Source organism: Hordeum vulgare, chromosome 2H, assembly GCF_904849725.1.
Source record: "Hordeum vulgare subsp. vulgare chromosome 2H, MorexV3_pseudomolecules_assembly, whole genome shotgun sequence".
Lineage (NCBI taxonomy): Eukaryota > Viridiplantae > Streptophyta > Magnoliopsida > Poales > Poaceae > Hordeum > Hordeum vulgare.
The window spans coordinates 2677899-2822077 of record NC_058519.1 but is presented as its reverse complement, the minus strand read 5'-3'; the positions used below and the strand labels follow the sequence as shown (position 1 = coordinate 2822077).

General features: G+C 45.3%; 6 protein-coding genes, 1 long non-coding RNA gene, 1 other non-coding gene and 2 pseudogenes across 8 annotated transcripts; 5 read left to right on the top strand and 5 right to left on the bottom strand.

The window, feature by feature from the left end:
• Positions 1 to 6615: 6615 nt before the first annotated feature.
• LOC123429030 (DUF724 domain-containing protein 7-like) lies at positions 6616 to 9320 on the top strand. The gene is made up of 4 exons (XM_045113099.1): positions 6616 to 7066; positions 7415 to 7972; positions 8081 to 8147; positions 8267 to 9320. The coding sequence occupies exons 1-4, from the start codon at positions 6740 to 6742 to the stop codon at positions 8932 to 8934; spliced, it is 1620 nt and encodes a 539-aa protein (XP_044969034.1). The 5' UTR covers positions 6616 to 6739; the 3' UTR covers positions 8935 to 9320.
• Positions 9321 to 11270: 1950 nt separating this feature from the next.
• On the bottom strand, positions 11271 to 12158 carry LOC123429029. The gene has a single exon (XM_045113098.1). It carries the CDS (start codon positions 12107 to 12109, stop codon positions 11477 to 11479), a length of 633 nt encoding a protein of 210 aa, XP_044969033.1. The 5' UTR covers positions 12110 to 12158; the 3' UTR covers positions 11271 to 11476.
• Positions 12159 to 49952: 37794 nt separating this feature from the next.
• LOC123429028 (cytochrome P450 89A2-like) lies at positions 49953 to 51570 on the bottom strand. The gene has a single exon (XM_045113097.1). The coding sequence runs from the start codon at positions 51542 to 51544 to the stop codon at positions 50090 to 50092; it is 1455 nt and encodes a 484-aa protein (XP_044969032.1). The 5' UTR covers positions 51545 to 51570; the 3' UTR covers positions 49953 to 50089.
• Positions 51571 to 79590: 28020 nt separating this feature from the next.
• LOC123429027 lies at positions 79591 to 83155 on the top strand. The gene is made up of 3 exons (XR_006622607.1): positions 79591 to 79633; positions 80029 to 80095; positions 83094 to 83155. It is a non-coding gene; the product is annotated as an uncharacterized LOC123429027 (long non-coding RNA).
• A 4891-nt stretch (positions 83156 to 88046) lies between these two features.
• LOC123431399 lies at positions 88047 to 105023 on the bottom strand (annotated as a pseudogene).
• A 13103-nt stretch (positions 105024 to 118126) lies between these two features.
• Positions 118127 to 124030, bottom strand: LOC123429026. Its single transcript, XM_045113096.1, has 11 exons — positions 123942 to 124030; positions 123129 to 123240; positions 121208 to 122009; positions 121046 to 121098; positions 120704 to 120781; positions 120315 to 120613; positions 119594 to 120050; positions 119195 to 119494; positions 118859 to 119050; positions 118674 to 118765; positions 118127 to 118589 (listed from the first exon to the last, which is right to left on the bottom strand). Exons 1-11 carry the CDS (start codon positions 124028 to 124030, stop codon positions 118385 to 118387), a joined length of 2679 nt encoding a protein of 892 aa, XP_044969031.1. The 3' UTR covers positions 118127 to 118384.
• Positions 124031 to 128820: 4790 nt separating this feature from the next.
• Positions 128821 to 128892, top strand: TRNAD-GUC. Its single transcript has one exon. It is a non-coding gene; the product is annotated as a tRNA-Asp (tRNA).
• Positions 128893 to 131929: 3037 nt separating this feature from the next.
• On the top strand, positions 131930 to 132447 carry LOC123429025 (cypmaclein-like). Its single transcript, XM_045113094.1, has 2 exons — positions 131930 to 132074; positions 132189 to 132447. Exons 1-2 carry the CDS (start codon positions 131984 to 131986, stop codon positions 132374 to 132376), a joined length of 279 nt encoding a protein of 92 aa, XP_044969029.1. The 5' UTR covers positions 131930 to 131983; the 3' UTR covers positions 132377 to 132447.
• A 2598-nt stretch (positions 132448 to 135045) lies between these two features.
• On the bottom strand, positions 135046 to 138254 carry LOC123431397 (MDIS1-interacting receptor like kinase 2-like). The gene is made up of 3 exons (XM_045115192.1): positions 138237 to 138254; positions 135654 to 138105; positions 135046 to 135508 (listed from the first exon to the last, which is right to left on the bottom strand). The coding sequence occupies exons 1-3, from the start codon at positions 138252 to 138254 to the stop codon at positions 135156 to 135158; spliced, it is 2823 nt and encodes a 940-aa protein (XP_044971127.1). The 3' UTR covers positions 135046 to 135155.
• Positions 138255 to 138403: 149 nt separating this feature from the next.
• LOC123431395 lies at positions 138404 to 139102 on the top strand (annotated as a pseudogene).
• Positions 139103 to 144179: the final 5077 nt, after the last annotated feature.

Here is a 144179-nt window from a genome sequence, read left to right as displayed (position 1 = left end):
CATACTTCAAAATTTAAGAAAATAATAACTCAGTCAAGTGTCACAACCTTTTCATATCTTTAAATTACCATGCTTTTTTTAGAATTTTCTGTACTTGATTTAATTTTCTATTCTTAGATTTTCATAAAATTAACAGTGTCTATTTTCTAATAATTTTCCAAAAAAATATTACGTGGCCGGTAGCGTAATACTAGCCGTCTTAGGGGATCATAAAGTGTCTGGCATCTGCATGCGTTGTCTCATTTTGACAAACCATTTATTTCCTGTCACACTTAGCATTTAACCCAAGCACCTGCTCTGACGCACCGCAGCCATTAGCACAGCTCGCCCACTTGTTCGTGCAAACATCAGAGAGAACGAGCGTCCATGTACAAAGCAAGCACATTAACTCATGGCACCGCTGTATTTCCTTCAGACAACCAGCGTATAGTACTGCAAAATGCAGGGTGCACAAATCCCAATGTAACAATGACTGGAGCAGATAACGGGAGTCATGTAGCTCGGCCTCCAAACGTCCGCACTCGTAACTAGAGTTACTAATACTCCCACTAAACTATCCTAACTAACCCCATGAGTTAGTCATGTTGACGCCGGGTGTAGTACGTGCATGCCTTGTCCTTAGAACAAGTGGCATCCATATCGTGTTAGACGATCCGCAAGCGCTCTTGAGCATGTTGTTGACACTTGTTGGCCTATTTCATGCTGATGTGCTGGGCCCAAGACTTATATTCTAAGGCTGCTAATAGTGGAGAGTAACATATAATAGTATCATGCATATGTTACTATTATATGATACTACCTTCATAGTGCATAGTATCATAAACTAGTATTGTGGGTGATCTCATTTATTGACATGCATGACACATAGTAGCATAGCATTTAACATGTTACGGTATCTACCTATGTTACTCTAATCCTCTCTCTCCTCTTTAATTACTTGCCACATCACCATGTTTGCTAGTCCCAAGACTATGTTACTAGCTATGATACCCCCACTATGGCCAGCCTAAGCATAAAACCCCCTCACCTAGCGCGATGTATAATTAGGCGACCAACTGGTGTACGACGCCGACATCCTTTACGATGATTTGTCAAGCGAGGGTCCCCATGTAGTCCGTCCATTCGCAAGGCGAATGGAGGCCTCGAGCCCAGCTAGACCTTGACACACTATGACCATCATATTCGAAACATATGTGTTAGACTTAGAGATATATTGTGACATATTGTTTGTAATCTCAACCTACTTCTATCTCTATCTCCTCTCTCCCGTAGCTATCCCAAACTGTGTAACCACCGAATCCTATCAAGGATCGGTGTGCCTTTCGTGTAAGCCAAGGCAAGGGTTTTGCCCTGATCAATATAAACACCCACGGCTTCCTCTCGAGGAAGTAGGAACGCTTCCATCTGACATGGTATACAGAGCCAACCTCTTCCCATCTATCTAGCCAAAACAAAACTCCACCGATCGCCATGTCTTCGTCGGCTACCGTCGCCCTCAACCTTGGAGTGCCGCCCGCTGAGAAGCTCACCAAGGGGAATTTTCTCCTATGGAAAGCCCAAGTGATGTCGGGCCTGCGAGGAGCACAGGTCACCGGCCTCCTGGATGGAACCGATGCAACGCCCATGGAAACAGTGGAGCAGAAGCAGGCGGACAAGACGACGATCATGGTGCCTAATCCCCTTTATGCGCCATGGTTGTCCAGAGATCAACAAGTCCTCAACCATCTCCTCAATTCTCTGTCAAAGGAAATCCTCGCCCAAGTTGCGAGTAAAGAAAACACCTTTGATTTATGGACTGCCATCATCACCATGTTTGCTTTGCAGTCGCAATCTCGAATCACAAATTTGAGAATTGCCATCACCACCACCAAGAAGGGCTCCATGTCGAGCACCTCTTACATCGCCCGGATGAAGAATCTGGGAGATGAACTTGCTGCTGCAGGCCGGCCCGTCTCTGATCCAGAGATGGTGGACTATGTCCTCGCCGGTCTAGATCGAGACTACGACCCGGTTGTGGCAGCAATCGGCGTTGTCAAAACCTCCATCACCGTTGACGAGCTCTTTGCTCAAATCTCCGCCTTCGATCAACGAGTGGAGATGCTAGGTGACGGACCAGAAGTTGGCTACAATACTTCTGCAAACATGGCGTACAGGGGGTGTGGCCCGTCCCACGGCAGAGGACGCGGGCGCGACAACATAGGCCGTGGCCGAGGGAGACGCTCACCCTCTTCCCCTTCTCCAAACGGCAGCAACAGGAGAGGTGGCCGTCCCCAGCAACATCAGCAACAGAGCTCACCGCACCGGGACTACCCCAAGTGCCAGATCCGTCTCAAACATCATCGCGGGGGTGCCCGTGAATGTTGGGATCGCTATGAGGAGGATGAGTATGAAGAAAAGGAGGCCAATGTCGCCTCTCCTACGACATCGAGACCAACTAGTATGTCGACTCCGGTGCCACCAATCATATCACAGGGGAGCTTGACAAGCTGACGGTCAGAGATAAATATCGTGGCCATGATCAAGTGCACACTGCAAGCGGTTCTGGTATGAAAATTACTCATGTTTGTAGTTCAATTGTTAAAACCCCCATGAAAAATATACACCTTAAAAAAGTTCTATATGTGCCCACAACATCAAAGAACCTTCTTTCTGTTCATAGATTTACTCTTGATAATCGTGTTCTCATTGAGTTCTATCCATATTTCTTTTTGGTAAAGGACTTGGACACGAGGAAAACACTCCTTAGGGTCAAATGCGTGGGAGGTCTCTACCCGCTCATATCCTCATCAACACCATCCAATAAACAAGACTTTATTGCTGTCAAGCCTTCCTCGTCAAAGTGGCATAGTAGACTAGGTCATCCTTCTTCAGTTATTGTTAAATTTGTTCTTAGCAAGAACAATCTTCCTTATTCTCATGAGTCTAGTATTGAGTCTATTTGTGATCCATGTCAACAAGCCAAAAGTCATCAGTTGCCATACCCTATATCTACCAGTATTTCCACTACACCTTTGCAACTTGTGTTTTCAGATGTGTGGGGGTCAGCCCCCACCTCTGTTGGCAGACATTCATATTATGTAAGTTTCATTGACGACTTTAGCAAATTTACATGGATCTATCTCCTCAAGAAACGATTTGAAGTATTTCAAGTCTTTAAGAACTTTCAAAATCTTGTTGAGTGCAAACTAAACACCAAAATCATTGCCATGCAAACAGATTGGGGAGATGAATACAGAAAGCTCAATCTATTTTTCCAAGAACTTGGTATCTCACATCATGTTGCATGTCCTCATGCACATCAACAGAATGGCTCGGCCGAAAGGAAGCATCGCCATGTTGTTGAAGTAGGACTAGCTCTGCTTGCAAATTCATCTATGCCACTAAAATTTTGGGATGAAGCTTTTTTAACCGCCACTTATCTCATCAATTTACTACCTAGCAAAGTCATCAACTTTTATACTCCTATCACTCGCCTCTTTGGCATCTCTCCTGACTACAAGTCACTCCGTGTCTTTGGTTGTGCCTGTTGGCCCAACCTTCGGCCATACAACACACGCAAACTCGCGTTTCGTTCAAAAAATGTGTCTTTCTTGATATAGTCCCATTCATAAAGGAGTCAAATGCCTAGATGTTTCCACTGGCAGAGTCTATATCTCACGTGATGTAGTCTTTGATGAGTCATTATTTCCCTTCGAAACTCTTCATCCCAATGCCGGAGCACTTCTCAAACAAGCCATTCTTCTACTTCCACCACACCTCCAAACTTCCGATCATGGGGGCGACAATTGTGCTAATCCAACTGATAATTGTATTACCAGAGACCTACCTCCATGTGTGCAGGATACTACAGCAGCAAACGACGCAGAAAATGGTGAAGAAAATGATCAAAGTTTTGAAGATTTGCAACCTATATTTCATGCAGAAGAAGAAGACGGAGCTGGTGCGGAACACGAGGAAGATCCGCCGTAACTTGAAACTCCTGTGCGCGCGCAGTCCCGTACGCCAGTCAGCGCCGCAGGAGTTCCGCACCAATCGGCCACCGCCACGTCAGGCGGGAACGCGCGCTCTGCACCGCGTCCCACACGCGGGCCGACAACAGCAGTCTCGGCGGGGCCCACGTCAGGATCGACCGCGTCAGGATCGACAGCGACCGCAGATTCTGCAGGACCCGCGTCGGGATCCCTGTCCCATGCACGCGCGCACGCGGTCGGCAACGATGGATCTTCTGGGGCGGTTTCTTCTGATACGTCAACCACACCGCAGGCCACACAGGTGGTCGCGGGATATCCTTCGAACAACGAATCTGAGAGGGTCTCAGGATCCTCTGCACCCGAGACTGCCGTGTTACTTCCTGTGCCACAACCAGTGCAAACACGACGAGGCAAAGTTCAACCAGCCACAACTTCTCGTGTCACAACTCGGTCACAAAAAGGTATAAAAAATCCAAAGGTTCGAACTGATGGCACTGTTACATATGACATGTTATGTCTAGCAGGAGAACCAACAAAATTGGATGATGCATTTGGAGATCCAAAGTGGAAAAATGCAATGGATGAAGAATATTCAGCACTCATGAGAAACAAGACTTGGCACCTTGTGCTAGAGAAGAGAGGAGATAGAGATAGAAGTAGGTTGAGATTACAAACAATATGTCACAATATATCTCTAAGTCTAACACGCTCCCTTAATCTCAACTATCCTACATTAAAGGCGTGTTCGGAAACCTTCCACTCCGCTACTCCGCTCCAGGAGCGGGTGGAGCTGCCGTTCAAAACTGTGGAGCTGGCCAATAGGCACTCCTCAGATTCTTGAATTACAGGGAGCCGGTGGATTGCCGAACATCCCCTAAGATTCCTCTTGAATTCCTCAAATGACTTGACTGGCAAAGCAGAGCCGGACAAGCTTTATTTGTAATAGGTTTACGTTGCATGTAATAAGATGGATTTAATGTTTCTAATTTGAGATATGTGGTTATAAAATCCATTATAGAAGGCCTGATCATGTTTGAGGAGCCGGATTTGCAAATTGCGGCCCTAGTTGCAGCTTCATGGCCTGCTAGAAAGTGGGTCCCACATGTCAGACACATGCCACGCTAGCGGGACCAGGAGCGACTCCACCGTGCCTCTGGCCACGCGTCACAACCAGAAACTGGCCTCGGAAGTGGAGTCGTCGACCACATCGCCACCTTTCTCCATCCCCTCCGCCATCCAAGAAACCTCACCCCGCGACCGGCGATCATCTTCCTTGCTCAGCTCCCATGGGGCGCCCCCGTTTAAGGAGGCGCCCTCCGACCCCCTCCTCCTCGTCGTCGGACGATGAGGAGCTCGACGACGTGCTGCCGGTCGGCGCGGAGGTGGAGGTGCGCAACGAAGACCCGGGCTTCGCAGGCTCCTTCTACGAGGCCACCGTCACGGGCCACCTTCCCCCCTCCTCCGACGACGGCGGCAGACGCTACACGGTGGTCTACTCCACGCTGGAGGGCGACGACGGGGAGCCCCTCCAGGAGGCCGCGGCGGCCGCCTGCGTGCGCCCGCGCCCCCCGCGCGCGGCGCCGAGGCGGCGGTTCGCGGTGCACGACATGGTGGAGGCGCTGCACAGCGAGGGGTGGTGGGCCGGCGTCGTCTCCAGGGCCCAGCAGGCGCCCGCGGTGGCCGGAGCGGATCCGAGGCGGGTGTACGAGGTCGCGTTCCCCACGTCTCGGGAGACGATCGAGTTCCAGGAGGCGGACCTCCGGCCGCACCGCCAGTTCGTCGGCGGCCGCTGGGTCCCCGCAGCAAAGGCGGTGAGTCCTCCGCCTCTTCTTCGTCGTCAAGACCTTCAGCCCGTTGATCTGGCCCATTGCGACTTCGTTGCCACGCCCTGCCTTGCGCACCACCTGCTCGGCATAATGCCTTGCTCTGGTCTGATGCGCTCCGCACTGTCCTCACGGCGTTGAGCTGTACTCCGCGCGCAGCCTGCTCGATGGAATGCCGAATAGGGTGAATCTTCGAGCTGCCATCAAGGAGGTGTCACGTGGACTTATCCGTATGGTGTTTTGTCATTTCGATTCAGTTACCTGTAGGTTGGGGTTATTGATTTGTGTCAATGTTGGTTCGACCGCCCATTTGTCGGTCAAGCAATAACAAATACCGAAATGGGCACTGCTCCCATATATATGTTTCTTGAAAACTAGCTAGTGGTAACCATCTCATATGTTTGATGTTTCAACTCGCAGCCTGCTCGGTAGAATGGCCAGGAGGAGGACCATTGCCGAGAGCTCGGCTTATGGCTAAAATCATTAATTTTGCTTTAGTATTTTATTTATTTTTTGGTTTCTTGAGTGTACCGTGCCCACATATATTGTTTTTCTTCTCCTTTGTGGGTAGCCCAAATTGATTGTTGCATGTAGCATTTTCTTCGTTAAATTTTAAAACATGAATTCTCGTTTTTGCGTATATCTAAACTTTCTTGGATGATTATAGCTAAATTTTCATTTTAACTGAATTTAAACAAGGATTATACATGCCCAAGAGCTGATATTTCTTTTTGGAAATTCGTTAAATAAGTCATTGTTTTTTCTGATAGTGATCAAGAAGTAACACAGTTTACTTACTCCTGTTGTGCGTAGGACAATGGATGTCCGTTTTTCAGCGAGGGAGAACAAGTTGAAGTGAGTCAGTCTGGAACAAACTTTGGCGAATCCTGGAATCGAGCTACCGTTCTTAAAGTGGTTGGTGCTACAAATTTCTTAGTAAAGTACATGCATAATGGAAAGGACGGGAAATCAGCTACTGAGATTCTGGATTCTCAATACATTCGGCCAGCACGCGCCATCACCCGTATTGACTCAAAGTACAGATTTTCTCCTTCTTCTCATGTTGAGGTCCTTCATCAAGATAGCTGGTGGCCTGGTGTTATCCTGAAGGTCTTAGGTGCTGGAATGGACAAGAAGTATGTAGTAATGTTGGATTGTCACAAGACAGATCCGGATGACATCGACCGTGTGGATGCGCTGAGGGTTGAAATTACGCAGCTCAGGCCACTGTGTGACTGGGACGGTGAAAAATGGGTACGCGGCTTGAAAAAGGTACACCTGTATATTCTTTGTTTTGCATTCTGCCATTATGGGTACACGGTGAAAAATGGGTACGCGGCTTGAAAAAGGTACACCTGTATATTCTTTGTTTTGCATTCTGCCATTATGGGTACACGGTGAAAAATGGGTACGCGGCTTGAAAGAGGTGCATCCCTTGCGCCCAGTCAACCGATAGACATGGTCCTGTTATGATAGAACGTATGTGCATCTCATACCAGAAGCAGCTGTATACGAATTAGGAATATGCGAGTTTATTCAATCCCTGTTCTGCATTCCATAACAACAGTGATGTTATTCAACGTTACTTCAAACCTGTCTTGGATACCTTTTCCATTTCAGGAATCTGCTAAGGGACCTCAGTTATCTACTCCAAAAAGGCCAATTTCCGCTGCCTTGGATAATGACTCCAATAAAATCAGTGACGAACCTGGTTCTCGTCGGGCCAAAAAGAAGATGAAGAACGCAGATGTGATACCAGAACAAATTTCTCCTCTTTTGTCTGTTCGTAAAGAAAACATTGAAGTTGCTGATAAGCTGGGAAATGCAGTACTGGCACCAAGATGTGAGTTGTCACTTCCTTCACTGCCACCAATGGCATCATTTGGCTGTCTGAGTTCTTCATCTTCACATGCTCCAAGCCCTCATCTCGCACAATCATCTTCTCACATACAAGCTTCGTTGTTTGGAGCGTTTGGACAACCAAGGTCTATCTCACAGGGCCTGCCATTAGGATCGCGGTCACTTAGCTCATATTTTACCAGCATTCAAGGGTCAAACAAAGTATTGAGCGATCAGGATAAGCAGTCAACTGTTGGAACTGGGACTGAACTGTGCAGACAAATGGAGGGATGTGTTTCTTTCCAAACATCAGTGCCTCCAGGGGAGAAGCCTGAAACTGTGAGTTGTTACTTTTATTGCATCCCCTTGGCTATTTAAACTAGTTGTAAGATCATTAAAACTATCATTTTCTCTTACTTTCTTTACATTTATGAATACTAAATTCAGCAAATGGAAGGGATAGCTGCTAAACCCATTGAAGAAGGCAGCAACGTTATCTCTTTATCTGAAGACTGTAAGTTTTTTACTACTTAACTTCTATTTAATAGTCAGCAATGTGTACCGACCACAGAATAGTCAGCAACACTTTCACAATGTTACTAGAACTTGTATCATGATACCTTCCATTTCCAGGTTCACAATCACACCAAGGTAATGGACCACATGATTCTTGCCATCCCTTGTCTGCGGAAACTGTGACTGTGCATCAGAATGGCCAGCTTTCAGAATCCTCGGCAATCCAGCATCAGCATCTTCCAATTGTGAAGACCTCCTCATTGTGGGCACAGCTTGAGGCACTGGAGATATTCAGGACAACGCCACAGTGGCCAGATCTCCATCAGTTTGAGCAGCACGTTCCAGAGCTCCATGAAGGACTGGCACTAGGTCTGATGATCTCTTTTGTTAATCTGGCAGAAAACATAAACAGGCTGGGTGTTGAGGACGACGTCGAGCTACTCGAGCAGAAGATAAATTGCCTGGCTTATCTCGAGGCAAGTGGTTTCGATGTCGGGGACCTGAGATCGCGCGTGGAAGCTTTGCTTCACATGAAGAATAGCCGTGCTGAACTATCGGGCGCTTTGAAAAAGCTTGAGGAGGAGATTGCTCGTGAAGAAGCTGACGACCAAGAACTGGGCACGCGACTTCACGCTCTGGCTATGGCTGTCCATCACCTCGAACTACATGCCCATCTTGTGCGCAATGTAATAAGGTCTGTCGTCGCACAGAGGATGAAGAATGCCATGGAGATCTCGAGGCTCAAGGTAGAAGCAAACAATCTGTCCACCGCCGTGCCATGGTGAGTTTGGCGGGTGGGAGCACGCCATCATTGTTCTTGTGAATAGGTAGTTACCATGGTGAGTGGTGGAGAACGCCCAGCTAGAGGCAGTATATGTAGATAGCGTGTATTTTGTGTCGTGGAGTTGGCCGTACGTAGTGCTGGTGAGGCTTTTGTGTGTGTTGAGAGATCATGTTGCCGCGCCGCGGTGACTTTGGTTGGAGAATGGCAGCACACCTGTGAATAGGTAGTTGCCAATGGTAAGTAGTGGGGAACACCCAACTACTGGTGGGTCTTTTGTGTATGGGCTGTGTATGCTGTTACTTCTGGGATGTTAGCTAAGTGCTAAAAATGCCAGCAAGATAATAGTTCCTTACAAATCATGCCTGATGTTGCCCTGCACCTTATGTTGATATATTCGGCACTTATCTTGTCCTTGTCCTCGGAGGATGCATGGTAGTCAATTGTGTTTACCCAAACCGGAGGCGATTTTAGGGAGAAGCATTTGGATTCACTAGTTTGTTGTGGTTTTTACTGTGGATCCTGATGTTGGCAATTGGAAGCTGATGTACGTGCTAAATTATTCAGGCAGCTGATCTATGTCACACCCATGGCAGTTATTATTCAGTTAAAACAATATGAAAGAAATCTTTTTTTTGGCTGGAACATGAAAGAAATTGGTACTCCATGTCTTGGGCTCTTGGCATCATTGGGTTCTATTCCAGGTTTGATATATTCCTTGCCAGGATCTGTGACCTATAGGCTTTGTTATATGGGAAACGCTTATATCCGGTCGACCGGCTAAATTTCCACCCTTCGGCTCGGCTGCGTGCACGCATCCAACACGGGCCACGTTTTCAGCGCCTTTTCATCCTCCTTAGAGCATTTTCAACAGACGTGTTAGATAAAACAACTATATAGCCGTGCAATCAAAACTAGCACCCCAGCAGTTGCGCGATGAAAATTAAACTAGCGCTCTAGCTGCCGCGCCTTCCATCCCCCTCTTATTCTCTTCCATCCACACAATTCCTTTAGTTATTCCTCCCCTGTTCTTCCCCAGTCTCACGAGCTACACTCCCTTCCTCTCTCATTGCCTCATCTAGTAGCTTCTCGTCTTCTCCACCTTCCAGCAGCCTCCGGTGAGCTCCGAGCCGTGCCAATTGGCGTTGATTTAAGGTGGATTCTAGGTGGGAGACGTAGCACCGAAAGGAGTGGAGGAGTTGCAATGGCAGAGATCCTAGAGACATTTTTTGCGGCCAGATTCGGTGATGCAGGGTGTTGGGGGAGCTTCTGCGTCCGTGAGCTGACCGGTAGGAGACAAGCTGCCACGATGGTCGCGCGATTCTAGAACCGGCTGTTGGCACCAGATTCTGGCATTATTAAGATGACATCAAATGAAGAAGTGCTCTACATGAATTTTTTTGTAGTATTGACATAAACATGTATAAAGTTTGGGCCATCGTCATCCTATCTCATCTCGAAGATCGAAATTATGTTCAAAATACTAAGATTTTATATTCAGAGTACTGTTCAGCAAACTACGCCTTCAAGATGGTCTAATGAGAAAAAAAATCTACCTAGATTGTCTTCATCTCGTCGAAATGGTCGAATTCGATATAAAAAGAAGTCTCAATCTGAGATGGTATGCAAAAGTTCGAGCCAACACATGTGCTACAGATGTCTGCCCCGGTAGTTCCTCGCAAAACTTTCGAGGAGGTTCCGGGCTAAATAAAAAAGTTACACGCGGTACACCTCGAAAACTGAAATTCAATAATATTTGCAGATTTGTGGGACCGAATCCAACCTCAAGACGACATCTGATAAGAAGTGTTCAACGGCGGAATGTTTCCCGTTTCAAGATCTACAGCTTTGCTTTTTGGACCATTGTGATCCGAAGGCATATGCGACCTGTGGGAGCGGTGCAAGAGGGCTACTTGATGTAATTTTAGCCCGAAAGTTCCGGGTCGATCGGAAGTTTTGGCCCTCGTAATCTGAGTTAGGCTAACACTGAATATTTTGGATGGGGTTTGAGTCATTTTCTTGTATGGAAAATTCAACCGCCTCATATATATATATGTAAGAGGTAACGGTCGATTGAATAACAACACGCAATTGCGAAACCCATCTACTTTTTACCATAATTTTACATATCTTCCTTGTTCTTTCTCTTTCATTCTTTATTCGTTCTTCGTATCGAAGGGCGACAATCCTCCAAGCTCTTGGGGCGGGCGAACCGACCAAGGGCAGCCCATAGCCACCACGTGTCCAGACGGGGTCTCTTCCAGACGTGTGGGGTTTTAGGTCTCTGACCGTCCACAAGCTCTACCTCTATGACCGCGGGGATGTTAGAGATATACTTGGGTTACATGTATTTGATAGTTTAGAATTTGTAATATGGCTCTTACCTTATCTCTAGGAAAGGTTTCTTGCTGTACTTCTATATATAGTCGCATGTGAGGCTCACTACATCATCCAACGCATTACAGCAAATCCTTTCCCTCTATCCCTTCTAACAGGATAAAAAAAATGCATTTTCGATTGGCCCAAAGAAAGAACAAAATGCATTTTCAAGAGGCTTTGGCTGGGGTGGGGGCCAGGCTAGAAGGAAGCAGCTTGCACGCAACGAGGCACTTGTCATTCGTGGCATCCTTCTCCTTTGCACAACGCTTGAAGCAATCCATGTCTTCCCCTATGGCCTTCTTATTGGCCGGGGTGGCCATGATGTAGCCGAACCTGGCGGCTATGTAGGGGCAGTCGATGTAGCAGCGGTCGGAGCAGGTGGGATCCGTGCACGCCGTGTCGCAGTCCACGGCGCACTGGGAGGAGAATGTGTACACCGTCTTGTTGCCGGGGCAGCCGCCGTGCTTGTCGACGGACCCGTTCAAGGCGTCCTGCCCCCCGGATGTGGCCTGGGTGTTGGATTCACGCTTCTTTTGGCCCACGGTGGCGAGCTCGGCGAACAAGCGCTCGATGAAGGCCACGCTGCTCGCCTCCGTGCCGCAAGCCTTGTCGACCATGGTGGCGCACGCGGCGTCCTTCTTATCGTCTTTGCCGCAGAGCTTGGAGTACTCGTTGAGGCAAGCTGGAGCGGCCTTCGCGTCCCCCCCGGCCACCGGTGCGGATGATGATGCGGCCGCCACCACCACGAGGGCGACGGCGAGCAGCTGCCCGGCAATGCTGGCCTCGCCCTTGGCGGACATCTTGTTGTCGATTTCTCTTTATGGTAGGCAGGCGACAAATGTTGGTGTTCATCAACATATATGCTAGCGTTGCATTGTGTTCATATATATATAGGCGGAGGCGATGGTCATAGTCCGGTGATGTGATTGTGAGGCCATGATCCACTAGAGCTCCATACATGCCAAAATTGTTGCATGCATGCATTTTCTACGAGGCGGCTAAAATGACCACCCAAACGACGATCCAATTTTAGGACCAATGCATATAGACTAGAGTGTGACACGCGCTTTGCCGCGTCGTTCTTTCATCGCGAGTTAAGTCTCGTATGCATGTGGTTCCGAAGACACATATATATGTATGAAAGTATCATGCAATGTTTTTAAGTATCAAACGCATAAATTTTGTCGCATGTGTCTCATAAACGAGAATGTCCTCCGTACCAGGTTGACGACGCATACTATACCCCCACCCACACACTTCGAGCCCGTAGGAGTGATTCAATGTGTACGTATGAGTTTGATTTTTTGTCAGGAATCTTAACGCATGTCAACTACGTACATTAACATACCAACAAGAAGAATCCACCTTGCTCAAATTAACATCTCTCTGCTCACGTCGGTCAAAGCAACAACCCACGTGAGCATGGATGTGTGTGTCGTCGATAGCAATGTGAGAGGGCGTTTGACAAAAAAATGACGATGGATGAGACACATACATACCCAATGGACAACTTAAATGTCATATATATTTCCTATAGGACACCTCTTCCATACTCCCACCCTCTAACCGATAAGGCATGGGCACGATCAGTTAGAACTAACCGATGGCTTCATTTGTTACAAGAGGTAATATATTTTCCTTTTTATCCACTGCATGCATAACAAACTGGCCGGAGACGATTAGTCAAAGAAAAACGGCCGGAGACGAGCAGTCACTGTACCATTATTTCAAGAACACACGTACTCATATAGTGACTCTTTTTAGGATGATGTACTTCTTATGTTTTGAAGGACCATATACTGCATTTTTGAACGAGTATGTACTGCACCTTTTACGAGTACATACATGTTTCTGGGATTATATACTACCCATATTTTGAAAAAATATATATTAATGAGTATATGTCAAGTACATATATGGGTATTAAAATTTTAGGACAACATATACTAAACTTTCACAATGTCGCATATGTTACTTTTCATGATGAATCATATACCACTTTTTATAGTATGTATGTATGCCTTTTTTTGTGGGGAAGTATATACCCTTTTTTCCGGAAAAAGTATATACCAATTGTTGTGCAATATACACTAGAGGGGACGGGGCCTTTAGCCCGGCCCGTAAGGGGCTTTAGTCCCGGTTCACCAACCGGGACTAAAGGGGCGGGACTAAAGGCCTAACCTTTTCGTCCCGGTCCTCTTACACGCCGAGACTAAAGGTGCTCCACGTGGGCGCCTCGTAGCGTCCCAGGGGCAGGCCCTTTAGTCCCGGTTCGTTACAAGGACCGCGACAAAAGATTTTCAGATTTTGCTTATTTTTGGTTTTTTTAATACAATTATTTTTGGGTTTTAGGGTTTAGGTGTTCGGGAGATTAACGTGATGCCTCGTTTGGTGTTCGGGAATTAGTTTTCATATAATTTAAATAGAAATAATTATGCATATATATATATATATATATATATATAAGATTAACTTATCTTACAAGCGATCATATATATACAATTATATGGAGATCTGAATTATCGGGACTAGAGCCCGTATATTCGATTACATGTACGAACATCAGTAGTGGCCCTTAGCTACACTAAATCGTCCTTTGTCTTCTATAGCTTCCGTCCTCAGAAATCCCGCAAGCTCCTCTGCAACAGCAATCGCGCGTTGCTCTGGTAGGACCTTCGTCCTCATGGCCGTGTGCTATATAAGAAGAGGAGATGAATATGAATATCAATCATGATAACAAAGAATGACGGGTAAAAATAGAGGTGCGGATGTTCATTGCTTACGTCGAATCTGTGATCCTTGAACTCAGAGGTAAACGAGCGAATGGTCTCGCAAACATAGTATCCGCATAGATGCGTTCCCCGTGGCTGTTGGTCGCACTTTACGAGAATAGAATATATATAATCAAAATAATAATCTAGCATCATAAATGTATTGAAAATTAATAGAAGTATATCATACTACTACTTACCTGAGCCGCTCTAAAGGTCAGCTTCTCAGGCTCGATACCGGGAGTCACGCACTTGAACCGCTTTCAAACCCTGCCCGACAAGGATAATTATTTGCTAAGTTTTTCATTAATTGATATATCAGAAAATCATCGAAAGAGACCGATAGAGCGCAAGAATGATTAAAATTACCCTTGGAGCATGTCCTGCAGGCTTTGGAACTGTTCCAAGGGTCTCGATAATGGGTCGAAGGCATCAACTCTTCCCTTATCAATTTGAATGTCCAACAGAATCAAATGGAAGCTGCACATGTATATATATATATGTGTGTGTCAGTAACTTATCAATTACACTTATAAGTGAATGGACACAACAGAGTAAAGACCCTCACCTGAAGTTGTATGGAAATAGTATGTGGTCACAGAAATTTTGATCTATTAGAAACCTTAGAAGGTTTTCCTCCGTCTCCTTGGGATAATTAGTTAGCGTCGCTATATGTATTTTATCTGGGTCAATAAACCCAATATTTAGGATGCTCTTACTTTTACACTCCAGAAACTTCATTCTGCATAATAGAGTACAAGTTATATATAGACAATGAATTGAAATAACTAAACAAGTTATATGTAGACAACGAATTGAAAAACTTACAGACAATAGCAACTCATAAGCGATTTGTCGAGGGCGTCGCCATTGTACATCTGGAAGAGTTCACCAAAGTCGATATGGATTTCTTCGGAGCGGCCGTAGTACTCCCGTGGGACACTCAACACGATCATCGTTCTCCCATTCTTTGATTCACTTAAGTACCATTTATGCAAGTAACGCATATTTGTTGGGAGATCATCTTTGCTGACCAAAGGCTCTCCCATGACAAACTGTGGCTTAGGGGCTACCACAGCCTTGGGTATCCTGTCGTCTTGGGAAGCCAGCAAATCTTCAACCGAGATACCACATTCATCCGCCAACTCCTTTGCTTTTTCAAAAGCTTGCCCCTGCACCGGAGGGGGAACATTCTCGGTTAACACCTTGAGGGGTGGGATCGACTGTTTGGCCTGTTGTCCAAGCTGAGGAACGTCTGATTTTTTCTTACTTGTAGTTGAACTTGATTTGCTCCCACTTGCACTTGCACGTGAGCTGCTCTTTTTCACTTTCTTCTGCAATGTGCGTGTATAGTCATCAGGCTTATAGTGTAAGTCATACTGTGATGGAGTGGTTAAGAAGTCTTTTGCCCATGCTATGTGCTTCTCGGTGTACTCCGGGCGGAGCTCGGGTTCCTTCCTTTTCATCTGCGCATCATGCTGTTCCTTTGCTATCCTGGCGTTTTCCTCGGGGGTACGATCATAAGGTCTGATAGGAAGATTAGCATGAGGTACCTTTGAGAGGGGCGACAGTTTGCGCTTTGGGGAGCTCCGTCGCTTAGAAATCATCGACGGAGCGTTCTTGCTGGCACGCTTCCGCTTAGTATCATGTGCGGGCGGCGGCGGAGACGGACGACCCAAGTCCGGCGGCGGTGATCGAGATGGACTCGTGTTGTGCTGGCCGACGTCATGTGGAGGGCTTGGAGGTAATGGAGGTGTAGGTGACCTGCGACGACTCGGACTCGATGACCCAAGTTCAGAACACTACTCGTCTGAATCATCTAAATCAGAATGTCCACGTTCCTCGAGGTGACGCTGGCCATAGTTGACGACTCGAATCTTGCGGTACAACTCGTATGAAACGTATGCATCTTTTGCTGCATACTCAATATTGATATCATCAAGTGGGCCCTTCTCCCAAAGTTTGTGCTGATACTTTGGGAAACTGGTCTTCATATCACTATATGACTCGTCGATCAAGGCAACTGCCATATGAGCCATCGAAGTCCTGTCATGTCGAAGCCTAAATATCGTTTGGAGATCACCGAGGCAACCAACTGGTATCTCAATACCGAAGTTGTGCCTCATCTTCAGCTTGTCGTTCCTTATGTCAACGGAAGCAAAAGTGATGCCGCTGCGAAGGAACTCCATGAGTTCTGGACAATGCTTGTCACTCCTGCAACAGAAACAAATTAAAATGGAACAAATGTTACATACTGCTGCAATAAGGAAACATGTTTCACTACAACTAAAGAGAAACTTATCTTTAGGATTCAAATAGAACATATGCAATGGAACCTAGAGAGATCACTATAGCTATCCAATGGAACCTAGAGAGATCACTAGCTATATGCAATTTTCATGACTATGACATATCATATTGCTATCCAATGGAACCTAGAGAGATCACTAGCTATATTCAATTTTCATAACCTTGGATCAAAGAACACCGCATAAAATTGTATCACTACAACTATGATTTCAATGAAACATATTGAACCAATCAGATTTTTCAGATTATGGAACACTATTCCAATCAGGTTGTGTTCCTTTCAACTAATCAAAATTGTTTCACTACAACTATTTGAAGCGAACCAACTATGATTCCAATGGAACATATTAAACACTAGTTGATTCTAATACAATTTTTCAGATTATGGAACACTATTCCAATCAGATTGTGTTCCCTTCAACTAATCAAAATTGTTTCACTACAACTATTTGAAGCGAACCAACTATGATTCCAATGGAACATATTAAACACTAGTTGATTCTAATACGATTTTTCAGATTATGGAACACTATTCCAATCAAATTGTGCTCCCCTTCAACTAATCAAAATTGTTTCACTACAACTATTTGAAGGGAACCAACTATGATTCCAATGGAACATATTAAACACTAGTTGATTCTAATACGATTTTTTAGATTATGGAACACTATTCCAATCAGATTGTGCTCCCCTTCAACTAATCAAAATTGTTTCACTACAACTATTTGAAGGGAACCAACTATGATTTCAATGGAACATATTAAACACTAGTTGATTCTAATACGATTTTTCAGATTATGGAACACTATTCCAATTAGATTGTGCTCCCCTTCAACTAATCAAAATTGTTTCACTACAACTATTTGAAGGGAACCAACTATGATTGAAACAAATAAACTTATAATGTCATTATCTTGGATCAAAGAAAGCCTCAAAACTTATCTCGCCCATTGGAAGATCAAGACATGGCGTGCGAAGCATAGTTGGATGACGGCAACACCGCGTTGATCGGCCGTGTACTCCAGATCAAGCCCCAAGAACTTCTCATGATCCGCTGCGTGGTCAAACCATCGTTCCTTCAACTGTTGAAGAAAACACGGCACCTCCCTGCTCAGGTTCGTGTACACGACACGGAGCTTGGTCGTGCCATACGCGACCACCTCATGAAAGCTAGTTGGCATGGTGGAAGAAGAGAAGGGAAGAAGAGAGGAGAAGAACAGAGAGGGCGACGCGAGAGAGAAGAAGAAACAGAGAAATGGCGACTGTACGCTTCGGTTCGTGCTTTTCATCGCCCGAAACGACGCGGGATGCAAATCGTTTGGGCCTTTAGTCCCGGGTTGAGCCACCAACCGGGACTAAAGAGGTATACCAAACGGTTTCCACCACTACGGCAGGCCACGTGTTAGGCCTTTAGTCCCGGGTTGAGCCACCAACCGGGACTAAAGAGGTATACCAACGGTCGCCACCACTACGGCAGGCCACGTGTTAGGCCTTTAGTCCCGGGTTGAGCCACCAGCCGGGACTAAAGGGGGATACGAACGGTTGCCACCACCACTGCCATCCGCGTAGCCCTTTAGTCCCGGTTTGGGACACGAACCGGGACTAAAGGCTCCTTACGGGCCGGGACTAAAGCCTCGAGGGAGGCATTGAGAATTGGGGCGACGTGGCCGGGCCTTTAGTCCCGGCCCAGAGGCAGGCCGGGACTAAATGGTCCCGTCCAAAGGCCCGTTTTCCACTAGTGATATATACTTACTCTACAAAAACAATACATATGTACGCCTTTTTTGTTGGGATGTATATACCTTTCTTTTGTGAAAGAATTATATACCAAATTTTGTGAAAACGAGTATATGTGTTGAAGGAGTATATACTGCATTTCTTTGAAGGAACATATACCATATAATGGAGTATGAATGGAGTATATACAACATTTTCTTGATGGACCATATACTATTGCTTTGTATATGTAGACGCACTGATGTAGAGTGGTCGTGCATGTACACTAAGAACTACATTGTTGTACGCCTGCACGTAGTCATATTGATGCCGTCGTCGCGATAGTCGCCAGAGGAGAATCAACACAATCTGACGGCATAAATAACGCCTGGAGCATCAATGACCACACACCTTGGATGAATCTAGCTGATAATGCACATCCTGCCACCAAAATAATGAAGAAAAAAAACAATTTTTAATTGTCATTCCACTTTGCTATTTTGCATCAACCTAGTTATATTGTCCAATCTTTGGAACGACACTACAGCTACATGCACATGCAACTAGTAGCTCTGATCGACTGGGCATATGCATGGAAATATCAATGGATCGAATGGATCGAGACAGGTTAAGAATGTTGTAAGATGTAACATACCTGGTTAAATCAAATCTATGGGGCCAGCCGTAGCCGGGGTGAGTGGATTGCCATCTCGCTGCCGGCTGAGAGATGGTTGCCAGCGCCGTGCCGAGATGAAACGCGGTCAAATACCGGATATTACCGTCCGTGTGCCGGGTAGAAACACTGTACGTCGTCACCGGCTGCTGTCGTCCTCGCCGTCTCCGTTGTCGTCGTTGGTGCCGATGCCGTTTGTGTCTTTTTGTTACGAGAACCTAATTAATGGCAAAAAGAGTAGATATGACGCTGGATTTATGAGCTGCCAGAATCCCGATTAACATGGACAGGCTAACAAACTTTCAAACGAACATGATCTACGCATCTGGATATTATTCCGTTGTTATCTCATTAATTAAATGTTGACTAGATTTAAATAGGAATTGAAGCAAGGAGCGCAGGTGGCATGGGAGTACATACTCCTAGGAGTACTATCCCATTTTCTATATATATATATACCCCTTAGAGATGGTGGGATGAGTGTTCATGGGTTCGTGGGTATGCATGAGCTTAAATATTTGTCTTGACATATCGTAATGCATAACGAAAAGAATCCACCTTAATCAAAACCATAGTAGGTCACAAGTGGCTGACCACACGGGTTTCATAGATGGAAGTGTATGTCACCAATGACCATGCATGTGAGGGAGCCATCGAGAACCACCATCAGTTATATGTGACCCAAGGATATATATGGGTCTATTTTTTGGTGTCAAAATGCCCACTGCATGACTTTGATGCGATGCCTGCTTCACAAATTAGAAAACAACATGATCCAAGGATATGAGTTTTGTTTGGAGCGTCGTTCGCTTTAGTTTGCTATAATTTTAGTTTTCCACAATCATGTTCAACTTGATACACCCACTTGAGAGACACACAAGATCACCATGATTTATTAAAATACGCGTCGTTCGCTTTAGTTTGCTATAATTTTAGTTTTCCACAATCATGTTCAACTTGATACACCCACTTGAGAGACACACAAGATCACCATGATTTATTAAAATACTCTCTATGCTTCACTTATATCTTTTGAGCTTAGCAATTGCTTTAGTACTTCACACATAAGCCTCATTATATCTTCCTCAAAATAGCCACCATATCTACCTATCATGGCATTTTCATAAACATTTCGAGATATATTGTCATGCAACTTCCACCGTCACATCATATGACTAGTACCTTCATTATCATATATATTGCTTTGCATGGTCATATAAGCTCACATAGTATTCGTGGCAAAGCCACCGTTCATAATTTTTGATACATGTTACGCTTGATCATTGCACTTCTTGGTGCACTGGCAGAGGCATTCATATAGAGTCATGCTATAGTTTATTGAGTTGAAAGTAAATAAAAATATGATGATCATAATTATTACGGCACTGTGTCAGTGAGGAAAGGATGATGGAGACAATGACTCCCCCACAAGTCGGGATGAGACTACAGACGAAAAAAAAGAAAACAAAATGGAGAAAAGGAAGAAAGAAAAAAAGAGAAAAAGAGAAAAGAAGAAAAAATGAGAGAAATGAGAGAAGGGATGGTGCTACTACCTCTTTTTCCATACTTGTGCCTCAAACTGGCACCACGTTCTTCATATAGAGAGTCTCATATCTTGTCACTTTCATATGCTAGTGGAAATTTTTCATTATAAGAACTTGGCTTGTATATGCCAATCACGGGCTTCCTTAAATGCCCGATGTCTTCATGAGCAAGCAAGTTGGATACACATCCACTTAGCTTCACTTGAGCTTTCATACACTTATAGCTTTAGTGCATATGTTGCATGTCAATCACTACTCCTTTTGATGCGACACTTTCTTCTCCACTTTTATCCCTTTGAAACCTACCACCATATTCCATTCCACCTTTATGCTATGTTCATGGTTCACGCTCAAGTATTGTATGAGTAATAAAAATTTGAAGCGCGCGTTAAACAATATGATCCAATTTCCTAACTTAACATCGTGGTGTTTAACATTTATATTTATGTGGTAAAGATGAAGCCATGCCATGCTAATATGATAAAACGAATAGGGGTGAAGATTCTTTAAGGATCATATATTTTGAAAATTTATGATTATGTTCCTTATGTTTATGAATATTACTATATTTATGTTTATTAACTCATTGTTTCTTAATGATCATACCTGTAATAGATTACATGTTGGGTAACATGTCACATCAAAAATCATGTTTTTATCATTTACCTACTCGAGGACGAGCAGGAATTAAGCTTGTGGATGTTGATACGTCTCCAATGTATCTATAATTTTTTATTATTCCATGCTATAATATTATTATTCTAGGATGATTTTTGTGTATTTATTTACCAATTTATATTATTTTTATCACTAACCTATCAACCCAGTGCCCAGTGCCAGATGTTCTTTTCTACATGTTTTTGGCTTTTTAGGTTTACTATACCAAATGAAATGCAATTTCCATGAAACTTTTTGACAATTTTTCTAGACCAAAAGAAGACTGGGAAGGTTTGGAAGGAGATCGAAGGCTGCACGAGAGAGGTAGCACACAACAGGGCGCGTCCAGGAGGGGTGGTCGTGCTCTAATGTGGGATGGCTCCCCTTGGCGTCTCCCGACGTCCTTCTCTGGCCTATAAATTCCAATATATCCCAAAAAATCCTAAGGAGTATCCCGAAACACTTTTCCGTCGCTCATAGTCTCTGTTCCGCCGTCTTTCCATCTAGAGCTCTGTTTCGGTAAAAAAATTGTCTACCATATTTTCCAGAATTTTTTGAACCTGGTGTAGAGCCTTGATATTGGTACACAAGCTTGTCATAAAATTGTGGAGACTAGGTGCATGCCACTCCATGCCATTTCTGTGAGTTGTCGTCTACTTCGGCCATGTGCTTCCATATGGAACTTGCCGCTTGACCAAGTCAACCGCACCTACGAGGAGACACGTTCGAAAATCCCTACCATTATGGGTCCCACCTTACTTGCAATTTAGCAAGGCCAAATCTTTACTCTAGAGGGGGCGCATAAAAGGGAAGGATGACAAGGAGTACCTTAGAGTTCTCAATGAGAGATTTCTCATGTTGTTTTGCGATGATTGTACACCAGTTTCTCTACCATTCACATATTTTAGCCCTTTGCCGCTTACACCATCTTTATATTGTCTTTGCGACCTCTCGCAACGGAGGGAGGGAAAATCAGGGACATAGGGGGGGGGGGGGGGGGTTTGCCGAGGGGTGGTTTTACATTTCATATAGCATCATCAATAAACAAGTCTCGTACAGGGCATTTCATGTACCTAGATGTCTGCTCCGGGTTCAATTGACGCACTTCTCCTACTTTATCTTTGCTCTTAGATGGTTTTCTTCTTCAGGTTTCTTACGAGTAACACAATAATTAATTTTAGATTTTAGAACTATCTGGGCATTGTGCCGTGCAGCATACTGTCATTTCTTAATTGTATGATGTTTTCCACTTATTTTTTAGTGTAAAAATATGGTTTGTGTTGTGGAATAACTTTGGCTCAATGTGATTTACCGTGGGATCGATTTTATTGCAGTACGTTTATGTCATTTACACTTTTTATCACATTTTAATTGTTTGGTAATAAAAAAAAGTAGTGTGACTCACATTTTTGCAAAGTATGTCTTGTATAGTTGCTTTTCTCTATTATCTTGTAGTTTCATTCACCTAGGAGGTCCATTGAGGGGTTGATGTATCGATATGGTTTTATTTGGTCAGGTGGTTTTATTTTCCACACCATCATCCAGTCACAACAAGGGAAATTGTCGCTAGCTGGTTTCTTATTCTTTACCTAAATTCATCTTTTCAGTAAAATCAATATATCTGAATCTAATTGATGCTGGACCAATTCCTAAATCGATTCATATTTGGAAGGTAAAAGTACCCTTACGAATCAAAGTCTTCATGTGGTTTTTCACAAAGAGGTGATTCTCATTAAAGATAATTTAACAAAGCATAATTGGGAGGGTAGTAATTCATGCAGCTTTTGTGATCAAGATGAAACTATCAAACACCTTTTTCTTCAATGTCTGCTAGCAAAAATTCTATGGCAAACAGTTCGTATAGCCTTTAATATCATACGTGCAGAGAGCATTGACACGTTATTTGGGACGTGGCTAAATAAAATGGAGATAAATACTGCGAGGCATATCCGTATAGGAGTATGTGCTTTAAATTGGGCTATATGGAATTACAGGAATGACATGGTTTTTGATAGACAAACACGTATAATTTTTTTGCAGGTAATCTGTAGGGCATCGGCATGGATCCGTTCATGATCGTTACTCATTCCTGTGGAAACCAGTAAGTCTTTGGTTATTGTGTCTATCCGATGGGAGATGATAGCTCGAGATATGTACAACCAGTTTAGATGACGGTCCAATAATAGGATATGTGGTTATGCATCTAGTCCTATTTTCACCGGTTGTGGCATTCTTATTATGAGTTTAAATCATTGTACAACCATCTATGAGCTTGTTATGAACCAGACTATTTTATTGCTCTTTTTAATAAAGCGACCGCATGCATCTTTTTGATGCAGAGGCTGGAGGCAAGCCTCCTTAAAAAAAGACCTAAATTCTTCTATAAACAATTTTTACCTAATAATAATAAAGAGGCTATCGCTTCCGTCGGAAAACCCACCGAGGTGATGTTAAAAAAAAGCCCTTACTGTTTATGACATTAAACTCGTAGTATATATTAAATGTTTTTTAAAATACTCATATCTTTTAAACCGTAACTACAAATTTAACATATTATATATGGAATTTGATTAGAAAAATATGTAGAATTTAAATATGATATTATTTTATCTGTTAAACATTTAATAAAAATACTATCTAGGGTGCAATCTTAATAAATAAGTCATTATTCGTCTTTCTTTCATACCGGTACTCATCCAGATTGGGGATGAACACGTCAACAAAATCAGGATTAGAGATGAAACTGAAGGTCACTTGACTGATTCTTTGTACGTATTAAATCTACATGCAAGCCGTGTTAAAATAGAAGACCTGTGAAATTTTGAACTGCATTTTTGTAGGATAAGACCATCTTTATTTGTGTCGTAACTACAAATTCTCAGATTATAGACCATTTTTTATAAATTAAGAGCGTGTGGCATTTCTTTTCTCCCGTTGCAACGCATGGGCCCTTTTGCTAGTAATAAATTAAATAATATATGTAGGCACTAAAATTCTCGTTATTTCCTTGTAGAACAAAATAACTTTTTAGTAATTAAAGCATCCGATTATGTAAGTAGGAGTAACAATCGAAGACTGTAATTGTTCATACAAAAACAGTTTGATGGTTTTATTATTATAGACAAAAGAGTTGGTAAGATGGATACATGAGCGAACGCATGCACCACGAAGCGGTACTCGTGTACAGAGCAGGCCGTCACCTGGCAAGGTAGACGAGCCACCCGCTCCCGTGGAAACCTCCAGGCCATTGCGGCTCGCGGTTCGCGTGAAAGCCGGCCAACCTTCTTCAGGACCAGGCCACCCCAGGGGCCATTGATACCCGGTTCGCTCTGCTGCCTTCTCCTTTACCCTGAGACTAGTATGTCCCGGCCCTGCCCAAGAGCCGGTGTCCCTTCGGGGGGCGCCACGTCCTCCGGCCTGCGAGAACGGGCTGAACCGGGCTCTGACATGCGCTGCGAGCTCAAGACCCACCATTAACCAACTCTTTAGCCCTCCGTAGCTGGAGTAACAGGCGCGCGCTACCTGGCCCGGCTGATTGCACAGCGCTGGGATGAGTATTTAAGCTGGCGGATTTGCTGCTCATCCAGCCGTGTGGGACTAATTAGCCAGGTTTAGTAAGTGTGAGTGCGTGGATCATCTAAGTCGATTAATTACAACGATATTATCTTATAAAAGTGTCACGTAAAATAGATGTGATCCTCGGCGGCTCCTCCCTGCGATTCGTTGTGGTCCTCGCCGGCGACGGCTAGGTCGGTCATCTCTTCCTCATTCTCTCATGGTTGGGAGAGGGGTGGGTGAAAAAAAAGATGTTGCATCCCCCTATATGAGGCTGTTGATTCACTTTGTTGTGCTCTGCTGATTTGTTGCAAAAAATTGCCCATGTTCATTCGGTTTTGCTTGCATGATGGAAGGAGGGAAGATGCTAAAGAAGGGTTTCATTTACATTATGTATAATCATGTATTTTAAAAATATGCAGATGGCTCGCATTGATATCAATGGGGTCCCTGATGAGTTTCATGGTTGTGATGTTGGCCCTCCGTACTGCACACACGCACAAACTGAACGAGTCCCTATTTCTATTAAGGTTGTGGGCGAGTCGCTGGAATTGGGAGCTTCTCCTGTCCAGGATGGCTTGGTGTGAATTTTCGTGTTGCGGCAACTGCTGCTACAGGTGACTTTCGAGGGGGTTGTGGTGTGTGTGCGCGAGCGACTAGGTCAGCGGGTTAGGCGACCTATCCCATCGTGGGTGGGCAAGTTCTGCTTTTTGGAGGGGCTTAGGCAACTTCCGAGGGATGTGTGCGGGCTAATAGGTCGGCGGGTTAAGCGAACCTATCCCGCATGGGTCGGCGGGTTAGGCGACCTAACACTTGGGTGGTGGGCGAGTTCATTTCGATCAGCTTAGACGATTTTCAAGGGGTGTGGGTGTGTGTGTAGACGAGTAGGTCGGCAGGTTAGGGACCTAGCACTCGGCTGGTGATCGAGTTTGTTTCGAAAGACTTACGCGATTTTTCAAGGGGTGTAGGTGCGTGTGTAGGCGAGTAGGTCGGCGGGTAAGGCGACCTAGCACCCGGGTGGTGGGCGAGTTTGTTTCGGCCGGCTTAGGCGATTTTTCAAGGGGTGTGTGGCGTGTGTAGGCCAGTAGGTCGGCGGGTAAGGTGACCTAGCACCAGAGTGGTGGGAGAGTTCATTTCGGCCGACATAGGCGATTTTTTGAGGGGTGTGGGTGCGTGTGTACGCGAGTAGGTTGGTGGGTTAGGCGACGTAGCACCCGGGTGGTGGGCGAGTTTGTTTCAGATGGCTTAGGCGATTTTTCAAGGGTTGTGGGGCGTGTGTAGCCCAGTAGGTCGGCGGGTAAGACGACCTAGCACCAGGGTGGTGGGAGAGTTCATTTCAGCCGACTTAGGCGATTTTTTAAGGGGTGTGGGTGTGTGTGTAGGCGAGTAGGTCGGTGGGTTAGGCGATCTAGCACCCGGGTGGTGGGCGAGTTTGTTTCAGATGGCTTAGGCGATTTTTCAAGGGTTGTGGGGCGTGTGTAGCCCAGTAGGTCGGCGGGTAAGACGACCTAGCACCAGGGTGGTGGGAGAGTTCATTTCAGCCGACTTAGGCGATTTTTTAAGGGGTGTGGGTGTGTGTGTAGGCGAGTAGGTCAGTGGGTTAGGCGATCTAGCACCCGGGTGGTGGGCAAGTTTGTTTCGGCTGACTAGGCAATTTTTTAAGGGATGTGGGGGCGTGTGTAGGCCAGTAGGTCGACGGGTAAGGCGACATAGCACGTGGGTGGTGGGCGAGTTTGTTTTGGCCGACTTAGGCTATTTTTAAGGGGTGCGGCTATGTGTGTAGGCGAGTACGTCGGCGGGTTAGGCGACCTAGCACCCGGGTGGTGGGTGAGTTTGTTTCGGCCGACTTAGGCAATTTTTCAAGGGATGTGGTTGTGTGTGTAGGCGAGTAGGTTGGCGGGTCAGGCGACCTAGCACCCGGGTGATGGGCGAGTTCCTTTCGGCCAGCATAGGCAATTTCTCAAGGGGTGTGGGTGTGTTGGCGAGTGGGCCGACAGGTTAGGCGACCTAGCACCCGATGATGGGCGAGTTTGTTTCGACCGGCTTAGGCGATTTTTCAAGGCTTGTGGTAGCGTGTGTAGGCCAGTAGGTCAGCCTGTAAAGCGACCTAGCACCCGGGTGGTGGGCGAGTTCGTTTTGGCCGACTTCGGCGTTTTTTAAGGGGTGTGAGTGTGTGTGTAGACGAGTAGGTCGGCGGCTTAGGCGACCTAGCACCCGGGTTGGGGGCGAGTTCATTTCGTCCAACTTAGGCGATTCTTTGAGGGGTGTGGGTGTGTGTAAGCGACTAGGTCGACGGGTTAGGCGACCTAGCACCCGGGTTGGGGGCGAGTTCGTTTCGTCCAACTTAGGCGATTCTTTAAGGGGTGTGGATGTGTGTAGACGAGCAGATCAGCGGGTTAGGCGACCTAGCACCCGGGTGGTGGGTGAGTTTGTTTCGACCGACTTAGGCAATTTTGCAAGGGGTGTGGGGGTGTGTGTAGGTCGACGGATAAGGCAACCTAGCACCCAGATGATGGGCGAGTTCGATTTTGCCGACTTAGAAGAAATTGGTGTTGAAAAACCCTTGCCGACTACTGGAGGCAAAACCTTGCCTAGACACAGAAAACTAAAAGAAAGGTGGGATGCATATCGGATCGGCTTCAGTTTTGGGATCACGCCTACGATTGCAGAAAAAAGAACACACAGAAATGCTCCCTCCCTTTATTTTACATGCATTGTCGAGATATATAGGTCACTAAAAGAGATGAACATGACTAATACTCATGTATATGCATTTTCTTAACTACCCGCAAAAATGCATCGTGAATTCACTAAATTCTCATGAATGTCAGTTTTCACACATATATAAATGGTGTGCGATTATGTTGATGAGGGGTAGCAAAATAAAATTAAGCTATTGGGATGATACGATGAACAAAAAAAAGCAAGCAGCAAAAATGGAAATGATGAAGGTATCCACACATATATAGATCGAAAAAGTTCCTCGAAGAAGGTATCCACACATATCAGGAAGCATGAAGTTTCCACGCCAAGCAAACATTTCGTTTTTCCCCGCGGAAACAGAGGCAACAGATTTTCCTTCATTTGATTAAAAAAAGTTTTATTTCATCTTGAACACTACGCCCTGCAAAATTTTCCGTCGACACCATCCCATCCATCCTTGCAAACCAGACAAATAACTTAGTCCGTCGTTCCTACATCCAAATCCAAAACACCAAGACAGAGACCAAAGCTGAAGCCTGGTTGTTGGTCATCATCAAATAAACTCGAAAAATAAAATGAGAACACACACACAAAGTATTTCCTATTCTCTAAATGACTCTTGCGTGCAAATCTCTATTTTGATTGCCTATATGTCTCTATCTGCATGCCTGCATTTTATACTGATTATTCCCCTAAATTGATTATTCCAGCATCGTTTTATACTAATTTTTGCCTAGCTACTTATCTCATATCTGATTGCCTACAAAAAAACGCACAAAATTTCCTATTATCTATTATGATTCCCTACTAAAACACAGTGTTATTGCCTACTAATGCCTATAAAAAACACAGTATTGGCTATATCTGAAAAAAATGCTTGGGTCCTGGGTGAACCCTACTTCAGCAGCGGATGCATGTGAACATGAGGGGGGCGGGTGATGCCGCAGCTCAATGACGTGAAAGAAGGTCTGGAGCACCTCCATGAAATCACCAACCATTAAAAAAGGGATCAAGCCGCAAAATCCCTCCACAAAATCACTTCCACAAAATCCCTCCCTCCCTCCGTTCCGGGAGCCTCTCCATTTGATCTACGAGATGATTCGCTCCTGCGGGTCGTTGTTGACGACGAGGGCGTCAGCGACGAAACTCCAGGAAACCTCTAGCTAGTGCGGGGGCGGAGGGGAATCGGATGAGAAACTGACCTTGGGTCGTCGAAGGAGCAGGAACTCGCGTCTCCCGGGTTCGTCGCCGTCTCGCGCAGAACCACCTGCTCCACCCCCTCCCACGTCGCCGTTTCCTCACTAATGGGAACGGGGCCTTTAGCCCGGCTTTAGTCCCGGTTCACCAACCGGGACTAAAGGAACGAGACAAAAGGCCTAATCTTTTCGTCCCGGTCCTCTTACACGCCGGGGCTAAAGGTGCTCCACGTGGGCGCCTCGTAGCGCTTCAGGGGAAGGCCCTTTAGTCCCGGTTCGTTACTTGGACCGGGACTAAAGGTTTTCAGATTTTGCTGGTTTTTGGGGTTTTTTTTGAATGAAATTAGTTTAGGGTTTTAGGGTTTAGGTGTTCGGGAGATTAACGTGATGCCTCGTTTGGTGTTCAGGAATTAATTTTCATATAATTTAAAAAGAAATAATTATGCATATATATATATATATATATAAGATTAACTTATCTTACAAGCGATCATATATATACAATTATATGGAGATCTGAATTATCGGGACTAGAGCCCGTCTATTCGATTACATGAACGAACATCAGTAATGGCCCTTAGCTACACTAAATCGTCCTTTGTCTTCTATAGCTTCCGTCCTCAGAAATCCCGCAAGCTCCTCTGCAACAGCAATCGCGCGCTGCTGTGGTAGGACCTTCGTCCTCATGGCCGTGTGCTATATAAGAAGAGGAGATGAATATGAATATCAATCATGATAACAAAGAATGACGGGTAAAAATAAAGGTGTGAATGTTCATTGCTTACGTCGAATCTGTGATCCTTGAACTCAGAGGTAAACGTGCGAATGGTCTCGCAAACATAGTATCCGCATAGATGCGTTCCCCGTGGCTGCTGGTCGCACTTTACGAGAATAGAATATATATAATCAAAATAATAATCTAGCATCATAAATGTATTGAAAATTAATAGAAGTATATCGTACTACTACTTACCTGAGCCGCTCTAAAGGTCAGCTTCTCAGGAAAGTTACCGGTAGTCACGCACTTGAACCGCTTCCAAACCCTGCCCGACAAGGATAATGATTTGCTAAGTTTTTCATTAATTGATATATCAGAAAATCATCGAAAGAGACCGATAGAGCGCAAGAATGATTAAAATTACCCTTGGAGCATGTCCTGCAGGCTTTGGAACTGTTCCAAGGGTCTCGATAATGGGTCGAAGGCATCAACTCTTCCCTTATCAATTTGAATGTCCAACAGAATCCAATGTAAGCTGCACATGTATGTATGTATGTATATATATATGTGTGTGTGTGTGTGTGTGTCAGTAACTTATCAATTACACTTATAAGTGAATGGACACAACAGAGGAAAGACCCTCACCTGAAGTTGTATGGAAACAGTATGTGGTCACAGAAATTTTGATCTGTTAGAAACCTTAGAAGGTTTTCCTCCGTCTCCTTGGGTTTGTCAGTTAGCGTCGCTATATGTATTTTATCTGGGTCAATAAACCCAATATTTAGGATGCTCTTACTTTTACACTCCAGAATCTTCATTCTGCATAATAGAGTACAAGTTATATATAGACAATGAATTGAAATAACTAAACAAGTTATATGTAGACAACGAATTAAAAAACTTACAGACAATAGCAACTCATAAGCGATTTGTCGAGGGCGTCGCCATTGTACATCTGGAAGAGTTCATCAAAGTCGATATGGATTTCTTCGGAGCGGCCGTAGTACTTCCGTGGGACACTCAGCACGATCATCGTTCTCCCATTCTTTGATTCACTTAAGTACCATTTATGCAAGTAACGCATATTTGTTGGGAGATCATCTTTGCTGACCAAAGGCTCTCCCATGACAAACTGTGGCTTAGGGGCTACCACAGCCTTGGGTATCCTGTCGTCTTGGGAAGCCAGCAAATCTTCAATCGAGATACCACATTCATCTGCCAACTCCTTTGCTCTTTCAAAAGCTTGCCCCTGCACCGGAGGGGGAACATTCTCGGTTAACACCTTCAGGGTGGGATCGACTGTTTGGCCTGTTGTCCAAGCTGAGGAACGTCTGATTTTTTCTTGCTTGTAGTTGAACTTGATTTGCTCTCACTTGCACTTGCACGTGAGCTGCTCTTTTTCACTTCCTTCTGCAATGTGCGTATATAGTCATCAGGCTTATAGTGTAAGTCATACTGTGATGGAGTGGTTATGAAGTCTTTTGCCCATGCTATGTGCTTCTTGGTGTATTCCGGGCGGGGCTCGGGTTCCTTCCTTTTCATCTGCGCATCATGCTGTTCCTTTGCTATCCTGGCGTTTTCCTCGGGGGTACGATCATAAGGTCTGATAGGAAGATTAGCATGAGGTACCTTTGGGAGGGGCAACAGTTTGCGCTTTGGGGAGCTCCTTCGCTTAGAAATCATCGACCGAGCGTTCTTGCTGGCACGCTTCCGCTTAGTATCATGTGCGGGCGACGGCGGAGACGGAAGACCCAAGTCCGGCGGCGGTGATCGAGATGGACTCGTGTTGTGCTGGCCGACGTCATGTGGAGGGCTTGGAGGTAATGGAGGTGTAGGTGACGTGCGACGACTCGGAGGCGGTGTTGTCCTTGGGGCCGAGCCTGGAAGCTTGATGTAGTTCTTGTCCCATAGGATGACTCCACCCAGTACTTCTCCGAGTGTCCTCTCATCTTCGGGTCCAGCTATGTCGAGCTCCATATTATTAAACCCCGTCATGATTTCATCCACCCCGACTTTAGCAAAGCCAGCTGGAATCTCACGGCCATGCCAGCGTGCATGAGGGCCAGAAGGTAAAGCTTGTCCGACGGCCACCTTCATGGATATGTTCTTGAATTTCTGATGGAGTTCACATGATGTTGACTCCTTGATTCCATCCACGGGGTAGCTGGGACCGCCCTCTATCATTCTTCGTTCATCGTCGGGCGGGGCCTCAGATTCAGCCACGCTGCTTTTCCGCTTAGATGGGGCACCGGTAATATCAAGTGCAGGATCTTCCTGGTGCGGTACTCCTCTAAGCTCATCAATCTGCTTCTGTTGCTCGTTAATCCTGGCAAGCAACTGGTTGAACTTGTCATTCTCCTCATCCTGCTGCCGCTTCTTTGCTCTCTCTCGGCTTCTGTAAGTGTCTTGGTCTCTGGCAGACCCAAGCCACCACGGGTAAGAAGGACCGAAGCCTCGCGTTCGTCCTCCATGTTCGTCATTGCCGAGGACCAGTGTGAGCAAATCTTTATCTCTATCTGCAGTGAACTTTCTTTGTCCCTCCTTAATTTCTTTCACTATCCTTTTCCAATTCTCCCTGGGTATCCTAAGATCGTCATTGCAGATGAGGTCCCCTGTTGTTTCGTCGTACGACCCACCATGCGCAAGGAACCAATTTCTTGCTCTCAATTCCCACTCATCACGGAGTGGTTCAGGTACTATGCCTTTATCTATCAGATCTTGCTCTTTCTTATCCCACTTTGGGATGGCAGTCACATAGCCCCTTGGCCCCAGCTTGTGGTGATATTTCTTCTTGTCGGCATTTATCTTGTTCTTTTCTGATAATGCCTGGGCATCTTCTGACTCCTTGTACTCTTGAAATGCCTTCCAGTGATTCGCCTGCTTGGCTAGATACCCCTCGAATACTGGCACTTTCTGTGTCTTCAGATAGTTTTTCCATCGCTTCTTCTTCCAGCTACGGAACAGTTTGTCCATCTTCTTCAGAGTCCACTGCTTGACTTTGGCCCTCAGTTTGTCTGCGGCGTCTTCATTCTCACATTATGGCAGGTTGAAATGTGACATGAGATCATTCCAAAGATTATCTTTGTACCTTTCGGCGACATAGTCACTATCGGCTGCCCCTTTGCGCTTGTTCCACTCCTGAACGCTGATCGGGACGTGATCCCTAATGAGAACTCCGCATTGCTTCTTGAATGTGTCAGCGGCATTCTTAGGAAGCTTGGGTTCGCCCGTAGGAAATATCACCTCAAATGTGTAATGCGTCCGTGCATCCAACTTTCTAGTCGGGCCTCGTTTCGTAGTTTTGCTCGATGTGGAGGCCTAAGAGGGAGAAACATTCGTCAAATGAATGTATATGTATACAATATAGAGCTATCTCCAATATTTTTCACATATTACAAGTGATTGTCGAACTTCATATGTATACCTCGCCGGACTTCTCCTCTTCACCGGCTTCTCCATCAGTGGAGCTATCACCTTCTCCGTCATGGGACCTATCTCCTGCCCCATCGGCTTCATCTTCGTGTCGCTCGACCTCCATTCCAACGTCCTGGTTTAGATATGACGACGGAGATTCAGCTGGTTCAACGTCGGGGCCGTCTTTGATTATATCTTCGAGAAGTTCTTCCTCTTCGAGGTTCCTGATATGTGGATCCATAGTTCTGCAAAAAACGGATTCTCTTAACCTTTGTACCAAAAAAGAATTATTCTATCAGGAACTCCGTTCCAAAACAACTTAAGTCCCGGGTCGTGGCTCCACCCGGGACTCCTAGATTTCTGCATAGTATTCAAAGTAGGAGTACTTTTCCAATTTGAGCATTCCATAAGCAAAACCAAATCGTAAAATAAAGCAGTATTCAAATTAGCATGCATTCAATTATAAGCGAATACATCATCACTTTTGTCCGTACATCATCGAATATTATCACTAATACTCCTCGAATACTATCATACATATAGCATCACTAATACATCTATAACCGTAGCGCCCGACGGGTATCGGCGCGGGAGGTGGACACCCAAAGAGAAGGAACCATCACAGGATCATAGCTCCAATGAGATCCCCGAAGGACCTGCCAGGTATGCTCGAACCTGCCCTCCAACGCAACCATGTAGCGACGGACGTGCTCATCCTCCTCGCTGACACGGTGACGTACCTGTTGGGGAACGTCGCATGGGAAACAAAAATTTTCCTATGCGCACGAAGACCTATCATGGTGATGTCCATCTACGAGAGGGGATGAGTGATCTACGTACCCTTGTAGACCGTACAACAGAAGCGTTAGAGAACGCGGTTGATGTAGTGGAACGTCCTCACGTCCCTCGATCCGCCCCGCGAACAATCCCGCGATCAGTCCCATGATCTAGTACCGAACGGACGGCACCTCCGCGTTCAGCACACGTACAGCTCGACGATGATCTCGGCCTTCTTGATCCAGCAAGAGAGACGGAGAGGTAGAAGAGTTCTCCGGCAGCGTGACGGTGCTCCGGAGGTTGGTGATGACCTTGTCTCAGCAGGGCTCCACCCGAGCTCCACAGAAACGCGATCCACAGGAAAAACAGTGGAGGTATGTGGTCGGGCTGCCGTGGAAAAGTCGTCTCAAATAAGCCCTAAAACCTCCGTATATATAGGTGGGAGGGAGGGGACCTTGCCTTGGGGCTCAAGGAGCCCCAAGGGGGTCGGCCGAGTCCAAGGGGGAGGACTCTCCCCCCCCCCAAACCGAGTTGGACTAGGTTTGGTGGGAGGGAGTCCCCCTTCCTTCCCACCTCCTCCTTTTTTTTCTTTCTCTCTTGATTTTCTTCTCCTTGGCGCATAGAGCCTTTTGGGCTGTCCCACCAGCCCACTAAGGGCTGGTGTGCCACCCTCAAGGCCTATGGGCTTCCCCGGGGTGGGTTGCCCCCCCCCCCCCCCGGTGAACTCCCGGAACCCATTCGTCATTCCCGGTAACTCCGAAAACCTTCCGGTAATCAAATGAGGTCATCCTATATATCAATCTTCGTTTCCGGACCATTCCGGAAACCCTCGTGACGTCCGTGATCTCATCCTGGACTCCGAACAACATTCGGTAACCAACCATATAACTCTAATACGCATAAAACAACGTCGAACCTTAAGTGTGCAGACCCTGCGGGTTCGAGAACTATGTAGACATGACCCGAGAGACTCCTCGGTCAATATCCAATAGCGGGACCTGGATGCTCATATTGGATCCTACATATTCTACGAAGATCTTATCGTTTGAACCTCAGTGCCAAGGATTCATATAATCCCGTACGTCATTCCCTTTGTCCTTCGGTATGTTACTTGCCCGAGATTCGATCGTCAGTATCCGTATACCTATTTCAATCTCGTTTACTGGCAAGTCTCTTTACTCGTTCCGTAATACAAGATCCCGCAACTTACACTAAGTTACATTGCTTGCAAGGCTTGTGTGTGATGTTGTATTACCGAGTGGGCCCCGAGATACCTCTCCGTTCACACGGAGTGACAAATCCCAGTTTTGATCCATACTAACTCAACTAACACCTTCGGAGATACCTGTAGAGCATCTTTATAGTCACCCAGTTACGTTGCGACGTTTGATACACACAAAGCATTCCTCCGGTGTCAGTGAGTTATATGATCTCATGGTCATAGGAATAAATACTTGACACGCAGAAAACAGTAGCAACAAAATGACACGATCAACATGCTACGTCTATTAGTTTGGGTCTAGTCCATCACATGATTCTCCTAATGATGTGATCCCGTTATCAAGTGACAACACTTTCCTATGGCCAGGAAACCTTGACCATCTTTGATCAACGAGCTAGTCAACTAGAGGCTTACTAGGGACAGTGTTTTGTCTATGTATCCACACAAGTATTGTGTTTCCAACCAATACAATTATAGCATGGATAATAAACGATTATCATGAACTAAGAAATATAATAATAACTAATTTATTATTGCCTCTAGGGCATATTTCCAACAGTCTCCCACTTGCACTAGAGTCAATAATCTAGTTCACATCACCATGTGACTCCAACGAATCTGACACCCATATAGTTATGGGGTCTGATCACGTCTTGCTCGTGAGAGAGGTTTTAGTCAACGGTTCTGAAACTTTCAGATCCGTGTGTTCTTTACAAATATTTATGTCATCTTATAGATGCTGCTACTACGTGCTATTCGGAAATGCTCCAAATATCTACTCTACTATACGAATCCGTTTCACTACTCACAGTTATTCGGATTAGTGTCAAAGCTTGCATCGACGTAACCCTTTACGACGAACTCTTTAACCACCTCCATAATCGAGAAAAAATTCCTTAGTCCATTAGTTACTAAGGATAAATTTTTTTTTGACCGCTGCTAGTGATTCAATCATGGATCACTCTCTGTACCTCAAAACATGACTTTGAGTCAAGGCACATATCAGGTGCGGTACACAGCATGGCATACTTCAGATTCTACGGCTAAGGCATAGAAGACGACCTTCGTCTATTCTCTTTATTCTGCCGTGGTCGGGTTTTGAGTCTTACTCAAATTTACACCTTACAACGCAACCATGAACTCCTTCTTTGCTGATCTATTTTGAACTCCTTCAAAAACTTGTCAAGGCATGCATCTTATTGAAACTTTCATCAAGCGCTTTTGATCTATCTCCATAGATCTTTGATGCTCAACGTTCAAGTAGCTCAATCCAGGTATTCCTTTGAAAACTCCTTTCAAACAACCTTGTATGCTTTACAGAAATTCTACATTACTTCTGATCAACAATATGTCTACCACATACACTTATCAGAAATTCTATAGTGCTCCCACTCACTACTTTGGAAATACAAGTTTCTTATAAACCTTGTACAAACCCAAAATCTTTGATCATCTCATCAAAATGTATATTCCAACTCCGAGATGCTTGCACCAGTCCATTGAAGGATCACTGGAGCTTGCATACTTGCTAGTATCTTTAGGATTGACAAAACCTCCTGGTTGTATCACATACAATTTTTGCTAAAGGAAACCGTCGAGGAAACAATGTTTTGACATCCTACGTGCAATATTTCATAAATAATGCAGCAACTACTAACATAATTCTAACAGACTTTTAGCATCGCTACGAGTGAGAAAGTCTCATCATAGTCAACTGTTTGATCTTGTCGGAAACATCTTTGCGACGAGTCGAGCTTTTCTTAATAGTGACTTATCACCATCATCGTCTGTCTTCCTTACAAAGATCCATCTTTACTCAATAGTCCTATGACCATCAAGTAGTTCTTCCAAAGTCTACACTTTGTTTTCATACATGGATCCTCTCTCGGATTTCATGGCTTCCAGCCATTTGTCGGAATCTAGGCCCACCATCGCTTTCTCCATAACTCGTAGGTTCACTGTTGCTCAACGACATGACCTTCAAGACAGGGTTACCGTACCACTATGTAGTAGTACGCGACCTTGTCAACCTACGAGGCTTGTAGTAACTTGATCCGATGCTTGATGATCACCATCATCAGCTTCCACTTCAATTGGTGTAGGCACCACAGGAACAACTTCCCGCGCCCTGCTACACACTAGTTGAAGTGATGGTTCAATAACCTCATCAAGTTCTACTACCCTCCCACTCAATTCTTTCGAGAGAAACCTTTCCTCGAGAAAGGATCCGTTTCTAGAAACAAACACTTTGCTTTCGGATCTGAGATAGGAGATGTACCCAACTGTTTTGGATATCCTATGAAGATGCATTTATCCGCTTTGGGTTCGAGCTTATCAGACTGAAACTTTTTCACATAAGTGTCGAAGCCCCAAACTTTCAAGAAACGACAGTTTAGATTTCTCTAAACCTCAGTCTATACTGTGTCATCTCAACGGAAATACGTGGTGCCCTATTTAAAGTGAGTGCGGTTGTCTCTAATGCATAACCCATAAACGATAGTGGTAATTCGATAAGAGACATCATAGTATGCACCATACCAAATAGTGCGTGGCTATGACGTTCAGACACATCATCACACTATGATGTTCCAGGTGGCATGAACTGCGAAACAATTTCCACATTGTCTTAACTGCGTACCAAAACTCGTAACTCAGATATTCATTTCCATGATCATCTCGTAGACAGTTTATCCTCTTGTTACGACGAACTTCACTCTGAAACGGAATAGAACTTTTCAACATTTCAGACTTGTGATTCATTGAGTAAATACTCTAGTATCTACTCAAATCGTCATTGAAGTAAGAACATAACGATATCTACTGCGTGCCTCAGCACCCATTGGACTGCATACATCAAAATGTATCACTTCCAACAAGTTACTATCTTATTTCATGTCAATGAAAACAAGGCCTTGCTCATGTGGTATGATTTGCATGTCACTAGTGATTCAAAATCAAGTGAGTATAAAGATCCATCAGCATGGAGCCTCTTCATGCAATTTATACCAACATGACTCAAGCGGCAGTGCCACAAGTAAGTGGTACTATCATCATTATCTCGTATCTTTTGGCACCAATATCATGAACATGTGTAACACTACGATCGAGATTCAATAAACCATTGAAGGTGATTATTCAAGAAAATAGAGTAACCATTATTCTCTTTAAATGAATAATCGTATTGCAATAAACACGATCCAATCATGTTCATGCTCAACGCAAGCACCAAATAACAATTATTTAGGTTTAACACCAATCCCGATGGTAGAGGGAGCGTGCGACGTTTGATCATATCAACCTTGGAAACACTTCCAACACGTATCGTCACCTCGCCTTTAGCTAGTCTCCGTTTATGCCGTAGCTTTCATTTCGTGTTACTAATCACTTAGCAACCGAACCGGTATCCAATACCCTCGTGCTACTAGGAGTACTAGTAAAGTACACATCAACATCATTTATATCAAATATACTTCTTTCGACTTTTGCCAGCCTTCTTATCTACCAAGTATCTAGAGTTGCTCCGCCTCAGTGACTGTTCCCCTCATTACAGAAGCACTTAGTCTCGGGTTTGGGTTTAATCTTGGGTCTCTTCATTAGTGCAGCAACTGTTTTGCCGTTTCACGAAGTATCCCTTCTAGCCCTTGCCTTTCTTGAAACTTAGTGGTTTTACTAACCTTCAACTTATTGATGCTCCTTCTTGATTTCTACTTTCGCAGTGTCAAACATCACGAATCGCTCAAGGATCATTGTATCTATCCTTGATATGTTATAGTTCATCACGAAGCTCTCATAGCTTGGTGGCAGTGACTTTGGAGAACCATCACTATCTCATCTGGAAGATTAACTCCCACTTGATTCAAGTGATTGTCGTACTCAGACAATCTGAGCACACGCTCAACGATTGAGCTTTTCTCCTTTACTTTGTGGACAAAGAATCTTGTTGGAGGTCTCGTACCTCTTAACAAGGGCATAAGCATGGAATCACAATTTCATCTCTTTAGAACATCACTTATGTTTCGTGACGTTTTAAAACGTTTTCGGCGCCTTGCTTCTAAGCCATCAAGTATTTTGCACTGAACCATCGTGTAGTCATCAGAAACGTGTATGTCGGATGTTCACAGCATCCACAGACGATGCTCGAGGTGCAGCACACCGAGTGGTGCATTAAGGACATAAGCCTTCTGCGCAGCAACGAGGACAATCCTCGGTTTTACAGACTCAGTCTGCAAAGTTTGCTACTATCAACTTTCAACTAAATTTTCTCTAGGAACATATAAAAACAGTAGAGTTATAGCGCAAGCTACATCGTAATTCGCAAAGACCATTAGACTATGTTCATGACAATTAGTTCAATTAATCATATTACTTAAGAACTCCCACTCAAAAAGTACATCTCTCTAGTCATTTGAGTGGTACATGATCCAAATCCACTATCTCAAGTCCGATCATCACGTGAGTCGAGAATAGTTTCAGTGGTAAGCATCTCTATGCTAATCATATCAACTATACGATTCATGCTCGACCTTTCGGTCTCATGTGTTCCGAGGCCATGTGTGCACATGCTAGGCTCGTCAAGCTTAACCCGAGTGTTCTGCGTGTGCAACTGTTTTGCACCCGTTGTATGTGAACGTTGAGTCTATCACACCCGATCATCACGTGGTGTCTCGAAACGACGAACTGTAGCAACGGTGCACAGTCGGGGAGAACACAATTTCGTCTTGAAATTTTAGTGAGAGATCACCTCATAATGCTACCGTCGTTCTAAGCAAAATAAGGTGCATAAAAGGATTAACATCACATGCAATTCATAAGTGACATGATATGGCCATCATCACGTGCTTCTTGATCTCCATCACCAAAGCACCGGCACGATCTTCTTGTCACCGGCGCCACACCATGATCATCCATCAACGTGTTGCCATCGGGGTTGTCGTGCTACTCATGCTATTACTACTAAAGCTACATCCTAGCAAAATAGTAAACGCATCTGCAAGCACAAACGTTAGTATAAAGACAACCCTATGGCTCCTGCCGGTTGCCGTACCATCGACGTGCAAGTCGATATTTCTATTACAACATCATCATCTCATACATCCAATATATCACATCACATCGTTGGCCATATCACATCACAAGCATACCCTGCAAAACACAAGTTAGACGTCATCTAATTTTGTTGTTGCATGTTTTACGTGGTGACCAAGGGTATCTAGTAGGATCGCATCTTACTTACGCAAACACCACAACGGAGATATATGAGTTGCTATTTAACCTCATCCAAGGACCTCCTCGGTCAAATCCGATTCAACTAAAGTTGGAGAAACCGACACTTGCCAGTCATCTTTGAGCAAAGGGGGTTACTCGTAACGATGAAACCAGTCTCTTGTAAGTGTACGAGTAATGTCGGTCCAAGCCGCTTCAATCCAACAATACCGCGGAATCAAGAAAAGACTAAGGAGGGCAGCAAAGCGCACATCACCGCCCACAAAAACTTTTGTGTGCTACTCGAGAAGACATCTACGCATGAACCTAGCTCATGATGCCACTGTTGGGGAACGTCGCATGGGAAACAAAAATTTTCCTACGCGCACGAAGACCTATCTTGGTGATGTCCATCTACGAGAGGGGATGAGTGATCTACGTACCCTTGTAGACCGTACAGCAGAAGCGTTAGAGAACGCGGTTGATGTAGTGGAACGTCCTCACGTCCCTCGATCCGCCCCGCGAACAATCCCGCGATCTAGTACCGAACGGACGGCACCTCCGCGTTCAGCACACGTACAGCTCGACGATGATCTCGGCCTTCTTGATCCAGCAAGAGAGACGGAGAGGTAGAAGAGTTCTCCGGTAGCGTGACGGTGCTCCGGAGGTTGGTGATGACCTTGTCTCAGCAGGGCTCCGCCCGAGCTCCGCAGAAACGCGATCTAGAGGAAAAACTGTGGAGGTATGTGGTCGGGCTGCCGTGGAAAAGTCGTCTCAAATCAGCCCTAAAACCTCCGTATATATAGGTGGGAGGGAGGGGACCTTGCCTTGGGGCTCAAGGAGCCCCAAGGGGGTCGGCCGAGTCCAAGGGGGAGGACTCTCCCCCCCCAAACCGAGTTGGACTAGGTTTGGTGGGAGGGAGTCCCCCTTCCTTCCCACCTCTTCCTTTTTTTTTCTTTCTCTCTTGATTTTCTTCTCCTTGGCGCATAGAGCCTTTTGGGTTGTCCCACCAGCCCACTAAGGGCTGGTGTGCTACCCTCAAGGCCTATGGGCTTCCCCGGGGTGGGTTGCCCCCCCCGGTGAACTCCCGGAACCCATTCGTCATTCCCGGTACATTCCCAGTAACTCCAAAAACCTTCCGGTAATCAAATGAGGTCATCCTATATATCAATCTTCGTTTCCGGACCATTCCGGAAACCCTCGTGACGTCTGTGATCTCATCCGGGACTCCGAACAACATTCGGTAACCAACCATATAACTCTAATACGCATAAAACAACGTCGAACCTTAAGTGTGCAGACCCTGCGGGTTCGAGAACTATGTAGACATGACCCGAGAGACTCCTCGGTCAATATCCAATAGCGGGACCTGGATGCCCATATTGGATCCTACATATTCTACGAAGATCTTATCATTTGAACCTCAGTGCCAAGGATTCATATAATCCCGTACGTCATTCCCTTTGTCCTTCGGTATGTTACTTGCCCGAGATTCGATCGTCAGTATCCGTATACCTATTTCAATCTCGTTTACTGGCAAGTCTCTTTACTCGTTCCGTAATACAAGATCCCGCAACTTACACTAAGTTACATTGCTTGCAAGGCTTGTGTGTGATGTTGTATTACCGAGTGGGCCCCGAGATACCTCTCCGTTCACATGGAGTGACAAATCCTAGTTTTGATCCATACTAACTCAACTAACACCTTCGGAGATACCTGTAGAGCATCTTTATAGTCACCCAGTTACGTTGCGACGTTTGATACACACAAAGCATTCCTCCGGTGTCAGTGAGTTATATGATCTCATGGTCATAGGAATAAATACTTGACACACAGAAAACAGTAGCAACAAAATGACACGATCAACATGCTACGTCTATTAGTTTGGGTCTAGTCCATCACATGATTCTCCTAATGATGTGATCCCGTTATCAAGTGACAACACTTGCCTATGGCCAGGAAACCTTGACCATCTTTGATCAACGAGCTAGTCAACTAGAGGCTTACTAGGGACAGTGTTTTGTCTATGTATCCACACAAGTATTGTGTTTCCAATCAATACAATTATAGCATGGATAATAAACGATTATCATGAACTAAGAAATATAATAATAACTAATTTATTATTGCCTCTAGGGCATATTTCCAACAGTACCACCTCCGCGGTGTCCGGAAGCCTCGGCACCCTCACTGGCCCACGCGACCGCCACCAAACAAGGATCGGGTCATCGACGGGCTGGCTCCTCACCAACCTACGCCCCCCGGAAGGTAGCATCTCCCAATACCAGTCGGGCGGAGCCCAGTCCCGGACAGGGCCCCTCTGATCAAGCAGGTGTCCTCCGCCGAGTCGACGACGAGGATGCGGGATAGGCATCGTAAAATGAACTAAAAGATAAATTAGTTCTATTAATTTTCTTGCTAAAAATAAACTATTAACACTTAAGCATATACAATAGCAAAATTAAACTATTAACACTTAAGCATATACAATAGCAAAATTAAGCAATAATCTAAGAAACACTATTAACACTTAAGCATATACACTATACAATAGCAAAATTCCTCCTCTTCTTATTTTCATTTTTTCTCCTCCTCTTCTTTTCTTCTCTTCTCGTCCTCTTCTTTTCTTCTTTTCTTATACACTATACACTATAGCAAAATTCCTCCTCTCCTTATACACTATACACTATATACACTATACACTTAAGTATATACACTATACAATAGGAATTAAATGACAAAAACAATCTTTTTCTTTTTCTTCTTTTCTTCTCCTTTTTCTTCCTTTCTTCTCCTTTTTCTTCTTCTCTTCACCTTTTTCTTCTTTTCTTCTATACTGGCCGGAGTGTTGGGGAGGGGGCGGGGGCTTACCGGCCGGAGGTGTCGACGGCGCGCGGCGAGGAGGACGGCGAGGAGCACGGCGCGATGGCTAGGAGGACGGCGCGGCGGCGAGGAGGACGGCGCGGCGACGAGGAGGACGGCAGGCGGCGGCGAGCAGGACGGCGGGCAGCCTGACGGCGTCGGTTAGTTCGTCGCTGCCCCGCACCGGGCAGGAGAACGAGAGGAAGAAGAGAAATGGACGAATTGGGTTGGAAATTTTCGAAGTCCCGCTTATATAGGTGGATCTATAGTCCCGGTGCGTGGCTCCAGCCGGGACTAGAGGGTGCCTTTAGTCCCGGGGCGTGGCTCCACCCGGGACTAAAGCCCCTCCTCGGCTGCACGATAAGTTTAGTCCTGCCTCACCCAGCGAGGGGGACTAACACTTGTTTATAAGCCCCGTCGCAGCTTGTCCATCGAGCTCCTCTATAAAGCAGGCTTACGGGCCTAAACTTACTGAAAATTAAAACTATATTCGAAATTGTGGATAAAATTCAATCTGAATTCAAAGTGAATTCAGGTTGAATTTTGTCCATGATTTCTCATATAGTTTCAATTTTTTCCTATTTTTAAAATTAATTATTTTGACTATACAAACTATTAACTTATTTTGTTATTTTCAATTAAAAACTATGTTTATTAAAAATTCTTTTTGCATATTTGAGAATTTGACAAAACTATGATAATGCAAAGTGTTTGAAATTGAATAAATAATTCAAAACTATTTTCTATTTTCATAATTAATAATTTTGACTATCCAAACTATTATCTATTTTGTTATTTTCAATTAAAAACTATGTTTATTAAAAATTCTTTTCGCATATTTGAGAATTTGACAAAACTATGATAATTAAAAGTGTTTCAAATTGAATAAATAATGCAAAACTATTTTCTATTTTCATAATTAATAATTTTGACTATCCAAACTATTATCTATTTTGTTATTTTCAATTAAAAACTATGTTAATTAAAAATTCTTTTTGCATATTTGAGAATTTGACAAAACTATGATAATGAAAAGAGTTTCAAATTGAATAAATAATGCAAAACTATTTTTTATTTCCATAATTAATAATTTTGACTATCCAAACTATTATCTCTCGAAGTAGCAGCGTTTCGAACGAGAACTCATCTCTTACAAAGGGATTTCATTTTTATGAACTTATTTGAACTCCATACTTTTTGTGTGTTCAAAATGCACCATTCAAAGGCACATCACAAAATTTCAACAATTTCTGACTTCATTTGGTATATTTCGTGCATTTACTTATTTTTTTGAGCTAGTTGACCCTGAAATTGAAAAGCACTACAAATGAACTCTGAAAATGTTGAAAGTTGGCATGCTATCATCATTTCACCCACATAGCATGTGTTAAAAAGTTGAGAGGGCTACGACAAAAACTGGATGCAGTTCGTGTACAAAACTGACAATCTCTCTCGAAGTAGCAGGGTTTCGAACGAGAACTCATCTCTTACAAAGGGATTTCATTTATTTGAACTTATTTGAACACCATACTTTTTGTGTGTTCAAAATGCACCATTCAAAGGCACATCACAAAATTTCAACAATTTCTGACTTCATTTGGTATATTTCGTGCATTTACTTATTTTTTTTGAGCTAGTTGACCCTGAAATTGAAAAGCACTACAAATGAACTCTGAAAATGTTGAAAGTTGGCATGATATCATCATTTCCCCCACATATCATGTTTTAAAAAGTTGAGAGGGCTACGACAAAAACTGGATGCAGTTCGTGTACAAAACGGACAATCTCTCTCGAAGTAGCAGCGTTTCGAACGAGAACTCATCTCTTACAAAGGGATTTCATTTTTTTGAACTTATTTGAACTCCATACTTTTTGTGTGTTCAAAATGCACTATTCAAAGGCACATCACAAAATTTCAACAATTTCTGACTTCATTTGGTATATTTCATGCATTTACTTTTTTTTTTGAGCTAGTTGACCCTGAAATTGAAAAGCACTACAAATAAACTCTGAAAATGTTGAAAGTTGGCATGCTATCATCATTTCACCCACATAGAATGTGTTAAAAAGTTGAGAGGGCTACGACAAAAACTGAATGCAGTTCGTTTACAAAATGGACAATCTCTCTTGAAGTAGGAGCGTTTCGAACGAGAACTCATCTCTTACAAAGGGATTTCATTTTTTTGAACTTATTTGAACTCGATACTTTTTTGTGTTCAAAATGCACCATTCAAAGGTACATCACAAAATTTCAACAATTTCAGACTTCATTTGGTATATTTCATGCATTTACTTATTTTTTTTTTGAGCTAGTTGACCCTGAAATTGAAAAGCACTACAAATGAACTCTGAAAATGTTGAAAGTTGGCATGCTATCATAATTTCACCCACATAGCATGTGTTAAAAAGTTGATAGGGCTACGACAAAAAGTGGATGCAGTTCGTGTACAAAACTGACAATCTCTCTCGAAGTAGGAGCGTTTCGAACTAGAACTCATCTCTTACAAAGGGATTTCATTTTTTTGAACTTATTTGAACTCCATACTTTCTGTGTGTTCAAAATGCACCATTCAAAGGCACATCACAAAATTTCAACAATTTCTGACTTTATTTGGTATATTTCGTGCATTTACTTTTTTTTTGAGCTAGTTGAACCTGAAATTGAAAAGCACTACAAATGAACTCTGAAAATGTTGAAAGTTGGCATGCTATCATCATTTCACCGCCATAGCATGTGTTAAAAAGTTGAGAGGGCTACGACAAAAACTGGATGCAGTTCGTGTACAAAACTGACAATCTCTCTCGAAGTAACACGGTTTCGAACGAGAACTCATCTCTTACAAAGGGATTTCATTTATTTGAACTTATTTGAACTCCATACTTTTTGTGTGTTCAAAATGCACCATTCAAAGGCATATCACAAAATTTCAACAATTTCTGACTTCATTTGGTATTCTTCGTGCATTTACTTTTTTTTTTCAGCTAGTTGACCCTGAAATTGAAAAGCACTAGAAATGAACTCTGAAAATGTTGAAAGTTGGCATGCTATCATCATTTCACCCACATAGCATGTGTTAAAAAGTTGAGAGGGCTACGACAAAAACTGGATGCAGTTCGTGTACAAAACTCACAATCTCTCTCGAAGTAGCAGGGTTTCGAACAAGAACTCATCTCTTACAAAGGGATTTCATTTTTTTTGAACTTATTTGAACTCCATACTTTTTGTGTGTGCAAAATTGCACTATTCAAAGGCACATCACAAAATGGACAATATCTCTCGAAGTAGAAGCAACCCCCACAATAAGAGACGACATTCTTCTTCTCTCATATATGGTGGACACTAGCTCACCTGATTTTTCAACCGTCGATGATGGCCGCTACTCCTACTTCCCCTAGTGCATAACCAATATCTCGCACAAGGAGAAGGAGGAGAAGCGACCCCCACAACAAAAGTGGTTCCGCGGCACGCCACGTGGTTCCGCTGCACACCACGTGGTTCCGCTGCACACCACGTGGGACTAATGGTCTTTCATTTTTAAATGATTGTTTTAATCAAAAACAGATCTGTTACAAAAGGGATTTCATTTTTTGAACTTATTTGAACTGAAGACTTTTTTGTATATATGTGTGGTCGAAATGCATGATACCATGAAGTTAGAAAGGGCTAAACCATTCAAAAGTAGCAAATGAAGTTAGAAAGGGCTAAACCATTCAAAAGTAGCAAATGAAGTTAGAAAGGGCTAAGGCATTCAAATTTGGAAACTATAATGGCACAAACAGAAACTAGACATATATAAATTGGTCCAAGAAGTACATGATACTAGTCCAAACAGTACATAATAATAGTTACCATAGATATATATACAAGTGTTCGACGTTCAGAAAACTACTCGTCTGAATCATCTAAATCAGAATGTCCACGTTCCTCGAGGTGACGGTGGCCATAGTTGACGACTCGAATCTTGCGGTACAACTCGTATGAAACGTATGCATCTTTTGCTGCATACTCAATGTTGATATCATCAAGTGGGCCCTTCTCCCAAAGTTTGTGCTGATACTTTGAGAAACTGGTCTTCATATCACCATATGACTCGTCGATCAAGGCAACTGCCATATGAGCCATCGAAGTCCTGTCATGTCGAAGCCTGAATATCGTTTGGAGATCAACGAGGCAACCAGCTGGTATCTCAATACCGAAGTTGTGCCTCATCTTTAGCTTGTCGTTCCTTATGTCAACAGAAGCAAAAGTGATGCCGCTGCGAAGGAACTCCATGAGTTCTGGACAATGCTTGTCACTCCTGCAACAGAAACAAATTAAAATGGAACAAATGTTACATACTGCTGCAATAAGGAAACATGTTTCACTACTACTAAAGAGAAACTTATCTTTAGGATTCAAATAGAACATATGCAATGGAACCTAGAGAGATCACTATAGCTATCCAATGGAACCTAGAGAGATCACTAGCTATATGCAATTTTCATGACTATGACATATCATATTGCTATCCAATGGAACCTAGAGAGATCACTAGCTATATTCAATTTTCATAACCTTGGATCAAAGAACACCGCATAAAATTGTATCACTACAACTATGATTTCAATGGAACATATTGAACCAATCAGATTTTTCAGATTATGGAACACTATTCCAATCAGATTGTGTTCCCTTCAACTAATCAAAATTGTTTCACTACAACTATTTGAAACGAACCAACTATGATTCCAATGGAACATATTAAACACTAGTTGATTCTAATACGATTTTTCAGATTATGGAACACTATTCCAATCAGATTGTGTTCCCCTTCAACTAATCAAAATTGTTTCACTACACCTATTTGAAGGGAACCAACTATGATTCCAATGGAACATATTAAACACTAGTTGATTCTAATACGATTTTTCAGATTATGGAACACTATTCCAATCAGATTGTGCTCCCCTTCAACTAATCAAAATTGTTTCACTACAACTATTTGAAGGGAACCAACTATGATTCCAATGGAACATATTAAACACTAGTTGATTCTAATACGATTTTTCAGATTATGGAACACTATTCCAATTAGATTGTGCTCCCCTTCAACTAATCAACATTGTTTCACTACAACTATTTGAAGGGAACCAACTATGATTCCAATGGAACATATTAAACACTAGTTGATTCTAATACGATTTTTCAGATTATGGAATACTATTCCAATTAGATTGTGCTCCCCTTCAACTAATCAAAATTGTTTCACTACAACTATTTGAAGGGAACCAACTATGGTTGAAACAAATAAACTTACAATGTCATTATCTTGGATCAAAGAAAGCCTCAAAACTTACCTCGCCCATTGGAAGATCAAGACATGGCGTGCGAAGCATAGTTGGATGACGGCAACACCGCGTTGATCGGCCGTGTACTCCAGATCAAGCCCCAAGAACTTCTCATGATCCGATGCGTGGTCAAACCATCGTTCCTTCAACTGTTGAAGAAAAAACGGCACCTCCCTCTCAGGTTCGTGTACACGACACGGAGCTTGGTCGTGCCATGCGCGACCACCTCATGAAAGCTAGTTGGCATGGTGGAAGAAGAGAAGGGAAGAAGAGAGGAGAAGAACAGAGAGGGCGACGCGAGAGAGAAGAAGAACAGAGAAATGGTGACTGTACGCTTCGGTTCGTGCTTTTCATCGCCCGAAACGACGCGGGATGCAAACTGTTTGGGCCTTTAGTCCCGGGTTGAGCCACCAACCGGGACTAAAGAAGTATACCAAACGGTTGCCACCACTACGGGAGGCCACGTGTTAGGCCTTTAGTCCCGGGTTGAGCCACCAACCGGGACTAAAGAGGTATACCAACCGTCGCCACCACTACGGCAGGCCACGTGTTAGTCCTTTAGTCCCGGGTTGAGCCACCAACCGGGACTAAAGGGGGATACGAACGGTTGCCACCACCACTGCCCGCCGCGTAGCCCTTTAGTCCCGGTTTGGGACACGAACTGGGACTAAAGGCTCCTTACGGGCCGGGACTAAAGCCTCGAGGGAGGCATTGAGAATTGGGGCGACGTGACCGGACCTTTAGTCCCGGCCCAGAGGCAGGCCGGGACTAAATAGTCCCGTCCAAAGGCCCGTTTTCCACTAGTGCCTTGTCCTCCTTCTCCGGCACGCGCGCGCCATCCTCTCCCCCGTTGTACTGTTGCACAATCGATCCTTCGCTGCCTTGAATTAACTCGTCGTCGGCTCTCCCGCCGGCCGCGCTTGTCGCCCGCTGCGCTCGCCGCGAAGCCCTAGGGAAGTCGTGGGGATTCGGCGTTTCACTAGTCGCCGGCGGAGGGTGGAGTGGGAATTAATGGGGAACGGGAGGATGGAGTAAAGTGTCGTCAAATTATGAAGGCGGACAACGACAAACCCACCGTCACCCTGATTGGTCCACCATGCCAACGTGTCCTGCGGGCATGCGAGATGGACGGCTGTGGTGCGGCCGTTCCAGCACGTTTAATATAGCGTGCGCACTGGACAACGTTTAGGATAATACTCCCTCTGTTTTTAAATAATGGGTGATAACTTGTTTGAAAAACTTGTGTTTTTAGAAGGAAATATCATAACTTACTATACCGCGTCATACTTAGATCCGGCGACCCCCTCACCACCGACGACGGAGGGGAGCCGCCGGAGGAACGAGGCGAAGAGACTCTCCTCGCGGCGGTTAGGGTTTCTAGTCGCCCGCCAGAGAGGAAATAACGGTTCTTTTTTTTCTCAGAGTTGCTAGCTGTTGGCGGCGCCCTCATCACAGCGCCGCTTCTTATTCCTCGCAACCTCTTTTCTCAAGGTTTTCTCAAGAACAGAACGCACACATGTAAGAAACTCTACACACACGCACACAACCAAGAAGACGACCAACCATTGCTTTGCACGAGAGGCACTTCTCTTTGGTGGAACAAAAGACTACATTGTGTTTTTGTCCCAGCCCTCACAGCCTTTTTCTCGTTGACTCAAAGCAATACCTATATAGGGGACTCAGGCACCTTGTGCCACGAACTCACGTCACTAACCGGCCTCCAACCAACTAACCCATGCACGGACGAAGTCCTACAACTAACCCATGCATGCAGCTAACAATCGAGCACATGCACCTATCACCAAACAACTTGACCAAATCACTGTCTATGGACACATATGCATTGTCCGGCTCACGCCCACAGCATGTACACACATGCATGTGCAGAGCATACATGCATGTCAAGATTATTTCCAACACTAGCTAACGTTAACTTTACTTGCTGCCTGGCTTTTCGTGGCAGATACTTATACTATACTGCATCATACTTACCTTTAGAAAAAATCCATCTCCATCGTTAGCACATGCATGTTACATAAAAGTATACCCTCAACTTGACATAAAGGGAGAACATATATATAAGTACGTGACAACGACTTGGCATGTACGTGTACGTACATAAATGTCAAGATTTACATGTCTTGGGTGCGCTGGGTGACGCGTGCCGAAAGCGGTTTCTTCATCACCTTGAAGAAGCCGTCGAGCTCCGTCAGGTCGACGCTGCAGTCCTCCGCCGGCGACGCCCACTCGAACTCGTGCACGAGCGCGGCCAGGAAGAACTTGATGTGCAGCATAGCCTGGCTCGACCCGGGGCAGTGCCTGTGCGCCGCCCCGAACGGCATCATTCGGATCTCCTTGGGTCCCGGCGTCGGGCCAATGCCCTCCGCCTCGCCTCCGGCCAGGAACCGCTCCGGCCGGAACTCGTCCGGGTCGGTCCACGTCTTGCCGTCCCTCCCGATGTCGCCGACCACGAACTGTACCCTCAGGCCGTCGGCCGGCACGGCCGTCATCGTAGCGCCGACCGCCGCAGCGCCCTCGCCGTGGACGCCGCGCAGGATGAACGGCACCGGTGGGTGCATGCGGAGGCTCTCCATCACCACGGCGTGCAGGTACGGCATGCCGCGGAGGGTCTTGCTGGAGATAACCCCGCCAATATTACTTTTCTGGCAGTCGATGATCTCCTGTCGCAGCTTCTCCTGGACGTCCGGCTGCTCCACGAGGTGGGCGAGGGTCCACTCCAAGCTGGCCACGACCGAACCCGAGCCGGCGCCGAGGAACTCCGACACGAGGCTCACCAGCTCGTCGTCCCGGAGCTCGCGCCGGGCGTCGTTGCCCTGCTTGCCGCTAGCATCGTCGTCGGGCTCGGGGACGCGTAGATCAAGGAGTGAGTCGACGTACGGTTCGACGCCGCCGCCGGCGGTGCAGGCTCGAGACTCGGGCCGCCTTCGCGCGTTGATGAGGGGGAGGAACAGCTTCGTCTGCCGGGCGAGGAAGGCGAAGAGCCGGCCAAGCCGCCTCCAGTTCATGACCTTGCACAGCATCGTGCCGTCGAAAACGGGGTTGAGCTCCCCCATGGAGATGATAAAGTCCTGTATCACCAGCTCCATGGCGCGCACGTCACGGGCATCGACGCCGTCGCCGAAGCACAGGCGCGCGACCAGCCCGAAAACGGCGGCGTTGATGCGGTTGCGGGCGACGACCACCTCGCCCTCGCCGGCCAGCAGTAGTGAGGACAGGTCGGCGACGAGGGCCCGGCTGGCCTCCCGTTGCATCGGGGCGAGGGAAGCGAGGCGTGAGGGGTGCAGGCTCTTGGCCATGAGGTTGCACCGGAGCGCGCGCCAGTGGGCGCCGTACTTGACCGTGGTTATGTTCTCGTTCCGTTCGCCGTGAAGCCCGGTGGCCAGGACCACCGGAAAGATGGCGACGGGGCGGTTCGAGAACGCGCTGGCCTTCTCGTTGAGCGCACGGTGGGCGGCGGCTGTGTCGACGACCTTGTGGAGGGCCGTCTGAGCACGGGACCTCCTTGTGCTTTGCTGGAGAAGAATGGCAACGGACAAGAGGAGGAGGACGGCGAGGAGCACCTCCATTGTCTCCTTCGTGGGTTAAGCTTAGACTGCATGCAGCTGGATGCATGTCTGTGTGGTATACTGGTGTATATATATACAAGTCCAGCTGCATGCACTTGATCGTTATGCATGATCTCTTCCATTATCGATGGAAAAAAGCAATGGTCACCATTCGTTGTGTCATGTAGCATCATATGTACAAGAGTGACCATCCACCTAACGGTTGTTGTAAATTTGAGTATTATATGCCGAAAGTGATACCACTGTCGGTCCTTTTCCTTTTTACAAAGTGACGAGTGGTTAAGCCCGAGCGTACGGTGCCTTTGTGTCACCTAGCAGTCGTTACTAAAGACAGTAGACGATACCGTCACATTGTTGCGAGAATGTTCACATTGTTGCGAGAATGTTTTGTAATATGTTTTAGTGATATTTGGTTATATGAAAGATGGATATTTATTTGAAGGAATAATATGAGAACTTAGCCCAAAATTACATATGGTTAATTGCATGTTCGTATATTGAGGTGCGATGTTTCCATATGCATGCATAGTACTCCCTCCGTTCCTAAATATAAGTCTTTTAAGCGATTTTATTAAGGATCTACATACGAAGCAAAATGATTGAATCTATACTCTAAAGTATGTCTATATACATCCGTATGTAGTTCACTAGTGAAATCTCTATAGAGACTTATATTTAGGAACGGAGGGAGTATTACATCTTGAGGTGTTGGGAAATACACTTTGGCTCTTTGTTGTATATGTATCCTAACAAGACATTCTACTCTACGAGAGTACGAACTCAGCCAAATAGCGAACTCGGATCAAAGCTCGTCCATCTTTCAAAATCTATTCAAATAAGGCTTTGTGTCCACAAGGCTACGCCTAAAGGAGCATATGGACACCACTGATTTTGTTTAATTTTATGTACATCATCACACAAACAAGGTGGCCACTGATTTACTAGAACTTTATATAAAACGACCCAATTTCCTACTATAGCGAGTAGTTGGCATTTCAACATCAGGCCCTTATCTTTTTCTATGTGCATCGTTTGCTATCATTTGCACTAGATGGTCATGCATGACACTCCCTCCGTTTTTAACTAAGTCTTTTAAAAGATTTTCACTACGGACTACATACGAATATATATAGACGTATTTTAGAATATAGATTTATTTATTTTGCTTCGTATGTGGTCCATAATGAAATCTCTTAAAAGACTTATATTTAGGAAAGGAGGGAGTACATAAAATTTGTGTGTTGTACTGCTTTTCGACCCAAAGAAAAAATTTCATTATTTAAAATCAAGATAGATGTGAACAGAAAAATGAGCGGAGAGAAGAGGACGGAGGGGCATAGCTCTGGCGATCCCCGAGCGATGCCCCTATAGCCCCCCTCCCCCCCCACCGCTGTCGTTCCCACCTCCGTCTAGCTCCACCATTGCTACCGTTGCCGCCCACTCGTGTGCTCGGTCTCTTGGACGCCGGCCTGACGGCCCTTCTGGCGGCTCGGTGCGGAGGCATGGAGTTCTGGGTGGTTCTGTGTCCAGGTAAGGCCTTTCAGAAGCGAGTCTCCTTTACCCTCCGCTCTGGCGTATTCCATGACCCCGCGGTTAGTCTTGGCCTCTCTCCAGGGGCGGTCTGGGTCAAGCCTCCGGCGGTGATGGCTTTCCTATCCGTTGTGACCGTCTCCACCCTCATGTCTTTGTACTTATGCGCGCGTCCTGCTCGTCTCGCATCTATGCGGGTCGAAAACCTTGTTTTCTCTATGCAAGTTGCTAGCGAGGGCGTGGCCCGCCTCATGGCTGTGGCCGGCGTCAGGGCCCGGGCGGTGGTGCAGCTCCGGCTGCATCTGTCCGTCAATGAGGTGCGCGCCGCGTCTGCGCTCATTCTCATGGCCATGGCGTCCGCCCCACCCACCCCCATCAAGACGCGCTTCAATGCACATGGGCGTGCGTGTAGGCTTTCGACACGGCATCGCCTGCCGCCGCCTAGGTAGTACCTGCCGGCCCTCCTTCCCTGTCCCCTCTCCAGGATAACATTTCACCCCCTGGTTGGCTCAGGTCTACTACTAGTTTGCCGGGGAGCAACCAGGCTGTCGCTGACCGGGGAGCAGCGCCTCCCGCTGTTGTTGCTCGGGAGTTAACCGCGGTTCCCACCTAGGACATTGCGAGCTTTGACTCCGACAACAATGGGGCATTCAATGCGCCCCCCCCCCCCGGCATGTCCCCTCGCCGTCACAGTATTGATGATCCTAGTTCGAGCCCGTATCGCGTGGCGCTCTTATCTCTCCCCGCCCCGCCGCTTCCTCCCCCCATCCACAGTCCTTTGCCCTCACTCTCTCTCCACGGTTGCTTCCGCTGTCTATCCACCCGCCACTTTGTCAAGGAATGTAAGGACCCTGTCCGATGTCGCCGTTTTCGGCTCCTCGGTCACCGGCCATGTTCGCGCTCCTGCCCCATGGCTCCTCCAGGCCCTCCCATGTCCCGCCTCCCACCTTCTTCCGCCTGCGCTCCCCCCACCGCCTATCACGCGGCAGCCCGGCGCCCCTCCTCCCTATCTACGTAGGCATCTCGAGGTGGGAGGCCCGAGCTCGCTGGGGCAACCCTGTTCGCCGTCTCCGCATGATATCATGCTGAATGTGGTTGTCCGCTGGCCTCCGTGGTCCCCTCCCCTGAGGGTGGTGCTGCTCTTCCATTCCCAGCCTATGGGCATCCGTGAGGCAGTGTTGCCGCCCCTAGAGATTGTCATGCCTCGCGATCCGCCATCATCCTATAGCTCATCGCGCATTTCCTCCTCGGGGGCCGAGATCTCCTCAAATGTCAGTGGGGTGTCAATGGTTGCGTAGTCCTGGTGTCCGGACACCATGGGCGTCTTCATGCGTGTTGGGGATCTCGACGTTGATCTCCGGCTTGCCGTCATCTCCATCGAGCCATGGAACGCTTTCATTAATGCTACTTGTGCGATGCAGGCCGCCATGATGTGTGACCTTGGGCACCTTTTATTTGACACGATGCCCTCGTCGGTGGGGGTGTGCTACCTTCCCTTCGCGTCATGGGCGGACCGTCAAAAGGCCATCCGGAGCCAGCCGCTGGAGTTCGAAGGGGCTTGAATTGACCTCATCGTGAGGAGCTCTATAGGCGGGTACCACAACGTGCTTGTGAGTGCGCTCTCCTTGCTGCCACAGGCTTCCCTGCGGAGTACGTGATGCCACACTGCATCCCCGCGGCCTTCTTCGGTTTCGGGCGTGTCTTGGAGGTCGATTGACAGGCCTTGGCTGGTAAGGGGCTTGCCACGATCCGTGTTGTGGTGTTACTGGAGCGCACGAGGAACATCCCCTGTGATGTTTGGCCGTGGGGTGTACCATGGGAGACGTGTGCCATCACCATCGAGCCGGCTAGGGCTTGTCCCATGTCGCGCTCGCTTGGTGCCAACGGCTAGTACATTCCCTTCTTTGGCCAGCCCCCTCCTCCCTTCGCCCACAACAGGTCGGGCGGGCTTCGCCATCGGCTGGCTGATCCGTCCGTGCTGGCGATTCGTCTGGTCGGTGTTGGTGGTGGCCGTGGTGGTGGGGGTGGCAACGCCCTCGACTCCGTTCTTCGGGTGCTTGGTGCTCCACCCCTCCCCAGCCGCCATCGATATTTTCCGGGGTGGTCGGACGTTGTAGCGCATGGTTGGCGGCAATGTCCGTCGCGTCCTGCGGTTCCTCTTTGTGTATATCCGAGGTGGTGGACGATGATGTGTTGGAATTATGCCCTAGAGGCAATAATAAATATAGTTATTATTATAATTCCTGTATCAAGATAATCATTTATTATCCATGCTATAATTGTATTGAATGAAGACTCATTTACATGTGTGGATACATAGACAAAACACTGTCCCTAACAAGCCTCTAGTTGGCTAGCCAGTTGATCAAAGATAGTCAGTGTCTTCTGAATATGAACAAGGTGTTGTTGCTTGATAACTGGATCACGTCATTAGGAGAATCACGTGATGGACTAGACCCAAACTAATAGACGTAGCATGTTGATCGTGTCATTTTGTTGCTACTGTTTTCTGCGTGTCAAGTATTTGTTCCTATGACCATGAGATCATATAACTCACTAACACCGGAGGAATACTTTGTGTGTATCAAACATCGCAACGTAACTGGGTGACTATAAAGATGCTCTACATGTATCTCCGAAGGTGTTCGTTGAGTTAGTATGGATCAAGACTGGGATTTGTCACTCCGTGTGACGGAGATGTATCTCAGGGCCCACTCGGTAATACAACATCACACACAAGCCTTGCAAGCAATGTGACTTAGTGTAAGTTACGGGATCTTGTATTACGGAACGATTAAAGAGACTTACCGGTAAACGAGATTGAAATAGGTATGCGGATACTGACGATCGAATCTCGGGCAAGTAACATACCGAAGGACAAAGGGAATGACATACGGGATTATATGAATCCTTGGCACTAAGGTTCAAACGATAAGATCTTCGTAGGATATGTAGGATCCAATATGGGCATCCAGGTCCCGCTATTGGATATTGACCGAAGTCTCTCGGGTCATGTCTACATAGTTCTCGAACCCGCAGGGTCTGCACACTTAAGGTTCGACGTTGTTTTATGCGTATTTGAGTTATATGGTTAGTTATCGAATGTTGTTCGGAGTCCCGGATGAGATCATGGACGTCACGATGGTTTCGGGAATGGTCCGGAAACGAAGATTGATATATAGGATGACCTCATTTGATTACCGGAAGGTTTTCGAAGTTACCGGGAATGTACCGGGAATGACGAATGGGTTCCGGGAGTTCACCGGGGGGGCAACCCACCCCGGGGAAGCCCATAGGCCTTGAGGCTGGCGCACCAGCCCTTAGTGGGCTGGTGGGACAGCCCAAAAGAGCCCTATGCGCATTGGAAGAAAAATCAAAGAGAAAAGAAAAAAAAGGAGGAGGTGGGAAAGGAAAGAAGGACTCCACCCACCAAACCAAGTAGGACTCGGTTTGGGGGGAGTCCTTCCCCCCTTTGGCTCGGCCGACCCCCTTGGGACTCCTTGAGCCCCAAGGCAAGGTCCCCCCTCTCCCACCTATATATACGGAGGTTTTAGGGCTGATTTGAGACGACTTCTCCACGGCAGCCCGACCACATACCTCCACGGTTTTTCCTCTAGATCGCGTTTCTGCGGAGCTCGGGCGGAGCCCTGCTGAGACGAGATCATCACCAACCTCCGGAGCGCCGTCATGCTGCCGGAGAACTCTTCTGCCTCTCCGTCTCTCTTGCTGGATCAAGAAGGCCGAGATCATCGTCGAGCTGTACGTGTGCTGAACGCGGAGGTGTTGTCCGTTCGGTACTAGATCGTGGGACTGATCGCGGGATTGTTCGCGGGGCGGATCGAGGGACGTGAGGACGTTCCAGTACATCAACCGCGTTCACTAACGCTTCTGCTGTACGGTCTACAAGGGTACGTAGATCACTCATCCCCTCTCGTAGATGGACATCACCATGATAGGTCTTCGTGCGCGTAGGAAATTTTTTTTCCCATGCGACGTTCCCCAACAGTGGTATCAGATCTAGGTTTATGCATAGATGTCTTCTCGAGTAGAACACAAAAGTTTTTGTGGGCGGTGATGTGCGTTTTGCTGCCCTCCTTAGTCTTTTCTTGATTCCGCGGTATTGTTGGATTGAAGCGGCTTGGACCGACATTACTCGTACGCTTACGAGAGACTGGTTTCATCGCTACGAGTAACCCCGTTGCTCAAAGATGACTGGCAAGTGTCGGTTTCTCCAACTTTTAGTTGAATCGGATTTGACCGAGGAAGTCCTTGGATGAGGTTAAATAGCAACTCATATATCTCCTTGTGGTGTTTGCGTAAGTAAGATGCGATCCTACTAGATGCCCATGGTCACCACGTAAAACATGCAACAACAAAATTAGAGGACGTCTAACTTGTTTTTGCAGGGTATGCTTGTGATGTGATATGGCCAGCGATGTGATGTGATATATTGGATGTATGAGATGATCATGTTGTAATAGATAATATCGACTTGCACATCGATGGTACGGCAACCGGCAGGAGCCATAGGGTTGTCTTTGTTGGGAATATGCCCTAGAGGCAATAATAAATTAGTAATTATTATATTTCTTAGTTCATGATAATCGTTTATTATCCATGCTATAATTGTATTGATTGGAAACACAATACTTGTGTGGATACATAGACAAAACACTGTCCCTAGTAAGCCTCTAGTTGACTAGCTCGTTGATCAAAGATGGTCAAGGTTTCCTGGCCATAGGCAAGTGTTGTCACTTGATAACGGGATCACATCATTAGGAGAATCATGTGATGGACTAGACCCAAACTAATAGACGTAGCATGTTGATCGTGTCATTTTGTTGCTACTGTTTTCTGCGTGTCAAGTATTTATTCCTATGACCATGAGATCATATAACTCACTGACACCGGAGGAATGCTTTGTGTGTATCAAATGTCGCAACGTAACTGGGTGACTATAAAGATGCTCTACAGGTATCTCCGAAGGTGTTAGTTGAGTTAGTATGGATCAAGACTGGGATTTGTCACTTCGTGTGACGGAGAGGTATCTCGGGGCCCACTCGGTAATACAACATCACACACAAGCCTTGCAAGCAATGCAACTTAGTGTAAGTTGCGGGATCTTGTATTACGGAACGAGTAAAGAGACTTGCCGGTAAACGAGATTGAAATAGGTATGCGGATACTGACGATCGAATCTCGGGCAAGTAACATACCGAAGGACAAAGGGAATGACATACGGGATTATACGAATCCTTGGCACTGAGGTTCAAATGATAAGATCTTCGTAGAATATGTAGGATCCAATATGGGCATCCAGGTCCCGCTATTGGATATTGACCGAGGAGTCTCTCGGGTCATGTCTACATAGTTCTCGAACCCGCAGGGTCTGCACACTTAAGGTTCGACGTTGTTTTATGCGTATTTGAGTTATATGGTTGGTTACCGAATGTTGTTTGGAGTCCCGGATGAGATCACGGACGTCACGAGGGTTTCCGAAATGGTCCGAAAACGAAGCTTGATATATAGGATGACCTCATTTGATTACCGGAAGGTTTTCGGAGTTACCGGGAATGTACCGGGAATGACGAATGGGTTCCGGGAGTTCACCAGGGGGGGGGGGGAAACCCACCCCGGGGAAGCCCATAGGCCTTTGGGGAGACACACCAGCCCTTAGTGGGCTGGTGGGACAGCCCACAAGTGCCCTATGCGCCAAGGAGAAGAAAATCAAGAGAGAAAAAAAAGGGAGGAGGTGGGAAGGAAGGGGGACTCCCTCCCACCAAACCTAGTACAACTCGGTTTGGGGGGGGGGGAGAGTCCTCCCCCTTGGACTCGGCCGACCCCCTTGGGGCTCCTTGAGCCCCAAGGCAAGGCCCCCTCCCTCCCACCTATATATACGGAGGTTTTAGGGCTGATTTGAGACGACTTTTCCACGGCAGCCCGACCACATACCTCCACGGTTTTTCCTCTAGATCGCGTTTCTGCGGAGCTCGGGCGGAGCCCTGCTGAGACAAGGTCACCACCAACCTCCGGAGCGCCGTCACGCTGCCGGAGAACTCTTCTACCTCTTCGTCTCTCTTGCTGGATCAAGAAGGCCGAGATCATCGTCGAGCTGTACGTGTGCTGAACGCGGAGGTGCCGTCCGTTCGGTACTAGATCGCGGGATTGTTCGCGGGGCGGATCGAGGGACGTGAGGACGTTCCACTACATCAACCACGTTCTCTAACGCTTCTGCTGTACGGTCTACAAGGGTACGTAGATCACTCATCCCCTCTCGTAGATGGACATCACCATGATAGGTCTTCGTGCGCGTAGGAAATTTTTTGTTTCCCATGCGACGTTCCCCAACAGTGGCATCATGAGCTAGGTTCATGCGTAGATGTCTTCTCGAGTAGAACACAAAAGTTTTTGTGGGCGGTGATATGCGTTTTGCTGCCCTCCTTAGTCTTTTCTTGATTCCGCGGTATTGTTGGATTGAAGCGGCTTGGACCGACATTACTCGTACGCTTACGAGAGACTGGTTTCATCGTTACGAGTAACCCCCTTTGCTCAAAGATGACTGGCAAGTGTCGGTTTCTCCAACTTTAGTTGAATCGGATTTGACCGAGGAGGTCCTTGGATGAGGTTAAATAGCAACTCATATATCTCCGTTGTGGTGTTTGCGTAAGTAAGATGCGATCCTACTAGATACCCATGTTCACCACGTAAAACATGCAACAACAAATTTAGAGGACGCCTAACTTATTTTTGCAGGGTATGATTGTGATGTGATATGGCCAACGATGTGATGTGATATATTGGATGTATGAGATGATCATGTTGTAATAGAAATATCGACTTGCACGTCGATGGTACGGCAACCGGCAGGAGCCATAGGGTTGTCTTTATACTAACGTTTGTGCTTGCAGATGCGTTTACTATTTTGCTAGGATGTAGCTTTAGTAGTAATAGCATGAGTAGCACGACAACCCCGATGGCAACACGTTGATGGATGATCATGGTGTGGCGCCGGTGACAAGAAGATCGTGCCGGTGCTTTGCTGATGGAGATCAAGAGGCACGTGATGATGGCCATGTCATGTCACTTATGAATTGCATGTGATGTTAATCCTTTTATGCACCTTATTTTGCTTAGAACGACGGTAGCATTATGAGGTGATCTCTCACTAATATTTCAAGACGAAATTGTGTTCTCCCCGACTGTGCACCGTTGCTACAGTTCGTCGTTTCGAGACACCACGTGATGATCGGGTGTGATAGACTCAACGTTCACATACAACGGGTGCAAAACAGTTGCGCACGCGGAACACTCGGGTTAAGCTTGACGAGCCTAGCATGTGCAGACATGGCCTCGGAACACATGAGACCGAAAGGTCGAGCATGAATCGTATAGTTGATATGATTAGCATAGAGATGCTTACCACTGAAACTATTCTCGACTCACGTGATGATCGGACTTGAGATAGTGGATTTGGATCATGTACCACTCAAATGACTAGAGAGATGTACTTTTTGAGTGGGAGTTCTTAAGTAATATGATTAATTGAACTAATTGTCATGAACATAGTCTAATGGTCTTTGGGAATTACGATGTAGCTTGCACTATAGCTCTACTGTTTTTATATGTTCCTAGAGAAAATTTAGTTGAAAATTGATAGTAGCAAAACTTTGCAGACTGGGTGTGTAAAACCGAGGATTGTCCTCGTTGCTGCGCAGAAGGATTATGTCCTTAATGCACCACTCGGTGTGCTGCACCTCGAGCGTCGTCTGTGGATGCTATGAACATCCGACATACACGTTTCTGATGACTACACGATAGTTCAGTGCAAAATACTTAATGGCTTAGAAGCAAGGCGCCGAAAACGTTGTAAAACGTCACGGAACATAAGTGATGTTCTAAAGAGATGAAATTGTGATTTCATGCTTGTGCCCTTGTTAAGAGGTACGAGACCTCCGACAAGATTCTTTGTCCACAAAGTAAAGGAGAAAGGCTCAATCGTTGAGCGTGTGCTCAGATTGTCTGAGTACGACAATCGCTTGAATCAAGTGGGAGTTAATCTTCCAGATGAGATAGTGATAGTTCTCCAAAGTCACTGCCACCAAGCTGTGAGAGCTTCGTGATGAACTATAACATATCAAGGATACATACAATGATCCTTGAGCGATTCGCGATGTTTGACACTACGAAAGTAGAAATCAAGGAGCATCAATAGTTGATGGTTTGTAAAACCACTAAGTTTCAAGAAAGGCAAGGGCTAGAAGGGATACTTCATGAAACGGCAAAACAGTTGCTGCACTAATGAAGAGACCCAAGATTAAACCCAAACCCGAGACTAAGTGCTTCTGTAATGAGGGGAACAGTCACTGAGGCGGAGCAACTCTAGATACTTGGTAGATAAGAAGGCTGGCAAAAGTCAAGAAAAGTATATTAGATATACATGATGTTGATGTGTACTTTACTAGTACTCCTAGTAGCATGAGGGTATTGGATACCGGTTCGGTTGCTAAGTGATTAGTAACACGAAATGAAAGCTACGACATAAACGGAGACTAGCTAAAGGCGAGGTGACGATACGTGTTGGAAGTGTTTCCAAGGTTGATATGATCAAACGTCGCACGCTCCCTCTACCATCGGGATTGGTGTTAAACCTAAATAATTGTTATTTGGTGCTTGCGTTAAGCATGAACATGATTGGGTCGTGTTTATTGCAATACAATTATTCATTTAAAGAGAATAATGGTTACTCTATTTTCTTGAATAATCACCTTCAATGGTTTATTGAATCTCGATCGTAGTGTTACACATGTTCATAATATTGATGCCAAAAAGATACGAGTTAATGATGATAGTACCAATTACTTGTGGCACTGCCGCTTGAGTCATGTTAGTGTAAATTGCATGAAGAGGCTCCATGCTGATGGATCTTTGTACTCACCTGATTTCGAATCACTAGTGACATGCAAACCATACCACATGAGCAAGGCCTTGTTTTCATTGAGATGAAATAAGATAGTAACTTGTTGGAAGTGATACATTTTGATGTATGCAGTCCAATGGGTACTGAGGCACGCAGTGGATATCATTATGTTCTTACTTCACTGACGATTTGAGTAGATACAGGAGTATTTAATTAATGAATCACAAGTCTGAAATGTTGAAAAGTTCAAATCCGTTTCAGAGTGAAGTTCGTCGTAACAAGAGGATAAACTGTCTACGATATGATCATAGAAATGAATATCTGAGTTACGAGTTTTGGTACGCAGTTAAGACAATGTGGAAATTGTTTCGCAGTTCATGATGATGTGTCTGAACGTCATAGCCACGCACTATTTGGTATGGTGCATACTATGATGTCTCTTATCGAATTACCACTATCGTTTATGGGTTATGCATTAGAGACAACTGCACTCACTTTAAATAGGGCACCGCGTATTTCCGTTGAGATGACACAGTATAGACTGAGGTTTAGAGAAATCTAAACTGTCGTTTCTTGAAAGTTTGGGGTTTTGACACTTATGTGAAAAAGTTTCAGTCTGATAAGCTCGAACCCAAAGCGGATAAATGCTTCTTCATAGGGTATCCAAAACAGTTGGGTACATCTCCTATCTCAGATCCGAAAGGAAAGTGTTTGTTTCTAGAAACGGATCCTTTCTCGAGGAAAGGTTTCTCTCGAAAGAATTGAGTGGGAGGGTAGTAGAACTTGATGAGGTTATTGAACCAGCACTTCAACCAGTGTGTAGCAGGGCGCAGGAAGTTGTTCCTGTGGCGCCTACACCCATTGAAGTGGAAGCTGATGATGGTGATCATTGAGCTTCGAATCAAGTTACTACAAACCTCGTAGGTCGACAAGGTCGCGTACTGCTGCAGAGTAGTACGGTAACCCTGTCTTGGAGGTCATGTTATTGAGCAACAGTGAACCTACGAGTTATGGAGAAAGCAATGGTGGGTCCAGATTCCGACAAATGGCTGGAAGCCATGAAATCCGAGAGAGGATCCATGGATGAAAACAAAGTGTAGACTTTGGAAGAATTACTTGATGGTCATAGGACTATTGAGTAAAGATGGATCTTTAAAGGAAAACAGACGATGATGGGGATAAGTCACTATTAAGAAAAGCTCGACTTGTCGCAAAGATGTTTTCGACAAGATCAAACAGTTGACTATGATGAGTCTTTCTCACTCGTAGCAATGCTAAAGGTCTATTAGAATTATGTTAGTTGTTGATGCATTATTTATGAGATATTGCATGTAGGATGTCAAAACATTGTTTCCTCGACGGTTTCCTTGAGCAAACATTGTATGTGATACAACCAGGAGGTTTTGTCGATCCTAAAGATACTAGCAAGTATGCAAGCTCCAGCGATCCTTCAATGGACTGGTGCAAGCATCTCGGAGTTGGAATATATATACTTTGATGAGATGATCAAAGATTTTGGGTTTGTACAAGGTTTATGAGAAACTTGTATTTCCAAAGAAGTGAGTGGGAGCACTATAGAATTTCTGATAAGTATATGTTGTTGACATATTGTGGATCACAAGTATTGTAGAATTTCTGTAAAGCATACAAGGTTGTTTGAAAGGAGTTTTTCAAAGGAATACCTAGATTGCGCTACTTGAACGTTGAGCATCAAAGATCTATGGAGATAGATCGAAAGCGCTTAATAGAAGTTTCAACAAGATGCATGCCTTGACAAGTTTTTGAAGGAGTTCAAAATTGATCAGTAAAGAAGGAGTTCTTGGTTGCGTTGTAAGGTGTGAATTTGAGTAAGACTCAAAACCCGACCACGGCAGAATAAAGAGAATAGACGAAGCTCGTCTTCTATGCCTTAGCCGTAGAATCTAAAGTATGCCATGCTGTGTACCGCACCTGATGTGTGCCTTGACCCAAAGTCTGTTGAGAGGTACAGAGAGTGATCCATGATTGAATCACTAGCAGCGGTCAAAATTTATCCTTAGTAACAAATGGACTAAGGAATTTTTCTCGATTATGGAGGTGGTTAAAGAGTTCGTCGTAAAGGGTTACGTCGATGCAAGCTTTGACACTAATCTGAATAACTATGAGTAGTGAAACGGATTCATATAGTAGAGTAGATATTTGGAGCATTTCCAAATAGCACGTAGTAGCAGCATCTATAAGATGACATAAAGATTTGTAAAGAACGCACGGATCTGAAAGTTTCAGAACCGTTGACTAAAACCTCTCTCACGAGCAAGACATGATCAGACCCCATAACTATATGGGTGTTGGATTCGTTGGAATCACATGGTGATGTGAACTAGATTATTGACTCTAGTGCAAGTGGGAGACTGTTGGAAATATGCCCTAGAGGCAATAATAAATTAGTTATTATTATATTTCTTAGTTCATGATAATCGTTTATTATCCATGCTATAATTGTATTGATTGGAAACACAATACTTGTGTGGATACATAGACAAAACACTGTCCCTAGTAAGCCTCTAGTTGACTAGCTCGTTGATCAAAGATGGTCAAGGTTTCCTGGCCATAGGCAAGTGTTGTCACTTGATAACGGGATCACATCATTAGGAGAATCATGTGATGGACTAGACCCAAACTAATAGACGTAGCATGTTGATCGTGTCATTTTGTTGCTACTGTTTTCTACGTGTCAAGTATTTATTCCTATGACCATGAGATCATATAACTCACTGACACCGGAGGAATGCTTTGTGTGTATCAAATGTCGCAACGTAACTGGGTGACTATAAAGATGCTCTACAGGTATCTCCGAAGGTGTTAGTTGAGTTAGTATGGATCAAGACTGGGATTTGTCACTCCGTGTGACGGAGAGGTATCTCGGGGCCCACTCGGTAATACAACATCACACACAAGCCTTGCAAGCAATGTAACTTAGTGTAAGTTGCGGGATCTTGTATTACGGAACGAGTAAAGAGACTTGCCGGTAAACGAGATTGAACTAGGTATGCGGATACTGACGATCGAATCTCGGGCAAGTAACATACCGAAGGACAAAGGGAATGACATACGGGATTATACGAATCCTTGGCACTGAGGTTCAAACGATAAGATCTTCGTAGAATATGTAGGATCCAATATGGGCATCCAGGTCCCGCTATTGGATATTGACCGAGGAGTCTCTCGGGTCATGTCTACATAGTTCTCGAACCCGCAGGGTCTGCACACTTAAGGTTCGACGTTGTTTTATGCGTATTTGAGTTATATGGTTGGTTACCGAATGTTGTTCGGAGTCCCGGATGAGATCACGGACGTCACGAGGGTTTCCGGAATGGTCCGGAAACGAAGCTTGATATATAGGATGACCTCATTTGATTACCGGAAGGTTTTCGGAGTTACCGGGAATGTACCGGGAATGACGAATGGGTTCCGGGAGTTCATCGGGGGGGGGGGGGCAACCCACCTCGGGGAAGCCCATAGGCCTTTGGGGAGACACGCCAGCCCTTAGTGGGCTGGTGGGACAGCCCACAAGTGCCCTATGCGCCAAGGAGAAGAAAATCAAGAGAGAAAAAAAAAGGGAGGAGGTGGGAAGGAAGGGGGACTCCCTCCCACCAAACCTAGTCCAACTCGGTTTGGGGGGGGGTAGAGTCCTCCCCCTTGGACTCGGCCGACCCCCTTGGGGCTCCTTGAGCCCCAAGGTAAGGCCCCCTCCCTCCCACCTATATATACGGAAGTTTTAGGGCTGATTTGAGACGACTTTTCCACGGCAGCCTGACCACATACCTCCACGGTTTTTCCTCTAGATCGCGTTTCTGCGGAGCTCGGGCGGAGCCCTGCTGAGACAAGGTCATCACCAACCTCCGGAGCGCCGTCACGCTGCCGGATAACTCTTCTACCTCTTCGTCTCTCTTGCTGGATCAAGAAGGCCGAGATCATCGTCGAGCTGTACGTGTGCTGAACGCGGAGGTGCCGTCCGTTCGGTACTAGATCGCGGGATTGTTCGCGGGGCGGATCGAGGGACGTGAGGACGTTCCACTACATCAACCATGTTCTCTAACGCTTCTGCTGTACGGTCTACAAGGGTACGTAGATCACTCATCCCCTCTCGTAGATGGACATCACCATGATAGGTCTTCGTGCGCGTAGGAAAATTTTTGTTTCCCATGCGACGTTCCCCAACAGTCTTTATACTAATGTTTGTGCTTGCAGATGCATTTACTATTTTGCTAGGATGTAGCTTCAGTAGTAATAGCATGAGTAGCACGACAACCCCGATGGCGACACGTTGATGGAGATCATGGTGTGGCGCCGGTGACAAGAAGATCGTGCCGGTGCTTTGGTGATGGAGATCAAGGAGCACGTGATGATGGCCATATCATGTCACTTATGAATTGCATGTGATGTTAATCCTTTTATGCACCTTATTTTGCTTAGAACGACGGTAGCATTATGAGGTGATTTCTCACTAAAATTTCAAGACGAAACTGTGTTCTCCCTGACTGTGCACCGTTGCTACAGTTCGTCGTTTCGAGACACCACGTGATGATCGGGTGTGATAGACTCAATGTTCACATACAACGGGTGCAAAACAGTTGCGCACGCGGAACACTCGGGTTAAGCTTGACGAACCTAGCATGTGCAGACATGGCCTCGGAACACATGAGACCGAAAGGTCGATCATGAATCATATAGATGATATGATTAGCATAGGGATGCTTACCACTGAAACTATACTCAACTCACGTGATGACCGGACTTGAGCTAGTGTAAGTGGATCATGAACCACTCAAATGACTAGAGAGATGTACTTTTTGAGTGGGAGTTTAGCGTCTAATTTGATTAAGTTAAACTCTAATTATCTTGAACATAGTCTAAGTCCACTTTGAATATATTTGTGTTGTAGATCATGGCTCATGCGACAGTCATCCTGAATTTTAATACGTTCCTAGAGAAAGCTAAGTTGAAAGATGATGGAAGCAACTTTGTAGACTGGGCTCGTAATCTTAAGCTAATCTTACAAGCTGGGAAGAAGGATTATGTCCTTGATGCTGCGCTAGGAGATGAACCACCCGCTACGGCTGATCAGGATGTTAAGAACACTTGGTTAGCACGTAAGGAGGACTACTCAGTAGTTCAATGTGCAGTCTTGTATGGCTTAGAACCGGGACTTCAACGTCGCTTTGAGCGTCATGGAGCATTTGAGATGTTCCAAGAGTTGAAGTTTATCTTTCAGAAGAACGCCCGGATCGAGAGGTATGAGACCTCCGATAAATTCTATGCTTGCAAGATGGAGGAGAACTCGTCTGTCAGTGAACATGTGCTCAAAATGTGTGGGTACTCAAACCGTCTAGCTGAGCTGGGGATTGAACTCCCGCAAGAGGCTATCACTGACAGAATCCTTCAATCACTGCCGCCAAGCTATAAAGGCTTTGTGTTGAACTACAACATGCAAGGGATGAACAAGTCACCCGGCGAGTTGTTTGTGATGCTGAAAGTCGCAGAGTCTGAACTCCGTAAAGAGCATCAAGTGTTGATGGTGAATAAGACCACTAGTTTCAAGAGAAACGGCAAAGGCAAGAAGGGTAATTCAAAGAAGAGCGACAAGCCTGTTGCCAATCCGACGAAGAAACCCAAAGCTGGACCTAAGCCTGAAACAGAGTGTTACTATTGCAAGGGTATGGGTCACTGGAAGCGCAATTGCCCCAAGTATCTGGCAGATAAGAAGGCGGCCAAAGAAAAATCAGGTATATTTGATATACATGTTATTGATGTGTACTTAATCGGCTCTCGTAGTAGTGCCTGGGTATTCGATACCGGTTCTGTTGCTCATATTTGCAACTCGAAACAGGAACTACGGAATAGACGAAGGCTGGCGAAAGATGAAGTGACGATGCGCGTAGGAAATGGTTCCAAGGTTGATGCAATCGCCGTCGGCACAGTTTCACTTCAGTTACCATCAGGATTAGTTATGAACTTAAATCATTGTTATTTAGTGCCTGCGTTGAGCATGAACATTATATTTGGATCTTGTTTATTGCGAGACGGTTACTCTTTTAAGTCAGAGAATAATGGTTGTTCTATTTCTATGAGTAACATCTTTTATGGTCATGCACCCAATGTGAGAGGATTGTTCATATTGAATCTTGATAGCGATACACACATACATAACATTGAGACCAAAAGAGTTAGAGTTCACAATGATAGCGCCATATTTTTGTGGCACTGCCGCTTAGGTCATATTGGTGTAAAGAGCATGAAGAAACTCCATGCCGATGGACTTTTGGAGTCACTTGACTTTGATTCACTTGACACGTGCGAACCATGCCTCATGGGCAAGATGACTAAAACTCCGTTCTCCGGAACAATGGAGCGTGCAAGTGACTTGTTGGAAATCATACATACCGATGTGTGTGGTCCGATGAGCGTAGAGGCACGCGGCGGATATCGTTATTTTCTCACCTTCACTGACGATTTGAGTAGATATGGTTATGTCTACTTAATGAAGCACAAGTCTGAAACATTTGAAAAGTTCAAGCAATTTCAGAGTGAAGTTGAAAATCATCGTAACAAGAAGATCAAGTTCCTACGGTCTGATCGTGGGGGTGAATATCTGAGTTTCGAGTTTGGTGCTCACTTAAGACAATGTGGAATTGTTTCACAGTTGACACCGCCTGGAACACCACAGCGTAATGGTGTGTCCGAACGTCGTAATCGTACTTTATTAGAGATGGTGCGATCTATGATGTCTCTTACTGATTTGCCGTTATCATTTTGGGGTTATGCATTAGAAACAGCTGCATTCACTTTAAATAGGGCACCATCAAAATCCGTTGAGACGACACCATATGAACTGTGGTATGGCAAAAGGCCAAAGTTGTCGTTTCTTAAAGTTTGGGGATGTGATGCTTATGTCAAAAAGCTTCAGCCTGAAAAGCTGGAACCCAAAGCGGAAAAGTGCGTCTTCATAGGTTACCCAAAAGAGACAATTGGGTACACCTTCTATCTCAAATCCGAGGGCAAAGTGTTTGTTGCTAAAAACGGAGCTTTTCTTGAGAAGGAGTTTCTCTCGAGAGAATTGAGTGGGAGGAAGATAGAACTTGACGAGGTTGTCGAACCTCTCATCCCTCTGGATGGTGGCGCAGGGCAAGGGGAAACCTCTGTCGTTGCAACGCCGGTTGAGGAGGAAGTTAATGATGACGATCATGAAACTTCGGTTCAAGTTTCTGTCGAACCACGCAGGTCGACGAGATCACGTGCTGCTCCAGAGTGGTACGGTAACCCCGTCTTATCAATCATGTTGTTGGACAACAATGAACCTGCAAATTATGAAGAAGCAATGGTGGGCCCAGATTCCAACAAATGGCTAGAAGCCATGAAGTCCGAGATAGGATCCATGTATGAGAACAAGGTGTGGACTTTGGAGGTACTGCCTGAGGGCCGCAAGGCTATTCAGAACAAATGGATCTTTAAGAGGAAGACAGACGCTGACGGCAATGTGACCGTTTATAAAGCTCGACTTGTGGCAAAGGGTTTTTCACAAGTTCAAGGAGTTGACTATGATGAGACATTCTCACCCGTAGCGATGCTTAAGTCCGTCAGAATCATGTTAGCAATAGCTGCATTTTTCGATTATGAAATCTGGCAGATGGATGTCAAAACGGCGTTCCTTAACGGTTTCCTTAAGGAAGAATTGTATATGATGCAACCCGAAGGTTTTGTCGATCCTAGGAATGCTAACAAGGTGTGCAAGCTCCAGCGATCCATTTATGGACTGGTGCAAGCATCTCGGAGTTGGAACAAACGCTTTGATGAGGTGATCAAAGCATTTGGGTTTATACAAGTGGTTGGAGAATCTTGTATTTACAAGAAAGTGAGTGGGAGCTCTGTGGCGTTTCTAATATTATATGTGGATGACATATTGTTGATTGGAAACAACGTGGAGTTTTTGGAGAGCATAAAGGATTACTTGAATAAAAGTTTCTCTATGAAGGACCTAGGAGAAGCTGCTTACATTCTTGGCATTAAGATCTATAGGGATAGATCAAAACGCCTGATAGGACTTTCACAAAGCACATACCTTGATAAAGTTTTGAAGAGGTTCAAAATGGAACAGTCCAAGAAGGGGTTCTTGCCAGTTTTACAAGGTACGAGATTGAGTAAGACTCAGTGCCCAGCAACTAAAGAAGATAGAGAGCATATGCGCTCTGTCCCCTATGCTTCAGCCATAGGTTCTATCATGTATGCAATGCTGTGCACTAGACCGGACGTTAGCCTGGCCATAAGTATGGCAGGTAGGTTCCAGAGTAATCCAGGAGTGGATCACTGGACGGCGGTCGAGAATATCCTGAAGTACCTGAAAAGGACTAAGGAGATGTTTCTCGTGTATGGAGGTGACGAAGAGCTCGCCGTAAAAGGTTACGTCGATGCAAGCTTTGACACAGATCCGGACGACTCTAAGTCGCAAACCGGATACGTATTTATTCTTAATGGGGGTGCGGTCAGCTGGTGCAGTTCCAAGCAAAGCATCGTAGTAGATTCTACATGTGAAGCGGAGTACATGGCTGCCTTGGAGGCGGCTAAGGAGGGTGTCTGGATGAATCAATTCATGAAGGATCTTGGAGTGGTGCCAAGCGCACTGAATCCAATAACCTTATTCTGTGACAACACGGGTGCCATTGCCTTAGCAAAGGAACCACGGTTTCACAAGAAGTCCAGACACATCAAACGACGCTTCAACCTCATCCGCGACTACGTCGAAGGGGAGGACGTAAATATATGCAAAGTGCACACGGATCTGTATGTAGCAGACCCGCTGACTAAACCTCTTCCACGGGCAAAGCATGATCAACACCAGAACTGTATGGGTGTTAGATTTATTACAATGTAATTCGCATGATGGTGTGAGGGCTAGATTATTGACTCTAGTGCAAGTGGGAGACTGTTGGGATTATGCCCTAGAGGCAATAATAAATATAGTTATTATTATAATTCCTGTATCAAGATAATCGTTTATTATCCATGCTATAATTGTATTGAATGAAGACTCATTTACATGTGTGGATACATAGACAAAACACTGTCCCTAGCAAGCCTCTAGTTGGCTAGCCAGTTGATCAAAGATAGTCAGTGTCTTCTGATTATGAACAAGGTGTTGTTGCTTGATAACTGGATCATGTCATTAGCAGAATCACCTGATGGACTAGACCCAAACTAATAGACGTAGCATGTTGATCGTGTCATTTTGTTGCTACTGTTTTCTGCGTGTCAAGTATTTGTTCCTATGACCATGAGATCATATAACTCACTAACACCGGAGGAATACTTTGTGTGTATCAAACGTCGCAACGTAACTGGGTGACTATAAAGATGCTCTACAGGTATCTCCGAAGGTGTTCGTTGAGTTAGTCACTCCGTGTGACGGAGATGTATCTCGGGGCCCACTCGGTAATACAACATCACACACAAGCCTTGCATGCAATGTGACTTAGTGTAAGTTACGGGATCTTGTATTACGGAACGATTAAAGAGACTTACCGGTAAACGAGATTGAAATAGGTATGCGGATACTGACGATCGAATCTCGGGCAAGTAACATACCGAAGGACAAAGGAAATGACATACAGGATTATATGAATCCTTGGCACTGAGATTCAAACGATAAGATCTTCGTAGGATATGTAGGATCCAATATGGGCATCCAGGTCCCGCTATTGGATATTGACCGAGGAGTCTCTCGGGTCATGTCTACATAGTTCTCGAACCCGCAGGGTCTGCACACTTAAGGTTCGACATTGTTTTATGCGTATTTGAGTTATATGGTTAGTTACCGAATGTTGTTCGGAGTCCCGGATGAGATCACGGACGTCACGAGGGTTTCCGGAATGGTCCGGAAACGAAGATTGATATATAGGATGACCTCATTTGATTACCGGAAGGTTTTCGAAGTTACCGGGAATGTACCGGGAATGACGAATGGGTTCCGGGAGTTCACGGGGGGGGGGGGGGGGGGCAACCCACCCCGGAGAAGCCCATAGGCCTTGAGGGTGGCGCACCAGCCCTTAGTGGGCTGGTGGGACAGCCCAAAAGGGCCCTATGCGCATTGGAAGAAAAATCAAAGAGAAAAGAAAAAAAAGGAGGAGGTGGGAAAGGAAAGAAGGACTCCACCCACCAAACCAAGTAGGACTCGGTTTGGGGGGGAGTCCTTCCCCCCTTTGGCTCGGCCGACCCCCTTGGGGCTCCTTGAGCCCCAAGGCAAGGTCCCCCCTCTCCCACCTATATATACGGAGGTTTTAGGGCTGATTTGAGACGACTTTTCCACGGCAGCCCGACCACATACCTCCACGGTTTTTCCTCTAGATCGCGTTTCTGCGGAGCTCAGGCGGAGCCCTGCTGAGACGAGATCATCACCAACCTCCGGAGCGCCGTCATGCTGCCGGAGAACTCTTCTACCACTCCGTCTCTCTTGCTGGATCAAGAAGGCCGAGATCATCGTCGAGCTGTACGTGTGCTGAACGTGGAGGTGCCGTCCGTTCGGTACTAGATCGTGGGACTGATCGCGGGATTGTTCGCAGGGCGGATCGAGGGACGTGAGGACATTTCACTACATCAACCTCGTTCACTAACGCTTCTGCTGTACGGTCTACAAGGGTACGTAGATCACTCATCCCCTCTCGTAGATGGACATCACCATGACAGGTCTTCGTGCGCGTAGAAATTTTTTTGTTTCCCATGCGACGTTCCCCAACATGATGGCCCTTGCATGGAGGTGGGCGAGTGATACGTGCCTAACGTATCTATAATTTCTGTTTGTTCCATGATCTTTTGGGTGACATTGTTATATGTTTTGCAACACTTTTATATCATTTTTCACATATTTGACTAACCTACTAACTTAATGCACCCAGTGCCAGTTTCTGTCTCGTGATGTCTTTTTTGCAGGGGCTTTTACCCAATTTTCCGAAGCCCCAAAAATTCCAGAAAAATTATATAAAAATTAGCGTGACGGGAACTCCAGAATCATCGAAGGGGCAGAGGGGGGCCAGGGCCTGCCCAGGCGGCCACCCCACGCGGCCTGGCACCTAGCCACGCCACCAGGCCGCTTGGGTGGGGCCCACCTCCTCCGGTGCCCTCCTTTCGCCTACATTTACCTTTCCGAGGGAAAACCCTCATACCACATCCAGAATCGCGAATTCCTCCACCGTTCCGCCGCCGCAGAGCTTTCGAGATTGGGAGCGCCAGGAGACCTCTTCCTGGCACCCTGCCGGAGGGAGGATTGATCTCCGGGAGCTTCTCCACCATCATGGACGCTTCCCGGACGTGCCGTGAGTAGTCCTCCTTGGACCATGAGTCCATGGCCAGTAGCTATGTGATGTCTTCTCTCCAATCTTGTGCTTCAATGATTAGTCCTTGTGAGCTGGCCAACATGATCAAGGCATATATGTAATCCTCTTGCTATTCCTATGTTGAGTTTGATGAGATCCGATGGATTATGAGGTTATGTTTAGATTGTTGTGAGTTATGTTCTTAGTTATTTATGCATGTTCTCTGTTACCTTTTATTACTTTGGCCGAGTAGTAGATTGTAACTCCAAGAGGGAGCGTTATGCATGATTGTGGGTTCATGCCCCTCGATGTCTAGCTTGAGTGATAGAAACATGAGACTAGGGGATGTGTTGTTGCCACCAGGGAGAAAACAACGGTGCTTGTTACCGCGGTTTCAAGTATTGTTTACCTTACACATAGTTCGTTAATGCAATTGTCCGTTGTTTTGAGTTTACACTTTGGGTGGGACTCGCAACTTAATACCAATGAGATGTTATGGATAGATATCTCAAGGTGGATGATTAGTAAGTAGATGTTGATGAATAAAGGGTCTACTTGTCTTGGCGTATTGCCCATTACTTTGAGCCTTAGAACAATCAAGGAGCATGATTAGCATCGTGGTGCATTTATAATTCTGTCAATTGCCTATCTATAATTTGTTTACCTCGCATAGCTGTTTATCGTTTTTTCGGAGGCAGACATCACTAGTGAACATCATGAGACTCCGATCCATATTTCCACCACTGTTTACATCTCTACTATTTACTGCTTATTTACTTTCCCGTTGCAATCACCATTACTATTCCCGCTTGTGTTCTGATCCTTTGCAAACTACAAGGCCGGAGAGATTAACAACCTCTCTGTACTTGTTGGGAGCAAAGTTATTTGTTGTGTGTGCAGGTCCACGTCTTCTGCTAACCAGGACAACAGACACCTACTTGTTGAACCTTGGAGTCCTCCTGGTTTGATAAACCTTGTAGTCCTTGTGTAAGGGAAACTTGCTGCTGACTACATCTAAACCTTGCACTTGGGGTAACCAATGAGGGGGCGAGAAGTATATACATTATCTCGTCATCAGCGAGGTGGGCCCCCTGCATGGTCATGCCCCGCTCTACGGCCTCGCCCGACATGGCTCTGCTCGATAAGATCATCTCCAACAGCCGCGCTTCGCGCCGCGCGCAAAAAACCTGTTTGTTGCGCGCGCTTTGGCTGGTTTAGCGCGGCCGCCAACGCTGGCTCCAACGGCCGCGCTATAATGCAGCGCGCGCGCGCTGCTCCAGCAGCGCCCAAAAATATAGCGCGCGCAGCACGCACAAACCACATATACATTTCAAAAAATAGGAGAAAAGATGATCAAACAAACAAAATAAATCAACAATAAATAGTCATTACAACTCAAACAAATAGTTTATCGTTCAGTACAACAAATAATGCAATAAACACAACCAACAGTTCATGAACAATACAATGTCGAATGCAGAAATCATGCTCTTTGTCATTCATGCCATGCCCACCACTCTTCAATCAGATCCTTCTGAAGTTCATTGTGCGTTGCGGGACGTCGAATGGCATGATAGGAGGCAACAAAACGAGCTACCCTTTTAGCCCTCCGTCGCACTCGCACGGGATGTCCCAAGAGCTCATACTGTGAGTAGTCTAAATCTTGGCCACGCTCATTCTCGATGATCATATTGTGCATGATCACACAAGCTGCATGATGTACCAAAGCATTTTTTGATCCCAAAATCTAGTCGGTCCTCTCACAATAGCAAATTGGGCTTGCAAAATTCCAAATGCTCTCTCCACATCTTTTCTAGCCGCCGCTTGAGCATTGTGGAAATCAAGATTTTTCTTACCTTCCGGCTTTTTCAACGGCTTCACGAAGGTTTGCCACTTTGGATAGATGCCATCCGCTAGATAATAGCCATAGTTGTACATATGGCCATTTGCTACAACCTGCACCGGTGGCAACTCACCATTTGCAATCTTATTCATCAGTGGTGACCGGTTGACAACATTGATGTCATTCAAAGATCCAGGCACTCCGAAGAATGCATGACAAATCCAAGTCTCCTGATCGGTCGCCGCTTCAAGGATTATAGTGGAACCCTTTTCTTGGCCGTGGAATTGCCCATGCCTTGCCTTTGGAAAAAATTTCCAACTCCAATGCATGCAATCTATTGAGCCAAGCATGCCAGGAAAGCCGCGAGATTTGTTCATCGCCAATAGCCTTGAGGCGTCTTCAGCAGTGGGAGATCTCAAATACTCCTCGCCAAACACTTGCACAATTCCCACTGCAAAGCGCTTGACACACATGATGGATTGGCTCTCACCCATAGCCAAGTGATCATCAAGTAGATCAGCCGGGATACCGTATGCCAACATACGCAAAGCGGTTGTCACCTTCAGAAAGGTGCTATGTCCGAGCTCTCCGGCGGCATTCCTCCTTTGCTGGAAAAACCGGTCATGGCTCGCTAGTTTCTCTGCAATGTGCCTGAACAAGTCGGTGCTCGTCCTAAACCGGCGACGAAAATACGACTCCGGGTATGTGGGATTCACCACGAAATAGTTCTTCATCAATCTGTTATGGGCATCAACCCTATCTCTCCAAATTTTCTCCCGACCCATAACCGAACCACCGTGCTTCGGTTTTTTATTGATATGCATAGCTATGATCATTGCAAGATCCTCCTCCCGTTCCATATCAAATTCTTCTTCGGAATAATCATACGACGAACTCATCTACAATGTTCAATACTATACTATAAAAACTACAATTCAAAACATGCACCAAACTCATGAAGTTTGAGCAATACATACCTTGTAGGCGTTTTGTCGAACACCTTGCGGGCGCGGCGCGGTAGCGAGCGCTCGGGCGCTGTTCCTCGAACGACGGAGGCGTGCGAGGGCCGGCGGGACTAGGAGGGGGTCGGGCGGAAGCGCGACGGCGCGGGGATAGGCCGGGGAAGCGCATGAACGGTCGCCGCGGGGCGCGGGCGGCGGCGGCGGCGGGGATAGGCCGGGTAAGCGCCTAAACGGTCACCGGGGGGCGCGGGCGGCGGCCGCGGCGCGGGGATAGGCCGGGGAAGTGCCTCAATGGTCGCCGGGGGCGCGGGCGGCGGCGGCGCGGCCGGATGGGGGTGGGAGTGGGAGAGCAAGCCCGTGAGAGTCCAGCGTGCGGGAGGTGGCGCAACAAATAAGCGGCGCGCGATTGTGTTTCGGCCAGCACGCTGAACTGCAGATGCCGCGCACGTCGTTTTTACGTGCGCGCTAAAACGGCCTAATTTGCGGCGCGACACTAGTTTAGCGCGATTGTTGGAGATGCTCTAAGGAGAGGGCAGTAGGCGTAGTGCTCGCCTTGCTCTCGCTGACACCGGCGAGTTCGTGGGGATCTTTGACAAATCGGTGAAGCACAGGGATCTTAAGTACGCGCTGGTCATCTGCTCACCACGACTCCAGGCCAAGGCGGCCGGGACCGTGTGCTTGACGCGGTGGTCAAGCCTTTGTCTGCCGCTGCGATCAAGACCACTTCGGTGAGGTGCCTCGTCATGTTTAGTACCCCCCTCGCTCCCGCGGACGACGGCCGGGCGAAGCACTAGCTCCGCCGCCCCTCCCCTCTCTCCCCTCATCTTCCCTCGTCGATGCATGGGGGTGCCTTCGGGCAAAGCCCGGGCGGCGGCGAGGCCCTTCCTCCGCCTTGTTGCGGATCGGCAGCGCGGGTTGTGGTCGTCGAGGGGGACGCGATGCTGGCATGGGGCACTCCGGCGGCGTCCCGCATGTTCTGGTGAGCGGTGGGGTTGCGGTTGTTGCGCGGGGGGCTAGGTGTGTGGTGGCGCGGGTGCTGGCGTCCTTGTCGCCGCGGATCTCAGCTAGGGTGCGGGAGGCGGGCGGCCATCGTCGACGATGGATGCACGGAGGGGATGTTGTGCGGGCTTCGTTGGAGGGTGCCTCCTGTGCGGCTGTTGTCCTGCCTCGCCTGGGCTTTTGGTGTCCTGGTCGGGCCACTCCCAGATCTGGCGGGTGGTGGAGGCGACCCCTCCAACGGCATCGGTCGGCAGCGTCCGGTCGAGTGGGGATGACCACCGGGGAACTTGTCCCTGTGCATGCATGGGTTTCTCACGCGTCTGGGGTGGCGACGACCTGGGGCTCGTGTTCGGGACGGACAGCTGTGGTTCCGAGGCTTTGCTCCGCGTAGGTGGAGTAGGCTCGGTACGGGTTTCGTGCTCAGTGGTGGTGGTCGTGTTAGAGTTGCATCGGTGCGTGGATCCGCGCATGTGACCATCGACATGGTGTCGTGTTAGCGTTGTGTCGGTGCGTGGATGAGCGCATGTGATCACGGACATGGCGTCGTGTGAGCTCGCCTGAGCAAAGGCTCACTGATGGCCGACGGCAGTCTTGGGGTCGTGTCCCCCTTAATCCACCAGTGATCAGCCGGGGACGCATCTGTGGGTGCCTCCTACTGTGGAGGCACCTACCTAGACTCGCGGACTGATGTCAGACAAGGAGTAGATGGAGTGTTTCGGCTCTTCCTACCGTGGTTGTGTGCGTTGTGACGTGAGCGGCGTACGGTATCTCGTCAAAGGGGATGTTGGAGCGGCGGCGCGATGGAGGTCCGCATGATGGCTCCTCGGCGGGATTCATTGCCGTGGTGATGGCTCTTCTTCCGGATTGTGTGGGCAATGAGAGGGGTGGCGGCGGGTTGCAGACCAAGATCACAATTCACAAATTAATAAATAATAATTAATTATTAATAGCTACTGGTGTGTACTGATACCTGCTGTCAACATATTCAATCCTGGTCACCTGTCTAGCGATCACCTCTAGTTGTATTCTAATGATCTGATCCGCCTGCATCTAGTCAACAGTGTGCAGGGAATGGACAGTTGTAGAGTATAGATTAGTGGATGCAGTCGTCGTGGTAAGAGCATGGTTAATAGTATAGCCAACGGCTGGCTATAAGCAGTCTTATAGCCCCACCTTATAACTAGCTTGTACAATAGTTAACTATAAAAGATTACTATTTTTATCATATATGGCCCATGTTTTATTCTCACACAGCGTCTAGGAGCACGTGCTAGAGCTGGCTCTTCATGAAGAGCCCGCTTCCCTTCTCTCTCCTCTTCTCTCTCATCCAACTCAGCAAAAATATAGTATTTTAATCCTTACAGCCTGCTGACTGTACCTTATTGTACTTGCTCTAACGACCAGGATAACCGCCATGGCAAACGTAAACGCCCTAGCACGACAAGCACAACGGCGAATGGCACTAGCAGCGGTGCGGCAGGTCGCCGTGGCGCGACAGCAGGACGTGGGAATTTTTGTCCAAAAGGACCCACTCGCGAACGTGAATGCCAGAAAAGACCACCTGCGAGTGATAAAAAGGGAAAGGACCCCCACCCGTCCGTGGCGGCAGGTGCGCCAGGCGGCACGTGGCACCTGCCGCCACAGCCCGAGGCGGCTGGGGCCTGCCGCCACGAGCGCAGGCGGCCGACAGGGGTGCCGCCACGAGGCAAGGCGGCGCGGGAGATTCCTTTCCCGCGTCTCGGCGACGTAACGGGAATGAGAGGCGGGCCCTGCCGCCTCGGCATATGGCGGCCAGGTGGGACAGGCCGCCTCGGGAGGAGGCGGCGAGTACTGTTGCCGCGCTGAAATCTACAGACTGCGCGGACTTCCACTGACTGCGCTGATTTCGAGGCTCGTTGATTCCTACGCTGAGACAGTCTCCACCGACGAAACAGTAGCATATTTTTCCCGCTCTTCACCGACGAAACAGTGTGAAAATTTTCTTTATATACGAACCGCGGCGCTGCCTCCTCTCTCACTCCTCCTTTCGTTGCCTTCTGTGTCACCCTCTTCTCTTTCTCTTTCTCTTTCTCACTCTCTTCTCAAGAACAAGTCCATATGAAGGTTTAAGTTGCGATTTTGGATGGTCTAAAGTTAGATTTTGAAGACGTTGCAGTTGAAGAAAAGATAGATCAAGGTAAGAGCTTTCCATTTCTTTTGGTCTTGTTTGCATGCATGATGTTTTATTTTGTTTGATTAGTTTGTAAGTATGTTCTTTCTTTTGTCTTAGGAAGTGTATTATCACTTTCATGGAACTATTTTGAAGACGTTGTAGTTGAAAAAAAGTTAGATCAAGGTAAGAGCTTTACATTTCTGTTCGTCGTGTTTGCATGCATGATGTTTTATTTTGTTCGATTAGTTTCTAAGTATGTGTTTATCTTTTGTCTTAGGGACTGTATTATCACTTTTGTGGAACTATTTTGTCATGCGATATGAACTACTAAGTTGAAGATCAAGGTATGAGACTCTGTTCATATTTGTGTTCATGTGATAATAGGTCGACTATGTTCATATATTACCGATGATTTGTTCGTGTTTGCATGCAACTGGTATTTAGAAAGGAGCCGGAAAAATGCCTATGTAACTAGCATTTTTGTAAAAAACATGTAATAATATGTTAGCTCCATTAGTATTAGTACATGCAAGACGCGTGTGTAATATATTTGTTTATGTGATAATTTGTCAACCCCGTAGAAATATGACTCGTGATATATATATATATATATATATATATATATATATATATATATATATATATATATATATATATATATGCATGCAGTATGTATTTTTAGACTTTTGCTAGCACGGAAATAATTATGTGTGTAATATTTTTGTTCATATAAAAATAGGTGGAATTCGCTGATATTATTCTGGTGATATATTATATTCGGAAGGATATCCTTATTTAAACCAGAGGTATGAATGACATATTGTAATTCATCTTCCATTTATTTTATAGTTGTAGTGTCACGATAAATGGTACAATATAAATTATTATGCGTAGATGTAATGGATGTTGTTAAATTGTTATATGTAAAAAAGATAAGTAATGGATGTTGTTATTACAATGTAAATATGAAAATCTGATTTATAATGGACTAACGATGTAAATATGGCTGCTCGTTAGGTACTATGAAAAATTTGTTAGTGTTTTATGGGCACATCGTACGTGAGGGTCCTTCTGGTGTGGATGTGTCTAGGTGCGGAATGACTACGGTTGTAGTGAAAGACATGGTTAATGTAGAGTATGCGGCAGTTAGAAGGTGGATCCGATCGGTGTTTGGTTCAGCGATGAATGAAAAAAAAATGATCCTGGAGGCTTTCGTGGTTGAGGGAGGAAATCGGTGGGTTCTGCGACGGGTTACTGGTGAAAGAGCATGGGCGTCGTACATGGGTTTTGCAAGCAATCCCAATAACTCCATGTATGGACAACCCATGGTTTATGTGGAGTTCATTTCTGCCAGTGATGTCGCCGAGTGCAGTAGCGGTGCCGGTGAGGCCCAGTTGGCCATAACTGTAGCCCCCGACGCCGGCCCATCGGAACCAAGTGGTGGCGAACATATGGCCATAACTGTAGCCCCCGACTCCGGCCCAACGGAACCAACAGGTGGCCAACAAGTGTATGACACGGGATATTGGTCTGCGGTCGTTGACATGAACGAACATGTCGAGGGATTGCCGGAGGCGCTAGATGATGACGATGATGGTCATTCTTCTGCGTCTTCGGAATCAGATGATGATGAAGTTGTTCCTCCCGAGAAGGCGGTCGCTGCAGCAATCAACCCAGAGTTTTTACAGGTTATGAGCATCACCAATGAATTTCACTCTGTTGCTGGCCTAGACGCGGGGAGTCTGGCCGTTGGACAGATTTTCCCAGATAAGAAATCTGCTAAACAAGCAATACATAGCTATGCAATTGCTATACACAGGCAACATAGAGTGAAGCAGTCTGATAAAAAGGAGTTGAAGCTCATATGCATCCATCGCGAAGCGGGTTGCCGCGGAAGAGTTATTGCTCGCCAGAAGCCTGGGGTATGTCAGCCATGGCATGTCACAAAAATAGAGCAACATGGTTGTGAGCAAACCGGCACTCTTTCGGAGCACCGCAATGTGACTGCAAAATATGTGTCACAGGTGATGCAAACCATTGTGCAGCAAAGTCTTAATATTAGTATTAGGGCTTTGCGTGCAACTGCATCTGATCTGATTGGTTTCCCTGTCAGCTATAGCAAGGCTCGTCATGCAAAGGAAAAGATATTTCAGAGGTTGTATGGAACCTATGAGGAGGCGTACTCTTTTGCCCCTAGAATGTTGCATCAGATTTCAGTTGCTAACAGGGGGACTCAAGTTTTCCGGAAAGAACGTCCAAATCCATTGAACCCGGACGAGCAAATCCTGGACCGCTTATTCTGGGCATTCGCCCAGACTATACAAGCATTCAAGCATTGTCGTCCGGTTGTATCAATTGATGGCACATTTCTCACTGGAAAGTACAAGGGCACACTCTTAGTGGCGATGGCAGCTGATGCAAACAATCAACTTCTTCCTATTGCCTATGCACTAGTGGAGAGCGAAAACAAACATAGTTGGCTATGGTTCCTGTGTTGCCTGAAGATGGGTGTCATCAAAGATCGGGAAGGGGTTTGCATCATCTCTGATCGCAACATCGGACTATTAAGCGCGCTTGAGATAATTAAGGCTTCACAAGATCCAGATTGGGGGTGGCCCGATCTGGAGACAAGGTGGTGCATGAAGCATTTGGCAGCTAATTTTTATTCGAAATTCAAAAACAAAGATTGGTTCAAGCTATTCAAGAGGATGTGCATGTAGAAAACTGCAGCAAAAATGAATGCTATCTGGGCAGGTATCAATGGTCAGATCGAGCGCGCATCCCTCCCGGCGAGAGAAGACCGGAGGGGTCGTCGAACAGCAATAAATTTGAGCCAGTGGATTAATGAGAATTGTCCCAATTTGTACAAGTGGGCGCAGTCTCAGGACACTGGTGCTAGATACGGTATAATGACAAACAACATGTCCGAGGTGTACAATGGTGTTCTTAAAGGGGTGAGGGCACTACCTATCACAGCACTAATTGATGAAACTTGGAACCGGACTGTGTCATACTTTGCAGATAGAGTCACCGTTGCCAAGGCACTAGTTGATTTGAACAAGACCTGGTCTGAGAAGATGCAAAGACATCTTGATGACAAAGCAAAGAAGCCGCAAAGACATGGGTGCGGGCAGGTAGATGCACTTAGGAATAAATGAGAAGTTAGTGTGCGAGCAAAGTTTGTGAAGGGTCACCACAGGGGAGCAAAACAACAAGCTGTGACGCTTGGCGCAACCTCGTGTGAGTGCACTTGGAACAAGCCCAAGCTTCTGGGATATCCTTGCAGTCACGTATTGCGGGCAGCTGCAGATCAACAAATTAGTGTCGAGCCATACGTATCACCATACTTCAACATGCACAATTCATACAACACTTGGAACGGTGAGTTTTGGGCATGGGGCATTGATACGAACTACAAGCAATTATGGCCAGAAGGCACCACATGGGTTCCAGATCCCGCATTGATGCGAACCAGCAAGGGACGGCGTCAGTCTAGGCGTCATCGCAATGACATGGACCACAGCCAGTTGGGAGAACCAAGGCGATGCCGCGTATGTAGGTGTGCTGGTCACCCGCGTAGGGAGTGTCCGTATCGTAACAACAACACTGCGTGATATGTAATCATGCTATGTATTTTAATTTTATCGTGATGTAATATTTGGAATATGTAGTTTAATTTAATCGTGATGTAATATTCGGAATATGTATTTTAATTTCATCGTGATGTAATATTCGGAATATGTATTTTAATTTCATCGTGATGTAATATTCGGAATATTTAATTTAATTTCATCGTGATTGCAGGTTATGGCTGAAATGCCCCAGCTTTTGAATGGTTATCACGACAACCACCACCGTTGCCAGCTGTTCATAAATCCAAATCATGAAAATCCTCCTCAGACCTTCCGGCTTCGAACTGTAAAGACGCCCTGGTCAATACATAATCGGTTCCTTGAACACCTTGAGGCTTATGGACTCCTACATTTTGCGAACATCGCAGCTCGTCGAGGTAGTTTTACTGCCGACCCATCCCTTTTGACATCCCTCGTTGATAGATGGAGAACGGAGACCCACACATTTCACTTTCGATGTGGAGAGCTTGCACCTACTCTAAAAGATGTGTCAATGATCACAGCTTTACCAATTAGAGGTGTGTCAGTGGTACATCCACGAGTTTCTCCTAATTGGCCAGCAGATGTCTCTGCCCGTCTGAGGCTCGAAATGCCCATATCAGATCGTTCTGGTCCGCCTCGAGGTGTCCCACTCAGCTGGCTTCGTATTAACTTCGAAATTTAATCTACCCATGCTGATCCTGAGACAACGAAGAGACACTTGTTTGCATATTTGTTGTGGCTCTTCGGTGTGATGTTTCCTAATTCTCACGGGGAGGTAGTTTTGTCTGGTCTCATCTATTTTGCCGCAAAGATAGTAGACGAACCTTTACCCCAAAATCCACCATATAGCTTTGGTTCTGCTTTGCTTTCTCACACATACCGAGGGTTGTGTGATGCCACTCAAAAAACTGCATTCACATCTAAAGCTCCATTACTTTGTGTCTCCTACGAGTTTCTACAGTTGTGGTCCTGGGAATACTTACCTGTAGGACGACCGCAGATAGTAGAACCCGCAACCCCGTACAACTATAGTGAGGGTGTTGTAACTATGTCCAGTCGGTGGATGCTGGGTCGAAAAAAATGGTCTACTAAAATTGCAAAAAATTGTTACCCCGTATACCATGATCAGTTTGAGCTTCTTAACGACTCACTAATAACATGGAACCCGTGGACTGAGGCGCACATTGATATGGTATTTGGTTCGCAACACATGCCAGTGGAATGCGTGAGAGATAGTGCCTTTTGGATGACTCGCTGCAATTTACTCTATCTATGGTTTGTGGAACCGTATAATCCTGACCGTGTCATGAGACAGTTCGGTCTATATCAAGATATTCCACCACCGGTTCCAAGATGTATCGACGAAGAAACTCATAAGTAAGTAAGATGTGACCTAGCTAAATAGATATTCCATCAACTATTCTTGAATTTTTTTGTTATCTATAATTACAGGATGAGCAATATGGGCAGATCTGGTGTGGACTGGAATGCAGAAAACATTGAATAGATAAATCAGTGGAATAATGAAGCTCTACAAAATATAGTGCCTCAGCAACGGTAATTTTACTAATGTTAATTTAATTATGTGCTTATAAAATATAGAATGTGATGTCAATTTAGTAATGTTAATTTATTTATGCAGAACGTACGATGCAACTACGACAGAAGCGTACTATAATTGGTATCGCATGAGCACGCGTACTAGACTGACGAGTGAACCACCTACGATGCCAACATATCCAACGCATATGGAACAGTTGCAGAGACGGATGGACACATCATCAGCTTACTATCGTGACTCCGCGGTAATAATCAACATCTTGCTATTCAGGTCCATCATTTCATGAACAATTTAACCAACGAACAACGATTTTTTCAGATTGATATTTGCACCCAAGTACAAGCGATGGCGAGGGAAGGAATGCGAGCCCAGGGAATTGATCCTAAAGGCAGGTCATTCTTTAAAAAAATTAGCGAATTCGTCAGCACAAGGTTTACGAGATGCGGTACAGAGAACGACGTTGTCACTGCAGCGTACAACATTCCGGAACCGAGGTCAGCTAGACCGAGTGCGGCGCCGTCGTCGTCCATGCAGTGGGGAGAGGGTCCTAATACTACGCCGACACTTCCACGACATGACTCGTCTCTACCAATACATGGGCAGACATCACAGATAAATGCTCCAGATTTAGGTTCGACGCCCGAACAGACTCATTTCGTGGAGCAGGATGCATATACAGCATATGGCGCACACACTCAAGGATCTCAGCCATATCTGCCCACGCGAGGGATTAGGATGCCCGAGGAGAATCTTTGGGCTGAGACAAGCGAGGGAGCACAAAGCTACAACAGCGGTCAGGTATGTACAATTATAATAAGCAATTACATAACTTCTATTTACACATCTTTTTGCTACACACAGTTTATTTTAAAAACAATTTTTCGTGGAGCAGGAAATTAATGATCCATCATGGGGAGATGAACATACCCAGCGTGGCATACAGAAAGAAATACTCACAGAAACCCATGATACTCAATGCACGCTCCCAGGAATGATAAATGATTTTTTCGGGCAGGACGTTATTGGTCCATCTTATATCAATTCTGAGTCACAGCCATTCACCTACAATTTAGAATCATCATCTCAATATGGATTTCAGACTCCACCACCTATGCATGAGTCGCAGACACAGGAACACGAGGGACAGTACGGTCGTGGTCTTCGTGAACACAGACCCCCTGATCGATTGTCACCCTCCGGTCGTCGGGCAAGGCCAGCTGGTCGTCGTTGCATAGGGTGATTCGTCTATGTATGTGTGCGAACAATTGCATCTCTCTATGTCAGTTTCAAACTTTCAGATGTACGTACAAGACATCTATGTAGTTTCATGAAATAAAAGTTCTCGATATATTTGAAGTTGCTTCCATAAAATAAGATACATAAAATAAGATTCATAAAATAACATACATAAAATAAGATACATTAAGATGTAGAGTTCATAAAAAAAAACTACATAAAGTCGTCGTCATCCTTCGACGATGCAGAGCTCTCGCCCTTTGACGAAGCGCTACTCTTGGCCTTCGTCGATGATGCGCTCTTGGCCTTCGTCGATGACGCTCTCTTGGTACTCGGCATGAAGATATCGTCTTCGTCCTCACTATCGTCAATCCATAAGAACGGATGTTTTACTCCACCTCCATCGCGTATGTGTTGGCCTTTCTTCTTCCATCTTTCATTTAACTGCAGAAGTTCTTTCCGAATCTCCTCATATGTCCTTGCAGGACACCCCTTCCTAGCTAATGCGTGGGCAACCTCATTCAGTAGCGTGTCACTACTGATGAGTTCGTCCCATGAAACTATTCTATTATCTATCTTGAAATTGCTAGCTAAGCGCAGAAGACACTCGGACATACCACTATGAAAACTACGATCGAAAGGATAATGAGACATTTTCAGCACACTCCTTACCCACCTTGGTCTGGAGGGGGTTTTATAGGTGCAGCAGAGCGAGACGAATAACTAATGGCGGGAAAACGAGGAGGGAAAGCGAGGGCGGAAAAGCGAGGGTGGAAAAGCGAGGCGGGAACAAAATGGCGGCAAAGCTATACGCGGGATAAAATGGCGGGAAAGCGAGGCGGGAAATAAATGACGGGATAAAATGAACATACACGTAGCTGAAATTAAGATACCCATTGCGGAAATTAAGATACACATTACTGAAAATAAGATACAATTTGCCGAAATTAAGATACAACTTGCAGAAATTAAGATACAACTAAGACAACTTAACATACAATAAAATAAATCTACTGAGTCCAACGTGAATATTTTCCTTTTCCATCACCAGCTTCTTCTGCTGCCTTGGCGGCACGAGCCCTTTCTCTCTTTCTCTCCCTCTCAGCTTCACGGGCCTGTTCCCGCTGTCTGTAAACCTCCTCCAGCCGAAGTTTCTCTTCTTGATTTTTCCTTTTCATCTCATCAAGAAAAGCCCTCTGCTCCACACAGTAATCTTCCCACTATTTCTTCTGCTCTGCTTTCTCCTCTGCTTCAGCCTTCTCACGACGCTCTTCCAAGTCCAAGCTAGCCCATGCACGGCGACCTCTTTCACGAATCTCGGTCACTGCCCAGTCCGGCATTTCCGTGTCAATCCAACGATAGTACATGCAGAGAGGAGGAGGAGACTAAAGGATGGATCAGATTCAAGTAAACAATAATATCAAATAACAATAATCTGGATGACTTGAGCATACCGGAGGCCTGACGTACGTAGAAATAGATTCGGGTGGATCAGATTCATAATTGGCACACATGAAAAACTTCATGCCCAACCAATCTGAAAAATCCGTCACCTCCTTCACCTTGCAGACATCTCCGCACCAACATCGAACTGCTTCCATCACCCCAGGCAAGCTTGCACTCTGCATTTTCCTAGGCCTAATGCTCTGATCCGAACAAGGAAAACTCATACTGACTATGAAGGTGCAGGTGCTTTGAAGTCTGGCTGATGGTGAAGAGAGTTTCACTCCCTGCCTCCTTTTATAGGCTCTGCCGGATGTCTACGCGGGAAAAAAGGGCGCGAAAACGAGAAACTGCAGCGGGAAAATTTGACGGGAAACTTAGGCGGGAAAATAACGCGGGAAAATTAGGCGGGAAACTATTGCACTACTCGTCCGTCGTTATCGTGTGTACATTCTAAAATAAGTCCATATACATCCATATGTAGTCTTGTAGTACGAACTCTTAAAAGACTTATATTTAGGAAATCTCCCTCCGTAAAAAATAAACTCCCTCCGTTCCTAAATATAAGACATTTTAGAGATTGTACAATAACTACATACGGATGTACATAGATATCTTTAGAGTGAAATACCTAAAAGGTCTTATATTTTGGAACAGAGGGACTACATCCAATACCGCAGGCAAGTTAGAGCGGGAAAATTTTGGCACTGTTTTGTCGGTGGAGAGCGGGAAAAATTTTGACGGTGCACACAGCGTGGGAATCAGGCGACAGCGTGGGAATCAGCGCTGTCAGCAGGTGGGAATTAGCGTCGTCATGCACAGAAAAGGCCGCCGGCTGCCGAGGTAGCAGGGCCCGCCTGGCCGCCTCCTCTCGTGGCGGCATGTCCCACCACTGCCTAGCCGTTACGTCGCAAAACCGCTGGAACGGAAATCCCAGCCGGCCGCCTCGCGCCATGGCGGCAGGCCCCAGCCGCCTCGGGCCGTGGCGGCAGGAGCCACGTGCCGCCTGGCGCGCCTGCCGCCACCCGTGGAGCTGGTCCTTTCCCTTTTTAGCACTCGCAGGTGGTCTTTTCTGGCATTCACGTTCACGAGGGGGTCCTTTTGGAAAAAAATTCCAGGACGTGGTGGAGGCTGCCGAGGAGCGGCAGCTGCCATGGCCCCGGCGGCAGCCGCTTTCCCGTCGGAGACGAAACCTAGATTTCATCGACAGGCAAGAAGAGTAAGATGATTATGGGGACAAGGGACCAGAGCAACGGTAGTGCTGCAGGCTTCATTGTTTTTGTGTGTGTGCCTCTTTGCATCGAATCATCACGTCCTGACTTCAAATGGCTCGATCGGTGGATGCTTGCCCTGATGTACGTATAATATGCCAACTCAATCTACGTATATGCTTGGCCTGATGTACGTATGATCATACACCTTCGTTTAAAATACTCAAATAATAAGTGTTACAAGTGTGACACGAAGTAACACTGGCCTGACGTTTTTTACACTAAAGTTAGCAATTGGAAAAAAATCTAAAAAAACATGAACTTGCCATCTAAATAGAAAGTTGTCATGTTTTACAATTAAAGTTGTCATTCTCTTATAACTAAATATTTGTCATGAAAAAACGCCAAACGAAATTGCTTCATGCCACAAGTATTACACTTATCAGGGTCCTTAAAATATTTATTTACTAGTAATTTCCAAATAATTACATGCTGCCCATACTGTTTTAGTGTTATTGTTCGTATAGAAGCAGCAACAGTGCAGTTCCATTCAATACACATGCCACCCTCCTCTCTTGCTTGTTTGCTTTCGCACCCAATGTCAGGGTAGGCAGTATATCTAGATTCACAAGTTGATGTCCCTCTCCGTGTATACAATATTTATCCAACTTGACCAAACAACATCTTGACAAGCAAAGGTGCTGTCTTAAAAATTATAGCAATTTGAAAAGCCAGAAATGTCATTTTTACCGCGAGCAACAAGCAAGTAACAGCTCCCTCTTATTTATATGAATCAACCAATGAGTAGAGTTGACTGTGGAAAATGGCTAGGAATGTATCAGACCAAGTTATGGTACCCTTCTTTTAATTTATACTTGGTTATTTCATTTCATCTTCTATTAGTTATATTATACTATGAACATATGATGCCAACTTGGTTAGAGTGAAAGCATATGTTAAATAAATGATGTCATTGATTTGGTGACTGATATTGAACTTGCATCAAATCAATGCCGTCAGTTCAGTATGAAATATAATTAGCTAAATACATGGACAAGATGAAGATAAAGCCTTCACAAAGTTAGTGTTCCTCCTTTTCAGATGCAGAGGCCGAGTCAAGTCCTCCTTTACAAAGAAAATTAAGTTAGTGTTTCTTTATCCAATTGTAAGATTGTACAAATAACTTCATGCAGTACAATTTAACTTTAAAACCTTCTATATACGCTCCAAGATGTAATCAAAGTAGGAAGCTTTCTACATGCGTCATCACCCTCGCCAACTTAGTGAAGATAAGGATAAAGCACAGCCTGCACTAAGTTGGTGTCGGCAGCATCTTATGTGCCATGGTGACGCTTTTTGTTGTCTTCCCATTATACTTAACGTATCTATCTATACCTATACTAATTAAAGACTCCTTAAAGATTATCACATTAATTAGATTTTATGAGCCGTTAATCTAATGAGATCAGATTATTACGGTGTAGATCGAGAACACATATCTCAACCATCTCCCTGAATCTCTCATGTCTAGGACATGTCGTCCAATACCACCACGTAAGGAGTCTTCCTTCCTTACGCTACTAGGAAAAACCTTATACACAGAACACTAACAATATCGTTGGATAAAAGGGGCCGCTACTATCAGTAGCGCGCGTCTACTAGAGTCGCTACTGCTAAATACTTAATAGTAGCGCTGGATAAAAGAAGGCGCTATTGCTACATATCATCAGCGCGCGTCTACTACCGCTAAATACTTAGCAGCAGCGCTGTTTTAAGAAACACGCTACTAATAATATTGCCCCAACGTTTCCGACAGGCTAGATTTAGTAGTAGCGCGTCCCAAATACCAGCGCTACTGCTAACAGAATAGTAGTAGCGCGTGTTTCTGACCCGCATGAGTGCTAAGTGGGGCGTGCACTTATCGTCTTTGTCGCCCCCGCACGCCCCTCTCTTTCACTCTCTCCCTCTCCACACTCTGCGAAGCCGCCGCCGCCCCTCACTCCCTCCCTCTCCACTCTGCGTCGCCGCCCCGCCCCTCACTCCCTCCCTCTCCCCCTCCTCACTCTCTCCCTCTCCACTCTACGTCGCCGCCCCGCCCCTCACTCCCTACCTTTCCCCCTCCTCGCTCTCTCCTCTCCACTCTGCGCCGACGCCGCTGCAGGTCCTCCTCGGTGACCTCGCCCCCGGCCCCGACCCCGACCTCGACCCCGGCGACCATGAACCCTGCCCCGACCCCGACACCGACCCAAGCCTCTGGTGAGACATCCCCACGCCTAGGGTTCTTGCTAGGGACTAGTTGATGTCCCGAACATTGTTACAGAAATATTTGCAATATATATATATATATATATATATATATATATATATATTGTGTTTTATTATTGTATATTTGGTGTCATACTTTCATGTTGAGAAAAATAGGTAGTGGACGCTAGCTAAATTCAAATGAGATGATTGATGTACAAAGGATAACTAGAAAGTAAAACATTAAACAATAAGAAAAATTTCTCAAAGGAATTTGTCTCGACGTCGACGATGCCCGGCCCACATCCTAGTCGTCGAGTGGTCAGCGAGAGCCTGCTTGATAGGCGCCATGTCCGGGACTGGGCTCCGCTGGGCTGGCACTGGGAGGTGCTACCTTCCGGGGCGCGCACCTTGGTGAGGAACCCGGGTCTCGTCGTCGATCCGGAGCTTCTTTGGTGGCGGTCGCGTTGTCCACTATTGGTGACGAGGGAGTCGGGCCCCAGGGAGCTGGTACGTTGCCGTGTCAGGGGGAGCACGAGCACGTCCGTCGCTACATGGCTGCGTTGGATGCTAGGTTCTCCAATACCTGGCAGGTTCTTTAGGGATATCGCCCGAGCTATGATCTGGTGATGGTTCCTTTTCTTTGGGTTGCCACCGCCTGCGCCGTGAGACGTCAACTGGATTTGTATTAGTGATATTATATGATAATATTCGATATGTATTAGTGATAATATCGGTTATCTTTCGGTTTGTCGTTGCTCCTTGTATGACTTTCAAGTGTGTTCTTGATCGAGGAATCCTGACTATTGTCGTGGGAGGGGGGCACTTCCTCCTTCTTCTCTTCTTCTGATCTATATACCTAATACCTTGGTATAATGAGCAAGGAGAGGAGAGGAGAAACGCTCATCACCGACGGTCGAACTATTAGTTTGAGAAAGTGCCCACCAACATAAATACACCATGAGATATGAGAGTTATTAAAGGAAAGCCTCGACTGACCGAAAGATAATCAATATTGAATTAGATCTATTTGAACATGTGTGTACGTTATTAAATGAGTAAGATGATGATGAGTTGTATGTCATATATTTGATTAAAGCGGATCCATGCAAGTGACCAAGTTGAATTAGAGAAAATATGATGTTGCGATTGGAGATGTGTGTATGTTATTGCACGGAACACCTCCTAATGCGTATGTTTTGTCGAAACGTTGATTCATTTCCGATCCAACAAATTTCACGCGTTCAATTTGTCTTATTTGAATAATGATCTTGTCGAATTTTTGAATTATGAACACAGGAAATGTCTCACGACGATAGGATCCCTGAGTGTGATTACTGCGGCATGATCGGGGTATGTGCAAGAGACATCCTCACCTACGAGACGACAGGTTCTTCACCATCAAGCTTGACGAGACATTCGATGTTTGTGCGGTACGCAACAATGACAAGTATTTTTTTCGTAATTAAGCATGACTTTTGTTTCTTTGCTTTAACGTGTAATTTCTGTTTTATACAATTCGACTAGTTTCTCCCTTGCCATGTAGGAGAGGCTCAGTTTCGAAGACCATGAGAGTATGGAGACGAGGAGAGCTAACCTCAGGACTAAACATGGTGACACATTTCTGATTAGTAAATAACATAGAATTAGGATGCTCAAATTGGAAAGCTCTTTGCAAGACATATGGATTTCAGTGGGGAATGGAAATAACCTTCGATCTTCGTCCTGAAGATCATATCGAAGGTAACATCGATATTTGGGTGGATGTCGATACACTTTCTGTTTTACCTTCATGTGAGTTTGTCAATTATTTGCATTTTATATTTAAAAATAGTTGGTGTTCATCCATACTAAATTTATTAAATTATAATTTACAGCTTATTTCGTTTCTTTAAGTGAATTACGGAAATTAATTGACACGACACACTACGCTTATGGATCACATCTAACTTGGAAGGAGAAGGATATTCGTATTCACTTTATTGTTGGTGTCCTGGTTGGTAGGGAAAACTTTGTTGGGGAACGTCGCATGGGAAACAAAAATTTTCCTACGCGCATGAAGACCTATCATGGTGATGTCCATCTACGAGAGGGGATGAGTGATCTACGTACCCTTGTAGATCGCACAGCAGAAGCGTTTAGAGAACGCGGTTGATGTAGTGGACCGTCCTCACGTCCCTCGATCCGCCCCGCGAACAATCCCGCGATCAGTCCCACGATCTAGTACCGAACGGACGGCACCTCCGCCTTCAGCACACGTACAGCTCGACGATGATCTCGGCCTTCTTGATCCAGCAAGAGAGACGGAGAGGTAGAAGAGTTCTCCGGCAGCGTGACGGCGCTCCGGAGGTTGGTGATGATCTTGTCTCAGCAGGGCTTCGCCCGAGCTCCGCAGAAACACGATCTAGAGGAAAAACTATGGAGGTATGTGGTCGGGCAGCCGTGAGAAAGTCGTCTCAAATCTGCCCTAAAAGCCCCATATATATAGGAGGAGGGAGGGGGACCTTGCCTTGGGGTCCAAGGGATCCCCAAGGGGTCGGCCGAGCCAGGGGGGAGGACTCTCCCCCCCCCAAACCGAGTCCTACTTGGTTTGGTGGGAGGGAGTCCTTCCCCCTTCCCACTTCTTCCTCTTTTTTTTTCTTTCCTTTGATTTTTTCTCTCTTGGCGCATAGGGGATTGGTGGGCTGTCCCACCAGCCCACTAAGGGCTGGTGTGACCCCCCCAAATGCCTATGGGCTTCCCCGGAGTGGGTTGCCCCCCTCCGGTGAACTCCCGGAACCCATTCGTCATTCCCGGTACATTCCCGGTAACTCCGAAAACCTTCCGGTAATCAAATGAGGTCATCCTATATATCAATCTTCGTTTCCGGACCATTCCGGAAACCCTCGTGACGTCTGTGATCTCATCCGGGACTCCGAACAACATTCGGTAACCAACCATATAACTCAAATACGCATAAAACAACGTCGAACCTTAAGTGTGCAGACCCTGCGGGTTCGAGAACTATGTAGACATGACCCGAGAGACTCCTCGGTCAATATCCAACAGCGGGACCTGGATGCCCATATTGGATCCTACATATTCTACGAAGATCTTATCGTTTGAACCTCAGTGCCAAGGATTCGTATAATCCCGTATGTCATTCCCTTTGTCCTTCGGTATGTTACTTGCCCGAGATTCGATCGTCAGTATCCGTATACCTATTTCAATCTCGTTTACCGGCAAGTATCTTTACTCGTTCCGTAATACAAGATCCCGCAACTTACACTAAGTTACATTGCTTGCAAGGCTTGTGTGTGATGTTGTATTACCGAGTGGGCCCCGAGATACCTCTCCGTCACACGGAGTGACAAATCCCAGTCTTGATCCATACTAACTCAACCAACACCTTCGGAGATACCTGTAGAGCATCTTTATAGTCACCCAGTTACGTTGCGACGTTTGATACACACAAAGCATTCCTCCGGTGTCAGTGAGTTATATGATCTCATGGTCATAGGAATAAATACTTGACACGCAGAAAACAGTAGCAACAAAATGACACGATCAACATGCTACGTCTATTAGTTTGGGTCTAGTCCATCACGTGATTCTCCCAATGACGTGATCCAGTTATCAAGCAACAACACCTTGTTTATAATCAGAAGACACTGACTATCATCGATCAACTGGCTAGCCAACTAGAGGCATGCTAGGGACGGTGTTTTGTCTATGTATCCACACATGTAAATGAGTCTTCATTCAATACAATTATAGCATGGATAATAAACTATTATCTTGATACAAGAATTATAATAATAACTATATTTATTATTGCCTCTAGGGCATAATTCCAACAGTCTCCCACTTGCACTAGAGTCAATAATCCAGCCCTCACATCACCATGTGAATTACATTGTAATAAATCTAACACCCATACAGTTCTGGTGTCGATCATGTTTTGGCCGTGGAAGAGGTTTAGTCAGCGGGTCTGCTACATTCAGATCCGTGTGCACTTTGCATATATTTACGTCCTCCTCCTCGACGTAGTCGCGGATGAGGTTGAAGCGTCGTTTGATGTGTCTGGTCTTCTTGTGAAACCTAGGTTCCTTTGCTAAGGCAATGGCACCAGTGTTGTCACAGAACAAGGTTATTGGATCCAGTGCACTTGGCACCACTCCAAGATCCGTCATGAACTGCTTCATCCAGACACCCTCCTTAGCCGCCTCCGAGGCAGCCATGTACTCCGCTTCACATGTAGAATCTGCTACGACGCTTTGCTTGGAACTGCACCAGCTTACTGCACCCCCATTAAGAATAAATACGTATCCGGTTTGCGACTTAGAGTCATCCGGATCTGTGTCAAAGCTTGCATCGACGTAACCTTTTACGGCAAGCTCTTCGTCACCTCCATACACGAGAAACATCTCCTTAGTCCTTTTCAGGTACTTCAGGATATTCTTGACCGCCGTCCAGTGATCCACTCCTGGATTACTCTGGAACCTACCTGCCATACTTATGGCCAGGCTAACATCCGGTCTAGTGCACAGCATTGCATACATGATAGAGCCTATGGCTGAGGCATAGGGGACGGAGCGCATATGCTCTCTATCTTCATTAGTTGCTGGGCACTGAGTCTTACTCAATCTCGTACCTTGTAACACTGGCAAGAACCCTTTCTTGGACTGTTCCATTTTGAACCTCTTCAAAACTTTATCAAGGTATGTGCTTTGTGAAAGTCCTATCAGGCGTTTTGATCTATCCCTATAGATCTTAATGCCTAGAATGTAAGCAGCTTCTCCTAGGTCCTTCATAGAGAAACTTTTATTCAAGTAACCTTTTATGCTCTCCAAAAGCTCTACGTTGTTTCCAATCAGTAATATGTCATCCACATATAATATTAGAAACGCCACAGAGCTCCCACTCACTTTCTTGTAAATACAAGATTCTCCAACCACTTGTATAAACCCAAATGCTTTGATCACCTCATCAAAGCGTTTGTTCCAACTCCGAGATGCTTGCACCAGTCCATAAATGGATCGCTGGAGCTTGCACACCTTGTCAGCATTTTTAGGATCGACAAAACCTTCGGGCTGCATCATATACAACTCTTCCTTAAGGAAACCGTTAAGGAACGCCGTTTTGACATCCATCTGCCAGATTTCATAATCGAAAAATGCAGCTATTGCTAACATGATTCTGACGGACTTAAGCATCGCTACGGGAGAGAAAGTCTCATCGTAGTCGATTCCTGGAACTTGTGAAAAACCCTTTGCCACAAGTCGCGCTTTATAAACGGTCACATTACCGTCAGCGTCCGTCTTCTTCTTAAAGATCCATTTGTTCTGAATAGCCCTGCGGCCCTGAGGCAGTATCTCCAAAGTCCACACTTTGTTCTCATACATGGATCCTATCTCGGATTTCATGGCTTCTAGCCATTTGTTGGAATCTGGGCCCACCATTGCCTCTTCATAATTTGCAGGTTCATTGTTGTCTAACAACATGATTGATAAGACGGGATTACCGTACCACTCTGGAGCAGCGCGTGATCTCGTCGACCTGCGTGGTTCAAATGAAACTTGAACTGGAGTTTCATGATCATCATCATTAACTTCCTCCTCAACCGGCGTTGCAACGACAGAGGTTTCCCCTTGTCCTGCGCCACCATGCAGAGGGATGAGAGGTTCGACAACCTCGTCAAGTTCTATCTTCCTCCCACTCAATTCTCTCGAGAGAAACTCCTTCTCGAGAAAAGTTCCGTTCTTAGCAACAAACACTTTGCCCTCGGATTTGAGATAGAAGGTGTACCCAACTGTCTCTTTTGGGTAACCTATGAAGACGCACTTTTCCGCTTTGGGTTCCAGCTTTTCAGGCTGAAGCTTTTTGACATAAGCATCACATCCCCAAACTTTAAGAAACGACAACTTTGGTCTTTTGCCATACCACAGTTCGTATGGTGTCGTCTCAACGGATTTCGATGGTGCCCTATTTAAAGTGAATGCAGCTGTTTCTAATGCATAAACCCAAAATGATAACGGCAAATCAGTAAGAGACATCATAGATCGCACCATCTCTAACAAAGTACAATTACGACGTTCGGACACACCATTACGCTGTGGTGTTCCAGGCGGTGTTAACTGTGAAACAATTCCACATTGTCTTAAGTGAGCACCAAACTCGAAACTCAGATATTCACCCCCACGATCAGACCGTAGGAACTTGATCTTCTTGTTACGATGATTTTCCACTTCACTCTGAAATTGCTTGAACTTTTCAAATGTTTCAGACTTGTGCTTCATCAAGTAGACATAACCATATCTACTTAAATCGTCAGTGAAGGTGAGAAAATAACGATATCCGCCGCGTGCCTCTACGCTCATCGGACCACACACATCGGTATGTATGATTTCCAACAAGTCACTTGCACGCTCCATTGTTCCGGAGAACGGAGTTTTAGTCATCTTGCCCATGAGGCATGGTTCGCACGTGTCAAGTGAATCAAAGTCAAGTGACTCCAAAAGTCCATCAGCATGGAGTTTCTTCATGCGCTTTACACCAATATGACCCAAGCGGCAGTGCCACAAAAATATGGCGCTATCATTGTTTACTCTAACTCTTTTGGTCTCAATGTTATGTATATGCGTATCTCTATCAAGATTCAATATGAACAATCCTCTCACATTCGGTGCATGACCATAAAAGATGTTACTCATAGAAATAGAACAACCATTATTCTCAGACTTAAAAGAGTAACCGTCTCGCAATAAACAAGATCCAGATATAATGTTCATGCTCAACGCAGGCACTAAATAACAATGATTCAAGTTCATCACTAATCCCGATGGTAGTTGAAGTGACACTGTGCCGACGGCGATTGCATCAACCTTGGAACTGTTTCCTACGCGCATCGTCACTTCGTCTTTCGCCAGCCTTCGTCTATTCCGCAGTTCCTGCTTCGAGTTGCAAATGTGAGCAACAGAACCGGTATCGAATACCCAGGCACTACTACGAGAGCCGGTTAAGTACACATCAATAACATGTATATCAAATATACCTGATTTTTCTTTGCCCGCCTTCTTATCTGCCAGATACTTGGGGCAATTGCGCTTCCAGTGACCCATACCCTTGCAATAGAAGCACTCTGTTTCAGGCTTAGGACCAGCCTTGGGTTTCTTCGGCGGATTGGCAACAGGCTTGCCGCTCTTCTTCGAATTGCCCTTCTTGCCTTTGCCGTTTCTCTTGAAACTAGTGGTCTTGCTGACCATCAACACTTGATGCTCTTTACGGAGTTCAGACTCTGCGACTTTCAGCATCGCAAACAACTCGCCGGGAGACTTGTTCATCCCTTGCATGTTGTAGTTCAACACAAAGCCTTTATAGCTTGGCGGCAGTGATTGAAGGATTCTGTCAGTGATAGCTTCTTGCGGGAGTTCAATCCCCAGTTCAGCTAGACGGTTTGAGTACCCAGACATTTTGAGCACATGTTCACTGACAGACGAGTTTTCCTCCATCTTGCAAGCATAGAATTTATCGGAGGTCTCATACCTCTCGATCCGGGCGTTCTTCTGAAAGATAAACTTCAACTCTTGGAACATCTCAAATGCTCCATGACGCTCAAAGCGACGTTGAAGTCCCGGTTCTAAGCCATACAAGACTGCACATTGAACTATTGAGTAGTCCTCCTTACGTGCTAACCAAGCGTTCTTAACATCCTGATCAGCCGTAGCGGGTGGTTCATCTCCTAGCGCAGCATTAAGGACATAATCCTTCTTTCCAGCTTGTAAGATTAGCTTAAGATTACGAGCCCAGTCTACAAAGTTGCTTCCATCATCTTTCAACTTAGCTTTCTCTAGGAACGTATTAAAATTCAGGATGACACTTGCGTGAGCCATGATCTACAACACAAATATATTCAAAGTGGACTTAGACTATGTTCAAGATAATTAGAGTTCAAATTAATCAAATTATACGCTAAACTCCCACTCAAAAAGTACATCTCTCTAGTCATTTGAGTGGTTCATGATCCACTTACACTATCCCAAGTCCGATCATCACGTGAGTCGAGAGTAGTTTCAGTGGTAAGCATCCCTATGCTAATCATATCAACTATATGATTCATGATCGACCTTTCGGTCTCATGTGTTCCGAGGCCATGTCTGCACATGCTAGGCTCGTCAAGCTTAACCCGAGTGTTCCGCTTGCGCAACTGTTTTGCACCCGTTGTATGTGAACGTTGAGTCTATCACACCCGATCATCACGTGGTGTCTCGAAACGACGAACTGTAGCAACGGTGCACAGTCGGGGAGAACACAATTTCGTCTTGAAATTTTAGTGAGAGATCACCTCATAATGCTACCGTCGTTCTAAGCAAAATAAGGTGCATAAAAGGATTAACATCACATGCAATTCATAAGTGACATGATATGGCCATCATCACGTGCTTCTTGATCTCCATCACAAAAGCACCGGCACGATCTTCTTGTCACCGGCGCCACACCATGATCATCCATCAACGTGTCACCATCGGGGTTGTCGTGCTACTTATGCAATTACTACTAAAGCTACACCCTAGCAAAATAGTAAACGCATCTGCAAGCACAAATATGTTAGTATAAAGACAACCCTATGACTCCTGCCGGTTGCCGTACCATCGACGTGCAAGTCGATATTTCTATTACAACATGATCATCTCATACATCCAATATATCACATCACATCATTGGCCATATCACATCACAATCATACCCTGCAAAAACAAGTTAGACGTCCTCTAATTTTGTTGTTGCAAGTTTTACGTGGTGACCAAGGGTATCTAGTAGGATCGCATCTTACTTACGCAAACACCACAACGGAGATATATGAGTTGCTATTTAACCTCATCCAAGGACCTCCTCGGTCAAATCCGATTCAACTAAAGTTGGAGAAACCGTCACTTGCCAGTCATCTTTGAGCAAAGGGGGTTACTCGTAACGATGAAACCAGTCTCTCGTAAGCGTACGAGTAATGTCGGTCCAAGCCGCTTCAATCCAACAATATCGCGGAATCAAGAAAAGACTAAGGAGGGCAGCAAAACGCACATCACCGCCCACAAAACCTTTTGTGTTCTACTCGAGAAGACATCTACGCATGAACCTAGCTCATGATGCCACTGTTGGGGAACGTCGCATGGGAAACAAAAAATTTCCTACGCGCATGAAGACCTATCATGGTGATGTCCATCTACGAGAGGGGATGAGTGATCTACGTACCCTTGTAGATCGCACAGCAGAATCGTTTAGAGAACGCGGTTGATGTAGTGGAACGTCCTCACGTCCCTCGATCCGCCCCGCGAACAATCCCGCGATCAGTCCCACGATCTAGTACCGAACGGACGGCACCTCCGCGTTCAGCACACGTACAGCTCGACGATGATCTCGGCCTTCTTGATCCAGCAAGAGAGACGGAGAGGTAGAAGAGTTCTCCGGCAGCGTGACGGCGCTCCGGAGGTTGGTGATGATCTTGTCTCAGCAGGGCTTCGCCCGAGCTCCGCAGAAACACGATCTAGAGGAAAAACTATGGAGGTATGTGGTCGGGCAGCCGTGAGAAAGTCGTCTCAAATCTGCCCTAAAAGCCCCATATATATAGGAGGAGGGAGGGGGACCTTGCCTTGGGGTCCAAGGGATCCCCAAGGGGTCGGCCGAGCCAGGGGGGAGGACTCTCCCCCCCCAAACCGAGTCCTACTTGGTTTGGTGGGAGGGAGTCCTTCCCCCTTCCCACTTCTTTCTTTTTTTTCTTTCCTTTGATTTTTTCTCTCTTGGCGCATAGGGGATTGGTGGGCTGTCCCACCAGCCCACTAAGGGCTGGTGTGACCCCCCCAAATGCCTATGGGCTTCCCCGGAGTGGGTTGGCCCCCTCCGGTGAACTCCCGGAACCCATTCGTCATTCCCGGTACATTCCCGGTAACTCCGAAAACCTTCCGGTAATCAAATGAGGTCATCCTATATATCAATCTTCGTTTCTGGACCATTCCGGAAACCCTCGTGATGTCCGTGATCTCATCCGGGACTCCGAACAACATTCGGTAACCAACCATATAACTCAAATACGCATAAAACAACGTCGAACCTTAAGTGTGCAGACCCTGCGGGTTCGAGAACTATGTAGACATGACCCGAGAGACTCCTCGGTCAATATCCAACAGCGGGACCTGGATGCCCATATTGGATCCTACATATTCTACGAAGATCTTATCGTTTGAACCTCAGTGCCAAGGATTCGTATAATCCCGTATGTCATTCCCTTTGTCCTTCGGTATGTTACTTGCCCGAGATTCGATCGTCAGTATCCGTATACCTATTTCAATCTCGTTTACCGGCAAGTATCTTTACTCGTTCCGTAATACAAGATCCCGCAACTTACACTAAGTTACATTGCTTGCAAGGCTTGTGTGTGATGTTGTATTACCGAGTGGGCCCCGAGATACCTCTCCGTCACACGGAGTGACAAATCCCAGTCTTGATCCATACTAACTCAACCAACACCTTCGGAGATACCTGTAGAGCATCTTTATAGTCACCCAGTTACGTTGCGACGTTTGATACACACAAAGCATTCCTCCGGTGTCAGTGAGTTATATGATCTCATGGTCATAGGAATAAATACTTGACACGCAGAAAACAGTAGCAACAAAATGACACGATCAACATGCTACGTCTATTAGTTTGGGTCTAGTCCATCACGTGATTCTCCCAATGACGTGATCCAGTTATCAAGCAACAACACCTTGTTTATAATCAGAAGACACTGACTATCATCGATCAACTGGCTAGCCAACTAGAGGCATGCTAGGGACGGTGTTTTGTCTATGTATCCACACATGTAAATGAGTCTTCATTCAATACAATTATAGCATGGATAATAAACTATTATCTTGATACAAGAATTATAATAATAACTATATTTATTATTGCCTCTAGGGCATAATTCCAACAAACTTTCCGTATAATTTTGAGAACTGGCTCAAATTATACATTCCATAATTTGGGAACTGGTTGTTAGTCTCCATTCCGTTTTGTGGACGAGTGAGGCTAGCAGCAGGGGTACCGATCGCAGAGTGTAGGTATAGTCGCCCTTGCCTCGAAAGTGCACACCTGCAGCCAGGAACCTTTCAAGCATAAACTTATCAGGTTGAGGCCACACCATGGGGTCTCTTCCGATTGCCCACAAGTTGACAACGACACCCGTTCTGACCGGGATGGGGAATCCACCCATTGAGACTCCATCAGCAGCCACCTCCCGTGGTATCAATGGTACTGCTGGGTGCAGCCGAAACGTCTCCTTCACCACGACGTGGAGGTAGGGAAGGTTGTCGAGGTCGCTCTCGAAAAAATCACTAGACCCAACTGCAAGGCATGCTGCAAGCTTGTTTCGCACCTTGTCATCTTCTCTGGGTGTCGAATTTTTGAATCATGAACACAGGAAATGTCTGACGACGATAGGATCCCTGAGTGTGATTACTGCGGCATGATCGGGGTATGTGCAAGAGACATCCTCACCTACGAGACGACAGGTTCTTCACCATCAAGCTTGACGAGACATTCGATGTTTGTGCGGTACGCAACAATGACAAGTATTTTTTTCGTAATTAAGCATGACTTTTGTTTCTTTGCTTTAACGTGTAATTTCTGTTTTATACAATTCGACTAGTTTCTCCCTTGCCATGTAGGAGAGGCTCAGTTTCGAAGACCATGAGAGTATGGAGACGAGGAGAGCTAACCTCAGGACTAAACATGGTGACACATTTCTGATTAGTAAATAACATAGAATTAGGATGCTCAAATTGGAAAGCTCTTTGCAAGACATATGGATTTCAGTGGGGAATGGAAATAACCTTCGATCTTCGTCCTGAAGATCATATCGAAGGTAACATCGATATTTGGGTGGATGTCGATACACTTTCTGTTTTACCTTCATGTGAGTTTGTCAATTATTTGCATTTTATATTTAAAAATAGTTGGTGTTCATCCACACTAAATTTATTAAATTATAATTTACAGCTTATTTCGTTTCTTTAAGTGAATTACGGAAATTAATTGACACGACACACTACGCTTATGGATCACATCTAACTTGGAAGGAGAAGGATATTCGTATTCACTTTATTGTTGGTGTCCTGGTTGGTAGGGAAAACTTTCCGTATAATTTTGAGAACTGGCTCAAATTATACATTCCATAATTTGGGAACTGGTTGTTAGTCTCCATTCCGTTTTGTGGACGAGTGAGGCTAGCAGCAGGGGTACCGATCGCAGAGTGTAGGTATAGTCGCCCTTGCCTCGAAAGTGCACACCTGCAGCCAGGAACCTTTCAGGCATAAACTTATCAGGTTGAGGCCACACCATGGGGTCTCTTCCGATTGCCCACAAGTTGACAACGACACCCGTTCTGACCGGGATGGGGAATCCACCCATTGAGACTCCATCAGCAGCCACCTCCCGTGGTATCAATGGTACTGCTGGGTGCAGCCGAAACGTCTCCTTCACCACGGCGTGGAGGTAGGGAAGGTTGTCGAGGTCGCTCTCGAAAAAATCACTAGACCCAACTGCAAGGCATGCTGCAAGCTTGTTTCGCACCTTGTCATCTTCTCTGGGTGTCGAATTTTTGAATCATGAACACAGGAAATGTCTGACGACGATAGGATCCTTGAGTGTGATTACTGCGGCATGATCGGGGTATGTGCAATAGACATCCTCACCTACGAGATGACAGGTTCTTCACCATCAAGCTTGACGAGACATTCGATGTTTGTGCGGTACGCAACAATGACAAGTATTTTTTTCGTAATTAAGCATGACTTTTGTTTCTTTGCTTTAACGTGTAATTTATGTTTTATACAATTCGACTAGTTTCTCCCTTGCCATGTAGGAGAGGCTCAGTTTCGAAGACCATGAGAGTATGGAGACGAGGAGAGCTAACCTCAGGACTAAACATGGTGACACATTTCTGATTAGTAAATAACATAGAATTAGGATGCTCAAATTGAAAAGCTCTTTGCAAGACATATGGATTTCAGTGGGGAATGGAAATAACCTTCGATCTTCGTCCTGAAAATCATATCGAAGGTAACATCGATATTTGGGTGGATGTCGATACACTTTCTGTTTTACCTTCATGTGAGTTTGTCAATTATTTGCATTTTATATTTAAAAATAGTTGGTGTTCATCCATACTAAATTTATTAAATTATAATTTACAGCTTATTTCGTTTCTTTAAGTGAATTACGGAAATTAATTGACACGACACACTACGCTTATGGATCACATCTAACTTGGAAGGAGAAGGATATTCGTATTCACTTTATTGTTGGTGTCCTGGTTGGTAGGGAAAACTTTCCGTATAATTTTGAGAACTGGCTCAAATTATACATTCCATAATTTGGGAACTGGTTGTTAGTCTCCATTCCGTTTTGTGGACGAGTGAGGCTAGCAGCAGGGGTACCGATCGCAGAGTGTAGGTATAGTCGCCCTTGCCTCGAAAGTGCACACCTGCAGCCAGGAACCTTTCAGGCATAAACTTATCAGGTTGAGGCCACACCATGGGGTCTCTTCCGATTGCCCACAAGTTGACAACGACACCCGTTCTGACCGGGATGGGGAATCCACCCATTGAGACTCCATCAGCAGCCACCTCCCGTGGTATCAATGGTACTGCTGGGTGCAGCCGAAACGTCTCCTTCACCACGGCGTGGAGGTAGGGAAGGTTGTCGAGGTCGCTCTCGAAAAAATCACTAGACCCAACTGCAAGGCATGCTGCAAGCTTGTTTCGCACCTTGTCATCTTCTCTGGGTGGCGCACTAGTTACGCCATTGCCCACTGCACTGTAACAGTGTTCGTGTCACTTGCGGCGATGAACATATCATGTATGGAAATTAAAAAAATGAACATTGCAAATACATACAATATATGCAAACGAAAAAAAGGACACAGTGACCGCACCTGGCGCGTGAGCTTGGACATGGCATGTCGTGCAAGGAGAATGGCCAACACGTCGTTGGTGTTCTCACTGCGAGTACCAGTTCTAGCTAACCAGCGTTGAACAATCTCTTGGTCAAAGAACTTGAAGAGTTTGGTGAGGTGTATGGAGATGCGGCAGCGCGAGCCGAGGAGGTGGTCAATTGGTGCAAGGAAGGGGAACACATCAAAGACGTTGGATTTTGACCACTCTTCTAAAACCGGCACTATCAGTCCCCTGAAGGGTTGGGCCCCCGGCACGTGCAAGTCCACCACATCCTCGGAGAAGAGGATGTTGGATATGACATTGAGCACCGTGCGGTTCACGGCCTCCCTAATTATGACCGGCGTGCTAGTGCCAGAGCATGCCCTCAAGTGCTTGGTGATATGCCCGGCATGGCATTCCAAGATGGGCCGGGTTGTGTCCAAGCCCCGACCGGAGGAGAAGTGGGTGCCCATGATGGCGCGCTCTTACTTCCACAAAGGGTTGGAGCTTGTAAGGAAGACCATGGACGTCTCGTCAAATGACATGGCGCGGACGGTGTCCAGAACAAGCCGGGACGCGAGCGCCGCATCATTCTTAGCGAGGGCCTTGTGAGCCGCGGTGGCTGATGACACCATGACGATGGTGCAGGCCAGACCAAGGCGGAGGGTCCATAGGTTTGAGCGAGGGAGGCGAGCGGGGAGTGTGGGTTGTTGCGGAGCAGGCCGATGACGTAGAGCAGGTTGCCAAGGATGGGCTGGCCGGCAGGGCCGGGAGGCTAACCAGGAGAAACTTTCTTTCGGTTGTGTTTGTGCAGGATGTGCACTACATGAACGGTGATCACAGTTCCTATACAAGCCAGCAGTGCCGAGAACCACATTGTTATGCTCCTAGTATGGAGAATACCATCATGTGTAGTGCTCCTAGTATGTATTTATACATGATTGTTGAGTATCGTAATTAGTTAGAAAACATAAGATAGATTAGGATTTGTCCTGCCTTATCTTGTATTTTAACTTGATTATTGTACTCCTGTATATATGTCCATAGGCTCAAGTAATATAACAACTATTTCATCAATCCTTCTCTCCCCTTTCAACAATGATGATCTGCGCTGTCCACTTTACAAGTCAGCGCGTTTTCTCGTACCACTCGCCCAGTTGACAAGTTAGCGAATCACGCGAACCATGCTTCACATATTTTATTTTTGTCCAGCAATAAGCAGCAGAGCATCATATATACAAATCACATTGTGATGACTGTATTTGATTATGACACGTTACATGGGTAGGAGCATTGAAAACGACCGGCATGGAAAATATTAGTGCAAGTCTTCAGGGACGAGCAGGGGCTAGACCCCTCGTCCCAGGGGCGGAATTAGAACGGGTTACGCCTAGGGCTAAATTAGCTTTAGTGGTGTATTTTAGGAATTTTTTGTATTTTGTAAATAGGTATTACAAAGATTATTATTATTACACTAGGGCTATAGCCTAATGTGTCCTAGGCCTGATTCCGCCACTGCCTCGTCCCCCTCAACATATTTCAGCAGGTGTTTACTGCATCAACTAATCTACACTCTACAGCTGCCCATTCTCTATACACAGTTGACTAGATGCACACGGATCAGATCATCAGAATACAACTAGAGGTGATCGCTAGCTACGTGACCAGGATTGAATATGTTGCCAGCAGATACCACTATACCCCAGTACCTTTTTGAATGTTGCTTTAATTATAAAGCGGAAAGCCTAAAGAAAAGTCAAAAGCAACATGTCCAAATTAGATAAAAGAGAGAATAAATTGGGCGTCAGATGCAAAACCTTTATAAAGTTCCCGAAAAAGGGTTCTCCACATTGTATTAGAGCAACTCTAGCAGACCCTGTATATTCATGACCTGCAAACGCGTTTTGCAGTTCGTCGAAGTGGGATTTTGCGGGACGAAAAGTTGCGCTGCAGAATAGAACCCGCATAATGAAACTGCATAATTTGAAACATAAACATTCGCGGGCATGTTCAGAACCACAGTCATGATCATACAACACTACATTCATGGTCATACAACACTACATTCATCAGTACTAGAGGGGGGCATCACCTACTGGAGCTACTACCGCACTACACAAAATGGAGCTCACGAGAGTCGAGCTCGTGCAGTAGTAGATAGCCTACATTCAGTCATCGTTCTCGTCGGAGGAGAGTTCGACGTAGATGCGCTTCAGCGCAGTAGCTTCGCGGCGCCACTCCTCCACCTTGTGGCCGAGAGCGATGGCCGACGCGACACCCTGCTCGTAGAGCACGGTGTCAATCTCCTCCTCCCTCCGGTGGCGCTGCTGGTCCTCTTCGGCCTCCCGTGCACTCCGCGGCAGCAGCACGGGCAGGAGGCTATCCGTCTCCGTCGGAGGGAGGAAGTCCTCCGGTCCGACGACGGCCCCGGCACGTCGCTCCGGCATCGCCTCGGCCTCCGGCTCCATCTTCACCGACGGGAGCTCTTCGAGCTCCCTCTTAACCGGTGGGACGGAGGAGGATGAGCGGGAGCTCGACGCCTCGATTGAGCTGCTGTCGGAGAAGAGCCGGCCACACGCGTGGTCGTACTCCTCTGTCTCGCGACGGAGGAGCGACGGCGGCGGCGTCAGGCCCCAACGCGTGTACCGGCGGGCGGCGCGCTTACGAGCGGCGTCGGATCTGACGCGACGAGCCCTCTCGGGGTCGTCGTCCCTACGGCTACCGGAGCTGGCCATGCGCGGCGGTGGATTGGAGCGGCTAAGCGGCGTAATGGAGGCGCGCGACGGCGGATTGGAGGCGCCGGCGGTGAGGTGGGGGGCTTTTCGTGGCGGCGGAGGGATAGGGTTTCCACCCGCATCCAGCGGTCGAACCCGCAGTTATACCGGTCGAGGGGTCGCGTTTACGGGCCACCGCAAAACATTTCCAGGTCGGGCCGTGTTTGCAGTGTCTGCTGTGACAGGAAAATGAGCCCAAACCCGTATAGTCCTCGGATTTTTTGCGGGACGACCGTTTTGCGGGGTCTGGTAGAGTTGCTCTTACAAAGCAACCAACCGAACGATTTAGGGATAGGTGCTGGGCGGAAGCAGCACAATCACGCCCAAAAGAAACCACCGAGAAAGAGCAAAAGAAATAAATGCCAACAACGGTGGATCAACAAAAACGAAGAAGCCTCTCGACCGCTGCGCCCACCGGGGATCCTCCACTAGACTCCAAGACTCCGAAGCGCCGGCACCAATCAACACCTCCAAGAAGGATCGCGTCGATGACGACGCTGCTGCCAAGGGTTTCCCCTCGGTACACGACGAGGCGAGAGGAAGGTAACCCTCGACGCCCTCCCGGAAGGTTAGGTGGCACCCACAGGCGCCACCGCACCGGTGTCGGTCATGCTGACAGAGGTTTCCCCCGATCCCAACCCGCACCTCGGGCACTCCGGAGCCTGCCATCAGACCAACCACCACCCTGCGTCAACGTGGTCTTGAGGCCCCCACGCCGTCTTGTTGGGGAACGTCGCATGGGAAACAAAAATTTTCCTACGCGCACGAAGACCTATCATGGTGATGTCCATCTACGAGAGGGGATGAGTGATCTACGTACCCTTGTAGATCGTACAGCAGAAGCGTTAGTGAACGCGGTTGATGTAGTGGAACGTCCTCACGTCCCTCGATCCGCCCCGCGAACAATCCCGCGATCAGTCCCACGATCTAGTACCGAACGGACGGCACCTCCGCGTTCAGCACACGTGCAGCTCGACGATGATCTCGGCCTTCTTGATCCAGCAAGAGAGACGGAGAGGTAGAAGAGTTCTCCGGCAGCGTGACGGCGCTCCGGAGGTTGGTGATGACCTTGTCTCAGCAGGGCTCCGCCCGAGCTCCGCAGAAACGCGATCTAGAGGAAAAACCGTGGAGGTATGTGGTCGGGCTGCCGTGGAAAAGTCGTCTCAAATCAGCCCTAAAACCTCCGTATATATAGGTGGGAGGGAGGGGAGGAGGCAGCCTCAAAACCTAAAGGTTTGGCCGAAATTGGAGGTGGAGGAGTCCTACTCCAATCCTACTTGGAGTAGGATTCCACCTTCCCACTTGGAAACTCTTTCCACCTTGTGTTTTTTCCTTCTCAAACCTTATGGGCCTTAGTGGGAACTTATTCCAGCCCACTAGGGGCTGGTTTATCTCTTCCCATAGCCCATGAGACCCCTTGGGGCGTGACACCCCTCCCGATGGTCCCCGGCACCCCTCCCGGCACTCCCGGTACACTACCGACGAGCCCGAAACTTTTCCGGTAATGCACGAAAACCTTCCGGTAACCAAATGAGGTCATCCTATATATCAATCTTCGTTTCCGGACCATTCCGGAAACCCTCGTGACGTCCGTGATCTCATCTGGGACTCCGAACAACATTCGGTAACCAACCATATAACTCAAATACGCATAAAACAACGTCGAACCTTAAGTGTGCAGACCCTGCGGGTTCGAGAACTATGTAGACATGACCCGAGAGACTCCTCGGTCAATATCCAATAGCGGGACCTGGATGCCCATATTGGATCCTACATATTCTACGAAGATCTTATCGTTTGAACCTCAGTGCCAAGGATTCATATAATCCCGTATGTCATTCCCTTTGTCCTTCGGTATGTTACTTGCCCGAGATCCGATCGTTAGCATCCGCATACCTATTTCAATCTCGTTTACCGGCAAGTCTCTTTACTCGTTCCGTAATACAAGATCCCGCAACTTACATTAAGTTACATTGCTTGCAAGGCTTGTGTGTGATGTTGTATTACCGAGTGGGCCCCGAGATACCTCTCCGTCACACGGAGTGACAAATCCCAGTCTCGATCCATACTAACTCAACGAACACCTTCGGAGATACCTGTAGAGCATCTTTATAGTCACCCAGTTACGTTGCGACGTTTGATACACACAAAGCATTCCTCCGGTGTCCGTGAGTTATATGATCTCATGGTCATAGGAACAAATACTTGACACGCAGAAAACAGTAGCAACAAAATGACACGATCAACATGCTACGTCTATTAGTTTGGGTCTAGTCCATCACATGATTCTCCTAATGATGTGATCCCGTTATCAAGTGACAACACTTGCCTATGGCCAGGAAACCTTGACCATCTTTGATCAACGAGCTAGTCAACTAGAGGCTTACTAGGGACAGTGTTTTGTCTATGTATCCACACAAGTATTGTGTTTCCAATCAATACAATTATAGCATGGATAATAAACGATTATCATGAACTAAGAAATATAATAATAACTAATTTATTATTGCCTCTAGGGCATATTTCCAACAGTCTCCCACTTGCACTAGAGTCAATAATCTAGTTCACATCACCATGTGATTCCAACGAATCCAACACCCATATGGGGTCTGATCACGTCTTGCTCGTGAGAGAGGTTTTAGTCAACGGTTCTGAAACTTTCATACCCGTGCGTTCTTTACAAATCTTTATGTCATCTTATAGATGCTGCTACTACGTTCTATTCGGAAATGCTCCAAATATCTACTCTACTATACAAATCCGTTTCACTACTCATAGTTATTCGGATTAGTGTCAAAGCTTGCATCGACGTAACCCTTTACGACGAACTCTTTAATCACCTCCATAATCGAGAAAAATTCCTTAGTCCATTAGTTACTAAGGATAAATTTTGACCGCTGCTAGTGATTCAATCATGGATCACTCTCTGTACCTCTCAACATACTTTGAGTCAAGGCACACATCAGGTGCGGTACACAGCATGGCATACTTTAGATTCTACGGCTAAGGCATAGAAGACGACCTTCGTCTATTCTCTTTATTCTGCCGTGGTCGGGTTTTGAGTCTTACTCAAATTTACACCTCACAACGCAACCAAGAACTCTTTCTTCGCTGATCTATTTTGAACTCCTTCAAAAACTTGTCAAGGCATGCATTTTATTGAAACTTTCATTAAGCGCTTTTGATCTATCTCCATAGATCTTTGATGCTCAACGTTCAAGTAGCGCAATCCAGGTATTCCTTTGAAAACTCCTTTCAAAACAACCTTGTATGCTTTACAGAAATTCTACATTACTTCTGATCCACAATATTACAACCACATATACCTATCAGAAATTCTATAGTGCTCCCACTCACTTCTTTGGAAATACAAGTTTCTCATAAACCTTGTACAAACCCAAAAATCTTTGATCATCTCATCAAAGTGTATATTCCAACTCCGAGATGCTTGCACCAGTCCATTGAAGGATCACTGGAGCTTGCATACTTGCTAGTATCTTTAGGATCGACAAAACCTTCTGGTTGTATCACATACAATGTTTGCTCAAGGAAACCGTCGAGAAAACAATGTTTTGACATCCTACGTGCAATATTTCATAAATAATGCATCAACAACTAACATAATTCTAACAGACTTTTAGCTTCGCTACGAGTGAGAAAGTCTCATCATAGTCAACTGTTTGATCTTATCGAAAACATCTTTGCGACAAGTCGAGCTTTTCTTAATAGTGACTTATCACCATCATCGTCTGTCTTCTTTTAAAGATCCATTTTTACTCAATAGTCTTACGACCATCAAGTAGTTCTACCAAAGTCTACACTTTGTTTTCACACATGGATCCTCTCTCGGATTTCATGGCTTCCAGCCATTTGTCGGAATCTGGGCCCACCATCGCATTCTCCATAACTCGCAGGTTCACAGTTGCTCAACAACATGACCTCCAAGACAGGGTTACCGTACTACTCTGCAGCAGTACGCGACCTTGTCGACCTACGAGGTTTGTAGTAACTTGATTCGAAGCTCAATGATCATCATCATCAGCTTCCACTTCAATTGGTGTAGGCGCCACATGAACAACTTCCTGCGCCCTGCTACACACTGGTTGAAGTGATGGTTCAATAACCTCATCAAGTTCTACTACCCTCCCACTCAATTCTTTCGAGAGAAACCTTTCCTCGAGAAAGGATCCGTTTCTAGAAACAAACACTTTGCTTTCGGATCTGAGATAGGAGATGTACCCAACTGTTTTGGATATCCTATGAAGATGCATTTATCCGCTTTGGGTTCGAGTTTATCAGACTGAAACTTTTTCACATAAGTGTCGAAGCCCCAAACTTTCAAGAAACGACAGTTTAGATTTCTCTAAACCTCAGTCTATACTGTGTCATCTCAACGGAAATACGCGGTGCCCTATTTAAAGTGAGTGCGGTTGTCTCTAATGTATAACCCATAAACGATAGTGGTAAATCGATAAGAGACATCATAGTATGCATCATACCAAATAGTGCGTGGCTATGATGTTCAGACACATCATCACACCATGATGTTCCAGGTGGCATGAACTGCGAAACAACTTCCACATTGTCTTAACTGCGTACCAAAACTCGTAACTCAGATATTCATTTCTATGATCATATCGTAGACAGTTTATCCTTTTGTTACGACGAACTTCACTCTGAAACAGAATTGAACTTTTCAATATTTCAGACTTGTGACTCATTAAGTAAATACTCCTTGTATCTACTCAAGTCGTCAGTGAAGTAAGATCATAATGATATCCACTGCATGCCTCAGCACTCATTGGACTGCATACATCAAATGTATCACTTCCAACAAGTTACTATCTTGTTTCATCTCAATGAAAATAAGGCCTTGCTCATGTGGTATGATTTGCATGTCACTAGTGATTCAAAATCAAGTGAGTATAGAGATCCATCAGCATGGAGCCTCTTCATGCAATTTATACTAACATGACTCAAGCGGCAGTGCCACAAGTAAGTGGTACTATCATCACTACCTCGTATCTTTTGGCACCAATATTATGAACATGTGTAACACTACGATCGAGATTCAATAAGCCATTAAAGGTGATTATTCAAGCAAACAGAGTAACCATTATTCTCTTTAAATGAATAATCGTATTGCAACAAACACGATCCAATCATGTTCATGCTTAACGCAAGCACCAAATAACAATTATTTCGGTTTAACACCAATCCCGATGGTAGAGGGAGCGTGCGACGTTTGATCATATCAACCTTGGAAACACTTCCAACACGTATCGTCACCTCGCCTTTAGCTAGTCTCCGTTTACGCCGTAGCTTTCATTTCGCGTTACTAATCACTTAGCAACCGAACTGGTATCCAATACCCTCGTGCTACTAGGAGTACTAGTAAAGTACACATCAACATTATGTATATCAAATATACTTCTCTCGACTTTTGCCAGCCTTCTTATCTACCAAGTATCTAGAGTTGCTCCGCCTTAGTGACTGTTCCCCTCATTACAGAAGCACTTAGTCTCGGGTTTGGGTTTAGTCTTGGGTCTCTTCATTAGCGCAGCAACTGTTTTGCCGTTTCACGAAGTATCCCTTCTAGCCCTCGCCTTTCTTGAAACTTAGTGGTTTTACTAACCATCAACTATTGATGCTCCCTTTTGATTTCTACTTTCGCAGTGTAAAAACATCACGAATCGCTCAAGGATCATTGTATCTATCCTTGATATGTTATAGTTCATCACGAAGCTCTCATAGCTTGGTGGCAGTGACTTTGGAGAACCATCACTATCTCATCTGGAAGATTAACTCCCACCTGATTCAAGTGATTGTCGTACTCAGACAATCTGAGCACACGCTCAACGATTGAGCTTTTCTCCTTTACTTTGTGGACAAAGAATCTTGTTTGGAGGTCTCGTACCTCTTAACAAGGGCACAAGCATGAAATCACAATTTCATCTCTTCGGAACATCACTTATGTTCCGTGACGTTTTACAATGTTTTCGGCGCCTTGCTTCTAAGCCATCAAGTATCTTGCACTGAACTATCGTGTAGTCATCAGTAACGTGTATGTCGGATGTTCATAGCATCCACAGACGACGCTCGAGGTGCAGCACACCGAGTGGTGCATTAAGGACATAAGCCTTCTGCGTAGCAATGAGGACAATCCTCGGTTTTACAGACTCGGTCTGCAAAGGTTGCTACTATCAATTTTCAACTAAATTTTCTCTAGGAACATATAAAAACAGTAGAGCTATAGCGCAAGCTACATCGCAATTCGCAAAGACCATTAGACTATGTTCATGACAATTAGTTCAATTAATCATATTACTCTAGAACTCCCACTCAAAAAGTACATCTCTCTAGTCATTTGAGTGGTACATGATCCAAATCCGCTATCTCAAGTCCGATCATCACGTGAGTCGAGAATAGTTTCAGTGGTAAGCATCTCTATGCTAATCATATCAACTATACAATTCATGCTCGACCTTTCGGTCTCATGTGTTCCGAGGCCATGTCTGCACATGCTAGGCTCGTCAAGCTTAACCCGAGTGTTCCGCGTGCGCAACTGTTTTGCACCCGTTGTATGTGAACGTTGAGTCTATCACACCCGATCATCACGTGGTGTCTCGAAACGACGAACTGTAGCAACGGTGCACAGTCGGGGAGAACACAATTTCGTCTTGAAATTTTAGTGAGAGATCACCTCATAATGCTACCGTCGTTCTAAGCAAAATAAGGTGCATAAAAGGATTAACATCACATGCAATTCATAAGTGACATGATATGGCCATCATCACGTGCTTCTTGATCTCCATCACCAAAGCACCGGCACGATCTTCTTGTCACCGGCGTCACACCATGATCTCCATCATCATGATCTCCATCAACGAGTCGCCATCGGGGTTGTCGTGCTACTCATGCTATTACTACTAAAGCTACGTCCTAGCAAAATAGTAAACGCATCTGCAAGCACAAACGTTAGTTATAAAGACAACCCTATGGCTCCTGCCGGTTGCCGTACCATCGACGTGCAAGTCGATATTTCTATTACAACATGATCATCTCATACATCCAATATATCACATCACATCGTTGGCCATATCACATCACAAGCATACCCTGCAAAAACAAGTTAGACGTCCTCTAATTTTGTTGTTGCATGTTTTACGTGGTGACCAAGGGCATCTAGTAGGATCGCATCTTACTTACGCAAACACCACAACGGAGATATATGAATTGCTATTTAACCTCATCCAAGGACCTCCTCGGTCAAATCCGATTCAACAAAAGTTGGAGAAACCTCACTTGCCAGTCATCTTTGAGCAAAGGGGGTTACTCGTAACGATGAAACCAGTCTCTCGTAAGCGTACGAGTAATGTCGGTCCAAGCCGCTTCAATGCAACAATACCACGGAATCAAGAAAAGACTAAGGAGGGCAGCAAAACGCACATCACCGCCCACAAGAACTTTTGTGTTCTACTCGAGAAGACATCTACGCATGAACCTAGCTCATGATGCCACTGTTGGGGAACGTCGCATGGGAAACAAAAATTTTCCTACGCGCACGAAGACCTATCATGGTGATGTCCATCTACGAGAGGGGATGAGTGATCTACGTACCCTTGTAGATCGTACAGCAGAAGCGTTAGTGAACGCGGTTGATGTAGTGGAACGTCCTCACGTCCCTCGATCCGCCCCGTGAACAATCCCGCGATCAGTCCCACGATCTAGTACCGAACGGACGGCACCTCCGCGTTCAGCACACGTGCAGCTCGACGATGATCTCGGCCTTCTTGATCCAGCAAGAGAGACGGAGAGGTAGAAGAGTTCTCCGGCAGCGTGACGGCGCTCCGGAGGTTGGTGATGACCTTGTCTCAGCAGGGCTCCGCCCGAGCTCCGCAGAAACGCGATCTAGAGGAAAAACCGTGGAGGTATGTGGTCGGGCTGCCGTGGAAAAGTCGTCTCAAATCAGCCCTAAAACCTCCGTATATATAGGTGGGAGGGAGGGGAGGAGGCAGCCTCAAAACCTAAAGGTTTGGCCGAAATTGGAGGTGGAGGAGTCCTACTCCAATCCTACTTGGAGTAGGATTCCACCTTCCCACTTGGAAACTCTTTCCACCTTGTGTTTTTTCCTTCTCAAACCTTATGGGCCTTAGTGGGAACTTATTCCAGCCCACTAGGGGCTGGTTTATCTCTTCCCATAGCCCATGAGACCCCTTGGGGCGTGACACCCCTCCCGATGGTCCCCGGCACCCCTCCCGGCACTCCCGGTACACTACCGACGAGCCCGAAACTTTTCCGGTAATGCACGAAAACCTTCCGGTAACCAAATGAGGTCATCCTATATATCAATCTTCGTTTCCGGACCATTCCGGAAACCCTCGTGACGTCCGTGATCTCATCTGGGACTCCGAACAACATTCGGTAACCAACCATATAACTCAAATACGCATAAAACAACGTCGAACCTTAAGTGTGCAGACCCTGCGGGTTCGAGAACTATGTAGACATGACCCGAGAGACTCCTCGGTCAATATCCAATAGCGGGACCTGGATGCCCATATTGGATCCTACATATTCTACGAAGATCTTATCGTTTGAACCTCAGTGCCAAGGATTCATATAATCCCGTATGTCATTCCCTTTGTCCTTCGGTATGTTACTTGCCCGAGATCCGATCGTTAGCATCCGCATACCTATTTCAATCTCGTTTACCGGCAAGTCTCTTTACTCGTTCCGTAATACAAGATCCCGCAACTTACATTAAGTTACATTGCTTGCAAGGCTTGTGTGTGATGTTGTATTACCGAGTGGGCCCCGAGATACCTCTCCGTCACACGGAGTGACAAATCCCAGTCTCGATCCATACTAACTCAACGAACACCTTCGGAGATACCTGTAGAGCATCTTTATAGTCACCCAGTTACGTTGCGACGTTTGATACACATAAAGCATTCCTCCGGTGTCCGTGAGTTATATGATCTCATGGTCATAGGAACAAATACTTGACACGCAGAAAACAGTAGCAACAAAATGACACGATCAACATGCTACGTCTATTAGTTTGGGTCTAGTCCATCACATGATTCTCCTAATGATGTGATCCCGTTATCAAGTGACAACACTTGCCTATGGCCAGGAAACCTTGACCATCTTTGATCAACGAGCTAGTCAACTAGAGGCTTACTAGGGACAGTGTTTTGTCTATGTATCCACACAAGTATTGTGTTTCCAATCAATACAATTATAGCATGGATAATAAACGATTATCATGAACTAAGAAATATAATAATAACTAATTTATTATTGCCTCTAGGGCATATTTCCAACACGTCTCACTACGGCACCGCGAAGTGAGGACAACACGGCGATGACTCGGAGCCGGGACTAGGGCAACAACACCATAGGCATGCGGGAGGGCGCCAAGGAGCGGCGCAAACACCACGCCTGCAGTCGGCCGCCGCCGCAGCGCCGCCGGACCACAGCCAAACCGGGCTGCACCACCGCCGCCTCCCTGCCCCGGGAAGGGAGCACGCGCGCGGGGACAAGAAGGCCCGCCGCCGCCGGCACCACCCGGGCCAGCGCCGGGGGCGACCGCCGGCGATGGCGGGGGGAGACGGGGGAGGAGGGAGCCCGCGGGAGAGGAGCTCGAGCTCCGCCCCGGCCACCTCCCGAGGAGATGGCGCGAGGGTGGATCTGGACGGGGAAGGAGGGGGACGGAAGGGGACGGGGGCGGGGGGAGGGGAGGAGTGGGAACCCTAGTCGACTCCTCGGCTAAAGGGGGGCAAAACCTTTATAAAGTTAACAGGATGTGCTACTATGAGAGTACGAGGTCAACCAAATAGCGAATTCAGATCAAAGCCATAGTTTTCTTACATGTCAATCAAGTATTGTACATCCGGTTTAACACTTTAACTGGTTGTTTTTGGTTGCAATTCAACATCAGCCCCGTTTTCTTTGTTGCTATCATTTGCATTAGATGGTGGTGTTACTTGCATATCCCACTCTAGTGCTTTCCGATCAAGAAAGAAAAACTCTGGCATCATTGCAATTCAAGATGGATGTGCACATGAAGTGGAGTATCTGCTCCCGACCTCAAATGCTTCCAGATGAACACTAAAATCAAAACATATAGTAAACAAATTCAAAAAGTTATATATTTTTTGTGCCAAACTTTGACAAATGTTTTGTGTGCTTTCAAAAAAATATCATGAAAGGACATTTGTGGAAGTCATGGAAAAAAAAAAATCAATGCCCCAAAAATGCTATTCTTAAAGCATTTTGGAGTACTGATTTTATATTTTTGCCATGACTTCCATGAATGTCATTTAGTGATGAAATTTGTCAAGCATACAAAACATTTGTCAAATTTTGTCATAAAAACATTTCATAATTGTTTGAATTTGTTTTTACTTTTATTAGTTTTACTGTACACCCAGAGATCATTTGAGCTCGGGAGAAGAAGAGGGCTTTCGACATAAAAGCTGGAATTTCATCAGAAAGTAATACATTGTCAGCAAAATAAGGTGTCAATACGGCAGCACATCCTGGTTCACCCTTCCAACTTGGAATAGAATTCATCATTCAGTGAGACACACATCTAGCTTTTGTTAGAAGGCGAAAAGAGACACAGAACAGTAACATGGGAGATGTAATTTGTCCAAATGTAAAAAACATTCAACAAAATAAGGTGCCGATACGGCTGATACTCTCTCATTGATCATGTTCATTCAACTCTTATTCAAAACAACAACAACAGTTTCTGCATGCCTGCAGCCTCCTCCAACAAGAGTTTTCAAACTCGACGATTACAGAACAAATTTCTCCGCCATGTATTCCTAGAGATGAATGTAAACCGCCATTCATGTGTTTGCCATTCTACATCTTACAAAACAACACATTACATATACAGGGATCACCATCAACAAACATGCCCTGCCCCAAGATGTCGAAACCAGAGCCTCTACATTTCTACAGACTCACCTCACCTTACAGTTTGTTCTGTCCTACACAACAAGCAAGTCACAGATGTCCCACCCAACAAACAACACATCTAGCTCTCATGCGGCAGCGCATCTCTCCCACCCACCAAACATCGAGCTGATCGTCCCTCCTCCCTGCCGGCGTGCAAACTGTATCACGGCCTTCCGCACACAGGCGTCCCACGCCCTGGCAATCGCCTCAATCGACCGGGGTTCCGGGAGACCGTCGAGGGCGTGCCGGAACGCCACATCCGCCGAGGCCGAGATGGCACTGGAATTCTTCCTGCGAGTGGGCAAAGAAGCTATTATTGTCAAGCAGTGGGGGCAGATCGCCAGTGGTAGACAAGCATGGACGGGGTCAACTCACCTTGGCACCCCATCTCCTTCGTCATGGATGAGCACCGGAGAGCTGCTCGGATAATCTGCTGGGACGAATAGCTTCACGGGCAAGATAAGAGACTGCATCAGTCAGAGAAACAGTCAGCTCAATGGGGTACCTGCAGGGTGTGGCGTAACGCGTAGCAGGTGTCTGAACTCTGAAATCCAAAGTACCGTTTCAGATGTCGCAAAGAGAGATTTCGTGGTCGGTGAAAGCGACACGGCGCTGTAAGACAGTTTGACTGTTGTCCCTCCATTGCAGGGGGAGATCCCATCCACACCACAGTAATCAGATATGCTGACCACTGTGTCGATCAACATGTTGTTAATAGATTTGATTTCTTCCAACAGAGCCTTATTAGCATTCTGCCAACCAATAATTGTTCAAAGTACATATGTTAGACTGTTATGAAGTGACGACAAATAGAAAATCAAGTGTATGCTCCAAAAGATATGAGAACAGATAGCGCTGGATTGGAATCTTAAGAAAATAATTATCAATTGCCTCACCTGTGTTTTCTGCCTCTTGATGTTTACCTCACTGCTTAATCCAGAGTCCAAGGCCTCACACTCAAATGACATGTAACTGCCATCCATGCTTCCCATTAGTAGTGATTCAGATCGTGACACTACTGGATTGAAAACTCGCTTCATTTTGTTCACAGTATTTGATCCACCCGGCTGCAGCAGGGAGGATTTGCAATCCATCACTGTGCCGATTTTCCCAGGTGGTACAATGTCACTGATGCCGAGGACAGACCAAATTGAATTAACAGATTTGCGCAGCCCTTCCGGTGATGAAGATCTTATCTGATATTAATTACATAAGAAATCAGCACGGAACTGTCAGTATAACTGGTTGCAATAATTCATGAACTGTCACAGAGCTCAACCAGTTGGTACACTTACAGCATCAATTAGCCGGTCGATGGGCTTCTCAGTCTCGGGTGTTCTGTCTCCACCTCGCACTTGAAACTCTCCATGACCAGCTGCTTGAAGTGGTGAGGCTGGTGTTATCAGTTCAGCAGGAGTGGCCTGGTTAGAACCATTTGCTTTTGGTGGTGGTGCTGCTGCTGCATTCCCATGCATCAAGAAGGCAGTTATGCTGTCAACGTCCATTGAGATCATGGGCGCCGGGGCACAGGATGACGCTGGTGCTACCGCTGGATTTGCAACTGGTGAGGGGCTCATGGACTCAAGCATACTGGAGGACCAAGACTGCAATGACCCTGGTGAAGAGAAAGAAGGACTTGGTATTCCTAGCAAGTGGTTGACATTGCTCTGTTGATGAGGTAGTGGTGCTCTAGCCATACTTGTTTGCCCTGACTGCAAAATGCTTGCATCTGCAGGTTGCTTTTGCTCTCTGCTGCAAATGAAAAAGGCTAAGCACATTAAATAAAGGAGTAAGAGTAAGCACAATTGCTAATGACCTTGGTTACTATACAATGTTAAACAAAAAGGAGGGCACTGTTTGAGCTATTAAGGATGACATGTTTTGTTGACAGTTTCAGCTATCCAATATATCTTACTGTTCAATTTTGATATTTCAAAAAAAAAACATAGAATTGCAGCAAAAAGTAGAGTTGATCTTAATATCCCCGGATTTGTCCAAGCTGTCGCTTTTACCTACCTTTTACCACCACTGATTGAGGATGCATTGCTAGTAAGATTGATGGATTTTGGCTGCTCATCACAATTCTGCAACTGATTTCCTGTATTCATCTCTGCATGGCAAGTTTTATTCTTCTCGAGAAGAACCAGGAAATGGTGTATGTGCTTTTCGTACTTGGGGAGGTCCACCTTCAAACCCTCGTGCACATCACTCTTCTGCAACAACATTAAATTCAGTATCCTTCTGATTGATTTCTTGAAATCTGCTTTGCGTTTGTATTGATTAGCTTTTGCTTCAGGTAGTGATGAGAATTGTTCCTGTATGGAGATGGAACCAAGGGTGTAAGTGACAAAGATGCGCAAATCATAATTGAATGAAGATTTATCTCTAGGAAAAGGACGGGTGACCTCTGTTAGCTCTGGAAGAACAATTCTACGATCCAGTTCCAAAAATTGAGGAAAATAAGCATCTTTCCAAGACTTGATCTGCAATAAAATATTGCACCAATACAATTAGGCCGAGCTGTACAAACTTAACAAAAAAAATCATCAACGACTCATCAACTTGATTCAGTTATTCAGCTAGTACAGCTTCTACATTGGAATACAAGGTCAACTAAACACAACATTCCATTACGTACACAAGAACCTTAATTGCTCAAGAACCATGCATAACTACCACATATTAGGAACGTATCTACAGAAATAAGAACAAATAACACACATATATAAAATAGATGATTCTCTCACCTTACAAAATATTTCCTCCTTGAGATCATATTCTCTAGCACTCCCCATTGTAGCTGAAACATCAGACACTGTAACTTGTGAAAAACAAACAAAATCAAAGGAAAACAATGATTAAAGGTTTATGGCATTCACTTTTTTTGTTAAATAAAGCAGCTTAAGTACCTGGAATCTGAGAGTTCTGACAAAGCAAAGAGCTTTGCTGAGGACCGGGAATCTGTTGTACAGGTGGAGTCATGGGCTCAGGTTCACATGCCTTGAATGGCGAATATAATAGACCTGTTTGCCTAGCATCTTGCTGATTATTCTGTCTTCTAAGCTGACCAGGCTGCATCTTGGAGACCTCAGCTTGTTGTGCTCCAAGCATTTGGTAACTTTGTGTGCCCATCTCTTGTTGGTTGGCTCTCAAAATTTCATCCAACCTTGTCATCTGCGGCTGTCGCACTCCAATGGCACTATCATTTTGGCCAAGTAGGTGATTTTGCTGAGAATTTGGCCGAATAAAGGGCTTTGACACACTTGTTGGGGTGCAGCTTACAAAATTCGTAGGCTGCAGTTGCCTGGCCATGTATTGGCTCTGACTTTGACTGGTTCCTGGCTGCCTCGGCCATGGACGGGACTGGACACCCGACCCTGCTGTAGTGATTCCCATCGGTTGAAAGTTTGGACGGTGATCCAGAACAGGGTACTTTTGCTCAACCTGAATATGCATGTTTGACGTGTAAGGGTGAAGGATGTGCTGGTTTGGCACTAGACCTGGAGTTTGAGGTGTCATAGACTGAGAGGTAGGCCCTGGACTAGCCAACACCACTGCCTCTGGCATTACAGAAGAATTGCCTCCATGTAAAGCCTGTGCTTCATTAGGCTGTTTCAATTGGCTACGTAATTGCGCTCGACGTTGCAGCTCGTCGCTTTTATTTCTCAACATAGTGATCACCTTGTCAGATATTTTTTTCAGGTACTCTACCTGCACAATTGGAAAATTAAATTAAGTCATGACAGCATGACACAGAATCAAATTCAAAATGTGAGCAAAGTAAAGAAAACATCTAATGCATAATTGCAGCTTTGTAATGTTGCTTCCTCGCATTGTACAATTAACTAGCAGAAACATATAATTGGACAGCATGCCACATAATGAAACAAATTTGAAACGTGAGCAAGTAAAGAAAACATCTAATGCTTAATTGCAGCTGTGTAACATTGCTTCCTTGCGTTGTCCAATTTTTCTTTTTACAAAAAAAAAAGAGATCCGAGCCCACCCGGTGAGGCGCCAGGAATCTGACCCGATGGGAGTCGAACCCTGGTGCGGCACTGCAATCCTTGCCACTAGGCTACTGTCTAGTTCTCCGTGTTGACCAATTAACTAGCAGAAACAAATGAAAAGGCTGATCGACTGGTGCAAGGAAGCACGAGGGGATAAAAACCAATGTTTTAAATAGAGGGCTATGCAATTTAGCGGCGGCTCGACCAGAAGCTACGAAAGGTTATAGCGGAGCTAGAGCGGAGCTAAGCCTCATTTAACATTTCTCTTAAATCATGAAAAATCGAAACAATTAGTATATCACATATGATTTATGCATATACTTTAGATATACACATGTTCGCACATCAATACACGAGTACCAAGAGGCATCCTAATTCAAGAACCAAACTTCACATCAATGAATAATATATATCATAAACAAGAACAAAACATAATGCAGAACTATGATTTTGTATAGAGGTGTGCTTCGGTAGACCCCCCCCCCCTCCCCCACAAAACGTATAAAGAAGAACGTATACCCACCTCGTATTGTATACTATAGGCTGCCGTATGTATACAATACGAGGTGGGTATACGTATGACGGCCTATAGTGTACAATACGAGATGAGTATACCTTCTCCTTTATACGTTTTGTGGGGAAGGGGGGTGTACCAAAGCAAAAGTGTTTTATATAGCGGCTTAGCGGGCTAAATGACTTCAAATTTAGCGCTATAGCAGGAAATAGCGGGCTATTAGCCTCATTTTCAATTTAGCGGAGCTCTGAGAGGCTATAGCCGGGCTATAGTGGACGGCTATTTAAAACATTGATAAAAACACACCTTGTTGTTTGTCCCCCTGAATGCATCCTCCTCCAATATGGCAATAAATCTTTGGGCCGCAGGGGCATCGGGAGTATGCTTGGGCTGAAAAAATGAGGCCAATTTGGCAGGCCTGGAAAAATTTAGAAGGAAATGGGGTTAAGATACATCAAGGCCTGATCTTGTATAACAGTCTGAGAATCTGAGCTCAACTCGTATGCAACTTATCAGAACAATTTAAAATTCCTGAATTAATCAAATTAGTCTCACAATCAACCATATATCAAACAAACTCGCCACCCGGAAGCACAGGAACAGTTTCCATTTTGTGAATAACCAAAAGATTTGTCAAACAGCCGAGACACTTGGTGAAATGAAGCACTAACAACAACAATGTATTTAGCTCTGGAGGCCTAACCAACTAAACAGCATTACCAAAAAATGAAGCCCTAACCAACTAGACAGCGCTACCCAAACATCAAGTGGCTGAAGCCCTCGTGCCTCCAGATGAAAACCCAAGCTGCGCTCCAGATCAAACATGGAGGACGAATTCACCTAAGCAGATCCGCACTCACACGGACCCAAAGCAGATTGGCCGGAGGCCCTAAGCAGACGCGAGCGAGCAGAAAAGGCCAAGAAACGGCTGCAGATAATCGGCCGAGCGAGCGAAACCCTAAGCCCTCGATCCCACTCGATCCGGCCACCCAGATCCGACCGAATCCCCCGGAAATTCGAGCTACCAGCCGCACGATCGCGCGGCGGGATCAGGTCGAGGGCAGGCAGACGCGGTGCGGAGTGAGGAGAGATCGGGAGCGGTGGCAGCTCAGAGCTCACAGGTATTGGCGGCGCATCCGGGCGCGGAAGTCGGGCGCCTCCGCCTCGATCCAGTGGCGGCCGCTGCCGGCGCCGCCCGCCGCGGCCATCGGGATCGCCCGCCTCATCTCGTCGGCGGTGGGCAGGGAAGAGAAGTGAGATGGATCTGCGTGCGGTCGCTTTCACTTTCACGCCGCATCGAACGCGATGGAGACAGTATTTATACACGTACGCTACTGCTTGTCAACGAGCTCACTCCATCACATCTCTGTTTTTTTACTACAGTACTGTTTTTTTTACTACAGTACTACTTCGATGTAAAAAAAAAATACTACAGTACTACTGTATTTCATTTCTTGCAAACCCCAAAAATGCAGCTCTACCTATTCGACCATGGTAACTTTTGTGGCCTTGTGGGTGGGTGGCTCGATTGTTGAAACTTTTTTTTTCTGGATTATATATTCGACGATGGATGCAATTACCCGAGTCGGATTCGGAGTCGGAATCGAAATCGGCGCGGGTTTCTCTTACGTCAATACGCGACGCGGGGAAACCGAGTTTTGAGATGGGGGCGCGGTGTTGTGCATCGGGCGGGGCGATGGATCACATCTGTCAGCCACTTTTACGCCCGTTCGATGCACGGTTGCCCCTCTTGCCTCGTATGAAAACTTCATCTCTCTCGTGCGATGTATGTGATGTTACAATTTAGAGAAAACCCTGATATGATGGGGAGAACGAGTCGGGATAACACATGAATCTTTTCTCGATGCTTTAATAGGGTTCTTTGTATTTCTTTTCTCGTCGACTTGACATTATGTGTTCCATAATTTAGACTTTGACCCACTCAAAAATTTTATTCCATTTTTGTACGTCATTTGATTATTAAAAAAAAAGAGTCTCAAAATGCAGTTAACTGCTTTGAATTCGGAATCGGCATGAGTTTTTGAGACCTTTTCCTCTTATATGCACACTAAATCCGCGACGCGGGGAAACCAAGTTCTAAAATTCGGTTGTGCTACACGTCAAGCGGGGCGATGGATCACATATATCGGCCTCTTTGCGCCCGTTCGATGCGAGGCCCGCGAGGCAGCCCTCTTGCCTCGTATGACCGCCGCATATCTCGCGTGCAACCTATTTGATGTTACAATTTGGAGAAAATCTTGATATCATTGGGGAAATGAGTTTGGTTTAACCTATGCTCACAAAAAATGGGATTTTTTAATAGGGTTAACGGTATTCCTTCTCTGGACGCGGTCGCTTTCTTGCCACATCCAACGCAACCAAGGATTTATACTCAAGCGGTTTTTAACGAATTCCATAGTTTGGATTTTCAGTCACTCAAATGTATGTTTCTGAATTTGAAGATGCAATTATCCAATTCGAATACGGAATTGGCGTGAGTTTTTGAGGCTTTTTTTTCTTTCTCTCTTACATGAATCCGCCGTAAATCTGCGATGCGGGAAAACCGGGTTTTGAAATTGGGCGGTCCTATGTGTCGGGCGGGGCGATGGATCACATCTATCGGCCTCTTGTGCCAGTTTGATGCGAGCCACGCGGGGGCAGCCCTCTTTCCTCTTATGACGACTGCATCTCTCTCACGCGATGTTTATGATGTTAAAATTGGAGAAAAACACAGATATGATGAGGAAAACGAATTTCGCACGCTCTATACCTGATACGGATTCGGAATCGGAATCGGAACTGGAAACGGGCATGGGTTTCTCTTATGTCAATCCGCGACGCGGGAAAACCGAGTTTTGAGATCGGACGGTGCTATGCGTCAAGTGGGGCGACTGATTGCATCTATCGGCCTCTTTTGCACCCGTTCGATGCACGGTTGCCCCTCTTGCTCGTATGAAAACTTCATCTCTAACGTGTGACCACGTATGTGATGTTAGAGAAAACCCTGATATGATGGGGAAAACGAGTCAGGATAATGCATGATTTTTTTTTTGGATTCTTTAATAGGGTTATTCGTATTTATTTTCTGGTCACACTTGGCATTATGTGTTCCATAATTTAGACTTCGAATCACTCACATTTTCTTATTTCTATTTCTGTGTGTCATTCAATTCTGTAAAGTTTTTGGAGTTTGAAAATGCAGTTACCTGATTCGAAATATGAATCAGGGCGAGTTTTTAGGCTTTGTTTTTTCTTCATGAATCCGTTGTAAATCCATAACGCGGGTAAATCGAGTTTTGAAATTGGACAGTGCTATGCGTCAGGTGGCATGATTGATGGACCACCTGTTGGTCTCCTTTCGCCCATTCGATGCGAGTGTCATGGGGTCAACCCTCTTGCCTTATAGGACTACGTCATCTCTCAAATACGGAGTATGTGATGTGACAATTTGGAGAAAACCCTGATATCATGGGGAAAGCGATTTGGCACACCATATACCCATAAAACAGATTAGAATACTTCTAATAAGGTTATTTTTGTGAACTCAAAAATTCAACCACCTTATTTGATTATGGTAACTTTTGTTGGTCATTCAGTTCTTGAAACCTTTCATGAATTCGAAGATGCAATTAACCGATTCAAATTCGGAATCGACGTGAGTTTTTAGGCTTTTGTTCTCTTCTGAGAATACGATGTAAATCTGCGGCGCGGGAAAACCGGCAGGGTTTTGAAATTGGGTGGTGCTATGCCTCCAGCGGGGCGATGGATCACATATATGGGCCTCTTTGCACTCCGTTTTATGCGAGCCACGCGGGGCAGCCCTCTTGCCTCGTATGACCACTGCATCTCTCCCGCACGACGTGTGTGATGTTACAATTTGAAAATAAAAACCATATCATGGGGGAAAAGGAGTTTGGGTTAACCCATGAAAAACTTGTTCATGCTTTAATAGGGTTAATCGTATCCATTTTTGTGGTCAACTTGACATTATGTGCTTCATAGTTTGGACTTCAAATCACTCACGTATTTTATTTTTATTTTTTTGTGTCATTCAAGTCTTGATTTTTTTACTTTGACAATGCAATTACTTGACTCAAAATCTGAAACGGGCATATTTTTAGGCTTTTGTTTCTTCAGTGAATCCGTCGTAAAATTCACAAAGCGGGAAAACCGAGTTTTAAAATTGGGTGGTGCTATGCGTTGGGTAACGCAATGGATCAACTATTGACCTCTTTTGCGTCCACAAGATGGAAGTTGCATGGGGTGGGGTCGACCCTCTTGCCTCACACGACAAGTGGTGGAGCTACCCCAAGATCATTAGGGGGGCAACGGAAAATTACGGATTCATGAAGGAACAAAAGTAACTATTTTCTCAATCTATGACAACATGCAAAAAAAAACTTCACAAAAAATCCTAGGCTTGGGGGGCGGGGGGAGAATATCATACGAAAACCAACATTCGGTAGAAATCGGTGAAAACCACAAGAAAAATATGTTTTGAAGTTTAAGAAAAAACTGAAAAAAAAGTGGATGTTAAGAGGATGATGTTTTATTGCCACACAAAATTTCAAATTGAAACACATTACGAGACGTGAGCTACGAAAAAGACAAAATCAGTTTTCATTGTTCTCACGAAGTTTTCATTGAATGCTGGTTTTCATATGATATTCTCCCGGGGGGTATCCCCAGCAATACACATAGTTTCGCCGGTGCATATGACTACTTCATCTCTCAGGTGCGGCATATGTGATGTTACAATTTCGAGAAACCCTATACCCACACAAAAAGCATTAGAATTATTTTAATAGGGCTAATCATACACATAGCTTTCTTGTAGCATCCAACACGATATACTTGAGCAGTTAATAACGAGTTTCATAGTTTGGAGTTCAAACAACTCACATAATATATATATTTTCTGTGTGATTCAATTGTTGAAACATTTTAATTCCAGATTCGAAATCTGAATCGGGGCCAGTTTTTTAGGGTACTTTTTCTCTTTCGTGAATTTGCCGTAAATTCACAACACAAGAAAAATGAGTTTTGAAATTGGGCAGTGGTATGCAGCAGGCGGGGCTCTTTTTCTTTTGCGCCTGCTCGATGCATGCAAGTTGCGTGTGGTCATCTCAAATGACCACCACACATCTCTTCGTGTGACGTATATATGTGATGTTAAAGTTACGAGTAAGACCCTTATATCATGGGGAAAGCAAGTTCGGGGTAATCCACGATAAACTTTCTGATTCTTTTAATAGGGTTTTTCATATTTCGTTTCTGGTCAACTTTAAGCTTTGTGCGTTATGTTGGTTTTTTTTTTCAGGTGGCATACCCCTGTAATTTGTGAGTGGCTCTGCCACTATCAATACCATTTGAAGGAATTATGAAGACCACCATTTGTTGAATCCACGTGCCTTAGTTGCCTGGACTCATTCCCCATAGTGCAGGTGTTTCCGCCAAGCTTGATGCACATGGAGAGCTTCAGTGCATGTTTGATCTCCAGCTCAAGGTGATGAGGACTCATTTTTTTTCTTCCAAAAATGTTGCGGGGAGGAGCTGGTGAGGAGGTGACTTTTTCTTTTGCGCGAGGAGCTGGTGATTTCTCTGTAGTTGCCCAATATGAACCTTGTAGGAACCGGCCTGTAGACAGACTTGTTTCGCGTCTTGTCAAAGGTTGTCTCCAGTTATAGTAGGAAGCAAGTCGTTGCAGTATAATGGTAAGTATTCCCGTCTGCCACGCGGATGATCCGGGTTTCGACAGATCACTAGAAGGGAAATACTTTCTCTGTTCAAATTAATTGACGCACAATGTGTTACTTCCATTGTATAGATGATGCATCAATTAATTCAGATCAGACGGAGTACCATCGCTCATGCATGTGTAGGCTGATTTCCCCCGTAGCCTGGACCGAAGAAATATGACATGGCCCGGAAATGCCATTTCTCTTCTACAGTACGTAGCCATCTTGTAAGTCGTTTTGTTTAAATCAGAAGCAAGCAAGTCGTTGTAGTATAGTGGTAAGTATTCCCGCCTGTCACGCGGGTGACCCGGGTTCGATCCCCGGCAACGGCGTAACCTTTTTTTTACCCTTTTGGGCCCACGTTAGGTCGATCGGGCCCATTTGCATGCGATGGTACGGTTATCCTGGGCCGAAATACCGAAAATTGGGGCCTGATGTGCCTGTTTTCACTTTAATGGGCCACTCCTATAAAAAGAAAGAGAATCTCATGGGTCCATTTTTTGTCTTAACTTTAAAGATGTGACTTTTTTTTTATAAACATGTGACTTGGTATATGGTAGAACTAGTATATAAAAGCAAGCACACGGAGGATAGTTGCAGAAGATTACACGTAATGCATGCAAAAATAAACACAATTTTCTGGACAGCCCTCTGAACTCGATGGAAAACGCTCCTCGCCTTCCCTTCGAGCCTGTGATCATCATGCTATTCGTCCTCTACCGTCAAATTAGGCCTTCGGTTTTGAGCCTAGAGGGGATGAGGACTTTGCCTTAGCCGCCGCTGAGTGAAGGAAAAGAGTAACACACTTTCAATGCATGGGTAGGACATTAAAATCAACTTCAAGAATAGTTTGTTTTGAGTAATCTGGGATCCATGACGGTTAGTAGCCCGAACTATGTTTGGGTAGCTCTTGATGTTCTCGGGCCGCCTCGTTGTTGAGAGAAAATTGTAGGTGCTTCATATAAAGCAGTTAATGTCGGTGGAGAACGATGTGGAAACAAATAGATTTCACATGAATTGCTTTTATTCTGTGGACAAAACACATGCTGGTTACATATATTTGCTGACTACGTAAATGTATTTTTGAGACATACATGCATGCGCCCATAGAGGATGCTTCTCTATTGCTTATTCAACTATTCATTTATTGATTTCTTTTTTCTAGAGTAAGCTTATTCACCCGCTAGTGGCATGGCGGGACAAGACATTTTGCCTCGTGGAAGAACGGCTGCGGAACTGCATGTGCAAAACAATTAAACATAGATGGAAACAAATTACAACAAGAAAACATTCAAAATAAACACATGTATTGTATTCCAGGAAATGATTAAACAAACGGGAAAACAAATTGGAACTCGTACCTCGGCCAACGCCATTGATGGTGTAGCTGCTGCTCATGATCACCATCATATGAGAAGCATGGCGTACGCAGACGCGACCAAACCGTAGGCTTTGAAACCAACTCCGATCGAGGCCCACGATACCAAGTTACTTCTATTTGTAAAATGTGAAACTACTCAAGTTCCTTGTCTGAAATAAGTTGGATCATCTCGCAAAAAAAAAAAATGTTGGATCGGCAGGAGTTTATATAGGCTTGTATTCCAGTCTCTTCTTTTCCATTTTTCTTCTCTGCCAGGCTACTCTTTATCATGTTGGGACCCATTTGGTACATATCTCTGTCTTAGGCCAATTCACATATTTGTTCCAGTTAGGCATGTCCAAGATAATGCAGTCTAAAAACAAATATCTGCATGTAGTTTTATTGCCTGGATTAGGCTCCCTGCATGAGGAAAGCAATTTCTACCATGTTGTTTGGTTGTCTGCGTCGTTGTTGGTTGCAAACGGGAAGGTATGATCACTACTTTTCACTAGTGATGACCTTACCACACAAACTGAACATTGTCTTGTCCTAACTAAGAAACAAATGACAGTTTACCCTAACTACTAACAAATGGCAGTACAAATTATTAAGAGACATATGACTGAAAATGGAAAAGTTCATCTCTGTTAACTAGGTGGAAGTCCATCTTCTTCTTCTGTTGCTGCTGTTGTGCTTCTTCTTCTTCTTCTTCTTCTTCCACAGTTTGCAGTTCACAGACCCCTCCCCCCAAACAACCTCCCTTATCCTTCCCCAATCTCATATACGGTAGGTCCTGCAGCGGCGCTCGATTTGCTCTTGCGGATTTTGGAATGGAAGATGCAGGAATTGAGTTCCTCTCGATGCGGTCGACAGGTTACTTCATATTGTATGGCTGGAGACCTTGTAGTTCTAGGGGGTTGCTAGAGAGGAAATCTTACGCCGGGTCTGGCCATCGCCCAATGCCATCAGTTTGTAGGTTCCCAATGCGGGAGGAGTTCTGTTGGGTCTGGGTTTGGCCAGCAGCTCGGCTGCGCTGGAAAATTCAGGTTACACCTCGGCAGTGCATCGCCGGACAGGACACCATCTCCTTCTAGGATGAGTGCACTGGAGTCTGGAGCAGTCAATTCGAAAGTACGTAGAGGAACCTACAAAAAGTGCAATACGGCCAGCACTCGGCTTACATACACGGGAAAAATTATGCATTGGAAATTTTAAACTTAATTTGAAATGATCTATGCAATATTGACTTTGAAATTAGGAAGATTTTACATAAGATAAAAAAAATACTCAATTAATAATTGGGACTTGGGGGAAAACATATTTAGCGCAAAAATTAAATGAATGACCTGTACCAAATGTGTGAGTTCTATTTTGGCATTATAAATATCGTCCAAATATGATTTCTTTTAAGGTTCTAAATTATTCATAAGTTAACTTTGAGCAGAAAAGCAACCAACTCAATTTAATGGTAGACAAATCTAGCTAGATGGAAGCATCACAAGAATTTTTTTAATTTACCACCCTATTTAAATAATTCACATGCCAAACATTGATTTTTTTTTGGATCTGGTGGTTATCCTCACATGTCGTATGAGCATATGAAATTTATTGCTGGATTTGCAGCCAGCTTATGTAGCTTCAGACATTCCAATTTTTGAAAGCCCAACATAAGTATGCTCCAAAAATATGAATCAATGGTAGTAATGAGATGTCAAAATCAGACATTACAGGATTTGCATAATTTCATTACCCCTTAATTAGTTTCTACTTTTCAAGTGTACTAGTAATTGTGTACTTGGAATGGAGATTAACATTATGCAGTACTATATTAGTTGCATGTGAATATGAGGTTAGATATTATTAATTTTTGCATGCTAATTTTATGATTAGCGATATATTTGGTATGATATTAGTTGCATGCTATAGTCTCATGGGGTCTTTTTTATGCTAGTAGATATATAGGGTCATACATCAGTAGATATATAGGGTCACACATCAGTAGCTCGATCAACAATTGAAGTCATATAGGTCGTACTACGTAATCGGTCTCTTGAGCTGCATCCATGGCGTCCTTTAAGCCTGTCATCGTCCTCGCCACCCTCCTCCTTACCGCCCTCCTCATGGCTGCGGACGCTCAGCCGACACCGAAGATAGGTACGCACATCAGTACATGGATGCATGCATGTGGCCTTGATCAACAAATTAGTCCTAATTTGTCTCGTATAATTTGTTATGGTATGAATGGTTGCGATGATGTATGATCTGCAGATTGCCCGTCGTCGTGCAACGCTCGTTGTGCGAAGAACTGGAGGAACGAGATATGTAATAAGGACTGCAATATCTGTTGTGACAAGTGTAACTGCGTCCCTTCCGGCACCGGCCAAGAGACCCGTAACGAATGCCCCTGCTATGCCAAATTGGTTGACTCAAAGACTGGCAAGCTCAAGTGCCCATAATCGATCGATCATAATGCATTCATCTACGTGCCAGACTGCTACCTGAATCGAATATGCTCTCTCTTGTTTTACCTGTCCCAATGTTCAATAATCTCTCTTGCCATCATGCCATGTAAACCAAGAAAAGTACGTACATATATATTATCGATATATTGGTATGCTCAATCAAAGTCTTATACAATACAACCATCAACCATGGTCTCATTTTGGATCTAGTTAAAAAGGTTTTTTTTTTTGTCTTGACAAAACAATCTTTGAAGTATACCAAACCCTACAAAAGGAAATGGTTCTCTTTTTCCTTACCGGCCCATCGATCTAGGCTCGTAACTATGCATTTGCCTACAAAGCAGGTACAATATATCTGGAATCTTTCTTTCTTCGGGAAGGCTTTGGTCGTATATAAAGTTGTGCACCTCTTACAAGACCAGTCTTACAGAAACAGAAAATAATAGTATGTGGGTTCTTGGATAATACCGATGTCATCTTCTTTCAACATTCACTAAGGAGCGCCACGAGAAAAGCCCAATGCAGTAGAAATGGAACATTTTAGAAAATCACAAACTCTTTTTTTTCATCATTAACAATTTTTCAAGTTCAGAAACATTTTTTATTTTTAAAGATATTTTTGAATTTCTGAACAATTCTTAAATGCACAAACATTCATGATTTCACCATTTCTTTTCAAAAATTAAAAACCAAAACCGGTGGCTGGTTATTTTAGACAGCGAAGCAGCATAAAACATGCGAGCAAGCCAGCAAGCAAGCGAGAATGCCTGAGCGAGCTAGCCACGACCTGGGCATATATCAGGCCGGGGCAAAAAAAGCCTGATGCTAAAAAAACCAAGGTCCAAGCTCGGTCGGACCGTCGGGCCTAATAATCAAGCCTGGGTACCGGCCCGAGCCCGAGAAAGCCCGACACGGCCCGACTGCAGCTGAAATTCTGTTTTCCACAAGCCCAAGCCCAGGCCGGCCCGACCGCCGGGCTCAAATTCCAGGCCCGAGCCTGGCACGACTGCCGGTCTCAAATTTTAGGCCCGAGTCCAGCCTGATGGCATTTTTTTCATTTTCAAGAGGCGGACGTGCCTCTCACGGTAGCAAATCCGTACCTCTCGTAGAAGAAAAATGATACCTCTCAAGGAAGGAAATAACAAAGAAAACACATTTTTTCCGTTTCAGGAGGCATGGCTGTGCCCCACACAGAAGTAAATACGTGCATCTCGCGGAAGCGATATTTTGCCTCTCACGGAAGAACAAAACAAAAACTCATTTTTTCATGAAAAATATTTGAAATTTGTTTGGTCCAAAAGTTAAGAAAGATCGATGAAAAAACAAAAGTCTAAAAAACAAAAAAAAAGAATATGGAAAGGAAACGCCGGCGCCATAGAGTGACCCTTGCTTCCACACATGTCAAATTCAACGATTCGGGCATTGGGTCACTACTTAGCACCTGAAGTCAACCTTATGGGCCGACCCGCGTATCTCTTAGTCGCTTGCTATGCAAATTCACTACGCTTTTTCCGGTTTCATGGGACCAGCAAACTTGAACTGCAACCATCGCCTATAAAGAGAAGCATGAGTCAGAAGAATCCAACTCGTAAACACATGAACAAATACGAATGAAGTTTGGATCCAAAGCAGTCCACCAAAAATCAACATCGATCGAATCATGTGAAATATGTCGGATATACATCTCCACGTGACTGAGTGATGTGCATGGGACAGTGCAGGTTATGGCTCTTGAGGACATGATTCAACTAGCCACACGGTGGTGGCCCCGGCCAACACTCGCGCTCCACCCGTCATGGACCCTCGAGGCGGGTCACCCGGGCGTGCGACATCGCTTGTGGGTGCGCCCTAAGCTACCCAATGACGTTGCCTTGAGTACACTGGGCGGTCCACGGGTCACGGACCTACCAGCCGTCTCACCCTAGTGCGAGCCGTCCAGGCAGATCAGACGACTCAAATCGCCCCTGAGAGGCTCGTGTGGCAAGCCGCCGTAGATCCACTAGTCATCGTCCAGGCAAGTGGGTGAGACCAAGCGGTCACGCACACGAAGGGGCATGATGAACACAACCCAATGACGGTGGCCCCGGGAGTGCCTTGTGGTCCATCCTTCATCGACCCTGCAGCCAGGTCGTTCGGATCCGAGCTGTGTGGATAGCTCAGACGGCTCGGAGCCGTCCCGAGAGGCTCTCGCCGCAAGCCAACCGGTTAGTCTGCCAAGAGCCTCTCTTGGCCCTCGACGAGCCCAGGATGGCAGGTACTGCAGCATCTTTTATAGGAGTAACTATGTCGCTTATACGCAACCATAAAAACTGAAGTTTTGGTTCCCACCAAGTTGAGTGTAAGCTTGTGATTGCTGTCACTTAACACTTACCAGACATATTGGCAACTCTACATGACGGATACAGTTCAAAAACCATCTGCATGATTGCACAGTTGCAATGGAAAAGCAAATGTTTGATTGTCTCATCATTGTAACATAACCTCATAGGTAGTCTTCAATGCGTCGACACACAAATAATGTGGTCAATTTAAATGTGATTGTCACATCATACAATCTTAAAAGAAAATCAAACTTGTTAGATACAATATGAACCAATTGTATTCGTTAGATACAGAGGCAACTACACTTATTTATTTTTAGAAAAGGACGCGTAGCCCCGGCCTCTGCATCGAGGGATGCATGCGGTCATAACTACACTTATTAAGCAAGCATGTACGTAGGTTCCAAAGAGGAAACTATAGGACACGAATTCAACATCCATGGCCATAGGCACTACTGTTTAGGAATGGTGACGCTAGTGTGCAGATAATCAACATGGCCTTCACATGCTGTAAGGGTAGACAACACATCACTGGCTTGTCGTGCTGTTGGTCTGCGTGATGGACTTGGCTCTAGGCACTGTACTGCAACAATGAGCATGCAATATATCTCTTTAGTGGTTTCAGCATCCGGGAGCACAAGCCTCGAGTCTAGGAGATCTTGCAGGCAAACATCATTATTCCTGCTGCTCAACGAGAAGGATGAGAGAAAATCGCCAGGATGAGAGCCCATAAATATCTCCAGAACAAGCACTCCGAAGCTGTATATATCACATTTCTCTGTCACATTCTCTGTATATGCAAGCTCTGCAAGGAATAACATTTACTTAGTATCTCTCTTGAATAGTTCAAAGTTTCTTGTAATATTCAAATACATCACAACTTACATGAACATATATATATGTAGTGCAAAAACTACAAAAGTAGGTGGTAAGGTTTCACTTTTGTTTACCTGGGGCAAGATAGCCTTTTGTCCCAGCATGTGTTGTGAGATTGCAACCTCCAATATTGAGAATTTTAGCTGTACCAAAGTCGGAGATGCATGCTCTGAATTCCAGATCAATCAAAATATTTTTGCTTGTTATATCTCTATGGACTATTGGTGATGAACAATCATGATGCATGTATGCCAAAGCATGGACCACATCCAAGACAATATGTGTCCGCCTTCTCCAATCCAACTCGATCGCCCTTCCATAGTCCCTCAGTGTTTGTGACAAGTCTCCCCTCTCCATATATTCATAGATAAGAAACCTTCCTTGGCTAGACGAACAATAACCAAATAGTTTTACAATATTTCGATGAGGGATTTGCACGAGTGCCTTGATTTCACGATTGAACATTGTCTCATTCACACCACACTCGTCTTCTATCATGTGTATCTTCTTCACTGCAAATATTTCCCATGGTTCAAGTCTTGCTTTGTATACAGATCCATACCCCCCTATTCCTATGCAATGTCTCTCGCTAAAATTATTGGTTGCTCCAATGATTTGCTTGAACACGTTTGCCCCATCAAAACTCCAAATTGAAAAGACTTTTTCTTGTGTTACTTTATCAATGTTAATTTCCTTTGATTTCTTTGTCTTGTGTCGTAACATCAATATTGTTGCAACAAAAACAAGACATGCCAGTGTAAAACCCATGGATAGTGTAAGTGTTTTACATCCTTTTCTTTCCCTAACGCTCTGAGTTGCACTACTGCATGGGGGCAATCCTTCCACTACACCACATAGCATCTTATTATGCACGAACCACTGGATTGGAGAACCTTGGAAGAGCTTACTCTCTGGGACTGGTCCTTCCAATTCATTGTAAGATACGTCAATGGATATCAAACTTTCCATACTCTTAAATGATCCAGGGATGGATCCATTAAGTTCATTGTGTGGAAGATTCAAAGTATCTAGCATTATCAGTCCACTAAGTTGGCTTGGTATCACCCCAGTAAAGGAATTATCACTTAAATCCAACATGTATTGTAAGTTGTGCAGCAGCCCTAGGATGGTAGGGATGCTCCCTTTCAATGTATTTCTACTCAAATTCAATGAGTGGAGATTTGAACAATTCACAATTGAACCATGTACAAAACCACTTAGGTTATTTGATGACAAATCCAACAACTCCAAACTGGACAATGCTCCAATTTCTTGTGGTATGCTTCCATGGAGCAAATTGTTTGCAAGGCTCAATTGGAACAATTTTTTTAGATTGCCTAATTCACTTGGAATATCTCCTTCAAGCTTGTTTGATGAAAGATCAAGCACCCCTAGCCAAGGCAATTGCCCCATACTTGTGGGTATTTCACCAGTGAGGTTATTGTTCAAGAGGCATAGCATGGTAAGATTACCACTTTCCCTCCAGTGTGAAGATAATTTTCCAAATAGTCTATTGGAGCTTAGATCCATATAAATAAGATTTGGATGAACTCCCAACTCAGAGATATCTCCTTTTATTTGATTCCTTTGCAGACGAACTCTAATTAGGCTTTTGCAGTGTATCAAACTGGATGGTAGAGGTCCATTCAGATTGTTGTCATATGCGGTTAAATTCTTGAGCCGGCCTCCATAACACAACCCAGGTGGAATAGGACCAGAGAGATTGTTACCGTCGAATTGCAGATGTTTGAGATCCTTTAAGGTGCCAATTTCTTGAGGAACATGTCCAGAGAATTGATTGTCATCGAGGTGTAAGATAGTGAGCTTAGTCAATTTTCCAAAGATATTGGGTATATGGCCCATGAGTTGGTTATCACTGAGGTAAAAGCCAGTGAGGTTAATCAAACCCCCAAAGGTATAGGGAATTGTACACTTTAGTTTGTTATAACTAAGATCCAACTCTTCTAGATGCACTAAGTAACCTAGTTCGGGGGGAATACACCCGGACAATATATTACTCCATAGATATAAGCCAGTGAGGTTAATCAAACTTCCCAAAGTGCTAGGGATAGAGCCTATGAAATTGTTGGAGCTAAGATCCAACTTATGTAGATTCACTAGGTGACCTAGTTCTCGAGGAAGATATCGAGAGAACTGATTATCATAAAGGTAGCAGATAGTGAGCTTTGTCAAATTTCCAAAGGTACTGGGAATTGAACCATTGAGATTGTTCATGTTAAGATACAACTCTTTTAGATTCACTAGGTAACCTAGTTCTTGAGGAATATGGTTTGAAAGTTGGTTATCCCATAGGGCCAAGATATTGAGGTTAAGCAAACACCCAAAAGAACTGGGGATGGAACCCATCAGTTTATTTTTGCCTAGATCCAACTCTTTTAAATTTACAAGGTAACCTAGTTCTCGAGGAAGATACCCGGATAACTGATTACCATACAGGTACAAGACAGTGAGTTTTGTGAGATTCCCTACATTTCTTGGAATGGGGCCTGTGAGTTTTGTGGCATTCTTTGCAATATAACAGTACAATTTTGGATAGCAGGTACCCAGCTTTTGGGACTTTAAAAACAAAAATGCCACATAGTGTTTCTCGTATATATACCTTTTGCTTTGTTCCTCTTACATGAGAGGGAAATCACCATAGAAAAGCTGAGCATTGGATTCGAGGAAACTATTTCTCAGTGCTGCTCATTTCTAGAAAACTTGAGCTACAAGCTGCAAGTGCACTGAGCTTGTACCATCTTTAAAAAACATCAGTGCGGTCGTCCCAAATTGTGACCCAGCTTATAGTTGATGCTAAAGCGACATGCACACCACACATTCAGCTTTCCCTGGAGGAGTGACAACTATAAAGTTAGCAAAGCTCGAGTAATATTGTCCATAACTAGATCTCAGCTGGTGTTTCTTAGATATTTTAGACGTGTCAATTATATAATTTAAAAAAAGTATACGAGTTTTGAAAGCGTTTTTCAGCCATTTTCAGAAAAAATTATACAATGTAAAATATACTGGTTCTACACGTGGTCTCTCTCCCAAATCGCGAGATCGGACAAGGGCGTCGACGTCAAGAGCGCTGCCAAGATGAAGCAGCACGTGCTGGCCAGGCTGAGGAGCTCCAAGGTGCCCGCGGAGGCGCTGGAGGTCGTGGAGCGGAGCGACATGAGCGACCCGTCCGCCGCATCCCTGTGCTACCGCTCCCCGCTGTCGCTCCTGTTCGCGAGCATCAGCAAGAGGAACGTACGTGTGCGTCCCCGGCGACGCGCTCCACCCGATGACGCCGGACTTGGGCCAGGGCGGCTGCTCCGCGCTGGAGGACGGCGTCATCCTGGCGAGATGCCTCACCGACGTGGTCCTTGGTGGGAAGGCTGACAAGGAGACGGAGAGGGGCCTGTGCTAGTACGCCGGGATACAGCGGTGGCAGAGCGTCCAGCTCGTTAGAGCCGCCTATATGGTCTCATATAATACACGTGACATCGATCAGTTTGAAATATTTTTTTTCTTCTGAAAATACCCCTCGGGTTCTAATATAATACATGTGACATCAACGTATTGCATCGGATCTGGACCGTCGAATTCGCTTCAACGGACGGTCCATATCGACCGGATGCACTGTATAATGACTCTAAAAATTACATCCAAATAAAAAAGTAATTATTTATCAAAATGATGAGAATACATCCAAATTTACATGTATGTACATTTGTACCACTGAAACAGCAAAAGTGCTTGATAACGTTTGATTGTTTTTCTTTACTTGGAGCTATATAGCGTTTCGTTCGAGCAAGCCTTGTGAGATTCTGGCCATCAATATTGAGAATTTTAGCCGTATCGAAGTCAAAGATGCAAGCCCTAAATTCCATATCAAGCAAAATGTTGTTGCTTGTCATATCTCTGTGGACTATTGGTGACCAACACCCATGATGCATGTACGCCAAAACATGAATCACATCCACCACAATATGTACCCTCTTACTCCAGCTCAGTCCAACTGCCTTTTCATTGGCCCTTAGTGTTTCTGCCAAGTTTCCCCTATCCATGTATTCATAGATAAGAAACCTTCCTCGACTAGAGCAACAATATCCAAATAGTTTTACAATGTTCCGATACCGAATCTGCACCAATGCTTCGATTTGATGATTGAACAATGACGCATTCATGCAACAATAATCTGCAATAATTTGGATCTTCTTTGCTGCAAATACTTCAGATGTTGCAAGTGTAGCTTTGTAGACAGATCCATATCCCCCATTCCTATGCAATGTCGGTCGTTGAAATGTTGGTAGCTCCAACAATTTGCTTGTATAAGTTTTCTGCATCAAAACATCGAATAGAGAAAGCCTTTTCTTCAGTTACATTAAAGGTGTTAATTTTCTTGGGTTTGTTTCTTTCATGTTGGAACATCAATATCACCGCAATAACACCAACAATATCAGAGTAGCAACCGCAACTAATAAAAATGTTTTGTGTCCTTCCCTTCTCACATGCAATTGTGTTGATTGGGTCATCGCACATGGTTCAAAATCCGCCACTGCGCATGGTTCCACATTCCGTCACTAGCAGTGGGTGTGTGATTGTGCTGATACTTAGGGCTAAATACCTTCAGACCCACAACTTCTATCCATTTACTGCTGTGCGAAGCATCCAGACGTAACCGGTCAATGCACTAGCACTTGAATTTCAAACGAGTGGGGTCAAAGATAGATTTCCGTCCCTGTTTAGGATTTCGGTCAGGAATGGCAACTGAATTTCAGCTGAGGCTTCGGGCCTCAAAAAACAATTGATATCATGCTTAAGTAACTCGACAGGACATGGAGTATCTAATCTCGAGCAAAATGCATCCGCGTGAACTGTAAATTCATCAATTCTTTTTATAAATTCAAAACATGTTCATCAATTTTTATACAATTTTCTATATAATGGTCATCAATTGTTTCTAATATCTCAAAAAATTTCATCGAAATAAAAAATTTGTTCATCTCTTTTCTGGAAAACTTCTCATCTAATTAAGAATTTGTTCATTCAATATTAAAAAAATGTTCACTGAATGTAAAATTTGTTCATACATTTTACAAAAGACAATGTTCTTGAATATATTTTTTGTTCATCAAGTTGAAAAAATGTTCATCGGATTTTTGAATTAGCCACCTTTTTTGTGAAATTTATGTATACTTGTTTTCATTCACAAACATTTTTTCAATACGCAAACATTTTGTTTCAAAATGCTGAACACAGTTTTCAGCCACCGAACATGTTATGATTTATGGAACCTTTTCCCAATATTATATTTTCCTAAAAAGTGCATGTTGGCCAGCGCCCCACGTGCCCTATAGTAGGTCTGTATAGATGCACCCCAATGCGTGACCACTAGTGGGATAGGCTACTATATTTCAGCCCATCACATGATTGTGTGTTTTTGGCTGGTCTAGTATCTCGTACTTCTCTACTCTCCTATTAAAAAAGGGTAATGTTCCCTTATCTGCTCTTTCTTTCGAAATTACTAATTATTAAGCACTTTTTGCAAAGGTTATTGACACCTTTTCAGGTTGCGATAAGTGGTGCACCACGTGTCCGCCACTTGTTGCAATCTATGAGTTTTACTTTTTTCATAGATTCGTTTATTCAAAACGTTTTATCACTCAAATCATGCGTCCAAATCTTGAACCATTCAATGTTGGATTCCTCGCGTCGATATCTTCAAAAATGAACTCCATGTTGATAGATTTTGATGATTTTTTCCCGAATAAAACCGGACAAAAAACCTCGGCAAAAAACCGTGCATCACCGAATGAAAAAAACACGTTTTCCCGTTTCTGAGAGGCATGGTCGTGCCTCTCGTAAAAGAAAATTATGCCTCCCGCAAAAGGAAAAAAACATGTTTTTCCCGTTTTCGACAGGCACGGCTGTGTCTATCATAGAAGTAAATATGTGCCTCTCGCGGAAGAGAAACCGAGCCTCCTGAGGAGGGGAAAACATGTTTTTTTCGTTTCTGAGAGGCACGCTCGTGCCACTCGTGGAAGCAAATATGTGGCTCTCGCTGAAGCAAAATCATGCCTCTCAAGAAGGGGGGGGGGAAAGAAAACATATTTTTTTGCGGAAAAAAGAATATTGTTTTGGCCCAAAAGCTAAGAAAGACCGGTGAAAAACAAAAAAAAAACTTCTAAAAACTGAAAACGCATGCAAAATTATAAAAACAAAATCCAGACGGAACGCCAAGAGAGTGACACGTGGTGACAGTTGAGGGCACACTAAATGGTTGTGGCTGAGAGTGACCCCTATGAGGCTCTCAAAGGGGCGCTCCTTCCTTCTTTCGTCAAATCAGTCTATATATCTCAGGTTTTATTGACATAGTGTGCGATCCAACGGACAAATAGGACCAGCAGCCTAGTGACCGGGATTCCTCAGTAACTCGGTTTCCTTGCGCAATTGATTTCAATGAACAATCAAATCGTAAAGTGACAATCCATCTTGTCCTAACAAATACACAACCGATTACATCGAATTGGTCCCGATCATGTGAGAAGGCTCTCGGGAAGATGGTATTGAAGGTCCAAAAAGAGACAGAGATAGCCGTCTAGCTACTACTAAGGACCCGCGGATCCTAAGACAACTACTCACACATGATCATAGAGGCAGAAAAATTGATGAAGATGGCTCCGACAATGGCTTCCCCTCTGGCAAGGCTTCGCGAACAGAGCTCTATATGGGATCTTCACGGAACTGAGACTTGCAGCGGCAATAAAATTCTTCTGGATGTATGATGGATGGTTTCGGTATTTATAGGGATTTATGGCGGTGGAAATAAGTTAAAGCGGTGCTTGTGGGTCCCACACAGCCGCGAGATGTGGCCACCCCACCTGACTGTGTGGGCCCTCGATGCCCGTCTCAATCTCTTTCAAAGCTTCCAGTGTTTCTTGTTGCCCTAAAAAATCATGTTAAACCGGCAAGGTATTTTGACCTTCATAGATATTAATTTCTCAAGAAATAAAAAATAAGCAGAAAACAACAACTGACACAGAACACTAAACAATATATTGTTCATAACATTATATAAAACTAAAATTTAATAGCATGAAACAATCAAAAATTATATATAGGTTTGAGACGTATCATACCAGGAGGATAGGATTCGTCGCGAGGAGCGCCTAGATTTCTTCTATGGCATTGACGAAGCCCACTCAAAGTCATCCATTTTCTACAGGAGCCGGTGTAAGGGGAGTGGCCTTCATGACGAGCTGGGAGATATGCCACTAGTCAATTGCTATGGCCCCGGGTCGATCTTCTTATTATATACTCAAAAAATACATAAAAATATTTGCTGCACATTATTATCTTTTTATTTATAATTATCTATCCTACACTACTAGATTTGATCCTTACGATTAACGAGTACAAGGGACTTAACAATCCTTTTGCCCGCGTTGGATGCAAGTATTTGCTCTTGTAGTCTTGTGTGCGCTTGTACTGTTGATAATTTGTTTGTGTGGTTTCCTATCAGTTTGATAAACCATGGTGCTTAACTGAGAAAAATACTTGTTACTACTTTAGTACATGACCTTTCTTCTTCAAAGAAAATCCCAATGCATATCAATAGTAGTAGTCCCCAAAGCCAGTATAGTGTACCTCACATACCCCTTGTATATTGTACCTCTCACATCTACAAACAGCATGGCATCACCCAGTAAATGATGTCCAATCATGACAAGATATTTACCAGCTCACTCTGTATGACTAACTCTAGTGCATCATCAGCAAATAGACAGTCAAACAGGATGTCTGAACCATTTCCTGAAGGCATCATCAGCTCATTCTGGTATGACTAACTCTGGTACGCCTGCCAATCATGCCTGATTGTTTCAAGGCCTACCATTCTACTCCCACACAGAGTACAGGTAGAATACTTCATTTCACTCGGCTTCCAATTGACGGAAGCAATGACAGCTGGCCGCTTAGGGAGAATCATTCATAGTTGCACCAAGAGGACATAAACTCTTTTTCAATAAAGTGTGCTCTAATTGACTCCAAACATCGCATCAGAGAAATACAATCACAAAGAGTTCACACTTTGCCTCTATAGAGCTAGAATGCACACAAGCGCCACAAACAAACAAACAAGAAAAAAAGACAAAATGATTAGCTATACTAATACAATGCTTATTGGGGTGAAGGGCCTATCTAGATACTACACTACCATCCCTGTTGGGCACAAACTTCCTTTGCCACATTATCAAAGTGCGCACACAACACCATAAGCAGGGATAGTTGTTCCTTCCATTGAAGAATAGATCACGAACACAACTAGTGTGTACACCGGTAGATAACCTAGCGTAGAGGAGCTTTCACTATTATTGTATCGTTTCCACACATCCATAGTGGTGAAACTAATGATGTATTTCCCTCGAGGATGAGGACTGCAAGTTAGCTACCGTTGCCACGAACTAGTTACCAAACATATTGGCAACACTACATGTCAGAAACAACTTAGAACACACTTGTATGACTAGCTATGTTGCATGTGCAAACTTGCATTGCAAAAATATGTGTTTGATTGTTTCGTCATCTTGACATACCCTCTTAGGGAGCCA

Excerpts from the sequence above, each read along its gene's own strand:
- LOC123429030 (XM_045113099.1), top strand. The coding sequence starts at position 6,740 with ATGCATAATGGAAAGGACGGGAAATCAGCTACTGAGATTCTGGATTCT. Across the intron at positions 7,973-8,080 it reads CAGGGGAGAAGCCTGAAACT|CAAATGGAAGGGATAGCTGC; the intron begins GTGAGTTGTTAC and ends TACTAAATTCAG. Across the intron at positions 8,148-8,266 it reads TATCTCTTTATCTGAAGACT|GTTCACAATCACACCAAGGT; the intron begins GTAAGTTTTTTA and ends TTCCATTTCCAG.
- LOC123429029 (XM_045113098.1), bottom strand. The coding sequence starts at position 12,109 with ATGTCCGCCAAGGGCGAGGCCAGCATTGCCGGGCAGCTGCTCGCCGTC.
- LOC123429028 (XM_045113097.1), bottom strand. The coding sequence starts at position 51,544 with ATGGAGGTGCTCCTCGCCGTCCTCCTCCTCTTGTCCGTTGCCATTCTT.
- LOC123429026 (XM_045113096.1), bottom strand. The coding sequence starts at position 124,030 with ATGGCCGCGGCGGGCGGCGCCGGCAGCGGCCGCCACTGGATCGAGGCG. Across the intron at positions 122,010-123,128 it reads TCAGGGGGACAAACAACAAG|GTAGAGTACCTGAAAAAAAT; the intron begins GTGTGTTTTTAT and ends CCAATTGTGCAG. Across the intron at positions 118,766-118,858 it reads TCTTTGCGACATCTGAAACG|TCTCTTATCTTGCCCGTGAA; the intron begins GTACTTTGGATT and ends TGACTGATGCAG.
- LOC123429025 (XM_045113094.1), top strand. The coding sequence starts at position 131,984 with ATGGCGTCCTTTAAGCCTGTCATCGTCCTCGCCACCCTCCTCCTTACC. Across the intron at positions 132,075-132,188 it reads TCAGCCGACACCGAAGATAG|ATTGCCCGTCGTCGTGCAAC; the intron begins GTACGCACATCA and ends TATGATCTGCAG.
- LOC123431397 (XM_045115192.1), bottom strand. Across the intron at positions 135,509-135,653 it reads AAAAGGCTATCTTGCCCCAG|AGCTTGCATATACAGAGAAT; the intron begins GTAAACAAAAGT and ends TATTCCTTGCAG.